Raw genomic sequence first — 144,179 nt, 5'->3', positions numbered from 1 at the left:
GCAAATTCTTTTGATGGTTTGTGTAGATCATTTGACTTTTTAAGCTTGGTATGTAACATCCAATTTCAAATGTAGTACAAAATGGATCAATAATGGAACCATCGGTACGTCCATTTTCTCCATGAATCCCAAGTGTCATGTTTCAACAAGACAACAGCAAGCTGCATGTTGCTTATGGTACTATATGCAGCCTATGTGACCTAAATATGCTACAATGGCCGGTAGTGTCTCTGGACTCCCATCAATGACGTCTGCGATATCAATAGGCAATGAGGAATTACCAAGTTTGCTTATACTTCACATTTAGAAATAATTAGCCCAAAGGAACTGAAAGGAAATAAATGTTAGCATTTTCTTGTTATCAGGGCAATAAACTATTCTAGGTTGCTGACTTCTTCAATTTTTGAGCATAAATCCATAGAAAAATGGGAGTGGCAATAAGGCAGCATGTGCAATCAAAATATGTGGTATCATTCTGGTAGATCGCTTCCCCAAGGAGACCACGGGAACTAAAGGGAATTTAAATTGTGAGCCCCATCGGGGACAGTGCCAATAATGTCTGTGAAGCGCTGTGGAATTAATGGTGCTATATAAATGAGTAAAATGAATAAAAAAAATTGCTTGCTATGTTTGCAGATTGCAATGAGCTATTTTGGACATTTGCGATGTTAATCTGTCAGGTAGAGAGTAGTGAAGAGCGAGTATACTCGTTACTCGAGATTTCCCAAGCATGATCTGGTGATCTCCAAGTATTTGAATGTGCTTGGAGATTTAGTTTCTGTCGCCGTAGCTGCAGATCCTAGACAGCCTGAATACATGTAGGGATTTTCTAACAAACAGGCAATCCCCACATGTATTCCGGCTGGCTAGCCGCCGCAAATCATGCATCTATGGCCAAATCATGCATCTATGGCGACAGAAACTAAATGTCCGAGCACATCCAAATAATCGATCACCCAAGTATGCTCAGGAAATCTCGAGTAATGAGTATACTCGCTCATCACTAGTAGAGAGGGCTTATATAAAAAGAGGTATGAAGTGAGTTTGGAGGAGAGAGAGAGAACCTTTTGAAACATGTTTTCCAAATATCTCTAATAAAAGTTTGGGGACCCATGAAGTCCTTGACTGAGGGAAGTAGGAGCTAGACCACAGCATAGCATTAAGCTACGCAGGTGACAATCTCACTGAATTTTTTTAAAATATGAAAGAGCAGACCTCAAGGTGATCACTTGAAGGTGTTTAGCTCAGTAGTAGCTAACTGTATTTGTAGCTGATAACCCATCCTTGGACCTGTCCTACAATTCAATGATCTTAGCATTCTGTAGCAGCGGTTTGCCCATATAGAGTGCATAAGAGAAGCCTACATGGCCTTAAAGGGGTATTCCCATCTCCTAGATTCTATCCCAATATGTAGTAGGTATAACAGTTATAATATTAGCAAACCCCTCCAATTAGAAATGTAGCATAGTTCTACTGATTTGCTATGTTGTTTACCCCATGTTTAGACATTGCAGTAGCTTAAGAATCCATGGTTACGACCATTCATATAGTGACAGTTAGTTAATTAGATATTGTAGTTAGTTGCTAGTAATTGTATCCATGGATACTTGGTTACTGCAATGCCCGGCACATGAGGAAAGAGACATAGTGAATCAGAACTATACTACTACAATTTTCATTGGAGGTAATTGCTAATAATATTAATATTACACCTACTACATATTGGCATAGGATCTTGGAGATGGGAATACCCAGGTTGCTTTTAAGGTCACTTATAGTGACAGGAATAGGGAGTGTTTCAAAATGGTTTATGGCAAAAAATAAGAGAATCTTTGGACCATTTGGATAAAAGACCACAAGCAATATCCATATAGAGGGAATTATAAGAAGTTGAAGGATGTCAGCTGGGGTGTCAGATCATAACAGAAGGCCCAAGGCTGCAAGTTGTGGCACGCCTGGAGCACAACCCAGGTGGCACCAAACAAGTCCTGAAATTGAGACGACGCCGGTCAAGGCCAGAAGACCCGATATACATCAGGCAAGTTGCAGAGCCCAAACTACACCGGTCATGGCCCGAAAACCAGACCTATGCCAGTCAAAACCTGGGGTCCAGGCAACACAACTCAAGAGCCAAGGCATAGCCCTCATCCTATCCGGTACAAGATACATCTGCCATTGGTCAAGTGTGAGCAGGTTGAGGGATGCAGTAACGGACAGGAGGCAGAGCAAGGGTTAACGTTAATTTTACTTAAACAAGGAGATACTCCATGCAGGGAGGAGAAAGGAGAGACAGGAGTATGGTAGATGATATGAGCACAATAGGTGTGCTGAGTGAGGTAACAATAGCAAAAGTATCACAACTGTTCATTAAGGGTTAACTTACCAGTCCGACGGCTTCCTGACTGCAGAGTCTTAGGTTCCAAACAGTGGTGCCAACACTGTTAGCACGGGATGAATCCGGTGTCATCCTGCAGGCGTTGATGATCCGGTTCCTGGCGGTGGGGGTGAGTCTTCGATGTCTTGTGTAGTAATTACCCTGTTATCCTTGGACTACTCTTTATGCAAATCACCCCTTTTCTATATTCATACCCAGAGAATAAATAGTTAAGTTGATTACTTCCGCTTTGTCCTTGTCTGCGTGTTGCATTCCGGTCACCTACTTATAATTATGTATGAGTATGAGTAGAACATTTTCTGCAAATAATGAGAGTTGGCTTTTTTATTTTATCGAGACCAAGAGTGGAGTATGAGAAGGGGTTGTCCTAGTAGTGGACAAAACCTTCAATGTATATTAGATTGTGGTATATTGATGTCACCAGTAGCTCACTGTAGAAGACAACTATAATAGAGAGAGAGGGCAGCATTGTCATGTACTGTTTTTTATAAGGATAGGTTTAAGGATGAAGCATGGGGGAGTTTGATCACAGAAGTGGTATTAAAGTAGAGATCTCCAACCATAAGCCTTCTACCCCATAAACCTTCATGACTGATAGGATAAGGGAACATCTGAAGCAATCACATGCTTTCTTGGTGTGTAAACTCAGAAGGAAAGTGGGTTCTTCCATTCTGTTTATAACTTTATCAAGATTAATTGCCATCCTTGTGTTATCTCCCCCTTGATGGCAAGGGACAAATCCTACTAGCCCCTTTTGAACCCTACATGGAGGATGGGACTTCAAACACATTGCCAGGAGCTTTGTAGAAGGTTGGTTGAAGTTAAGAAATCAACACAATGTAGCAGGTCTTTACCCAGTTTGAATAAAAGGCCAATGTATGAGTGTGTAATAGGTCTAGGAATAGGGTTGCCTTCACAAAATGTATTGTAAAATGTGGTAAGCCTTGAGCTAATTCAAGGTTGTAGGTTATATAATATAAGTATGTGATTATGCCACTCCACAACCTGGAATTGTACTGGCTCCTTGGAGCAAAAAAATCATGTTCAAGTCTGTCATATGAAGCTGCTGAGTGCTGTGTTATTTCATTAGAATTGCATTCCCTGCTTCTGTCCACTGCTTCAATTTCCATCACTGTCACACTGGTCTCTGCTTTGATCAGCTCGGCATATTCTCATACAAATCACATCAGAGGTGTAACAGTCATGGACCCAGAAGTGGTGTAAAAAGGCAGGAAAATCTAGTAAACCACTTACTCCTGGTGACTCATCTCCTGAAGTGATGCCCCCATCAGCCATGTGTACAATATCAGCCCCTCCATGGCCTCTCTGCACTAAAAAAGTAAAATCTGACAATTAGTAGGATCTCGTAGCTTAGTGCAGAGAGATCACAGAAGGATTGCAGGCATGGGACCTGATACAGGAACCTTTGGGTAAGCCACAAGATTTTGGATCAGGGGTGTAACGATCGTGGTTGCAGAGGTCGCAACTGCGACCAGGTTTGTGCGGGTGGGGGGCACACCGATGTTAGTGCAAACATCAACTGGATGTGTGTCCTCTTGTGTGCTGTAATACACAATGCCTCAGAAGTCAGCAGCTGATGTTGGTATGCACGTAACGTGGCAGAGGTGTCATATGCTCCCGTTGTTTGTATGCTGAAATCAGCTGCCGGATTCAGAAGAGGACGCCGTATGAGGGATAGCGGATGGAAGGTGAATTTAATCATTTATTTTTTTATACGAATTAAACAACAGCAGCAGAATGGGGGACCCATACCAGAATCGGCCAGAATTGGGAACATATATACCAGGATGGCTGATGCATATACCAGGATTGGGCCCAGGATAAGGCACATACATAACAGGATGGGGAACATATATACCAGGAGTGGAAACCTATATAACAGGATGACTCCAGGATGGGGAACATATATACCAGAATGGCTTCAGGATGGGGAACATATATACCAGGATGGAGCCAGGACGGGGCACATACAGTATATACCAGGATGGGGCTTTTGATGGGGAACATATATACCCGGATGGGGGATATACTGTATATACCAGGATGGGGCCCAGGATAAGGGACAAATATACCAGGATGTGGCCCAGAACACGGGACATGTATAACAGGATGGGGAGCACACATACCAGGATGGGAAATATATAACAAGATGGGGGTTATATATACCAGGGTGGGGCCAGGATGGGGAACATATATACTAGAATGGTGAACATACTGTGTATATATATATATATATATATATATATATATATATATATATATATATATATATATATATATATATATATATACCAGGATGGGCCAGATGAGGGACAGATATACCAGGATAGGGGACTAAATACCAGTATGGGCCCAGGATGGGAGACATATAAACCAAAAAGGAGCCACAGATAAGGGACATTACTACATAATAGGGAAGGGGTGGGTAACTCGTATGTCTTTATAGGGTTTAGAATTCTACAAGGGCCCATACCACTGACCAACATGCAGGGGAGCACAGGTTCGAATTTTGCATTGGGGCCCATCGGACTCTAGCTATGTCACTGTTTGGGATACTGACTGTTTTTTGTATTTTCCATAGCACTTGGAGTAAGACAAACTATTAACTACTGCTTCACCGCTACTTGATAGCTATTGTGTGCAACACTAGCCAAGGGTCATACTTTAATTGCAACCATTGTTTTAGCGATCTTTTGGCCTCTATTCATCTGCGGCTTTTTTTGAGCATAAGCGCAGTGAAGTTTGTTCAACTTTTTAGAAGATTAAAAAGGTATTTATGCATCAAAGGTGCGGGGTCAGGGGGAATCAAAAGTCCTAATGGAATCCTTATGTGACACAGAATTGAATGATATCTTTACATAATATCACTAAAAATGGGTGACAGATTCCCTTTAAGAAATAAGCTTACTAACAATAGTTAAGTTATTTTTTGTAACTAACCAATAAAAAAAAGCATACTACGGAGCCATGCATGCTAGGAACAGGGTGGTATAACCTGTTTGCTCCCTTTTAAATTAAGTTTTATTGTTTTATTCTGTTATATATTTTTCTAATACTTTTTTTTTTGCATTTTTCCTTAGTTACAGTTAACTCCTTAAGCAATAGAAATATAATGGAAAACATGCAATGGCACATGTAAAAAAAACAGCTGCGTAAAAAGTGATATAATAAAGGATGGCAAAGACAGCTATGGATCTATTAGACCGGTTGTTTAAACACAAGTACCACCAGGAGGTTCAAACTCAGCGGAATATCTTGAAACAATAAACACAGATGCTGATTTCATTTGTATGTTTAAGAATCACAATGTAGAGATACTTGACTACACATCCAATACAGAAAACACCCTGGAGTGCTCCACACTAACTGACACAATGGGGGAGTCAGAGGAATGCCAGACTGATCTGCTATGCAAGAGCTGTATGCTCGTAGACTTCATAGCCGCCAAAACAAAAGTACGTTTCTAGGAATTTAGATTCTCAAAGAAGAACTAGAACAGACTGCTTATATAAAAAAAAGTAAAATAAATAAATAAATTATAAATTTGGGACTTTTATAACCCAATAAAATTATACTATAGGGCTACTTTTACATTTCACAATTACCACCGAACCATTCAACTAATGTTAATCACAGTGTAAAGACATCCACTGGTAACACATTGAAAATAAGGTCTAATTAAAATCTGTAAGCTTGGGGAACTTTCCTGGAAGAGGTGAGACATAGACATTTAGTCAGTGAATTCCAAAAGCTAAATTTTAGGTTAAATTAGCTTTTTGCAGCCCTCATGGGAAAAAGATTCAGGTATAAGAAGTCCTGAGTTATAACTAGTGGTACCGTCTCGGGCTTTGTCACCAGATTAGGATGAACTACATCTTTGGCTTCATCACACTTGAGATCTCCAGTTGCACACCAAAGCTCATTGCCTCCCACAGCTTTCTACTTGCCTGACCCTGATGCCTGCAATAAGAGCTCCATGTCTCCTCATCAACAGCTCACTATCTTGGACTGCTCCTCTCTGTAGCTGATCCTGAGATCCTTCTTTCTCTCTTTGCAATGCTTCTTTGATTTGGCTTTAGCAATTGCAGATGGTACATGGAACAATGTGCATAAGGAGTTACCAAAAGCGCCACATACCTTTATTGTCAATCTTTTTTGCTTGCTGCATTTGCCTCTACACCTTAGCATAAAAACTTTCTTTAGTCTTCAAGCTTTTTGCTCCACTTTAAACATCACCCCATCACTGATTGAAGGCCAGCGCTCCACCACTTTATCCGCAAGATTGGCAGTCAGCTTGACAGAAGTAAAGACTTTCATTGCCTTTCAGATCTCTTCCCTGAAGGCTTACTACAGCAAAACCATGGCAGAGACTGAGATGAATGTTACCCCCAATGGTGAATTTGTGGACCTGCTGTACCACAGGGCCGGGCCTCCCTTTGAAGGGGCATAGCTAAGAGGCTGTCTGGTGTTCACTGGAGTTCCTGATGGTGGAGAAAGACTGGGCAGCAGCTAGCCATCAGGTACCACTTCTAGGCAGATCCCGGTACTGCTGCTGCTGAGGGGACAGGATCACTGAAACGGATTAGGGCTACATGCAGACATACCGGTCTGGGATACTTAATTCAGGGACTGGTTTAGATGGTCCGGGGGACTGTGTTCAGGCACTGGCCATACTGGGACCAGGGGACTTTCGGGAACAGAACTACTCACAACGTGACCAGGGGATCATGTTCAGGCTCTGGACGAAACGAGACAGGGATACGGGTTCAGGACACTGGCCACACTGGGACCAGGGTTACGGGTTCAGGACATTGGCCACAACGGGACTAGAGATATGAGTTCAGGAAACTGGCTGCTTTGGAACCAGGGATAAGTGTTTAGAACTATGGCTACGTCAGGACCAGAGGACCTCACAACTGCACTGATTGAACACCACACAGAGCAGAGCACAAATTCAATAGAAAACACAAGCTTCATAGCTTAAACTTTCTTTTGAATTCATACCCCAATCTAAGTGCGCTTTCATAGAGCTGTGTGCCCCTATCGCCTTTGCTGTGCACTTATCAGTGAGGTTTTTGAGTGATCAGTAGAGGTCTCAGAACTTAGACCTCCCTGATCTACTTACAATTAAAGTGGAATGGATGTATTCAAAGAGTGCTCAGACCATGAAACAGTAATTACTAATATCAAGATTCTTCCTGGCCTGTTCTTACTCATGAATCCCAGCTTAAGAAACCAGGACACAGGGAAGAGGTAGAAATCCTGCAAAAAGAATATTTTCATAAAATTTGTAAATTTGTTTGAGTGTGTGATGACCGGATCCAGTGGGTCACAAACCAAGACTGAGGCAGAAATTCCAAAACAGTCTTTACTCAAACAGCAGATAAAGTAGAACTTAGTATATGGAAGAAACAGATTGAATACCCTTATCCAGTACACTCACTCAGTCGGAGCTGAAATCACAATGCAATACAAGGTTCCCTGAAGATTGTATTACAGAGGGATTTGAAATAAATTTACCTATCAGAAAGGTCAATTCAGGTACTCAAAGAACAGGTGTAAATCGAATGTAGTGATATCAAGGGACCCCCTGGAATGGCACACTGAGTATAACCTATACAAACCTACAATAACAATACATATAAATATAATACAAAGGTCCTTAAGCACTTCAACTAGGGATACGCGGGTATCTATGACTATGGTACCTTTAACCTGAAGTGAGTCTCCTCTCAGGCAGATAGATTGCATAGGATGCAGCCAGTCCCAAATCTTCGGCGCCAATAAGTTGCAGGAACACAAGTTTCCTCGTCTTGTTGGCTGGTGCTGAGCCCAAACGCTGGGGACTTATAGTTCTGTAGCCTCAAGATGCCGTCTCTCCTCCTGTAGTCCTCACGAATCCTCCTATAAGCAATATGCCTGATTCTGTATAAAATGTCTGTCCAATACTGCTTCTCAGCTCATCACAACAGGGACTTCACAGAGCTCCACTGTCATACAGCTCTCAGGAACGCTCAGTCTTTGTTCCACAGCAAGGTTTCAGGCTCCCCCAAGATGAAGGGTTCCAGCACACAGTCTCTTACAGTGTTCAATCTCTTTGCTTCTCACAAGCTGCTCAACACACACAGTGTCTCTCACGGCAGTCTCTTCTCTTCTCTTCTAGAAGCTTCCCTTACAGCTCTAGACAGTGGACACTGGGCCCCACCCTTCAGCACACACAGACTCCCGGCACACACAGCACCTGTTCTTAGCTGCAGCAGGCAAACACCACAGGATCCTAGTGATCTCCTGGTGTAATCACAGTTCACCCTCTTACATGCCACCCCACTAGAGGTTGGCATCCCCGACATACCTCCCCACTCAAAGTCGTCCTGAGCATATTGCTGGGCGGTATAACTGCCATAGATCGGGTAGTTCTCCTAAGGCCTACTTTAACAGGCGCGGTCCCAGAGGGAGTGGGAGCCTCTTTCGTGGAGTTGCTAGAGGGCACTAGTGAGGTTGCCTCCTCCTGCGGCACCGCGTCCTGTGACACAGCTTCAGGACCAAGCAGCTGACCTGATGCTCTCTTCTCAGCAGGATCCACCACTTTCTCAACACTCTCGTCACACGGGGACAGATTGGTCAAAGGGGGCAAGTAAGCAGGCGCTGGAGAAGGCACACCATCAAAGGGACAGATTGGTCAAAGGGGGCAAGTAAGCAGGTGCTGGAGAAGGCACACCATCAAATTCAAGATCATTAAGAGTACCCATCCCTTGGGATGCGGCCTGTGACTCCATGGGAATGGGAGCCGAATCTTCAAACCACCACCGTTGTAGCATGTTACAGTGCAAATTACGGGTTGTCCCCCTGACCCCACCGGCTCTAATTTGGACACTGGAAATTCAGGATTCACCTGTTTTTTTAATCAGATATGGAGTTGCCTCCCATCGGTCACTCAGCTTTCCTGACCGTCGTTTTGCCCTCACCAACACTCTATCTCCCGGAGAAAACAGCTCTGTTTGCATGGGTCGCGTGTCCCTATGGGCCACCTGCCGAAAGCAATCACCCACCACCTGATGCATCACCCTCAACCACTGCCGGTATTCTTGTACCCATTCGGATACAGTCCAAGGGGGATTGGAGTAGGGATCCGGCATGTTCAAATCCTCAATGTCCCGGCCGGGTCTCCCAAACATCAACATGTGTGATGAATAGCCAGTAGTGCTGTGTACTCTATTATTGTAGACCCACTTCAATTCGGGGAGATACTCAGGCCAGCATGCCTGCTGTTGACCCTCTAATGTCCTCAACATTTGCAACAGGGTCCAATTAAAACGCTCACATGCCCCGTTTCCCTGGGGGCGATAAGGCGTTGTTCTCGACTGTTCAATACCATACAGATAGTGCAGCTCCCTCATTAGCGTCCCCTGGAAGCATGCTCCTTGATCCGAGTGTATTCTCTGCGGACACCAGAACACTTCGAAGAAATGTCGACACTCGGCCTCAGCCTCCGACTTTGCCATCTGGTCTCTTGTCAGCACAGCTACAGCATACTTGGTAAAGTGATCTGTCATTACCAGGCAATAGGAGTACCCCGACGTAGAGTACCCTATCAAAATGTAGTCAATCATGAGTAGCTCTAGCGGTGCGGAAGTCTTAATAGACTGTGTGGGAGCCTGCTGCTCAGAGCTTTTGCTGAGCCCACAGACCCGACACTGCAGACACACATCTGCCACCATCCCTCCCATCTCAGAGCAATTGAGGACTCACTGCAACCACTGAAGTGTCTTTTCACTTCCAAAGTGATCCCCCTTCTCATGCGCCTTGCGAGCAACCACCGGACCCATTCACAAAGGGATTATTAGTAGGTACCAGTGCTGCAACTCAGATGGTAGGTACACCTTATGATATAAAATGCCCTGTTCCACACACAACTTGTCCCATTGTCACAGTAGTTTCATTCCTTCCGTGGACAGTTGAGCCTTGTCCTCTGTACTGGGCCAGGCCTCATTTTGTACCCAACGGCGCAGAAGGACTTATAGTTCTGTAGCCTCAAGATGCCGTCTCTCCTCCTGTAGTCCTCATGAATTCTCCTCAAAGCAATACGCCTGTTTCTGTATAAAATGTCCTCATGAATTCCATAGAAGCAATACGCCTGTTTCTGTATAAAATGTCTGTCCAATATTGCTTCTCAGCTCATCACAAAAGGGACTCCACAGAGTGTAACACAGTCACACAGCTTTCAATAAATAAATACAATAAAAAATGAAAAATAAAAAAATGAATAAAAAATGAATGAAAAAAAATAATAATACAAAATAAAATCAAAAGTAAAAAATAAAAAAATAAAAAATAATAATAATTACTTATCACGCATAATTTATTCATTATTTGTATTATTTTATTTTCATTTTTCATTTTTATTTCCATTTTGCCATTCCATTTTCTATTTATTGCTTCCATCATTATCACCTCTATTTCATTTGCATCATTATATATTTATTTTTCACTTACATTTTTTCCTTTTTCCCCCATTCATTTTTTCTTCTTTCTTAGTAATAGGACCTTTCTCTTAGCTGCTGAGACCTGATCACATGATCTTTACATCATCTGCCCATGACAGTGGCCATACTGCGCTCCAGGCGGTCATGCCCCCAGTTCTCGCGTCCCCTCGACGTCGCATCAGCTGTTTGTGACATTGCGGATCACATGGGGCGGCTAAGTAGTGTCACCTGCTAACCTCCTGTATTACTGTGCGTCAAGCCACACCACCCCCACTCTCATTGGTGTCCTGGTGCTTAAATACCTTACTTCCCCTGGATATCTCCACCTCCTGACTAAGTCAAGCGCTGAAATGCATGTCGGGGTGGACGCATCCTTGGGACAGTTCATGGGTCTTCATTACCACCCTCCTTGTAGATATTCACCTCTTTGTTTGCACATGTCACTTTATATATATTGTCTATTTATATTGCACTAACGCTGAATACTACAGGCAGCACTATACTTGCATTGGTACTTTGCATATGTGATATCATGCATTTGTTGGTTATATACAGATAAATTGGCTATTTCATTTACCTTTATTAATAATTGTGATTACCACCTATAAATTATTTTCAGGGATTCTTGTTGCACAGGCACTTTATTCATTCTCCCTGTTTGTTATTCCTGTTTTATTATTTATTTTTTTGTATGAGGACCCACTTATTATCTGATTTTATATATTTTGTACATTAGTAGTTATATATGAATATATTTTCTTGCTGTAATTGACATTTTTATCCATCTGTTCCCATCATAACGCATCCTTTTCTTGTTCCCTGAGTATTTGTTTTCCTGCCTACCCCTATTTTCTGTATTAACCCCTTCATGACCCAGCCTTTTTTGACCTTAATGACCTGGCCATTTTTTGCAATTCTGACCAGTGTCCCTTTATGAGGTAATAACTCTGGAACGCTTCAACGCATCCTAGCAATTCTGAGATTGTTTTTTCGTGACATATTGGGCTTCATGTAAGTGGTAAATTTAGGTCAATTATTTTTGCGTTTATTTGTGAAAAAAATCAGAAATTTGGTGAAAATTTTGAAAATTTTGCAATTTTCACATTTTGAATTTTTATTCTGTTAAACTAGAGCATTATGTGACACAAAATAGTTACTAAATAATATTTCCTATTTCCCACATGTCTACTTTACATCAGCACAATTTTGGAAACAAATTTTTTTTTGTTAGGAAGTTATAAGGGTTAAAATTTGACCAGCAATTTCTCATTTTTACAACAAAATTTACATAACCATTTTTTTAGGGACCACCTCACATTTGAAGTCACTTTGAGGGGTCTATATGACAGAAAATACCCAAAAGTGACACCATTCTAAAAACTGCACCCCTCAAGCTACTCAAAACTACATTCTAGAAGATTATTAACCCTTCAGGTGCTTCACAGGAACTAAAGCAACGTGGAAGGAAAAAATGGACATTTTAATTTTTCCAACACAAATTTTCTTTTAGCATCATTTTTTTCATTTTCACATGGGCAACAGGATACAATGGATCATAAAATTTGTTGGGCAATTTCTTCTGAGCACACCAATACATCATATGTGGTCATAAACCACTATTTGGGCGCACGGCAGGGCCCAGAAGGGAAGGAGCGCCATTTAACTTTTTGAATGAAAAATTAGCTCCAATCGTTATCGGACACCATGTCGCGTTTGGAGAGCCCCTGTGTGCCTAAAGAGTGAAAACCCCCTACAAGTGACACCATTTTGGAAACTAGACCCCTTAAGGAACTTATCTAGATGTGTAGTGAGCACTTTTAACCCCCAAGTGCTTCACAAAAGTTTATAACGTAGAGCAGTGAAAATAAAAAAATCATTTTTTTTCCTCAAAAATGATTTTTTTAGCACGCTATTTTTTATTTTCACATGGCTACAGGAGAAAATGGACCACAAAAGTTGTTGTCCAGTTTGTCCTGAGTATGCTGGTACCCCGTATATGGGGGGGACCACTGTTTGGGTGCACGGCAGGGATCCAAAGGAAAGGAGCGCCATTTGATTTTTTGAAATGAAAATTAGCTCCAATCGTTAGCGGACACCATGTCGTGTTTGGAGATCCCCTGTGTGCCTAAACTTTGGAGCTCCCCCACAAATAACCCCATTTTGGAAACTAGACCCCCTAAGGCTGGTTTCACATTTGCGTTTTTTAGCGCTGGAAAAAAACGCATATGTGCGCATGCGTTTTTTCCCCTATATTTAACATGGGTGCGCATACCTGCGCGCTGGTAAGCGCATGTATGCGATTTTCATGCGCTGCGTTTTTTTGGGGTGTGCGTTGGTATTTTCCAGACGCAGCATGTTGCATTTTTTGGCCCTTGAAAAAATCGTATGCGCACGTTTTGCGCTAAAAATGGCCATTATAGCCTATGGATGCGCATACGTGCGCACTGGCATGCGCAGGTATGCTTTTTTTAGCGCTGCGTTTTTTTGGTGGTGTCCACTTGTTGTCCTAGTTATAATCTTCTAAAGTCAAAAAAAAAAAGTCTATATAAAGGAGGTGCCTGCCAAAACTCTGCCACTACTACACTGACAGATTGAAGAGCAGACAGTCAACCAAGAACCCATTATATCAGCGAAGAATGTGAGTATATTATATTATATGCCTGTCCTTTTAAATTATGTATGTACTAATGATTTTTATTATTTTTACATGCAGTATGTCTTCAGAATCAGAGTATTCCCCATCGCGGCAGGAATTGGCGCAAGCAGACCGTGAGGTGATTATTTTCGTGCATCTGGTAAGTATATCTGCTGCTTCTCCAAATCTCTTACGTTTTTTTCAACTTTTTTAAGACATCGTCATCATCATCTTCTGCGGACGGGACTAGTGAGGGCGAAGAGCAGGAGCAGCGAAGCCAAGTCCCGGTGGTGATACGGAATGTAAGTATCAAATGATTTGTAATGTTCTTTATTTTTTATCTTCTATTTTTACTCTTTTTTATGTTTCTTTTTTTGTAACTTTTTATTCAATTTAAATTTGATTATTCTAATGAATGTGTTTTGTCTAGGTTCCACAACGGGATGAAGACGTCTACCTGGATAATGAGCAGCTCATCAGCCTGGTCCAGGAGCGTTCGCCGTTGTGGGACAGCCGTGACCGGCTGCACAAGGACATTGTGGTGACCCGGCGGCTATGGAATGAGGTGGCCGCAGCGTTGATGGATGGCTGGGACAGCGCCACAGCATCCTCCAAAAAGGCGTTTAGTGAGTATTTCCCTGCTCTGTATTGTGCCTCAGTGACTGTTGTCCTTGACGGCACTGTTGGGTTTCGTGCTAGGCGTATTCTAGCAGGAAACCCAACAGTGTCATCGGGGTCTACAGTGACTGCTTTGAGTATTGTATTGCTACATTGTGCCGCAGTGACTGTTGTCCTTGACGGCACTGTTGGGTTTCGTGCTAGGCGTATTCTAGCAGGAAACCCAACAGTGTCATCGGGGTCTACAGTGACTGCTTTGAGTATTGTATTGCTACATTGTGCCGCAGTGACTGTTGTCCTTGACGGCACTGTTGGGTTTCGTGCTAGGCGTATTCTAGCAGGAAACCCAACAGTGTCATCGGGGTCTACAGTGACTGCTTTGAGTATTGTATTGCTACATTGTGCCGCAGTGACTGTTGTCCTTGACGGCACTGTTGGGTTTCGTGCTAGGCGTATTCTAGCAGGAAACCCAACAGTGTCATCGGGGTCTACAGTGACTGCTTTGAGTATTGTATTGCTACATTGTGCCGCATTGACTGTTGTCCTTGACGGCACTATTGGGTTTCGTGCTAGGTGTATTCTAGCAGGAAACCCAACAGTGTCATCGGGGTCTACAGTGACTGCTTTGAGTATTGTATTGCTACATTGTGCCGCAGTGACTGTTGTCCTTGACGGCACTGTTTTTTTTTTATCAACAGTGGACAAAGTCCGAACACGTTGGCGTTCGATCAAGGACCGCTTCAACAGTGATGTTCGTGCTGAGGGCCAGGTTCGCAGTGGATCTGCGTCAAGGACCAGAACTAGATACCGTCACTATAACGCGTTGCAGTTCCTAAGACCGGTCCTTGCCACGAGATCGTAAGTATTATAAATTTTGGGTTTTTATTTTTATTAATCTGTGTTTTTCTAATCCACAGCTGATGCTTCTTGTAAAGGCATGGTAGTAATGATTTTCCTTTCTTCAACAGCACCTGGAGCAGCACCCTGCAACCTGGCCCTGGAGCGGTCCTTCCTCGGACGTCCTCTGACCCGTCCCAGCCATCCGACAGCCAGGAAGCACCTTGCAGGTCAACCACACACACAGCTGGTGACCAGGAAGCTGGGCCATCAGGTGTTCCCCTGTCCCAGGTCTCTGCCACTGGTTATGCGTGCACTACCCGCCAGCGGCAGAGGGCCTTGGACAGGAATGTCTTGCCCGAGTTTATGCATTTGAGCGAGACATTTAATTCCAGCCTCAAGTCACTGTCCGACAGAGTTGAAAGCGGTTTTGCACTCATGGAACGTGGTTTTAACCACTTTGAACACCGCTTCAATTCTGTAGAACAGCGCCTTGACCGTCTGGAGGCCGACCTCAACAGACCAGCACACCATTTTTTTAGTAAGATTGAAAAGGGCATGGCGGAACACCTTAGTCCTGATCAACAGCTGAATGTGCTGCAGGCCTGCAACAATGCTTTCTTGCAGGCTATGCAGCATAATCGGTACGGTCAGCAGTCAGTGGTGTCCTTTCCACCTGTGCCACCATTGACTCGCTTCACCTCACTACCGACTTGTGCTGCATACCACTGCACGGACACCTCTATTCAAAGCCAGGACACCCACCGTTACACCACAAGTCTGAGTGCAGCTGGTCACTTCACCGACACCACCATGGCAAGCGCTGCTCCTGTCTGGAGCACCACCGCCACTCCCATGCATGCGTGGAGCTCAGCCACCACTAGGCAAACATGGAACAGCCCTGCCGCTACAACAACGTGTAGTAGCCCTGCCACCACCACTCTGCAAACCTGGACCATCACTGCTGCCACCAGTCCTCCTGCAAGGACGAGCACTGACAACGAAGAGCAGCAGCAGCAGCCACCTCAGCAGCAGCTCCAGCCACCTCATCAGCAGCCACCTCAGCAGCAGCAGCAGCCACCTCAGCAGCAGCAGCCACCTCAGCAGCAGCTGCAACCACCTCAGCCGCAGCTGCAGCCACCTCAGCAGCAGCCGCCACCTCAGCAGCAGCCGCCACCTCAGCAGCAGCAGCCGCCACCTCAGCAGCAGCAGCCGCCACCTCAGCAGCAGCAGCCGCCACCTCAGCAGCAGCAGCCACACCTGCAGACGGGGGACCTACACTCAATATTTGCCCCTACTTCAAGGCGAAATCCATCAAGGCGGGCATTGGGCCAAAGTCGGTCCAGGCACACAAGCCTACGGCGACATGCCATTACAACTAATGTACCTGAACAGATTTCCTCTCCTCCAAGTGTTCCTAGTTTGATTCCCTTAACTGGACTACCTTCCCCCACAAGTTTTGTTGCCCCTTCCCCTCAAACACCGTCTTCAACAGCAAGTGTTGCATATTCCCTGCACACCCCCAAATTGAAACCATCTGCCCCCAAACGCCGGAAAAAATAATTTTTTGGTTTATTTTTGTGATAAAAAATAAATTTACATTTGTGGTTCACCATTACTAAGTTTCATTAATGTTGTTTGCGCCGCTCACACACACTGATGGGTAAATACATGTTAAAAACCAACCCAAGGCCTAGTATAGTCATATGTGAAATAACACGGACTAGTATAGTCATACCAAGGCCTAGTGTAATAACTCGAGTTTTACCAACTTGGATCTGGTTTCATGAAAAACAAACTGTTGAAACTTGTCTTAAAAATAAGTTTCTTTCTAGTTTCACCAGTTTGTTTTTTGTGAAACAAGATGCTAGTTGTTAAAAATCGAGTTATTACAGTAGGCCTTGGTATGACTATACTAGGCCGTGGTATTTCACATATGACTATACTAGTAGGCCCAAGGCCTACTATACTCATATTTGAAATACCACGGCCTAGTGTAGTCATTCCAAGGCCTAGTGTAATAACTCTAGTTTTACCAACTAGAATCTGGTTTCATGAAAAACAAACTGTTGAAACTTGTCTTAAAAATAAGTTTCTTTCTAGTTTCACCAGTTTGTTTTTTGTGAAACAAGATGCTAGTTGTTAAAAATCGAGTTATTACAGTAGGCCTTGGTATGACTATACTAGGCCGTGGTATTTCACATATGACTATACTAGTAGGCCCAAGGCCTACTATACTCATATTTGAAATACCACGGCCTAGTATAGTCATTCCAAGGCCTAGTGTAATAACTCTAGTTTTACCAACTAGAATCTGGTTTCATGAAAAACAAACTGTTGAAACTTATAAGTTTCTTTCTAGTTTCACCAGTTTGTTTTTTGTGAAACAAGATGCTAGTTGTTAAAAATCGAGTTATTACAGTAGGCCTTGGTATGACTATACTAGGCCGTGGTATTTCACATATGACTATACTAGTAGGCCCAAGGCCTACTATACTCATATTTGAAATACCACGGCCTAGTATAGTCATTCCAAGGCCTAGTGTAATAACTCTAGTTTTACCAACTAGAATCTGGTTTAATGAAAAACAAACTGTTGAAACTTGTCTTAAAAATAAGTTTCTTTCTAGTTTCACCATTTTTTTTTTTGTGAAAAAAGATGCTAGTTGTTAAAAATCGAGTTATTACAGTAGGCCTTGGTATGACTATACTAGGCCGTGGTATTTCACATATGACTATACTAGTAGGCCCAAGGCCTACTATACTCATATTTGAAATACCACGGCCTAGTATAGTCATTCAAAGGCCTAGTGTAATAACTTGTAAGTTGGAATGGAGCAGATTACATTCATCCACTCAATGCTGACTTGTATTCCCCATGGACTTTCATTGGGGTTGGGTTTTGAGGGTTGTGTTTTGAGAAAATCACATACTTTGTTTTCAACTAGTTGCACAATTTTCTCTTGAAAAAAAATGGTTTCCTGATTCATGGCCTGCAGCTTTGCTCGTTCCAATATATTTCACGCAGACTAGCAATGCTGCATTTTAACTCATATGTGTATTTACCTGCCCAGGTGTGTGAACATCAAAAAATTCAGTTATACATGGGAAGTTTTTTATTAAATTGGAGTTTCAAAAATATAGTGCACTCAGTAATGGTATCAAATAAGGTTTTTTATTACCATAAACAAACAAAAACATTACACCATTTCATCTTGCCAGTGCACCCGTCCTACATCAGAAATAAAGTAGGCCGCAAATTGGTCCCTCATTTGGCCAACTTCAATGGATGACCTGAGAGTGTGCTGAGTGAATTCAGGCAATGGGTTAGGAGCATCATCATCCAGTTCAAAGGTCGGGTGCTCTTTAGCCATCACAAAGTTATGTAGAACCACACAGGCCTTCACCACCTCATCGACTGTTTCAAGTTTAAGATTAATGGCCGTGCCCAGAATTCGCCATCTGGAAACAAGAATCCCAAAAGCACACTCGACAGTTCTTCTGGCCCTGGTCAGCCTGTAATTAAATATTTTTTTGGTGTGGTCCAAGTCCCGGCTGGAGTAGGGTTTCAGTAAGTTTCCGCACATTTGAAAAGCCTCATCACCAACCATTACAAAGGGCAGTGGCGGAGCTTCGGTGTGAGGAAGAGGCCGTGGCATAGGGAAATTAAATTGGTTGCCATACAACCTCCGGCCCATGTCTGAGTTTTTAAAAGCCTGTGAGTCATTACCACGGCCAAATGCTCCAATGTCCACTGCTACATACATACATCCGGCATCCGCAATCGCAATGAGTACTATTGAAAAGTACTTTTTGTAATTATAGTACTCAGATCCCGTTCTTTGGGGTTTGATGATCCGTATGTGTTTACCATCAACAGCTCCCAAACAGTTGGGAAAATTGCATACTGTCCAGAATTTGTCAGCAATTTCCATCCACTTTTCAGCGGTGGGCAGGGGCATAAATTCTGGGCAAAGAACATTCCAGAGAGCCCGGCAGGTGTCAGCAACAATTCCAGACAAGGTAGAGATTCCAATACGGTACTGGAAGTGTAGTGAAGATAGGGTTTCTCCAGTCGCCAGGAATCTGTGAACAGACAAAGAAGTAAAATTAATATTTATGTATATTATTTTAAAAAACTATAAAATAAAATATTAGTACATTCACGAAAACTAATTACCCACGGTTTTGAATACTAAATTTAAAAAAAACCCATCAGACCGCACCCCTTGGTTTTTAAAACATACCGTAATGTCACCAGTAGCCGTTCCTCAGGAGGAATCGCACGACGGAGCTGTGTGTCCTGTCTCCGGATGGATTGTTGGACACGAGCAAGCAAATCCATGAAACTTTCGTGGGACATCCTGATATAATCTGTAAACTTCTCCGGGTTTGCCTGTAGCTCGCTGTAGAGGGTGTGGTATGCCCCACGGCTCTCCCGGAGTTCAACAATCGGATGTATCCACATACGCCGCCGTCTTCGCTGCCTCTCTCTCTTCCTTTGTTCATGGCAAGCAACTGCATACGCCTGAGCCATCGCGATGTCCAAATCCAAGTTGAAGTGAAAACTCTTCCAGCGCAGATCCATGGTCACGAGAAGAATCAAGCAAATGTGAAGAATACTGTAGACAGGGTCTATATATTAACATACCACACCCACAATGAAGTCCCATTGGTCTTGTGTGTTGTTGAATGGTTGTTTTTTCATTTTTGTGGGGTTTTTCCAAAATCTGTAAAAAAACGCAAACGCACAAAAAACGCATACAAACGCGCAAAAACGCTGCGTTTTTTTCCTGCATGCGCATAAAAATGCTTGAAAAAAACGCAGCGTTTGTATGCATTTGTATGCGTTTTTTTAATGCGTTTTTTTGCGGGAAAAACGCGCTGCAAAAAAAAGCAAGTGTGAAACTAGCCTAAGGAACTTATGTAGATGCATAGTGAGCACTTTGAACCCCCAGGTGCTTCATAGAAGTTTATAACGCAGAGCCGTGAAAATAAAAAAAATTTTTTTCCTAAAAAAATATTTTTTAGTCCGCAATTTTTTATTTTCACAAGGGTAACAGGAAAAATTGGATGCCAAAAGTTGTTGTACAGTTTGTCCTGAGTACGCTGGTGCCCCATATGTGGGGGGGAACCACTGTTTGGGTGCATGGGAGAGCTCAGAAGGGAAGTAGTGACATTTTGAAATGCTGACTTTGATGGCATGGTCTGCGGGCATCATGTTACATTTGCAGAGCCCCTGTGTGCCTAAACAGTAGAAACCCACCACATTTGACCTCATTTTGGAAACTAGACCCCCCAAGGAACTAATCTAGATGTGTGGTGAGCACCTTGAACCCCCAAGTGCTTCACAGAAGCTTATAACGCAGATCCGTGAAAATAAAAAATATTTTTTTTTCCTCAAAAAATGATTTTTTAGCTCGCAATTTTTTATTTTCACAAGGGTAACCGGAGAAATTGAACCCCAAAAGTTGTTGTCCAGTTTGTCCTGAGTACGCTGGTACCCCATTTGTGGGGGGGAACCACTGTTTGGGCACACGTCTGGGCTCGGAATGGAAGTAGTGACGTTTTGAAATGCAGACTTTGATGGAATAGTCTGCGGTCGTCATTACGCTTGCAGAGCCCCTGATGTGCCTAAACAGTGGAAACCCCCAACAAGAGACCCCATTTTGGAAACTAGACCTTCAAAGGAACTTATGCAGATGTGTTGTGAGCACTTTTTTGAACCCCCAAGTTCTTCACAGAAGTTTATAATGCAGAGACGTGAAAATGAAAAAATCATTTTTTTTCCACAAAAATAATTTTTTAGCCCCCAATTTTTTATTTTCCCAAGGGTAACAGGAGAAATTAGTCCTCAAAACTTGTTGTGCAATTTTTCCTGAGTACGCTGATACCCCATATGTTGGGGTAAACCACTATTTGGGCACACATCGGGGTTTGGAAGGGAGGGAGCACCGTTTGACTTTTTGACCACAAAATTGGCTGGAATCAATGGTTGCACCATGTAGCATGTGGAGACCCCCTGATGTGCCTAAACAGTGGAAACCCATCAATTCTAACTTCAACCCTAACCCCAACACACCCCTAACCACAGCCCTAACCCCAACACATCCCTAACCCTAATCCCAACCCTAACCATAACCCTAACCCCAACACACCCCTAACCCTAATCCCAACCCTAACCATAACCCTAACCACAAGCCTAACCCTATTTCCAACCCTAACCCTAATTCCAACCCTAACCCTAATTCTAGCCCTAACCCTAATTCCAACCCTAACCCTAATTCCACCCTAACCCTAATTCCAACCCTAAACCTAATTCCAACCCTAACCCTCTTTCCAACCCTAACTCTAACCCTCTTTCCAATCCTAACCCTAACCCTCTTTCCAATCCTAACCCTAACCCTCTTTTCAACCCTAACCCTCTTTCCAACCCTAACCCTAACCCTAATGGAAAAATAAAAATAAAAATATTTTCTTTATTTTATTAGTTGTGCCTACCTATGGGGGTGATAATCGGGTGGTTTATTTATTTTTTATTTCATTTTGATTACTGTGAGAGTGATCAAAATGAAAGAATGGAATCTGCAGACGGCAGATTTGGGCGGGCGCACTGCGCATGCGCCCGCCATTTTCCAAGATGGCGGCGCCCATGATCCGGACCCACGGGACACCGGGAGCGACAGGGGGACTCAGAAGGTACCGAGGGGTGAGGGAGGGATCAGAAGCTGGCGGGGAGCGGAGGGAATGAGAGGGGGGCAGATGATGACAGCGGTGGCAGATAGCCGCTGTCATTCAGTGGTGGGGGGGCGATCGCCTGAGGGGGGGTCAAATCGGTGTCTCCAGCTATGTCCGATGCTACTGCAGCATCGGCCATGGCTGAATTGTAATATTTCATCAATTTTCATTGATGAAATATTACTGTCGCTCAATTTTCATTGATGAAATATTACTATCGCTCTGATTGGCTGTTTCACTTTTAACAGCCAATCAGAGCGATCGTAGCCATGTGGGGGCGAAGCAACGCCCCCTGTGGTGAATTACAAAGCCCCCTGTATCTGCGGGTCAGGTGACCTTTCATTGACCCCGGTCACCCGACCCGCAGGGGGGCTTTAAAGTCATGACACAGGGTATGCGTCATGGGTCGGATTGGCACCGACTTTTATGACGCATATTCTGTGTCATAGGTCAGGAAGGGGTTAAAGATAAATATATTTTTTAATGTAGAGTTGTAAATTTGGCTATTTTCTTCGTTTATTAGAACAAGGAGTAAGCATGCTCCTGGGGACAGTGTAATTTCATTATAAGTGTGTTTGCTCCCTCTGCGCACTGCTTCAGTGTCCATCTCTGTCACACTCATCTCTGCTCTGATCAGCATATTCTCACACTGATCACAGCAAAGGGCGGTATAACAATCATGGACACTTGAAGCGGTGCAAAAAGGCAGAGAAAACTGATAATGCACTTATTCTGCGTCACTCTTCTCCTGAAGCGATATCCCTAGCAGCCACATTTATACTATCAATCCCTCTATAAATCCTACCAAAACACGGCGTCATCAGTCCACCAAATATACTAAACAATAAGGTTTATTAGAACTTAGAAAACATGGCTAAATACATATCAAAAGGTTGACAATAAAATCAGAGGGGAAGATTCAAATATAAAAATGGGACAAGGTCTAGACACACTGTGTAAAGAAGGGCAACAACCATATGAGTGAATACACAGTTTGTGTACTGACTAATTGATAAAAGCATAAATGGTTAAACCGCTCAGAGGCTGTGCACATTATGCTCACTAACCTCTAAAAAACCTTTAGGTTTGCACACAGTTAATGGCAGATGGCAATAAGACAGTAGATTAAACCCCGCAGACACTAGGTACATTAAGCTCTATCCAATGACAGTGGTTGGCGGTGGGTTTAAACACTTACTTGTAATAATAGAATGCCAGGTTGTTGAGTTCCGCTTTTAGACAGTGAAGCAGCGTGTAGCTTGTAAAAGTGCGCTCACCTAACGCCGCTGATGAGTGAAATCCAGCTGACAAGCGGGGACGGAGAGTGGGGAGCTATAGGAAAGCAGAGGCTGACGGCGGGCTCCGGCCGAAGCACCGCCGCTGACACACTGCAGGAAAGAGAACGCTGGGGGCGTGACGTCACGTGACCAGCTGCTGGGCTGGATGGGTAGTGTGAAGGGTCAGTCTGAATAATGCGTTTCGAGGGACACAGTCCCTCTTCATCAAGGTTGCAGACACTGGCCCTTAGCCCGTCCTGATAACCCCCTGCCTCCTGGTTTCGCTTCGCCCACCCTACTCCAATTAAACACCTCCTCAATGAAAGTGATTGCACGGACGGCTATCTACAATGTTGATAACACATATGGGAGATTGAATGGGATAAATATAAGGTTGGCTGTGACATGCCATAGAAGTTAAAATAATCAATTAATAGAATATACACATAAACCTAAATCTATACTTTATTATTAATAAAAATGAAAAAAGAAAAAGAAAATAAAAAAGAGAGCTATAAATAAGAATAAAGAATCTAATGTGCTCAACATCACAAGACCCATATATTAAATAGCAATTTTTTTTAGAAAAAACAAAAAAGGAAATAGAAAGGAACTGGGTTTATGGTGTCGCTTTATTGACAACAGATGTTGTAGGTTTTCCGCGCTTGCACACTGAAAAGGCCTCCGGCGCTTGCGCCGGTATTTTTCAATGCGGCCTATGCCCCGGAAGTCTTCACATGCAGGACACACTTCCGGGGCATAGACCGCGGCGATTTCCATCCATCTCCAACCAAGATAAAAAAGGTATTTATGCATCAAAGGTGCGGGTCAGGGGGAATCAAAAGTCCTAATACAATCCTTATGTGACACAGAATTGAATGATATCTTTACATGATATCACTAAAAATGGGTGACAGATTCCCTTTAAGTGTTCCGGAGGTAAATTGAAGCTCCATCACCAGCCAGCGTGAGCCATCACAATAATGATGTCTTCCTATGTAACAGACTGGCATTTGGGCCCCATGGGCATTATGGCTCAGTTGTGACTGCTGTCCTCGCTATCATAGCTATACCATTACAGTTAAAGTATGGAAGTAAAAGTATATGTGCCTGTCTTGTGTTAGTATATCTATAACCTCTAGACCCCCACATTTCATGGTTTTACGGCATGTTCTATTGACATGTCATGACTATAAAACACTTACTCTGGAAAACCCATTTAACATCTGAGCTTTTCTAAGTCCTTCTAGACCGGAGACAGCTGGTATATTTTAAAGCTGTAGTAGTTTCAGGGGTCACTATAAGTAATGTTCACATTACTGCTACCGGAGGACTCTAAATGATAAATAATGACAATTGGTAATTGGATTTCCCTTTTAGGCTATGTATGGATAACACTGTCACTCAATTAGGGGTGAAATATGCGCTTACTGGTTTGTAGCAAGGTGGAAAGTCAATATGGATCTGTTTTTGTGCTTGCAGAGCCTCCTAGTTGTCCATCAACACATAAGTCCTTTTTCTAGTGTGACTCACAGAAATATATGCACATTTTTCATTTTAGTGATTATGTAGCTTGACTTGTAGTATATAAACAGGGGCCTCCTGAAAGTCACATCCCAGCAGTTTACATTTGTCATAACTATTTTTTATATAATAAATAGAGCTAAGGTTGCACTACATTGTACTAAAGCAAATCAGTGTGTGATGATTGAAGTTTGAATAGCATAATGGCTTTAGGAAATGAAAAAACACATGAGATGCTTAGCACAAGATTTGGCCAAAAATTGTGAGCCCATCTACCAACGTCAAGGTTATCTCATAATCAGATGGGTCCCTAACCTAACTGCCTAATGTGAACTTACCTCTGGCTATTACCATCGTAAAGCCTGTATGTATATATAAGAAGGTTGGAACCAAATGTGATTGAATGTAATTAAAACCAAAGCTCATGCCGGTGATTCTGTGGTTTCCATAACGTCATGTCGACAGATCAGCAGCTTATCTTTCACTCTGTTCTATTGATAGGGAGTGACTGCCAACTTTATGCTGATTGACAGCTGGCTCTCTGCTGACTAACTACGAAAAGCCAACTGTCAATCAGCATGATGTCGGCATTCACGCCCCATCAACAGAGCAGACCGGAAGAGGAAGAGCTGCTCTTTTGACATGAAGCAGCAGAATGGCCAGCAGGTGTGGTCAGACTGCTTTCAGTCAGTGCCATGCAGAACAGGCAGGTAGTTAACAACTACCTGCCTATTCGTTTTTAGGCCCCTATTGAAGAAATAAAATAGTTGTGGATAACCCTTTAAATTATAGCTTACAGGTATATAAAGAGATTTAGGAGATTGCATGCAAATCACCATCAAAGATCCCATATGGAGACATATTGATTACCTACATTACTTTATTATGGACACCATGTGCTGCCTCTATAATGCAACATATTCTCTTCCAGAAGTATAATACAACATGATGCTGCGTGTCCCAATTTTTTAGTATGAATTCATATGAAAACAAAATAATAATTGAGGTTTCAAAAACTACATGACATTCTCTGACTGAATAATACTAATCTGTCCATCCATAATGAGACCATGTTGGGAAAATAGTGAGATTATTTTATGTACAGTATCACCATGTAGTTGATGAATAGCTATATTCAGGTTTCTACACCACCTCCCAGCAGGAAGTTACAGCAAGACTGGTAAAATCAGCAGAATATTTCCAAATGGCTATCCCTTTGGTTAGTCCTTTGTTACTATTGTAGTATTTGTAGTATTCCAGTGTTACGGTTTTTGGTGATTTTTGTTGTCAGTAGCCAACCTGATTTAAAAAAAAATGCTAATAGAGTAATTAAATCAGCACTGCTTATTGCTGCACAGTTTAGTGAGTACTAGTGATGAGCAAGTATACTCATTGGTCGGGTTTTCCCGAGCATGCTCAGGTGTCCTCCGAGAATTTTGGCATGCTCAAAAATTAAGATTTCGTCATCTCATCTGCATGATTTACGGCTGCTAGACAGCTTGAATACATGTGTGGAATGCGTGTTTGTTAGGGAATTCCCACATGTATTCAGCCTGTCTATAAGTCGCAAATCATGCAGATTAGTTGACGAAAACTAAATCTCCGAGCACACCAAAATACTCGAAGGACACCCGAGCATGCTCGGGAAAACCCAAGCAACGAATATACTCGCTCATCACTAGTGGTGAGTACAGCTTTCTGTAACTCACATTTTAGCTACAGACAAAATATCAGTTCATAAATGGATTGAGGGAAAATAAGTAAATTCTCTAAATATCATAACCTTACTTTCATCCAGCTCTCATTTAAGTGGCAATATAACAGATTTCCTGGAATAAAAATGATGTGTTGTAGCGGTAAAAGAACTTGTCTGAGCTTTGCTTTATTCCAGAGTTATTGCATTTTAAAGATCAGGGTTTTATCTTAATTAGATCTTATAGCTGGTGGCACAGTTGCATTGGTGCTCATGGAAATGATAGACCGGGTGTACTCTGGTTAAAAACTGGTACTGCAAGGAACAGACTAAGTAATATTTGAAGAAAATGACAGACCCTTATTTTCATCAACAAGCAGATGGCAGGTATATAATTCCCTGTAAGTAATTACCATCCTTCAAAGCTCACACTTTCTAATAAACACGCTATCAGACTTCTGCCGTTACTTGCTCTACTGTATATTCAGCTAAGGGGGAGACCAGAGGGAAGAGTTGACTTCTAGGTTATGCAACTGTAAGAACAGAACTTTCCTTATGGAGGAAGGGCTCAGTTTGTTCTGCATTTATAAGGGTGCTTCCTGGCTGAGAGGTAATTGGGAGACCCTAAATTCCCTACACATGGGTCCTTGGGTGTGCACACATTTAGCAGTTTCTGCTGCTGACACCTTCAAACTACAGTTGTGCTCAAAAGTTTACACACCCCGGCAGAATTTTTTGCTTTCTTGGCCTTTTTTCAGAGAATATGAATGATAACACCAAACCTTTTTTCCACTCATGGTTAGTGGTTGGGTGAAGCCATTTATTGTCAAACTACTGTGTTTTGTTAAAAATCGTAATGACAACCCAAAACATTCAAATGACCCTGATCAAAAGTCTTTTGTGGTAGTTGTGGATGAGGTTCTTTATTTTCTCAGATGATTTCGCTGCCCACTCTTCTTGGCAAAAAGCTTCCATTTCCTGTAAATTCCTGGGCTGCCTAGCATGAACTGTTGGCTTGATATCTCCCCAGAGTGGCTCAATTACATTGAGGTCAGGAGAATGAGAAGACCACTCCAGGACTGTAACTTTGTTCTGATGTAGCCAAAGACAGATTGACTTGTCCTTGTGTATTGGATTGTTGTCATGTTGGAACGTCCAAGTACGTCCCATGCGCCGCTTCTGGGCTGATGATTGCAAATTTGCCTCCAAATTTGCGGATATCGTGCTGTATTCATCTTTCCTTTGACCACGTTTCCTTTGCTTTTGTAACTTACACATCCCCAATACATCAGCAATCCACCTCCGTGCTTTACAGTAGAAATGGTGTTCCTTTCATCAAAGGCCTTGTTGACCTCTCTCCAAATGTAATGATTATGGTTGCAGCCAAAAAGTTCAATTTTGGTCTCATCACTTCAAATTACCTTGTTCCAGAAGTTTTGAGGCTTGTCTCTGTGCTGTTTTTCATATTGTAGGCAAGATACTTTGTGGCATTTTGCGCAGTAATGGCTTTCTTCTCGTGACACAACCATGCAGCCCATTTTCCTTCAAGTACCTCCTTATTGTGCATCTTGAAAACGCCACACAGCTAGTATTCAGAGAGTCCATTATTTCAGCTGATGTTATTTGTGGGTTTTTCTTTGCATCCTGAACAATTTTCTTGGCAGTTGTGGATAAAATTTTTGTTGTTCTACCTCACCGTGGTTTTGTTTTTACAGAGCCCCTGATTTTCCATTAGCTAATAACAGTTTGAACCCTGCTGACTGGCATTATCAATTCCTAGGATATCTTTTGGTATCCCTTTTCTGTTCTGTACAGTTTAACTACCTTTTCCCATAGATCCGTTGACAATTCTTTTGCTTTCAACATGACTCATAATACAGAAACTTCAGTGGCTGGATGAAAGATGCAAGAGTCTGTCTGAATCCCAGAAACTCACTCAGTTATTATGCACACACACTGATTACAGGCAAAAAGGTCACAGGTGAGAATGTTACATTTAGTAGCCATTCAAACCCATTTGTGTCCACTTATGTGCATGTTATCAGGCCAAAATCACCAGGGAATTTGAACTTTTGATCAGGGTCATTTGGATGTTTTGGGTAGTCATTATGACAGACCGGGGAAAACCAAGGCACAATCAAACGACAGACACACAGTATTAAATACTAAGGGAAATGAGTGCAAGTAAATGACAAGAGTGACTCTTCAGAACACTTTCTCCAATGCAGCCAGGAACAGAATGAAGATTGTATTGCTCGCATGGAGGGAAACCAGACACAGGTTTGTATAATGGAAAGGTATAGTTCCAATAAGCAGCACAGCCAATAGACTATGAGGGACTCTAAACACTTTCCACGCCACAAGAAACCTGTTAATTCATGAATGGCCATGTTGCTTGAAAGAGGGCCTGTGCTCACCTAATCGCTGTGATTTTCTAATCTCAGGTGTACAATAGGTCCCAGCAGAATGTGACACATTCATCACAGGACCCCTGTTTCTACGAGGGGCCTCATGACCCTCAAGACTAGGTTTATGCAGATGTGCTATATGGAAAGCACAAATTAATCTACTGGCTTTAATTTCGAATGCAGGTACCTATGTTCTCTCCTCCGTACCTTTCCAGTGCATCAGGTACTGGAAGGAGCGACAAAAAAGACGAGAGTCGACAAGTCTAGCAACCTGAAATTCTATATTGCCATTTACCATAACCGGATGCAGAGGTAAAGGTACTGGTCCAGATGCCACCATATATTTTTTGAGCAATGATCTATAAAAACATTGTGTATCTTAAGTGCTAGTGGTAACTCAAAACAAAAAGCCACCGAATTAATGACAGCAGTTATCTTATACGGACCAAAGAACTTGGGACCTAGTTTCCAGGAAGGAACCTTAAACATAATGTTCCTGGTGGACAACCAATCATAATCATTCGCACAAAATTTTGGGCCTGGCATACTTTTTTATATGCCATTCATTTGTGTTTATCCTCCATACTGTACTTTATTCTGTACACATGGAAGAGAGCAACGAAGAAAAATGTTACTCCCCAGGAAACCCCGAAGCCTCCTCCCTACAGAAAGTGCAAAACTGCGGGTGAATCCCATATGCACCAAGAAATGGTGACTTCACAGTGGAGTTATGTCGTCGATTGTTAGGCTCAAACTCAGCCAAAGGTAGGTATGATGACCAATATTCCTGATTCTCAGAAACGAAACATCTAAAGTACATCTCTTGGCTTTGGTTCATATGTTCGGTCTAACCATTTGAATGAGGATGAAACGCCGAAGAAAAGGATAGATGCACTCATAGGGAAGAGCGAAAAAACCTTCAAAATATAGACGCAAACTGCATCTCCCAATCTGAGACTACATCGACAGGAACTCCATGAAGCTACACGATCTCACTCATAAACACCTAAACCAACGTTTAAGCTTTCGGCGGTAAAGGTGCAAAATGTGCAATTTTGCTAAACCTGTCCTCCACCACTAAAATTACCATTTTACCTGCAGATGGCAGAAGGTCAGTAATAAAATCCAAAGATGATGAGTCCATGGTCTATTAGCTATAACTAAAGGTAGGCAACTAAAGGACGGACAAGTATGTGGGGTCTTTAAACACGCACAAGTATTGCAGTTAAGTATTGCCTAGGCCACCAGAAACAATGAAAAACAAGATCCACAATAACCTTGCAACCTAGGTGACCCACAAGAACCGAGTGATGATCTCCTAAAATATTTAAATATAAATGAAATGGCACAAGTAATTTCCCTAAATGACAGGAAGCAGTGGTGTCCCCCTGAGCCTTTAATACCTCGCCCTCAAGATCTGAACATATGGCAGAAATAACCATTCCCTCTTTCAGAATAGGAACAAAGTGCTCAGTACTACCTCCCCCAGGAAACTATGGGACAAAGGCATCAGCCTTGACGTTTCTAACCCCAGGATGATAAGTGACATTGAAATTAAACCTGGTAAAAATAAAGATTATGTAGCTTGTCTCGGAGGAAGATTTTTTGTAGATTTTAAATACAGTACAATACATTTTTATGGCTAGTAATTACCATGACAGGGTGAGTTACCCCCTCCAGAAAATGACACCTCCCTTCAAAGGCCAACTTAATGGCCAAAAGTTCTCTATTACCTATGTCATAATTACTTTCAGCCAGTGACAGTTTCTTTGAGAAGTATGCATACGGGCGCCACTTTCCAGGAGATGATCCCTGTGATAAGAAGACCCAATCCTCACCTCAGAGACGTCCACCTCCACAGTAAAATTCTGTGAAACATTAGGCTGAATGTATACTGAAGTGGAGAGAATACATTTATTTATAGAATTAAATGTCTGACAGGAAGCGTCAGACCAATCCTGTCTGTGAGTGGTTTGACAATGAATGAGAAGTTCCAGATAAACTTCCAATTATAATTTTGTAGTACCTGTCTGAAGTGTCCCCAAATCAGGTAAGTAAATTAAAATGTTGTCAAGGTATAACACCTATAATTTGTCCACCAGATGGTAGAAGATATCATTGATAAAATGTTGAAAAACGGTGGGGGTGTGGGGGTCAGTATTCAGACCAAATGGCATGACAAGGTTTTCAAAATGCTCTTCAGGTGTGTTAAATGTCATTTTAAACTCATCCCTTTCTCTAATTCTAATCAGATTATAGGTCCGCCTTATAATCCCCTTCTCGGATTCTAATCAGATTGTAGTTCTCCCCCTAAGGTCCAACTTGGAGAACAATTTTGATCCAACAATCTGATTAAAAAAATCCTGAATGAGCGGAAAGGATTAAGGATCTTGAATAGTAATCCATTTTGGGATTTAACTCCCAAACATCCTGACAAGGACACAGACCTCCATCTTTTTTTCTTGACAAAAAATAAACCTGCAGCAATGAGGGAAGAGGGAGGTCTGATGTGTCCCTTGGAAAAGCTTTCCACGGCATACTTCTTCATGGACTGTCTTTCCGGACTCAAAAGATTGTATAACTTCGATTTGGGTAGTTTTGCTCCAGAGAGCAAGGTAACAGGACAGTCATTAGCTGGATGAGCAGGCAATTACTTGCACCCCTTTTCAGAGAACACCTCCTGAAAACCGCAAAGATAGGAGGGTTGGGTTTTGGTGGAAATGGTAGAGAGATGGGTATTAAGACAGTAATCACTCTATTTTGCTATTACCCACAGCAGCACGCTGGTATCCAGGGTACACAGTGGGTAACTAAGCAATGCGCACGCTTAGTTACCCGCTGTTTACCTTGGATACCAGCTCCCAGCGTCTGCTTACAGCACTGGGAGCTCACTGATCAATGGTCTCCCACTGCCACACACAGCGATGCGTGCTGGCCAGCAGGAGACCAACAATCAAAAAAAAGCCCATGACATTCCTGCACAATCAGCGATACCCGGAGGGGGGGCCGGTCGTTGATAGGTGTCACACACAGCAAGATCGCTGCTAAGGTTGGTGTTGCATCACAAAACTTGTGACTCAGCAGCGATCTTGCTAGCAATCTCGTTTAGTGTGATGGTGGCTTTAAAGGTTTATTTACAGAGACTTTTCTCTCCATGCAGGGAGGAGCAGTAAGGGGTTAAATGGGACAGAGTGAACAGTAAAACAGCAAAATAGACTAAAGAAAGCTATTTAACAGTTATGCAGCATTGAAACTGTTAAACTGGGATTATTATAACTTATCAGTCTGGGGAAAGCTTGATTGAAGGGTCTCCTTCTCCCACATTGGCATCGATAACAGCGGCGCTTGCAGTCTCAGTAGTCTCTCCTCTGAATGAAGTTGAAACCTCAGGGGTTAAAGCAAGGAGCAGGTTGATGCTGCGGACCTTAGTCTCCCCTGCTTTGAGTCTCTATATGATACCCCAATTGTCTTTCCACAGTAACGATATTGCGCACACTGGGAAGTCTCTCTGTCACACTCAGGGGCTCCGGCTTGTCACTGCGGTCACCGGGACTGCGTGCTCTGGTCACTGTCTCTGCACTGTCAGGGGGAAGTCTCCTTTGGTCATGGAGGCTACTGAGTCCACGTACTCACATACAGCGCTTTCAAACGTCTTGTCCTACAGTCCCAGTCCTCTGATGGGGAGTTCTCTCTCTCTAGGAGCGCGGTGCTGCAGCCAGCTCTCCATCTGGTGCACTCTACTCTGTGTCCGGCGCACTCTGCTTTCACGCCTTCTGCCGGGACTGCTTCCGCTCCACCGCCCCTTCCCTTCTCTCACTGCCCCCTACAGTCACATGGTGCAGTCGGTCCAGGCCAGACAGTCTTCCCCCTGGCAACGCTGCTGCCCGGCTAGGTGGTTCCGGACACGGAGCAGGGGAGGTAACCCCTATTGGGCTATTCTTTCTCTTCACCCTCTTACATATGCAATATGGATTAGCCTTGATACGCCAGGGTTTAATTTGGACACAGTGTACCTGATTAATTTTTACCTGCTCTTTCACATCTGAGCCAAAATATTATATGGCTTGTTGGCCCATTGATATGTACTTTGAGTCCATCAGATCGCTTTTTCTGACTTACAGAGCAAAAAGCCTTAATCCTTAGTCCTTAATTGCCTAATACTGTATAAATAAAGATTGTGGAAGCATTGATGAGTTATAGTTAAGCCAACCAATTTGTGTTCCAAAGTAGCCTGTGCTCTGTTTTATTCTCGTTTAGTTCTAGAACCAATAGATATTAAAACCCCCACATTGTGAATCCTTTTGTGCCATCTAGACTGTACCCAATCTGAGTCGGGGCAGGTGTTTTCTTTTAATAATTTGATATGTTGTTTAGGACAATTTTATAAATCATAGACAGGTTAATGGGAACCTGTCAGTCGATTCATGCTGCCCAAACTATGGGCAGCATGAATTAGAGCCTGACTGTCTGATTGCATACAGTAGTTTGAAGAGCCAGCCGAGGACCATAGGAAGAGATGGGACTAATCTGGTGCAGCCCTTAGCCAGTATCGCTCCTCACTGCTTTTGTTAATTGACAGGTCTCTGTCAGCCAGAGGTATCACTGTACTAGTTCTGTCTCTCTATATAGCCCCTGGCTGGTCTTTAAAGCTATGTTTTCACAGAAACACTGGATTGTTTGTGAACTCAGGCTCTGATTCATGTTGCCCATGATTTCCGCAGCATAAATTAATTGACAGGTTCTTTTTAAAGAAAATTCTTTGTCAATAATCGGAAAAAAATACACAGAAATATGCCCATATGCATTATCAAAATGGAGAGTTGTAGTTCACCAGTTCACCCTGTCACACCCTGCCTGGCAATAAATGATTAAGCTCTTTTGTTGTCTCTAATCATGATGAAAACAAGCCAGTGATACCATACTGACTGATATGCAGAGGTTGTGTCATATTAAACTTGACATTATTTTTTAAAAAATTTTACTCACTAATATAGCGCCATTAATTCCACAGTGCTTTACAGTCATTATCAACACTGCCCCTATTTGGGCTCATAATCTAGATTCCCTATCAGTATGTCTTTGAAGTGAGAGAGGAAACTGAAGAACCTGGAGGAAACCCTCAAAAACACGGGGAGAACATACAATCTCCTTGCTGATGTTGTCCTTGATGGGATTTGAACCCAGGCCCCCAGTGTTGCCTGCACAATTTTCAAATTTTCACATGCAAATCTGAAAATATACCGTCTTTGCCAATTAGTACCAACAACCTAAGATGTGTCAACAACCTTAAAATCTGGAACCCGTTCATCAATAGTGTCAACTAAGGCAAATGACTAAAACAGCGGAAAAATTTTTGCCAATATGAATCGTATGGCATGGCATGTGTTAAAGTTGTTACTGGGTGAAACATTTTAAATTCTTGCCTATGTTGCTGTTATAACTTAGAAAAGCAGGTGACAACATAACCCACCATCTGGGAATGACAGCACCACTGTCATAGGAGTCTGATTCAGTCTGCTCCTCTGACATCCTGTCCCTTGTCAACTTCCCTCACGGTCCTCTAAATCCATCACCTAGCTGTCATGCTGCCTGCAGGTCAAATGGACTTTTTGATATGAGGCAAAACTTGTGCTACAAAAATTTACAAAATTGTGAAATATAAAAATCTAAGCACAAAATACAGTGTAGAGTAATACAACAGCAGCAAGGTTTGCTCGTAGATGGTAATTAAGGATTTCTGTCTTGATTCTCAATTGATGTTTAAATTGGTTCTTCTGGAGAACAAATCATGACTGATAAAGCTTTTCCTGTCAATTCTGTATGCGCTGATAAAACTGTCCCCGTCTTGTATGATTCAATTATCGTAAGCTGCATACAAAAAGCTCCTAAAAGCTAGACACAATACTGTAAGTCTTTTAAAATCAGGTTGTAGTTTCTGCTTGAGAGTCTAAAACAGAGCGTGTCATAAATACATATCAATTGCTGCGCAAATCTAACATAATAATATTGATCTTCATCCCCACTGAAACCTTAGAGTGACAGTATAGTTCTAGATTTTTAATAATGATCAGTCACATTCAAAGCATTAAGAGCATCTGTATAATGAGAAACTAGGATTCCTCACAGTTTTGCTGAGATCTCAGCACCTGCTTTTACTAGAGATGAGCAGATCAATTTCATTCAGCACAGTAAATTCGAGCCATTTGCAATTTGCTTTGTACAAATCGCCAAAAATATCCACTGCCATTTTACACAATGCAAAAGACCTCATCAGCCAGAGAAGGCTCACATGATCTCAGGTGCAGTGGGGCGAGCTTCCTCATAATACCATGCTATCACATCACTTAGAATGGCACAGCTAATCAGGATGAACTGTCAGAGTTTGTGTAAAATACAGAGGCAGGGAATGCAGAGGCCATTTTGTTACTATTTGGATTAGAGATGAGGGACTTTGCCTTTTTTAGGGTCAAATCGAGTTTCATGAAACCCGACTTTCTCAAAAGTCGGGTGGAACGAAATCAGCCGACTATAGGGAAAAGTCGGAGGCCGACTGAAACACGAAACCCAATGCAAGTCAATGGGGAATCAAAGTCAGCAGGGAGTGGAGGACAGTAAACACACCTACTGTACACATTTCAATGCCAAAAACATCAATTCTTATTACTGAAGCTTGGCCACCACATTGTGCGCCATACAGAATAATGAGCCCCATATATTTCTCCATACAGAATAATTGGCCACATATAATGTTCCATACAGTATATGATGAGCTCCACATAATGCTACAGTATATGATGGTCCCAATGGACGATGCTCCAGTGTGTTATGGGCCCTAATAATGCTCCACATATCATGGTCTCCATTTCTAATGCTCCAGTGTATAATGGGCCCCGTAAATGCTGCTCCAGTGTCTGATGTCCCCCATTTGGAATGCTCCAGTATATGATGGGCCTCATGGATGATGCTCCAGTGTCTTATGGGCCCTAATAATGCTCCATATATAATGGGCCCCATTTTTAATGCTCCAGTATATCATGTGACCCATAGATGCTGCTCCAGTGTCTGATCTGCCCCATTTGGAATGCTCCAGTATATGATGAGCCTCATGAATGATGCTCCAGTGTACAGTGGGCCCTAATAATGCTCCATATATAATGGGCTCCATTTCTAATGCTCCAGTGTCTAATGGGCCCCATAAATGCTGCTCTAGTGTCTGATGTCCCCCATTTGGAATGCTCCAGTATATGATGGGCCTCATGGATGATGCTCCAGTGTCTTATGGGCCCTAATAATGCTCTATATATAATGGGCCCCATTTCTAATGCTCCAGTGTATCATGTGCCCCATAGATGCTGCTCCAGTGTCTGATCTGCCCCATTTAGAATGCTCCAGGATATGATGGGCCCCATTTTTAATTAATCCAGGCATGGTATGTGAAAAGAGCTCCATGGAGTAATTTAAAGTGTGTGCTGCTGCATCCTTCACTTTTGGTGTGGGTGAAGGACACAAGGAAAGTGGTTGCTCCTGACTAGAAGCCTGCACTTACGACTCAGTGCTTGCATTTTTTTAAACTTCAGAAGAGGAGGCGATAGAGTTGGAGGCTGTTTCAGCAATGTAAGCCAAAAACAGTTCTTGATGCTTCGGCTTTAATAGCAGTCTACCTGCTCCCAGAAAACGGAGCCTTACAGGCCTTCCAGAGCTACACCATGACGCAGGCTCAACACCTCCTGCCTTAGCAGCTATTGTGTTTTTGGCACTACCAGCAGATGCACAACCACCACCACCATCAGTACCAGGTGACCCCCCACGCCCACGTCCTCTTCCACCATACTTCGTCATGTTTTAAAAAATTGACCCAAAATACCAGCAGATATATGGTACTGGTGAAAAAGGGTACAGTATCACCAGATACAAGGTATATATAGTATAGTGTAAACATTCTGAATCTCCGTATACATTTCAGGAGGCAGACACAAATGCTCTCAGGCCCAGTATGGATTGCACAAGAATATGAAAAGCTGTAAATGGGTAATGTAACACAAGTGTACAGGTGTATACAGTGTTGGCCAAATTTGAAATCTCGGTATATATTTCCGGAGTCAACCTCAGACGTTCACTCAGTCTGGGTTTGACCATAATAAAAAATGTTGTAAAAAAGTTACTGGATAATAAGATAGCAAGTATATATATTATAGGGTACAATTGGTATCTCCAATTCACCGTATATATAGAAGGCGTAAACCACACACGCTCACTCACTATGGATGATTCCGTAATACAAAATTTTGAACAAAGTACCGTATCAGCACATACCAGGTGTATCAAGTCTAGGGGTAATTGTAAATTTCCGTCTATACTTCCGGAGTCAGACACAGACACTCACAGGCTCAATATGTATTACACCAGAATTTAACAAGTAGAAAAAGGGATAGGTAGTCGAAGCGTACAACAGTTTACAGTGTTGTGGTACTTTTAAATCTTCGTAAATATTTCAATCTCAGTAAGCCAGTCCAGACTCTCCTCTACTGGAAACTACATGGATACAAGTACAGACGGAAAGTCGAGTGTTAGCAGAAATTTGGGAATTACTCATCACAGGAAAACCTCCCGGTAGATGTTGCAGAGGCGATGCAGACCCTCAATTACTGTGTCTGTGGAGACAGTTCTTTGTGAAGAAAGGATTGCTTTATCGCAGTAGCGTGGATCACATCACCGTTACTTGTACCCATCAAATTGTGATCACAGGGAGAGATGTAGACATGGTCCTCACTGCCTATCATGATGTGTCTGGTAATTTTGGAGTGCAAAAAAGACAGAAGCCACAGACCGTAGGCAATTCTATTGGCTTGGCATGAGAGGAGACATTGCATAATGGTGGCAGGAATGTCACACGTCTGTGACTATCACAACTGTGAAAGTTGATCATAAAGTACCACTGCATCCGCTTGTAAGTTGACGTCCATTACAAATGGTAGCCATTGATCATCTGAAGGTAGAGGCCAGCATGACATGGCATAGCTACATCTTAACCATCATCGATCAATACACCAAATTTCTAGTGGCCGCCCCTGTGAAGGATTTAACTGCCCAGACGACACAGCGGTGGAGCAGGGAGAGGTAAGTATTGCAACTTGCTAGTGATGTGGCCATGACCAAGCAAGGGGGGCACACTCGTGGTCGACAGTACTGGCAAAGGGCATCTCATAGTACGCTGGTGTGTCTGACGGCAAGTGGGCCCCCCCACCATCAGAGGCACTATATTGTACTATGAGGGGACCTGTGCCAGTGCCGTCGGGCATCTGAGGGCCCATCCTCCTGTTCAGAGCAACGGCACTTGCCCGGGTGCGCCAGGTGTTGACCCCAGCCATTGGGGGGTGGGCAGCCCACTAAGGGAGGTTTAAAAAATGGCATATGTTGATGTGCTGGCTGGACATTCAGCAGCTGCAAAGGGCAGAATTGGGCAAGTCCGAGGAAGAGATGGACAAAAGCGAGGCAGTTTTCTGGCAACCTATGTGTCATCAGGGGAAGGTGGGACAAAATCCTTTGAAACCCATGCATGGTTCATTTTAATGAAGGTTGATCATCAACATTTAGGGTTGACAGACGTGTCCATTTTTCTGTCAGGATTGATCAAGCAGCATTGAAGACTCTTTCAGATAACACACTAGCAGCAGGGCAAGCGAGCTCCTGTAAGGCATATTGTGCCAATTCAGGCCAGGCATCCAGTTTAGAGTCCCAATAGTCAAAGGGGAATGACCTGTGTGGGAGAACATCGATAAGGGAGGAGAAGTAGTTTGTAACCATAGTTGACAACTGCTATCTCCTGTCACTTTTAATCGATGCAGTATTAGCAGTCGTGTGAGCGGTACTTGAGAAATCATTCCACAACATGGTCATTAAACCCCTGTCTCCAACGCCGCTTCGGCTGTGTGCACCACGAACACCTCTTCCATTGTGCCCACTACGGCTCGTGGGAGAACCAGCACCGCTGCTGTGTGCTGGTAAAGCCTCAAACAAATGGTTTACCATAGTTGCTTGTTTGTTAGCCAATATTATCTATAGGTTCTCCTGTGGCATGATGTTGTGTAATTTGCCTTTGTAGTGTGGATCGAGGATGCTGGCCAACCAGTAGTCGTCATCCCTCATCATTTTGGCAGTGCGGGGGTCCCTTTTTAGGATCCACAAGGCATAATAGCACATGTGGGCCAATGTTCAAGGTGTCAATGATGCACTGCCAGTGGTGGGTGGAGGAGCACTTTCTTGCAAATCTACATCCCTCCAGTCACGCACAAACACTGTACCTGACCTTGGAACGCCAACATTTTCTCTTGCCCCCTGAGAAGCATCCTCCTGCCCAAAATAATCATCCCCCTCATCCTCCTCCTCTTCCTCTTCTTCCTCCACCTCGTCCAGGACAGTTCCCTGACCAGACAATGGCTGACTGTCATCAATGCTTCCCTCCTCCTCCTCCGCTGTAGAAGTCTGATCCTTAATGTGCGTCAAACTTTGCATGAGCAGACACATAAGTGGGATGCTCATGCTTATGATGGCGTTGTCTGCGCTTACCAGCCGTGTGCATTCCTGAAAACACTAAAGGACTTTACAGAGGTCTTTCAGCTTTGACCACTGCACACCCGACAATTCAATGTCTTCCCTCAAACTGCCTGCCCATGTATTCTCCCACAAATGCATTACAGCCTGCCTCTGTTCGCACAGCCTCTCAACCATGTGCAGGGTAGAGTTCCACCTTGTTGCAACGTCTATGATTAGGCGGTGCTTGGGGAGGTGAAGCAATCGCTGCAGCTTCTGCAAACGAGTGGAGTGGACGTTTGAGCGACGGATGTCTGAGCACAGTCTTCGCACCTTACAGAGCAGGGATGTTAACTCCGGATAATTATTGGGGAAGTACTGCACCACCAGGTTCAAAGTGTGAGCCAGGCAATTTATGTGTGTGAGTTTTGCACAGGCTATGGCTGCCACAAAATTACGGCCGTTATCACTCACTGCCTTGCCTGGCTCAAGATGTAGATTACCCAGCCATGACTCAATTTGTCACTGCAAGTAGTTGTCCAGTACCTCCGTGGTGTGTCTGTTGTCGCCCAAAGACATCATCTATACCACCAGCTGCGGATGGGGTGCTCATGCGACTGCGCTCTGTGGACGAGCTTTCGCTGATAGAGGAGGAGGATCGAATGCCAACAGCCAATTGTTTCCTATACCGTGGGCTAGGCAGCACTGATCCACCGCCGCTTTCCCCAGTGGAGCCTGCATCCACCACATTAACCCAGTGTGCAGTGATGGACACATAACGGCCCTGGCCATGCCTACTGGTCCATGCATCTGTTGTGAGGTGCACCTTTCCACTCACTGACTGTTTTAGTACATGGACAATGCGGTCTTTCACATGCCGGTGGAGGGCAGGGATGGATTTTCGAGAAAAGATGTGTCGACTGGGTAGGTCATAGCGTGGGACAGCATAGGCCATGAGGTCGTGGAAAGCTTCGCTTTCAACCAAACGGTAGGACATCATCTCTAATGAGATTAGTTTGGCAATGTAGGTGTTCAAACAAAGTGTACATGGATGAGAGGATGAGTACTTTCTTGTCCTACTCAGAGTGTCTGGTAGGGTGAGCTGGACTGGAGAGCTGCATATGGGGGAAGTAGCAGTGGACCGGATGGAGTGAGAGGGGGTTGGTGATGGTATTGGTGGTGATGGCCTAGATTCAGTGTTGTGTTGCAAAACCATTGTGATTTCCAGAGTGCTTTGGCCTTGCGATGACACCTCCACATTTAGTGCTGGTGGTGTGCTTAACGGTGGCGGTGGTCTTACAGTGGGGGAAGCGATGGAGCATTGCTGGCTACCTTCAGTCGGAGCAGGGGCACATGTGCTACCTGAGGTTTTGTAGTCCGTCCACGCTTGCAAGTGCATGTTGATTAAATGTTTAAGCATGCAACTGGTATTCAAATTTCTGAGTTGTTTACCTCGGCTAAAGGTCCTTCCGCACTTCTTACAGGTAACCTTTGCCTCATCAGTAGGATTTTGGACAAAGAAGTGCCACACTGCTCTCTTCCTACTATGGTATACATTTTCTGGCCTTACACGCTGTGCTAAGTTGACCATCTGGCCAAGCTATCCTGCAACTCTTTTAGTTTTTGGTTCATGCCTTTGAACAGCTACGGGCCTGGCAGATAACCACTGCTGCGATGTCAATGCCTGCTGCGGATCCTTCTCCTTATCTGAACTATTGCCAGCACCACCCTCCTCCCCCAATGGATGCCAATCCGGGTCAAGAACTGAGTCATCCATCACCTCCTCTTCAAAGTCATCTGCACCTTCCTCTTTAACTTCCTCTGTGTCACCGTGTAAGGTGGTATAGTATGCGGGAAGGGGCACCTGAGATTCATCAGTGTCAGATTCTGGCTCAATAGACTGCGAGGGCAATGTAGTGCTCTGGGTTGATGTACCAGCAGAATCATCTAGCAGTGGCTGTGCATCAGTGCACTCCATGTCAGATTCATCTTGGACTGGGAATTCTGGATTTGACTAGATAACCCAGGCATGGTATGTGAAAAGAGCTCCATAGAGTAATCTGAAGTGTGGGCTGCCGCATCCTTAACTTTTGGTGGGTGTGAAGGACACAAGGAAAGGTGTTTTTCCTGACCTGAACCCTGCACTGATGACTCCGTGCTTGCAGGTTTCGAACGTTCAGAAGAGGAGGCAATAGAGCTGCTGGCTATTTCGGCAATGTACGCCAAAACCTGTTCCTGATGCTCCGGCTTTAAAAGCGGTTTTCCTACTCCAAGAAAAGGCAACCTTACAGGTCTTCTTGGGCCAGACGATGACGCAGGCTCAACACCTCCTGCCTTAGCTGATATTGTGCTTTTGCCAGAACCAGCAGATGCACCACCACCATCAGTACCAGCTGCGCCCCCCTGCCCACGTCCACGGCCTCTTCCACCATACTTCCTCATGTTTGGGAAAATGTACCAAAAATACCAGCAGAGAGATGGCACTGTATGAGGAGCGTCCAGCTGTGTAAGGTGTATTAAAAAATTAAATCTACGTATATATTTTGTTAGTCACAGACGCTCTCACAGTATGTATTGGACCGTAATCCAACAAGCAGATACACGGAACTGTATCAGAAGTGTACAGCTGTATACGTTTTTTATGTAACTAATAGAGATGAGCGAATTTGCCTTTTTTCGTGTTGAGTCGAGTTTGTAGGGACACTGACGGTCCTGCAGCAGAAACCGGAGGAAGTAGCAGCTGTAAATGCTCTGTCCCCAACTAAGGCTCGGAGGCCCCAGCAGCGACTTGTGTGAGCCAGAAGGAAAAGGCTACGGCTGCCTGCCATACGAGAAAGTTTCAAAAGAGAGTCAACAGGGGGAACTTCAGTGAGCTCAGTACTGCGAGTACCTAGATAAGCGCTAGAACGGAGGCCACACTACCTTTCTGCAGAGAGAGTATTCCTAATTTGCTTCCAGGCTGACCAGCTCCTTCTCCATCTGTACTCTGAGTCCTGTACGGCACTTACCAAGTCCAGGTAAAGGAACTGCACGACTGTGTCGGTCATCTTTTTCCTGCGCTTGGTGCACGGCTCTGCTACATCCTGCACTGCACACCATCTACTAACTCTTTCATCTGCCCTGCGACAACGGCCCTACCTGTGCAGGGCTTCTACATCTTAGCTGCACCACAACATCTGTTCCAGAGTAGCGACACTGCAGCGCTGGTCAATCTGTTCAGAAACCACAGGTGGCGTCACATATCATTCACCTATAAACGTTATTCACCCCTTTGCATGGACGCCCAGCCCCACGGACCGGGTCACCACCACCGTGACACATCCCTCTGAGACACCGGCCCGGTACCGATTAACCCAAGCATGGTATGTGGGAAAGAGCTACATGGACTAATGTGAAGTGTGGCCTGCTGCATCATTCACTTTTGGTGGGGGTGAAGGACACAAGGAAAGGGGTTCTTCCTGACCAGGAGCCAGCACTTGATGACTCAGTGCTTGCATTTTTTGAAACTTCAGAAGAGGAGGGCATATTTGCTGGAGTCTGTTTCGGCAACGTAAGCCAAAACCAGTTCCTGATGCTCCGGCTTTAAAAGCGGTTAACCTACTCCCAGAAAAGGTAGCCTTCCAGGCGTTCCAGAGCCAGACCATGCCGCAGGCTCAACACCTCCTGCCTTAGCTGCTATTGTGCTTTTGCCACTACCGGCAGATGCACCACCACCATCAGTACAGCTGCCCCCCACGCCCACGTCCGCAGCCTATTCCACCTTACTTCCAAATTTTAGAGAAAATGTACCCAAAATAATATCAGATATATGGTACTGTATCAGAAGCATACAGCTCTATACAGTCAAAGGATAATTGTCAATCTCCCTATATATTTCATGAGTCACACAGAGATGCTCACAGGCTCAGTATGAATTAGACAAGAATATAAAAAGTAGAAAAAGGGTACAGTATCATCAGATACCAGTTATATATAGTATAGTTTAAACATTGTAAATCTCCGTATATATTTCAGGAGGCAGACACAGACGCTCTCAGGCTCAGTATGGATTACAACACAATATAAAAAGCCGTAAAACTGTAATGGATCTTAAGCATACAGCTTTACACAGTGTAGGGGTCATTGTCAATCTCAGTATTTATTTCCACAGTCAGAAACAGACTCTCTCTTGGTCAGTTTGGATTAGACCAGAATATAAAAAGCAGTAAATGGGTAATCTATCACAAGCGTAGAGCTGTATACAGTGTTGGGGTAATTTTTAAATCTACATATAAATTGCAGGAGTAACCCACAGACTCTCACACACTCAGGATGGATCACACCACAATATAAAAAGAAGATCCGCAAGAAATAATCACACATGTGGGCCAATGTTCCAGGTGTCAATGATATACTTAGAGTGGTGGGTGGAGGAGGACTTCCTGGCAGAAAGGGTACAGTATCACCAGATACCAGGTATATATAGCATAGTTTAAACATTAAAAATGTTTGTCTATATATCAGGAGTAGTGTTGAGCCACCCCGCTAGTGTTCGAGTTTGGTTCGTCGAACAGGAGGCTAGTTCGTTGAATGTTCGTCGAACGTTCGACGAACACTGTCGAGCCCTATTGAAAACAATGGCAGGCAAACACAAACACATGCAAACACATAGAAAACAATAACAAAACACCTTAAAAGGTGTCCCAAAGCAGACAAAATGCTCAGAAGATAAAAATAACATATGGAAAAGGGTAACTACTTATAGAAAAGAGGTGGAGTAGTAAAAGGAGGAGGAGACACAGATATAGGCATGTCATGCCCTTATAAAGTCAAGAAAGGATGGACTAAAAATCTAAAATAAAAAAAAAATCTAAAATTCTAAAATCGAAGACAATCATATACTGTTGGACTTCCCACCATAAATTATGCCAACTGCCGATCGGACGGCGTTATTCCCATGACCCTCCAAACAGCGTCCATGAAGGCAAAGTGTTTGGTTTCCGGGGGCAGTATGGTTGCAAAGCTGAACCTTAAAGGAATGTCCAGAAGGGCACCACCAGGAGTGGAGCCTGCGGCTTAATTGGACTCCACATGGGCAACCTTAACCATGCCAGCCACGGAAAAGATGGACAGATTGCAAGATTTGTCGATTCTGTGGGTGGTGGTGCATGGCCGTTTTTAGTTGTGCTAGCGATTTGTCAGCTTAATTCCGTTAACGAACAAGACTCCGGCATGCCCCGCGGTCCGCGTCCAGCTTACTAGAGGGACACGCGATGCTCTGGCACGTGAGATCGAGCAATAACAGGTCTGTCACACCCTTACATGTCCGGGACTGCATGCGCGCTACACTGAAAGGACAAGCGTGTGTCGCTTACAGGTGCGGATAACCCGCTGAACCCTGTTAGTGATGGGGATCTGGTATTCCAATTCTTCCCTGCGAACAAGGATTTCCCAGTAAGTGCAAGTCAACCTGAATTCCGGAATTAGGCCTAACTGGCATTCCAGAAAGAATGTGAAAAAATTATGTGTCCAAACCACAGGTGCTGTAGCTTGCTTAACAGCTGGGCTCCTCTGCTGAGTAGCACGTAGTTCTTACATAAACAGGTGGCATAGCTTGGTTCACGGGTGGGCAACTCTGCTGAGTAGCAGACTGTGCTTACATAAACAGGCGGCATAGCTAGGTTCACGGGTGGGCTCCTCTGCTGAGCAGTAGACACAGGTATTAGGCCCAAAGTGTTCACTGGGCTAAATGGAGTTAAAAAATGGTTCTTACATATACAGGCGGCACAGCTTGGTTCAAGGGTGGGCTCCTCTACTGAGTAGCAGACACAGTTACTAGGCCCAAAGTATTAACTGGGCTAAATGCAGTCAAAAACTGGTTCTTTCATAAACAGGTGGCATAGCTAGGTTCACGGGTGGGCTTCTCTGCTGAGTATCAGACAGTGCTACAAGGCCCAAAAGGATTTTCTGGACAAGATACGTTAAAAAATTATTAGAAACACACACGGTGTAGCTCTTTGACAGGTGCACTACACTGCTGGCTACCAGACACCGCTATTATGCCATGAAACTATCTATTAACATTGAAAACCATTATTAATGTGAAAATAAAGTTACGCTTTTGGTGAACGAACCGTTTTCGAACGGAACCTCGAACAGCCGAATTTTAAGCAAAGTGTTCGAGTTCAACGAACGGCTCGAACAACTCCCAAAACAGCTCGAATTTGAACTTGGCGAACAGGTCGACTCGAACACCGCTCATCTCTAATCAGGAGGCAGACTCAGACGGTCTCAGGCCCAGTATGGATTCGACAAGATTGTAGAAAGTTGAGAAAGGGTACAGTATCACCGGATAACAGGTATATACAGTATGTAGCATAGTTTACACATTAAAAATCTGTCTGTTGTGAGGTAGCGCTGTCATTCAAGTAGGGGATACTCGCTCAGCAGCCACAAAATCAGATCCGGCACAGGTTTTCATACAGCATAACACTGTCCATACGGTTTATTCCTCCTTCATAAACCCATAGAAGCAACATAAACAGCATTACAGCATAGCGTCCATTATAGCTTCACTCTGGTTAAGCCTGTGGTCACACAGGTTACTCAATGTCCATACTCAGGCTCTTCAGCCTCATCATTATCTCACCCTCGTCAGGGTTTCCTCATGGCTGTTTCCCCACTCTGCAGACATCCACACTCTTCTCTGGGACACTCAGATGCTGGCAGCCATGACACACAGCCACTCCACAGGCTGTTAGTCAGGAGATGCTTCTCCTAGCGGGACCTTCCACTCTGGACCAACCGGGTCCCAGCATTCACACCATGTGACCTACCCTGGCCACATTATATGGTTCACAGCCACGCCCACCGGGTCACATTACTCTGACCTCATCACGGGTCCTTCAAGCCTTTACTCACTCTTTACAACAGTGCTTTAAACACACCCCCTGGGTGTGTTTGTAGGTAACCAGTTCCGCCCATCTCTCTAGTTACCTGGAGACTTCTCCCTTACACATTGAAACAACACCTCAGCAATATCATTGCTGAACAACACATAAGTCTCCATCCCAAAGCAACCCACTTTGGGATACATAACGGCCATTCCGTATTCTGCCATTCATCCTTTCTCCTGGGATATCCACACAGCACCCCCTAGCGAACTCAGTGGTTACTACACCACATGCTTCCCCCCCTCTGTTCATACTTGTGGGGTTGAACACACAACATTACACCAGGGTCTGGCGACCGGGCACTCACTACACCTTGCCCCACAGGTCGAGAGAACCGTCTCCATCTGTCATACGGCCTCGTTCCTAGATTAGACGTCCCCCGCCTCCAGCGGTCAGAATATCGGTCATGGGCTTTGACCCTCCAGTCACGGTCTGTCTGCATCGTCAGACACTGGTTAGTCACCACATTCCTCTCTCTGTTTGTTCCATTCCCTGACCAGCTCCCACTGGTACGGTCATCAGTCTTAGTTGGGTCTACTGTCTGGCCTGAGTCTGACCCTTTCAACGTTTCACAGGAACTAATATCTCTCAGCCTCGTACGGCCCGTCGAACTGCCACTTGCTGACATTCTTTGGCCACCTGCCATGTCACTACTTGGAGGAACCCTTCGGGTCCTTACATGTTGGGTTGGAGGCTGCCGCCACCTGGTATTCCGTGCTTCTTTATTAATTTGCCAGCGGTCCAGCCTCAACTGCTCAATTTCTTGCAGGTACCCTACTCGAAACTCCAAGAACATCCGAAAGTTTCTCATGCTTTCCATGCAGCCAACCACCAGGACGGGAATTCTACTCTCTTCAATGATTACCTGGTCTTCATCATCAGGAGGGATCCTCACCCTCACCACACCGGAGCTATTCACAAGGTCTTGCATTACCTTCCAGATCTTCCAATGATTCTCCCAATCAGAGCTTTGGGTACCGGAACCACATCTTTCCGCAAACCCAGCCGATCCAGAGCCTCCCTTGCTGACTCTAGGCATCGAGCAGCCTTCACATTACTCCGCCTGACCAGCTGTTTGGCGTGGAGACATTGTAGATGCATCTCCTTCAGGACAGCTACTCGGTTTGATGTATCTTCTCTGGCTGATACTATCACCAACTGCCGAGTCTCAGGCGCCCAGTGCACCTTACACGCTTTGACCTCCTCTTTGAAAGCCTCATGCACAACTTCCTCAGCACAGGCTTCTTGCATGTCTTCTGGCACATCAATCACAAACTCGAAGGTCGTAGACTTGCTCTCTTCCAGACCAGGAGGCTCTGGCTTTACCACGGACACTTCCCTCACTACAGTTGACCCTACCGGGTGACTGTCTTCTTCAGTTCTCAGCTCCTCAATCTTACGGGATCTCATCTCTTCACGACCGTCTGCCAAGACAGGCACCGGCAGCTTCGTCCCACCACCAATTGGACCTGGCCGCTGTTCATCACTGTCCAAGTTCTTCTCCCGCAGAAGACCACTTACAGTTTCTTTGAGCTCCAAGACTTCTTTCTCAAGCTCCTCAACCTTGTGCTCAGCCATTTGTCTCAGGACTCTCTCGTTCGAGATGTCATTCCACTGTCTCCTTTATCAGCTCTATTTCATGATCCTGTTCTCTTTTGGCCAGCACGTGTCGCACCACTACCTCTTTAATTATATTGTCAAAGGGTACCACTGGGTCAGCCCCATCAGTCGAGTGAAACCTCCAGTTAGCGTCCACCCATGGGTCTAGTCTAGTCGTCTCATCTCCCAGCCCACCATCCGTCATGTCACGAGACGTCAGGTCCGTAAGTTGGGCAGATGTACCCTTCCTCCGGTCACTTCTACCTCTGACCTGTCCACTTTAGGAGGCGTCACCGTCTCAAGGTCTGCTAGCCCAATATTAGAAATGTCTCCATCCCCTTGCTGTAGAGGAACTCCCCTATCTCACAAGCCAGAGAACAGTCTAGAGTCGCGGCCTATCACCACTGGACAGGACAGATACGGGACTATCGCTACATCCTGCCCCTCGATGTCCCAATCTGTCTCAAAGACTATCCTAGTGACCGGGCAACTCTTTGTGCGCCCGTGGTTGCAAGTAACCCCGACCTTTCTGCCGGGTATCTCCGGAGCAACCTGCACTAGAGTCACCGGGCTCTCAGGGTCGACCAGACCAACCATATCTTCATTATCTATCTGGAGGCCACAGCCCCTTGGCATCATGCCGGCTGGGTAGTTTATCAGGCAGATAAGACAGACATAACACATTTGCTCTTGGCAACAGTTCGTCTGTACCAGCTTTTCCACATCGGGATGCTCCGCCCCCATTCCCCGGGACTCCACCCCCTTTTGGGCAACTATCCCCTTTTGGGACTCCACCCCTTTTTGGGTTACCACCTCCCTCAGGGCTACCACCCTGATTTGGGTCACCGCCCCCATCTGGGACTCCACCCCCTTTCGGGATCTCCCCATGTCCGTTATACCGGTCTTCTCAGACCACAGTTCACACCACACAGTTTGTCTCTTTTAACGATACCACTCAAGTCCTTGCTGGCACCACCACAGCTCCTGCTGTCACCGATCACCGACACCACACCAGTTACTTCTGGTGCTGCCACAGCTCCTGCTGCGTCGTCTTCGTGGACCCGCCGATCAACCAGAAGCTGCTTGTCCCCTTCGTAACCCCGCTGAGTTACCGGAAGCCTCTTGTCACCTTCTTGACTCCCACTGAGCCACCGCAGGATGAGTTGAGATAAGAAGAAAAAAAAAAACACCTCACAAAAAACCCACGTGTCCTGTCTGTGTGCTATTCAGGACGTACCGTCTCCACCTGAGAGCGTCCAACACACAGGGCACACCGGGTGCTATTCAGGGAGTGGCCCTCCTCCCAGGGTTTCCCAACACACCGGCCTCACCAGGTCCAGGGGCTCAGCAGGTGCTTTTCAGGAGATCCGTCTCCTGCCTGAGACTGCCCAACACTCACGCCTCACCTGGTCCAAGGTCAAACCACGTGCTCCAGGGATCCGATTCTTCTCCCAGAACCTCCCAACACTGACCCTCCAGGACCTTGCTCACTGAACCCTCTAGGTCTTTCCCACTGACCCAGGTCAGTACCACACGAACACCTGTCCGTTACCTGTGTCAGCCACACAGGTCCTCGGGTACCTCTTCTCCTCAGAGGCACCCTATAGCAATCACCAGTCTCTTTCTCACTGACCCCGGTCAGTACAACACGGCTTTCACAGCCGTCACCTGCTGGCCGCGCAGGTTCTTGGACCCCTCTACCGCAGAGGTGTCCTATAAATCTCTTTCTCCTGGGGAAACGGCCGCACTGGGCTCACCGATCCGGACAGTGCCTTACTCACTAGGCCGCCCCACGGATCCAGAACCGCAGCCGGGCAGTGGCTTCCCCAACCATCAGCCCTCCTGGCTCAGCGTTGCCAGCACTGCAACATGCGCTTTTTGGAAGCTGTTGCCCTTAGCAACCGACTTTGCAGTCCTCTTCCGTTGCTCCTAGCAACAAGGCTACAACATTGCCCATAGCTTTCTTCACCAATTGTGAGGTAGCACTGTGATTCATGTAGGGGATACTCGCTCAGCAGCCACAAAATCATATCCGGCACAGGTTTTCATAAAGCATAACACAGTCCATGCGGCTTATTGCTCCTTCATAAACCCATAGAAGCAACATAAACAGCATTACAGCATAGCGTCCATAATAGCTTCACTCTGGTTAAGTCTGTGGTCACACAGGTTACTCAATGTCCATACTCAGGCTCTTGAGCCTCATCATTATCTCACCCACGTCAGGGTTTCCTCATGTCTGTTTCCCCACACTGCAGACATCCACACTCTTCTCTGGGACACTCAGATGCTGGCAGCCATGACACACAGCCACTCCACAGGCTGTTAGCCAGGAGATGCTTCTCCTAGCGGGACATTCCACACTGGACCAACCGGCTCCCAGCATTCACACCATGTGACCTACCCTGGCCACATTATATGGTTCACAGCCACGACCACCAGGTCACATTACTCTGACCTCATCACAGATCCTTCAAGCCTTTACACACTCTTTACAACAGTGCTTTAAACACACCCCCTGGGTGGGTTTGTAGGTAACCAGTTCCGCCCATCTCTCTAGTTACCTGGAGACTTCTCCCTTACACATTGAAACAACACCTCAGCAATATCATTGCTGAACAACACATAAGTCTCCATCCCAAAGCCACCCACTTTGGGATACATAACGGCCATTCCGTATTCTACCATTCAGCCTTTCTCCTTGGACATCCACACAGCGCCCCCTAGCGGACTCAGTGGTTACTACACCACTCTGTATATCAGGAGGCAGACTCAGACAGTCTCAGGCCCAGTATGGATTCGACAAGATTGTAGAAAGTTGAGAAAGGGTACAGTATGACCGGATAACAGGTATATATGTAGCATAGTTTACACATTAAAAATCTATGTCTATATATCAGGAGGCAGACTCAGAGGGTCTCAGGCCCAGTATGGATTCGACAAGATTGTAGAAAGTTGAGAAAGGGTACAGTATCACTGGATACCAGGTATATATAGCACAGTTTAAACATTAAAAATCTCGGTGTACACTTCCGGAGTCCTGCAAAGACACTCACAGCCACAGTATGGATTAGACAAGAATCTAAAAAGTAGAAAAAGGGTAATGTATTCGAAGCGTACACCAGTATACACTGTGGGGGTATTTTTCAATCTTCATATATACTTCAGTCTCAGTAAGACAGTCCAGACTCTCCACAAGAGGAAACGAGATGGATACAAGTACAGACGGAAAGTCGAGTAATTGCAGAAATCTTGGATTTACTAATCACGGGAAAAACTCCCGGGAGAATTCTCAGAGGCGATGCTGACCCTCAATTACTTTGTCTGTGGAGACAGAGAAAACAGTTCTTGTGAAGAAAGGTTTGCTGTATCACTGTACCATGGATCACATCACCGTTACTCGTCTCCATCAAATTGTGATCACAGGGAGAGATGTAGACATGGTCCTCACTGCCTATCATGATGTGTCTGGTCATTTTGGATTGCAAAAGACAGAAGCCACAGGCCGTAGGCGATTCTATTGGATTGGCAAGAGAGGACACATTTAAAAATGTGGGCAGGAATGTCACATGTCTGTGAGTAGGAAAACCATGAAAGCTGATGATAAACCACCACTACATCTCATTGTGAGTCGACGTCCATAACAAATGGAAGCCATTGATTATCTGAAGATAGAGCCCAGCAGGACAGGGCATAGCTACGTCTTAACCATCATCTATCAGTTCACCAAATTTGTATTGGCAGTCCCAGTGAAGGATTTAACAGCCCAGACTACACAGCGGCGGAGCAGGGAGAGGTAAGTATTCCCTGGACAGGTGGGTGGGCCCACTCATGGGCGGCGGTACTGGCACAGGGCCCCTCATAGTACGTTGGTGTGTCTGACGGCGGGTGTGCACCCCCACCATCAGAGACACTTGATTGTACTATGAGGGACCCTGTGCCAGTGCCGTCGCCCAAGAGTGGGCCCACCCACCTGTCCAGGGCAACGGCACTCACACGGGTGCGTGTGCCAGGTGGTGACCCCGGCCCTGTGGGGGAGGCAGCCCAGTTAGGGAGGTTGAAAAAATGGCATATGTTGATGTTGGACATTCAGCAGCTGAAAATGGAGGAACTGGAAAAGTCCGGGGAAGAGGAGGACAAAAGCGAGCCATTTTTCTGGCAACCTATGTGTCAGTAGTGGAAGGTGGGACAAAATCCTTTGAAACCCATGCATGGTTCATTTTAATGAAGGTTAGATCATCAACATTTTGGGTCGACAGACGGGTCCTTTTTTCTGTCAGGATTGATACAGTAGCACTGAAGACTCTTTCGGATAGCACACTAGCAGCAGGGCAAGCGGGCTCCTGTAAGGCATAGTGTGCCAATTCAGGCCAGGTGTCCAGTTTACAGGCCCAATAGTCAAAGGGGAATGACCTGTGAGGGAGAACATCGATATGGGAGGAGAAGTAGTTTGTAACCATAGTTGACAACTGCTGTCTCCTGTCACTTTCAATCGATGCAGTATTACCTGTCGTGTGAACGGTACTTGAAAAATCAGTCCACAACATGGTCATGAAACCCCTGTGTCCAACGCCACTTCGGCAGTGTGCACCATGAACACCTCCTGATGCCCCCTACGGCTCGTGGGAGAACCATCACCGCCACTGTGTGCTGGGAATGCCTCAAACAAACGGTTTACCAGAGTTGCTTGTTTGTTAGCCAATATTAGCTCTAGGTTCTCCTGTGGCATAATGTTTTGTAATTTGCCTTTATAGCGTGGATCCAGGATGCTGGCCAACCAGTAGTCGTCATCGTTCATCATTTTGGCAATGCGGGGGGTCCCTTTTTAGTATCTGCAAGGTATAATCACACATGTGGGCCAATGTTCCAGGTGTCAATGATGCACTGTGAGTGCTGGGTGGAGGAGCACTTTCTGGCAAATCCACATCCCTCCAGTCACGCACAAACCCTGTACCTGACCTTGCCACGCCAACATTTTCCCTTGCCCCCTGAGAAGCATTCTCCTCCCCTAAATAATCATCCCCATCATCCTCCTCCTCCATCCCCATCCTCCTCCTCCTCCTCTTCCTCTTCTTCCTCCACCTCGTCCAGGAGAGTTCGCTGAGCAAACAATGGCTGACTGTCATCAAGGCTTCCCTCCTCCTCTTCCTCCTCGGCAGCAGATGCCTGCTCCTTAATGTGCGTCAAAGTTTGCATGAGCAGACGCATAAGTGGGATGCTCATGCTTATGATGGTGTCATCTGCGCTTACCAGCCGTGTGCATTCCTCAAAACACTGAAGGACTTTACAGAGGTCTTTCAGCTTCGACCACTGCACACCAGACAACTCCATGTCTGCCCTCAAACTTCCTGCCCGTGTATCCTCCCACAAATGCATTACAGCCTGCCTCTGTTTGCACAGCCTCTGAACCATGTGCAGGGTGGAGTTCCACCTTGTTGCAACGTCGATAATTAGGCGGTGCTTGGGAAGGTGGAGCAATCGCTGCAGCTTCTGCATACGACTGGAGTGTACGGGCGACCGGCGGATGTGCGAGTATAGTCTTCGCACATTATGGAGCAGGGCTGTTAACTCTGGATAATTATTGAGGAAGCACTGCACCACCAGGTTCAAGGTGGGAGCCAGGCAAGGTACTGTATGTGTGTGAGCTTTGAAAGGGCTATGGCTGCCACAAAATTCCGGCCGAAATCACTAACTACCTTGCCTGCCTCAAGATGTATACTGCCCAGCCATGACTCAGTTTGTCGCTGCAAGTAGTCGGCCAGTACCTCCGCGGTGTGTCTGTTGTCGCCCAAACACATCATCTTCAACACAGCCTGCTGACGCTTACCACTAGCTGATCGATAGTGGGACACCTCGTGTACAACACTGGCAGCTGCGGATGGAGTGCTCGTACGACTGCACTCTGTGGACGAGCTTTCGATGATGGAGGAGGAGGGTTGAACTCCTACAGCCAACTGTTTCCTATACTGTGTGCTAGGCAGCACTGTCCCACTACCGCGGTCCCGTGAACCCTGCATCCACCACATTAATCCAGTGCACAACAGTGATGGACACGTAATGGCCCTGGCCATGCCTACTGGACCATGCATCTGTTGTGAGGTGCACCTTTCCACTCATTGCTTGAGTGCATGGACAATGCGGTCTTTAACATGCAGGTGGAGGGCTTTTCTAGAAAAGAAGTGCCGACTGGGTAGGTCAAAGCGTGGTACTGCGTAGGCCATGAGCTCGCGGAAAGCTTTGCCTTCAACCAACCGGTAGGGCATCGTCTCTAACGAGATTAGTTTGGCAATCTGGGCGTTCGAACACTGCGTACGTGGATGAGAGGATGAGTACTTTCTTGTCCTACTGAGAGTCTCTGGTAGGGTGAGCTGGACTTGAGAGCTGCATATGGTGGAACTAGCGGTGGATTCAGCCTTTCGTAGCAATAGCATTGTGATTCCCTGACTGCTTTGGCCTTGCGACGACACCTCAACATTTGCTGCTAGTGGTGTGCTACCTGGTGGGTTTACAGTGGGGGAAGCGATGTAGTGTTGCTGACTACCTTCATTCGGAGCAGGTCACATGTGGTACGTGAGAATTGGTAGTCCATCCACGCTTGCAAGTGCATGGTGGTTAAATGTCTAAGCATACAACTGGTATTCAAATTTCTCAGATTTTTCCCTCGGCTAAAGGTCTTTGCGCACTTCTTACAGATAACCTTTGCCTGATCATTAGGATTTTGTTCAAAAAAGTGCCACACTGCACTTTTCCTACTATGGAAGACATTTTGAGGCCTTGCATGCTGTGCTAATTTGACCGTCTGGCCAAGCTGTCCTGCAACTCTTTGGGTTTTTGTAAACTGTTTTTGGACTGCTACAGGCCAGCCAAATAACAGATGTTGCGATGTCGATGCCTGCTGCGGATCATCCTCCTCCTCTTCTAAACTATTGGCAGCGGCACCCTCTTCCCCCAATGGAGGCCAATCTGGGTCAACAACTGGGTCATCCATCATCTTCTCTTCAATTTCATGTGCACCTTCCTCTGTGTCACCGTGTAAGGTGGTTTAGTATGCGGAAAGGGGCACCTGAGTTTCATCAGGGTCAGATTCTGGCTCAGTACACTGCGAGGACAATGTAGTGCTCTGAGTGAATGTACCAGCAGAAAAATCCAGCAGTGGCTGTGCATCAGTGCACTCCATGTCCGATTCATCTTGGACTGTGGAATTCACGATTTGACTTGATAACCCTGGCATGGTATGTGAAACGAGCTCCTTGGAGTAATCGGTAGTGTGGCCTGCCGCATCCTTCACTTTTGGTAGGGGTGAAGGACACAAGGAAAGGTGTTGTTCCTGACCAGGAGCCTCCACTGACGACTCAGTGCTTTCATTTTTTTAAACTTTAGAAGAGGAGGCGATAGAGCTGGAGCATGTGTCAGCAATGTAAGCCAAAACTTGTTCCTGAAGCTCCGGCTTTAAAAGCGGTTTACCTACTTCCAGAAAAGGGAGCCTTCGAGGCCTTGTGGAGCCAGACGATGACGCAGGCTCAACACCTCCTGCCTTAGGTGCTATTGTGCTTTTGCCACTACCAGCAGATGCACCACCACCCCAACCACCTTCGGTACCAGCTGGCAACCCCCTCCCACTTCCACGGCCTCTTCCACCATACTTCCTCATTTTTTAAAAAATGTACCCAAAATACCACCAGCTATATGGTACTGTAAAACAAGGTACAAGGTGTATATAGTATTGGGGAGAATTGGAAGCTCCCTTGAGATTTTAGGAGGCTGAACTATTATCTCAGGCCCACTATAGATTACACCTCAATTTAACAGGCTGAAATAGGCAGGTGTATGACCAGGCACAAGGTGTGTATATAGTATTGGGGACAATTGGAAGCTCCCTAGAGATTTTAGGAGGCTGAACTATTATCTCAGGCCCAATATAGATTACACTTCAATTTAAGAGGCTGAAATTGGCTGGTGTATGACAAAGTGCAAGGTGTATATAGTATTGTGGAGAATTTGAATCTCCCTAGAGATTTTAGGAGGCTGAACTATTATCTCAGGCCCAATATAGATTACACCTCAATTTAACAGGCTGAAATTGGCTGGTGTATGACAAAGTACAAGGTGTATATAGTTGTGGTGCCCCTGAGGGTTCATTCACCACAGAGGTACTGCACCTCCTCCTGAGGTGTATTACCCCACCATTCAGGTAAGGTGGAGACACCTGACCACGCTCCAACACCTGCATCCCACACAACATAGTAGTGTAGCAAAGCACCCTTTGGTGGCTCCCTCCTTGGAACACGAAGCATGCTGGGAAGCGGGTGGAGTTTAGTTTGCACTAAAAGAGCGGGAAGAGGATAGGATTGAGTTAGTTAGTCACAGAAGTCTGACGAGGTCAGTCTGTGAAAGGAAATCCCCTGAGTGGGATGGATGAAGGAAGTGCTTCAGCCGACCTCAGTGATCTGGGTCCGCTGGCACAAGAAAGGAACATTGATAGAAAGCCTGACTCTCCATAAGAAGGAAAGGATTAGTATGGAACGTGAGTAGAATAGGAGAACAAGGACCAGGGTTAGAGGAGAACCCTTCCCAAGTTCAAAGCGCAAGGCCGGGGTCCGGTCCCTGAGGTTGTATGGATACTAATGGTCCTGCAGCAGACACTGGAGGAATAGAAGTAGTGACCACTTTATTCCCACACAAGACTGGGGGACACAACAGCAACGTGTGTGAGCCGGGACTAGGTAGAAGGAGTCCCCGAAGTAGGCTACAGCTGTCTGCCGTACAAGTAGAGTTCATAGGAACATCTGACAGGAGGAACTCCAGTGTAACTCAGTACTGTGAGTACTTCACTCAAAGGCGCTAAGAGGGAGATGTTCAGAAAAGACACATATGTTGGCGGAGTGTTGGAAAGGAGTACTTCATCTTGCCTGGAAGTTGGCTGAGCTCCTGACCCGGAGGACATGGCACGGATGCGGGCACCTGTATGACAACAGACTGTGAGTAAAGCTTTGGAACTACATGCCCTGGTGTCCTCCACTTATTCCTGCGCTAGCCTGCTCAACACCGCTATATCCCTCCTGCGCCCGACACTACACCATCTAAGTGTCACTTCACCTACACTGCCCTGGGACTACAGCCCTGCCTGTGGAGGGCTATAACATCATTGCTGCACTACACCATCTGTCCCAGAGGATCTGTCTGCAGCGTCGGCTTAACATTTGCCGAACACCACAGGAGGCGTCACGAATCACTTATAAACTTTCACCACCTTAAGCACACTGAAACAACCCCTTTTGCAATGGAGCCCCAGGGCCACGGACCGGGCTCCTGCTGTCGTGACAACTCCCGTTGAGAAAATCAACCTGCCCGGTACCGAGTACCCCATGGCCCTGGCGAGTGAGGGCGCTCCATAGTACTGTGGAGAATTTGAATCTCCCTAAAGATTTTAGGAGGCGGAACTATTATCTCAGGCCCACTATAGATTACACCTCAATTTAACAGGATGAAATTGGCTGGTGTATGACAAAGTACAAGGTGTATATAGTATTGTGGAGAATTTGAATCTCCCTAGAGATTTTAGGAGGCTGAACTATTATCTCAGGCCCACTATAGATTACACCTCAATTTAACAGGCTGAAAGTGGCAGGTGTATGACAAAGTACAAGGTGTATATAGTATTAGGGAGAATTTGAATCTCCCTAGAGATTTTAGGAGGCTGACAATGATGCTCTCAGTCCAAGTATGGCAGCAGGCAGCCTAATAAGCAGGACTGCTGCACACAAAAGTGTGGAAAAATGAACGCTTGGTAACTGTGCATAAAAGAGGAAAAAAAGTATTTTTGCTTTTAAAAAAGCATTTTGCACCGCAGTGTGCAAACAGCAAAGCATCTATCAGTGAGCCTTATAAGGCAGCCTAATAACCAACAGAGCTGATAGCCTCCCCTGTCACTTGCACACAAACTGTTGTGTTTTACAGTGAAATCGCTAACAGCAGAAGCAGTTTTTTTGTTCTTATTTCCTGCCTAACGCTCTCCCTTATTCAGAGTCAGCAGCTACAACCTCTCCCTAAGGCCTCATACCCATTGGCGATTAAAAAAACGGTCAGATTTCTTGACTGGAAGAAAGGGTGGAGTGTTATGTCATTGTCATGCGATTTTTATGCGATTTTTTATTTTTCCATCCGTTTTCCATCCGTTTTCCATCAGTGTTTCATCCGTTTTTTTTTCCCAGCCACTCTTTTTCTACAGTCATTTACAGGACCATTTACAGTGTTCTATACCACAGAATGGTGATGTATCCGTTAAAAACGGATGGAAAACGGATGGTCCGTTTTTGGTCCGTTTTTTTAATCGCATCCATTGACTTCTATTGGCGAAAATCGCTGCAAATGGCAGCATGCTGCGATTTTTTTCTCAGACCGATTTTGACTGAGAAAAAAATCGCAAGTGAGATGTCACCCATTGACTAACATGGGTCAGAGTGCAATCCGATTAAAAATCGGATTGCAATCGTCCGATTTAATCGCCAATGGGTATGAGGCCTAATGCTAATATCGGCAGAAGTAAGAGGGCAGTCGGCATGCATGCCCTTTTATAGCCCCTGTGACACCACACAAAGCAAGCCAATCACTTGCATGCCCTTCTCAAAGATGGTGGTGACCGATGCCCATGTCATCGCGTTGCCCACAGTGTGCGTCCTCCATCAATGGCTGAAAAAGGGCGCTGGAAGCATCATTTGAAACGCGACTTTGGCGCTCTGGTCGCCGACGTGGCTGACCACACGCTATGGTCGGGTTTCGTTTCATGAAACCCGACTTCAGCGAAAGTCGGCCACTTATGAATTTGACCAACCCGTTTCGCTCAACTCTAGTAACTAACAATCTCCGTATATGTATTTACGGAGTGTCACACACACGCTGACTCTGTATAGATGTGACTGTAATGTGAATGGCAGATATATAATACTGTTTGAGAATCTGACTGCTCTATACGGTGTGTGTATGGAAAATTGTCAATCCCCGTCTATTTGTATAGAGACTGACACACGCTGTCTCTGTCTAGTTTTGACCGTGATTAAACAGCAAATATACAAAACTGTTTGAAAAGCGGACAGCACTCTAAGGTGTAGGTCTGGAAAAATGGAAAAACTCCTTGGCTTTTTTTTCCAGAGTCACACACAGATAGCTTCCATTTGTCCGTGATACAAGGCGGTACACGGTAGTGTGTGAGGAGCGTACACCGCTATACGGTGTCTGTATGGAAAATTGTCAATCTCCGTCTATTTGTATAGGGACTGACACACGCTGTCTCTGTCTAGTTTTGACCGTTATCAAACAGCAGATATAAGAAACTGTTTGAAAAATGGACAGCTCTCTAAGGTGTAGGTCTGGAAAAATGGAAAAACTCCTCGGCTTTTTTTTCCAGAGTCACACACAGAAAGCTTCTATTTGTCCATGATACAAGGCGGTACACGGTAATGTGTGAGGAGCGTACACCACTATACGGTGTCTGTATGCAAAATTGTCAATCTCCGTCTATTTTTGTAGGGACTGACACATGCTGTCTCTGTCTAGTTTTGACTGTGATCAAACAGCAGATATACGAAACTGTTTGAAAAGCAGACAGCACTCTAAGGTGTAGGTCTGGAAAAACGGAAAAACTCCTCGGTTTTTTTTTCCAGAGTCACACCCAGATAGCTTCTATTTGTCCGTGATACCAGCCAGTACACGTTAGTGTGTGAGGAGCATACACCGCTATACGGTGTGTGAAAAAATGAACGCTCAGTAACTCACCAGGACAAAATTGTAAAAGTTGGAGTGCTTTGAAAAAAGCAGTTTGAACAGCAGTGTGCACACAGAAATGCAGCTAGCAGGTAGCCTTAAAAGGCAGCCTTATCACCACCAGCGCTGATGCACGCAACAAAAATCCTCCCCTTTCACTGCACACTAACTGTACAGTGAAAAGCGCTATCAGTAGAAGCAGTTTTTTTTCTTCCCTGCCTAACTCTCTCCCTGTTCAGAATCAGCAGCAGCACCTCTCCCTATTCTAAGATCGGCAGAAGTAAGATGGCGGTCGGCGGTCACAGCCTTTTATACCCACTGTGATGCCACACAAAGCCAGCCAATCATTTCAATGCCCTTCTCTAAGATGGTGGTGGCCGCTGCCCATGTCATCGCGTTGCTCACTGTGTGTGTACTCCATCATTGGCTGAGAAAAGGCGCTGGAAGCATTATTTGAAACGCGACTTTGGCGCTCTGATCGGCGACCTCATGGCCGACCTCACGCTATGGTCGGGTTTCGATCGGCGAAACCCGACTTTAGCTAAAGTCGACTATTTTTAAATTTGACCGACCTGTTTCGCTCAACTCTAATTTGGATAGTTAGTCCAGAGCCACACTACCTTAGAATGAGGGTGAGTGGTATGCAAGAAAACATCACATAGCACTCAGCCCAGTGTTAAGCTATGAAGCATCTCACATCAGCGTTTATTTTCTCGTTCATATTCGGCGTGCGTGTAAAATAACAGCATGCTGCGATTAACATTGAGATTGGGCCGAGACTCATCAATGTAAGCCTATGGGTGCGAGAGAAAAAAAATCGCACAGCTCTCTGACCATGCGAGTGCTGTCCGATTTTTACACACCAATGTCCTTTGAAAAGCCTGCAATTCACGAGCCGCATACAGTAAATTACAGAGTCACAGGTTAGAAAGGAATAGATAGAATAGATATATACACATGTAATAGATAGATATATAGATGTCAGTGACCCACACACATATATTTAACAGATAGCAGCACGATCTTGAGCAGATTTTGGGTACAATACTTCCTGAGTAACACAGATGTCCAACGCAAAATATAAATAGAAAAAAATCATGCAGCACTCCAGTTCAAGGAAAAATTGTGGGCTTCAAGTGGTGCAACGTTTTTCCTCACAGCACAGTCTTTGTCAACGTTTCAACCTCACAGCTTGACAAAGACTGTGCTGTGAGGTCGGTCGAAACGTTGCACCACTTGGTGCTGGATTAAAGCCCACTATCTTTCCTTTAACTGGAATGCTGCCTGATATATATATATATATATATATATATATATATATATATATATATACATACATATATATACACAGTTAGGTCCATATATATTTGGACAGAGACAACATTTTTCTAATTTTGGTTCTAGACATTACCACAATGAATTTTAAACAAAACAATTAAGATGCAGTTGAAGTTCAGACTTTCAGCTTTCATTTGAGGGTATCCACATTAAAATTGGATGAAGGGTTTAGGGGTTTCAGCTCCTTAACATCTGCCACCCTGTTTTTAAAGGAACCAAAAGTAATTGGACAATTGACTCCAAAGCTATTTCATGGACAGGTGTGGGCAATCCCTTCTTTATGTCATTCTCAATTAAGCAGATAAAAGGCCTGGAGTTGATTTGAGGTGTGGTGCTTGCATTTGGAAGGTTTTGCTGTGAAGGAAACTCTCCATGCAGGTGAAGCAAGCCATCCTTAAGATGCAAAAACAGAAAAAACCCATCCGAGAAATTGCTGCAACATTAGGAGTGGCAAAATCTACATTTTGGTACATCCTGAGAAAGAAAGAAAGCACTGGTGAACTCATCAATGCAAAAAGACCTGGGCGCCCACGGAAGACAACAGTGGTGGATGATCGCAGAATAATCTCCATGGTGAAGAGAAGCCCCTTCACAACAGCCAACCAAGTGAACAACACTCTCCAGGAGGTAGGCATATCAATATCCAAATCTACCATAAAGAGAAGACTGCATGAAAGAAAATACAGAGGGTTCACTGCACGGTGCAAGCCACTTATAAGCATCAAGAATCAAAAGGCTAGACTGGACTTTGCCAAAAAGCATCTAAAAAAGCCAGCACAGTTCTGGAAGAGCATTCTTTGGACAGATGAAACCAAGATCAACCTCTACCAGAATGATGGAAAGAGAAAAGTATGGCGAAGGCGTGGTACAGCTCATGATCCAAAGCATACCACATCATCTGTAAAACACCGCGGAGTCAGTGTGATGGCTTGGGCATGCATGGCTGCCAGTAGCACTGGGTCACTAGTGTTTATTGATGATGTGACACAGGACAGAAGCAGCCAAATGAATTCTGAGGTATTCAGAGCCATACTGTGTGCTCAGATCCAGCCAAATGCAGCCAAACTGATTGGTCATCGTTTCATACTACAGATGGACAATGACCCAAAACATAAAGCCAAAGCAACGCAGGAGTTTATGAAAGCAAATAAGTGGAATATTCTTGAATTGCCAAGTTAGTCACCTGATCTCAACCCAATTGAGCATGCATTTCAATTGTTAAAGACTAAACTTCAGACAGAAAGGCCCACAAACAAACAGCAACTGAAGACCACTGCAGTGAAGGCCTGGCAGAGCATCAAAAACACAGCGTCTGGTGATGTCCATGAGTTCAAGACTTCAGGCAGTCATTGCCAACAAAGGGTTTTCAACCAACTACTAGAAATGAACATTTTATTTACAATTATTTAATCTGTCCTATTACTTTTGGTCCCTTTAAAAACAGGGTGGCACATGTTAAGGAGCTGAAACTCCTAAACCCTGCAGAGAGCTCAGATGTTGCTCCTGGAATCTGTTGTAGCTATTCTTCCAACTTAGAGGTCACTGCTCCAAGTGCTCCTATCACCACTGGAATCACTGTTACCTTCACCTTCCACATCTTCTCCAGTTCTCCTTTGAGGCCCTGGTGTTTCTCCAGCTTCTCATATTCCTTCTTCTTGATGTTGCTTTCACTTGGCACTGCCACATCTTTCATCATTGCTGTCTTATGATTCTTGTCTACTATGACAATGTCTGGTTAGCCAACATTTGCTTATCTGTATGGAACTTAAAGTCCCACAGAATTTTAGCCCTTTCATTTTCCACCACTTTTTCTGGGGTCTCCCACCTGGACTTATGGGGGCTTAGTCCATATGCTGCACAGATGTTCCTGTATACAATTCCCACTACTTGGTTGTGGCGCTCAGTATATGCTGTTCCTGCTTGCATTTTGCATCCTGCCACTATGTGTTGGACTGTTTCTGAGGTTTCTTTGCATAGTTTGCACCTTGGGTCTTGTCTTCTGTGGTAGATTCCTGCATCTAATCTTGTACTTAGTGCTTGCTCTGGTGCGACTATGATTAGTGCCTCTGTGCTGTCTCGGAGTCCAGCTTTCTCCAGCCATTGGTAGCATTTCTTCATGTCAGCCACTTCCATTATCTGTCGGTGGCACATCCCATGCAGCGGCTTGTCTTGCCATGGCTCTTCATGTTCCTGTTCTTCCTTCCAGCTCTGTTGTTGCTGTCTTAGGGCAGAGACACACTGGAGAATTTTTTGTCCGAGAATCGGATCGTAAAACTTGCCCTGGCCGGCACCTCTCCTGACCTGAAGTTGACAGCTGCATAGTAATCCATCACGCTGTCAAGCTCAGGTCAGGAGAGGTGCCGGCCAGGGCAAGTTTTACATCCGATTCTCGGACATAAAATTTGCCAGTGTGTCTCTGCCCTTAGGCTTTTTCTCAGCATCACATCTTCAGGTGCCATTCTCCTGATACTCCTTGTTTCATCCATGATGGTGGCTTGGATGCTTATCAAGCCTTGACCACCCTCCTTTCTGTTGGTATACAATCTTTGGGTGCTAGACTAAGGGTGGAGAACTCCATACATTGTGAGGAGCTTTCGTGTCTTCACAGCTGCAGCTTCCATCTCTTCTTTTGACCAGCACACTATGCCAGCAGGAGATCTGATAACTGGCAGGGCATATGTATTGATTACCCTTTGATAGTATTTGGATGTGTGGCGCCCCTGAGGCTTCAGTCACCACAGAGGTACTGCACCTTCTCCTAAGGTGTAGTGCCCCACCATCCAGGTTGGCTGGGAACTCCTTTCCATATTCCCACACCTGCACCCCACACACAGGATAGTTCAGCAGGGACCCATCCATGCTTTATGCTGGAAAGGTCATAGGGTGCCTTTTGTGGTTCCTGGCTTCGTAACACGAGAGGTGCAGGAGAGGCGGGTGGAGTTAGATATAAAAGAGTGGGAAGAAAGAAAGTTAGTTGGTTAGTTGGTTAGAGGAGAGAGAAGAGAGAAGATGGGTGTCTGAGGGACGTGCTGCAGCAGGTCCCAGTGATCTGGGCTGCTGGCACGAGAAAGACCAGAGAAAGAGACTGATAAGATTGATAACCTAACCTTCCATAAGAGAGATAGAACAGATCGGAACGAAGGAGAACAGAAGGACGGTGGGAAGCAGGTTGAGAAAGATAGAGAACCCTTCCAGTCCAGAGAGCGCAAAGGCCGGGGCCCGGTCCCCGAGGTTGATTGGATCTTTATGTCTGGCAACAGACACCGGAGGAGTAGTGAGCCGCTAACGCCTTGCTCCCATCATAGACTTAGGACACAACAGCAACTGAATAGAGAGCCGGGACGCAGTGAGGAGTCCCCGAAGCAGGCTACAGCTGTCTGTCATACAAGTAAAGACTAGGAACACCTAGAGAGAGGCATTCCAGGGTAACTAAGTACTGGAGCGTTTCGAACCTAAAGGCGCATTGGAGGAGTTGTTCAGTAAGGTACATGTTGGCGGAGTGTGGAGGGGAGAATCCTATCCTGCCTGGAGGTTGGCTGGAGCCCTGACCTGGGAACACAATATGGAGGCAGGCAGTTGTGTGAACTGCAAACAGTGAGTAAAGCTTTGGAACTGCATACTCTGGTGTCCTCCAGTTATTCCAGCACCACTACACCTGGGTACCAGCCTCCATACATTCTGCGCCTCTCCTCATCCATTGCATCTACAATGTCCTGGGACTACAGCTCCACCTGTGGAGAGCTATACCATCTGTGCTGCACCACACCATCAGTCCCAGCGGATCTGTATGCAGCGTTGGCTTACCATCTTCCTTGCCAAACACCACGGTGTCGTCACAAACTATTCATATAAACTTTAACACCATTAACATCACTGCCATTGATATTGAGTGCCCAGGGCCACGGACTGGGTCACCGCTGCTGTGACACATTCCCGCCTTGACACCGGCCCGGTACCGAGTACCCCGCTGCCCTGGGTGTGTGAGGGCGACCCAATTTTGGTGTCACGAACAGGATGACGAGACCTGATGCTATCGGGTTCTGTGTGCCTTGGATTTACAACTTTTGAAAATGTGCAGAAGACCAAATTTAATAGACTGTAAAATGGACATTAGAAATGGCCGCTGGCGCGGACAAGAAGGACGTGAAGAGACGGGAGGTCCTAAGAAAAGACCGCAAAGAGTCTTGGGCCGTCCCTGCCTGAATTACTATGTGACCGATGCATGGCCCACCCCCCGAGGGGTTTGTATCCTGGCTTGGTATGGAGGCGCTGGAAGAAGACGCCGCCTCCGGAAGGAGGGGCAGAGAAAGCCAGTGGCGAACAAAAGGGCGGATCAAGAGGAAGAACGCCAGAACGCCATGATGACAGCAGATGAGAAGACAGAAGAACAAGGGGGAGAAGCCACCCACCTCCAGGCCGCCCCTGTGGAGGCTGCGACCGCTGATTCATCCTCAGCTGCATCCGCCTCCGCCTCACAACTGATACTCTCATTGGGTGAGCCCTGTCCGGAGGAGATACATGAGGGCTCTGGAACAGAATGGAGGACCGGGACCGCGTCTCCGCCTGGACCGGGCGCGGTGGCACCGGCCTCCGCTGTCAACCCCAGCTGAGACCGGCCTGGCCCCAGCACGGATCCAACTGCAGCCTACTCCACCAGGATCCGGAGCCGAAACCGCGGCTGGAAATGCCAGGTATGATCACTACCCCCGGTCTGACCCTGGTTTTGGGAGCGGAACCTACAGATAGGAACGGGCCCACTGACCTTCGCTGACGATCCCCAGCTGCAGTGCCTATGGAGGGGGATGATCAAGTTGTTCCCAGCTGGCGGCCTCGGGCTGCGGCACCATCTCCTGAGCTTCCTATGGAACTGGAGGGACCCATATCCCCGCAGACAGTAGAAATCTCCATGGCCCTTTCCCTGGGCCCCACCAGTCCCTATCCCTCTCTATGGGAGACTGAGTATATGCGGCTAGCAAGTAGTCAACGGGATGATGATACCGCCTCTGAGAACAGTTCCAGTTCAGCTACCAGAACCCCAGGAGGGGACCACAATTGAAATAATTTAGTAAATCTCGTTACCCAGGAGGGTTTGTTGCACCAGTTGTGCCTTGTTTTGCTATCATGTTTTTACGGTAGCACCTTTTGTTGCCTGCTTCTGATTGGCAGTGTTTTCTACAAATGGACCTGTGGAGATCATGAACGCTGTGTGATCCAAAACTTTCTTGTAATTAGTTTGCACCCCTTTGGGTGCTCTCTCTTGGTTTTACATATAAAGACTCTTTGCGAAGATGCTTTTGCATGGACACTTTTCGAAGAATGATGTCTACCTCAAGAGACACTGCAAGAAAGCCCAGCTGGGAGCAGTGTTCAGCACCTTACAAGAATTTTGAATGTTTTATGATAACGTATTTGATAATGTTATGTCTTATGAAAAGTAAATGTCTTTTATAGCATGTTTGATACAGAGAATTAGAAAATATTTGAGATAGAATGTGAGAATTGAATAAAGAATACAGAATTGAAAGTGACAGGTGACAGGCCAAGAGTAGATGGTCAGTGTCTTGCGTCCAGTAGAAGAAAGAAAGAAAAAGAGAATAATTGATAGGAAAATGTACTAAAGAAAATGTGTTGAGTATAGCACTTTGAATTAAGAATTGCACTTAAGTAAATTTTTGATACTAAGATAGGAAGTTAACCTGTTTGTAACGTTTAAGAAATGTGCCTCCTACATTATGAAGATTAGATAAGTATTGTTGAATAGCATTTATACATTTTTGTGTGTTTCTGTATTGTACCTTTGTTGTCTTACAGCCCACGTACGTGCTGTGTTTAAAGGGGGTGTTATGATTGAGTCACCGTAGGAGGCAAAAACAGAAATGCTAGCTAAGTCCAGAAAACCAGAGAAGTTGGCAGCTATCGGATTGCAGACCCCTGAACCTATCAACACAACTAGCAGTAGCCGTGGGGGGTTCCTACGATGCCCTAGACCCCTCGATCACAGCCGGAGAATTAAATAGGCCTAAAGAAAGAAAGGGGAAATCTAAACTGCCCCAGAGCAGACCCCAAAGCAATAGTCAGCCCCCAACATATAATGACGGTGAAGCAAGATGAAAATACTAACACAGACAGAAAGAAAGACTGAGCAAAGAGGGGCCCAAGCTAACTAAATAGAAAAGGACAGGAAGGCTGCTGTCTGCAATCCGTGAAAAACCCTATGAAAATAAGAGCCAACAGACTGACAGTGAAAAAGGCCCTGAAGACGCTAGGCTTCAAAAAAGCTATGTCAGTACTCAGGAATATACTGAAGACAGAGCTACAGGCAAAAGGAGATTCAGCTCACCCCAGCAGGGAATGGCAGAATACTGAAAACCAAGGAAAACAAAAAACAAAACAAAAAGCTAACAGGCAAAAAAGAAACTTAGCTTTAGAGGAGCAGGAATCAGACTGGTGTCCTAGAAGTCCACAGAGAAATCACCCGCAGGGCAGAAGGGCATCGGCAGACTTATATCCAGTCTGTGACTCCACTCAACCAGTCATCATTAGACTCAGGTGCCTGATAATCAGGCTCCTTACCTTCCTTTACCAGAATAGGGAGTTCACCAGACCCCAGTGACGAAGGGGAAAAAGAACTCACAACAGTACCTCCCCCTTGAGGAGGGGTCACCGAACCCTCAACCACGCCACCAGGGCGATCAGGGTGAGCCCGATGAAATGCACGCACCAATCTTTTGGCATGAATATCAGAGGCAGAGACCCAGGAATTATCCTCCTGACCATAACCCTTCCACTTAACCAAATACTGGAGTCTCCGTCTAGCCAGACGGGAATCCAGTATTTTCTCTACCTCATATTCCATGTTACCTTCAACCAATACAGGGTCTGGAGGTGCCACCCCAGGAACAACTGGTTCAACAAACCTCTTCAACAAGGACTTATGGAACACATTATGGATTTTAAATGTGACAGGAAGAGCCAAACGAAAAGAGACCGGATTAATAATCTCCAAAATCTTGTAAGGTCCAATAAATCTAGGCTTAAACTTAGGAGAAGCCACCTTCATAGCAATATTTTTTGACGATAACCACACCATATCACCAATCTTAAACTGAGGACCAATGGTCCTATGTCGATTGGAAAACCGCTGGGCCTTTTCCTGGGAGAGAGATAACTTATCCACCACTTGGTCCCAGATCTGGTGCATTCTCTCCACCACAGTGTCAACACCTGGGCAGGCAGAAGGCTCCACCTGCCCTGAAGAAAATCGAGGATGAAACCCAAAGTTACAAAAAAAGGTGACATCAAAGTGGCAGAACTAGCTCTATTATTTAAAGCAAATTCGGCCAAGGGCAAAAATGAAACCCAATCATCCTGATCAGCGGAAATAAAACATCTCAAATATGACTCCAAGGTCTGGTTTGTTCTCGCTGTCTGCCCATTGGTCTGAGGGTGAAAAGCAGAGGAGAAGGACAACTGAATTCCCAACTTGGAACAGAAAGTCCTCCAAAATCTAGACACAAACTGAACTCCTCTGTCAGATACAATGTTCTCAGGAATCCCGTGTAAGCGAACCACCTGTAGCAAAAACAGGGGCACCAACTCAGAGGAAGATGGCAACTTAGGGAGTGGTACAAGATGAACCATCTTAGAGAACCTATCACAAATCACCCAAATAACAGTCATTCTTTGAGAGACCGGCATATCAGAGGTGAAATCCATTGAAATATGGGTCCATGGCCTCCTGGGGACCGGCAAAGGCATCAACAACCAACTAGAGCGAGAACAAGATTTAGACCGGGAGCAAGTCCCACAGGACTGCACAAAATTCCTGACATCATGAGACAAGGTGGGCCACCAAAAAGAGCGACTCACCAGATCTCTAGTACCAAAAATACCTGGATGACCAGCCAATGCAGAGCAATGAACTTCAGACATCACTCTCTTCTTCCACTGGTCAGGAACATACAACTTTCCACTGGGACAACGCTCAGGTTTGTCCTCCTGGAACTCTTGCAGAGCAAGTCTCAAATCGGGCGAGATGGCAGAAAGAACTACCCCTTCGCCTAAGATGGTAGCAGGCTTGGTCACCACAGGAGAATCAGCAAAGAAACTCCTAGAGAGGGCATCTGCCTTGACATTCTTAGTTCCAGGAAGAAAAGAGACCACAAAATCAAAATGTGTAAAAAACAAGGCCCACCTAGCCTGTCTAGGGTTCAAGCGTTTAGCCGACTCTAGGTAAATCAAATTCTTGTGGTCAGTGAGGACCACAACTTGATGTTTAGCTCCCTCCAATCAATGTCTCCACTCCTCAAATGCCCATTTCATGGCCAACAGTTCCCGATTCCCCACATCATAGTTACGTTCAGATGGAGAGAACTTTCGGGAAAAGAAAGCACAGGGATTCATTTTAGATGTTACAGGATCCTTTTGGGACAAAACAGCTCCTGCACCAATCTCAGAAGCATCCACCTCCACCTGGAACGGGAGTGAGACATCAGGTTGCCGCAAAACCGGGGCGGAGGTAAATCTTCGCTTCAGCTCCTGAAAGGAAGCAACAGCCTCAGGAGACCAATTCAACACATCAGCACCCTTCTTAGTCAGATCAGTCAATGGCTTGGCAATACTAGAAAATTTTGCTATAAATTTCCGATAAAAATTAGCAAAACCCAAAAACTTCTGGAGGGCCTTCAAAGAAGTGGGCTGAACCCAATCATAAATGGCCTGTACCTTGGCCGGGTCCATTTCAATAGTTGACGGAGACAAAATAAATCCCAAAAATGAAATCCTCTGTACTCCAAAAAGGCATTTCGATCCTTTGACATACAGGGAATTCTCCCTCAAGATCCGGAACACAGTCCGAATATGTTCCACATGAGAATCCCAATCCTTGGAGAAGATCAAAATATCATCCAGATAGATAATCAAAAATTTATCGACAAAGTCTCGGAAAATATCATTCATGAAGCACTGGAAGACAGAAGGGGCATTAGTGAGCCCAAAAGGCATCACCAGGTACTCAAAATGTCCCTCCGGAGTATTAAACGCCGTCTTCCATTCATCCCCCTGCTTAATGCGGATAAGATTATACGCCCCCCTGAGGTCAAGCTTGGTAAACCAGCAAGCACCTCTAACTCTAGAGAATAGATCCGAAATCAGGGGTAACGGATACTGATATTTAATAGTAATTTTATTGAGGGCACGATAATCAATACAAGGCATTAAAGAACCATCCTTTTTGGCCACAAAAAAAAACTGGCACCTAAGGGTGAAGAGGATGGTCTAATATGACCCTTCTCCAACGCCTCCTTAATATAGGACCGCATAGCCTCGTGCTCGGGTACAGATAAATTGAAGAGCCGATCCTTGGGAAATTTACACCCCGGGCTTAGTTCAATTACACAGTCATAACTCCTATGAGGAGGCAAGGACGCAGACTCATTCTCACTAAATACATCATAAAAGTCCGCCAAATAGTCAGGAACCTCATGCGACTGAGGATAGGTGGAAAAAACCGGAGCCTCACTAAAGGCACACCGACAACCCCAACTCATCACAGACACAGATTTCCAATCCAAAACTGGATTATGAATTTGCAACCAGGGAAACCCCAGAACAAAGGCATCATGCAGACCATGCAATACCAAAAATCTGCAATTTTCTTGATGGTCTGGGGTGACCCGCATGACCACCTGGGTCCAAAACTGAGGTTTATTTTTAGCCAAAGGAGTAGCATCAATCCCCCGCAAAGGGATAGGCGTCTGCAGAGGTGTCATCGGAAATCCACAACGTTTAGCAAAATCCAAGTCCATTAGGTTTAGCGCTGCTCCCGAATCCACAAAAGCCTTGGCGGAAAATGTGGACAGGGAGCAGATCAGAGTAATTGCCAGAAGAAACTTAGGTTGAACACCACCAACAGAAAACGTGTGTGCAAAGCGTTTCTCTCATTTAGGACAAACAGAAATAATATGCGAGGCATCTCCACAGAAAAAACACAGCTTATTACGCCTTCTGAACTCCTGACGTTGCGCCTTAGACAAAACTCTATCACATTGCATAGGTTCAGACGTCTGTTCAACCGGTGGCAACACCTCTCGTGCAATCCTGCGTTCACGTAAACGCCGATCAACCTGAATGGCTAATGACATAGAATCGTCCAGACCAGAGGGAACAGGAAACCCCACCATAGTATCTTTTACGGCTTCTGACAAACCCTTCCGAAAGAGAGCAGCCAAGGCATTATGATTCAAGGTAGTAAGGACCGCCCATTTTCGGAACTTTTGACAGTACAACTCTGCAGAATCTCGACCCTGGTTCAATGCCAACAGGGTCTTTTCAGCCTGATCAATAGCATTAGGTTCGTCATACAACAACCCCAAAGCTTGAAAGAATGCTTTCACATTAGTCAGAATAGGATCATCTGGTTTCAAAGAAAACGCTCAATCCTGGGGATCGCCACGCAGCAAAGAGATGACAATTTTAACCTGCTGCGCGGAGCTCCCTGACGAGTTAGGCTTCAAGGCAAAAAATAATTTACAATTATTTTTGAAACTCAAAAATTTAGATCGATCCCCAAAAAATACATCAGGTGTAGGGATCTTTGGTTCAACAGCATGCGAACGAGCAAGGTAGGTGGAAATTCCCCGCACTTCCACAACGAGCTGCTCCACATGATCAGACAATTGCTTTATCTCCTTTGAGAGAAAAAAAAATTCCCCCTACGGCCTCAGAGATATAGAGGAAAGAATATACACACACTTTTTTTTTTTTTTTTTTTTTTAAACACAATTCTTTCCTGCTATTGAGTACCCTAGGATCTGCGATATGGCGGGTGATTCTGTTATGATTGAGTCACCGTAGGAGGCAAAAACAGAAATGCTAGCTAAGTCCAGAAAACCAGAGAAGTTGGCAGCTATCGGATTGCAGACCCCTGAACCTATCAACACAACTAGCAGTAGCCGTGGGGGGTTCCTACGATGCCCTAGACCCCTCGATCACAGCCGGAGAATTAAATAGGCCTAAAGAAAGAAAGGGGAAATCTAAACTGCCCCAGAGCAGACCCCAAAGCAATAGGCAGCCCCCAACATATAATGACGGTGAAGCAAGATGAAAATACTAACAGACAGAAAGATAGACTGAGCAAAGAGGGGCCCAATCTAACTAAATAGAAAAGGACAGGAAGGCTGCTGTCTGCAATCCGTGAAAAACCCTATGAAAATAAGAGCCAACAGACTGACAGTGAAAAAGGCCCTGAAGACGCTAGGCTTCAAAAAAGCTATGTCAGTACTCAGGAATATACTGAAGACAGAGCTACAGGCAAAAGGAGATTCAGCTCACCCCAGCAGGGAATGGCAGAATACTGAAAAGCAAGGAAAACAAAAAACAAAACAAAAAGCTAACAGGCAAAACAGAAACTTAGCTTTAGAGGAGCAGGAATCAGACTGGTGTCCTAGAAGTCCACAGAGAAATCACCCGCAGGGCAGAAGAGCGTCGGCAGCCTTATATCCAGTCTGTGACTCCACTCAGTCAGTCATCCTCATTAGACTCAGGTGCCTGATAATCAGGCTCATTACCTTCCTTTACCAGAATAGGGAGTTCACCAGACCCCAGTGACGAAGGGGAAAATGAACTCACAACAGGGGGGTATGTGGTGCCCCTGAGGCTTCAGTCGCCACAGAGGTACTGCACCTTCTCCTAAGGTGTAGTGCCCCACCATCCAGGTAGGCTGGGAACTCCATTCCGCATTCCAACACCTCCACCCCACACACAGGATAGTTCAGCAGGGACCCATCCATGCTTTATGCTGGAAAGGTCATAGGGTGCCTTTTGTGGTCCCTGGCTTCGTAACACGAGCGGTGCAGGGGAGGCGGGTGGAGTTAGATATAAAAGAGTGGGAAGAGTGAAAGTTAGTTGGTTAGAGGAGAGAGAAGAGAGAAGATGGGTGTCTGAGGGACGTGCTGCAGCAGGTCCCAGTGATCTGGGCTGCTGGCACGAGAAAGACCAGAGAAAGAGACTGATAAGATTGATAACCTAACCTTCCATAAGAGAGAGAACAGATCAGAACGAAGGAGAACAGAAGGATGGTGGGAAGCAGGTTGAGAAAGATAGAGAACCCTTCCAGTCCAGAGATCGCAAAGGCCGGAGCCTGGTCCCCGAGGTTGATTGGATCTTTATGTCCGGCAACAGACACCGGAGGAGTAGTGAGCCGCTAACGCCTTGCTCCCATCATAGACTTGGGACACAACAGCAACTGAATAGAGAGCCGGGACGCAGTGAGGAGTCCCCGAAGCAGGCTACAGCTGTCTGTCTGTCGGTCTTCACTGTAGATCCTTTTCAGGTAGATCAGTGAATCAATGTCTCGTTCGTTTTTCGCATACAGTTTGATATCATCCATGCAGAGGAGGTGGCTGATGGTGCTTCCACCCTTGAACTTGTATCCATAGTGTTAGAATCTGTTTAGTTTGCGACTATCTGACATTTTCTTGGGGAATTCTGGCTGCTGGTCTTTTTCCTCTGGTGGTGGGTTTGTCTTGGTATCACTGTTTATTACCCAGCACCTGCCTCCCAGTCCTTGCTGGACAACAGTGTTAATCCGCTTGAGTTCTGGCTTGGTGCTTTGCTTTACCTTCTGTGTGTGTAATTTGTGCAGTGCTGGGTCCTCTGGTTCTGCTAGTCTTTGTTTCTTTATTCCGTTGGTTTCTGCAGCCTTCTTTGTGCTATCTATTAGCTTGTCACCAATTTTGTACCCAGTCCTTAGATCTTTCAGGGACCCTCTTCCCCCATCTATAGGTCTTCGCTTGAGATTAACCTAGGATCGTCGGTGGGTCTATTTGCAAGGAATGGGTCGCCCACGTCATCGTAGGGTATCAGCCTAGGTTTAGTACAGGGTCAGTTTCCCCCTTCTACCCTAGTCCTGTGTTGCAGATACGTAACAGTTTGTCCAGCCGAAAAAAGAAAAAAAAAACCCTTCTGGATTTCTGCAATATGAACAGCATTCAAGATCTTGCTCGATGCCTGCAAGGGTTAACGTTGGAAGTTGCCAGCTTACAACAACACGTGAGTAGTGTTCAGCATTCCGATACTGCAAGTATAGGGTATCGGCCGATATTAGCTGTATCGGAATTCCGATACTTAGTTCCGATACTTTTTTCATATCGAATACCGGAATCGGAAGTTCCCATAATGCTAGGAGCCCGCTCGATTTGATTCAGCCAATGGGGATCCTCAGAAGTGTGGGCACATCCTGTTAGGCATGTAGGCATGTTAACTACTGGCATGGCTGTGATTGGCTGCTGAAATTATGTCATGATGCACTATAAAAACCGCTGCAGCCGTCATTTCTGGTTCACTCTGCTGTGAATTCAGTTAGGGACAGGCTGCTGTTGAAGACTGTGAGGGACAGTTAGAAATAGCGATCATACAAAATATCTATTGCTCTACCCAGGCTACATAATTCACCACTGTAGCATTTTTGTAGCCCAGCAGCGCTGTTTTAATAGCTGTCTGCAAGGGCTGTGTGAGTGCAGACCCACGCTGTGTAGTGTGTCCTGCAGGCATGTCTGCTTGTAGGCCGCCCAGCGTGTGTCTCTGCCTCATACACATTTTTCTTTTATTGCTGCTTTTTTTTCTCCTGTATAGTGTGCTTCCATACGTATCCATATACGTTGGTTGCAAACACTAAAGGAGTGGACAGCGGAGCCTTTCAGCAGCCTTTCAATGCTATAGCCCATTTCTCTGCACTGTTTTTGACTGTCTGATAGGTCTCTGTGTGTGAGTGCAGCTCACATTGCAGTGTGTTCTACAGCTACCGCTGGTTGTAGTCAGCTCAGCGTGCATCACTGCCTCATACACAGTCCTTTTTTTTTATTTATAGCAGTAAATTTGTCCAGATTTTTGCGCCTATTTTAGTGTGCTTCCATCCACATCCATTGTCATTGGTTGGTTGCAAACACTATATAGGATTAGATAGAGGAGCCTTTTTGCTGGCTTGTGCCCTTCAGGGCCAGCCAGGCTAGTATCACCCTATTTTTTGGAGCCTCATCAGTTGCATTGTAGGTTAGCTTCCTGCATTGTAATCGCTCCAAAAAGTTTGTGATACTATAACTTTCAAACTTTGGTCACATCCTTTTATTTCCCCCCCCCCAAAAAAAAAGGAAGTAAAGTTCACCCAAGACTCCACTTTAGAGTTGTGTAGGCCACATTAGATCATATTAAAGTGTAGTACACACACTCTTGTCAAAATTAGTGTTTCTTATAGTGGTTAGCAGGTGTTCAGGAATAAGAACACTAAGCCCCCCTTTTTTACTTTTCTGCCTATCTTTATCAGTCTACCAAGATGAAGAAGGCAGGGAGTAAGGCATGTGGCCGTGGAGTTTCAGCAGGGAGAGGACGTGGGGATTCAGCAGGGAGAGGACGTGGGGATTCGGTGCCTGCTGCGGCCACCAGTGACCCAGCATCCCCCACTTTTACCAGGCAACAGTCCTTCATGCGCAGCTTTGTAGGACCTCGCCGTACCCCACTGCTGCGTGACGAACAAATTGAAGCCGTTGTCGGATGGATGGCAGCTAACGCATCCCCTTCAAAGACTTCCGCATCCTCTTAGGGCCAGAGCAATGAAGAGCAACCATCTGTCTCTTCACCACCTGCCAAATTGCCCAGACAGTCTGAGAGCCTTGGACAGGAGCCATCTCAATCTTTACTTCTGTTCTCAGAATCTGTTGGCTTGGAAAGAGGTGGCCAGCCAAGCAGCATTCTAGAGCGTGAAGAAGAGGGAGTATGCAGTGATGCGCAACTGCTTTGTCCCCCTGAATCTGAAGAGGCGGGTGGGCCAGTGCCTATTGTCAGCACACCTCAGTACTCATCTGATGAGTTGCCAATTTCTGGTGCGTACGGTGCTGGCGAGACAACCCAGGACCAGTCGGTGCTTGAAGAGGGGAGTGTAGATGATGAGGTCCTTGACCCATCATGGCGTCAGCCACAGGAAGGTGGTGGGAGCAGCTCTGAGGAAGAGATTCCCCGAACTGCCAAAACAGGAGGGAGAGGGCGGGGGCAGACTTGGTTGCCTGTAGCCTCCACTTTGGCACCCGTGAGGAGCAATCCTCTTCCAAAACACAAAACGGGCGCTCCCAGGACTTGCAGTGCGTGGTCTTTTTTTGACACAGTTGCAGATGACATTTGCTTTGTCAAATGCAAGCTGTGTCATCAGAAAGTTAAACGAGGGAAAAATGTGAGCAACCTCAATACCACAAATATGTGGAAACATGTGCGTACCAAGCACGAGGTGGAGTTACACAGACACACTGAAGATGTAGGCCAACCTTCAGCAGCACCTACCACCTCTTCAGCTCGTGTTGGGGCCTCTTCCTCCTGCTCACACACAGCTGGTTTGGCTTCCTCACTGGAACGCCATGGAAGAACCTCTGCCACTGGTGTCCAGAGACCCAGTGAAATTCCACCCACTGAACCACGTTCTCAGTCATCATCACACTCCCAGGCCACTCACCAGCAATCAGTAGCACAGGCATGGGAGAAAAAGAGGCCATACTCGGCAAACCATCCCCGAGCACTGGCTCTGAATGCCGGCATTGCCAAACTACTGGCCCTTGAGATGCTGTCATTGAGGCTGGTGGAGACTGACACCTTCCGGAACTTGATGTCATTGGCAGTTCCACAATACAATGTGCCCAGCCGCTTTTATTTCAGCAGGCATGCCGTCCCTGCCCTGCAAAAGCATGTGGAGGGAAAAATTAAAAATGCGCTACTAAATGCCGTCAGTGGCAAGGTCCACCTGACCACCAATGCGTGGACCAGTAGCCATGGACAGGGACTATACCTTTCCCTCACTGCCCATTGGGTCAATGTTGTGGAGCCGGGTACAGATCTGGAGAGTGGCTCTGTATGTATTCTGCCAACTCCAAGGATTGCAGGACTGCAGTCTGTATATATTGAGTCCTCATCCCACTCTAGTTCCTCGGAATCAGCACTGCATGAGCCTGTTAGGACAGATATGAGCACAGGTGTGGCCAAACGTCAACAGGCCGTACTTAAATTAATTTCTTTGGGGAATCTGAGCCACACAGCACAGGAGCTCTAGAATGCCATCAAGCAGGAGAGCGATGTGTGGTTTGTGCCTGCGAATCTCCAGCCAGGTTTGGTAGTGAGTGACAATGGCCGAAATCTAGTGGCAGCTCTGGGCCTAGGCAACATCACTCACATACCATGTCTGGCACACGTGCTCAATTTGGTCGTGCAGAGCTTTCTGAGGGACTATTCAGATCTTGATGCACTGATGCACAAGGTTCGCCTAGAGTGTGCTCACTTGCGGCGTTCCAGCATGGCAAGATCGCGCATTGCATCTCTGCAACGCCGATTCCGCCTGCCAGAACATCGCATCATATGTGACCTCCCCACCAGGTGGAATTCAATGTTACATATGTTGGAGCGTTTGTGTGAGCAGCAGGCAGCAGTAATGGAGTACCAGCTGCATCAGGCGCAAAAAAGTCGCACTGTGCGCCGGTCACACTTCACCACCACTGAGTGGGCCATTATGAGGACATCTGCCAAGTTTTGCGTGCCTTCGATGACTCCACGCGGATGGCCAGTGCAGATGATGCACTAGTCAGCATGACTGTCCCCCTTATCTGTCTGCTTCAAAAAACCTTACAAGCACTAAGTGAGGAGGTTTTTGAAGAGGTCGAGGATGAGGAGTCAGAAATGCCAACTGCTTCTGGCAAGTCTGCGCAACGTGGTTCCACACAAAGGCCTAGGCAGGGGACACTTAGTGAGGAGGATGACGAGGAGTCAATGGAGGAGGAGGAACACATCTCTCCAGAGGAAGGAGGTACACAAGGCTCTAGTAGTCAGTGTGTACAGCGAGGGTGGGGTGATGCTGAGCAGGCTGAGATGCTGCCTCAAGCTGGGGACAGTTGGCAGTCTGCAGCACATGGTTGATTTCATGCTGCAGTGCTTGTTAAATGACCACCGCATAGCCAACATTCTCCACACGGCTGATTATTGGGTGAACACCCTCCTAGATCCTCGCTACCGGGACAACTTACAAAGCCTCATACCACAGTTGACCTGGGAGCGTAAAATGCGGGAGTACCAAGAAACACTTGTGCAGGCCATCATCTTCTCCATTCCCCCCGCGAGTGTTGCTGGTAGTGCTTTTCAAAGCAGCCATGTGGGTAGGGGCAGTGGAGGAAGCTCTGCACAAAGAGGTAGAAGAGGCAGTGCCGCAGGACAAGGCAAGGCCAGTATGGCCCAAATGTGGAAAAGTTTTGTGGGACTGCCACAAACGGCCACACCATCACAGACGGCTCCAGTCAGCAGGAGGCAACGTTTCCGTAAGATGGTGACAGACTACTTGTCTTGCCCTGTTAGTGTACTCCGATACAGCTCTTCCCTGTTCAAGTTTTGGGTCTCTAAGCTGGATACATGGCCAGAGCTTAGCCAGTATGCATTGGAGGTGCTGGCTTGCCCTGCTGCCAGTTTATTATCAGAACGTGTCTTTAGTGCTGCAGGTGGTGTGGTAACAGACCGTCGCACGCGACCTACCGCCGATAATATTGACCGGCTTACTTTTGTGAAAATGAACAAGGCCTGGGTCTCACCTGAATTTGCCAGTCCTCTTCCAGAATAAATAATTGGCTGGCAACAGGATCCAGGTCTCATGTTGTGTTCATGTTTCTATGACCTGAACTGTAATTCCTGGGCTACAACAACGCCCATTGTTGCTCAGAAGTGCTGTCCACACAGACAAAACACTCGCTCATGTGTAAGTGGGGTTTGGTAACGTCAGCTGATCCCCTGCTGTGTGTATGGCAAAGTGTACTGCTCCCTCCAAACTCTAAGTACCTCAGATTTATACCTGGCTCCAAGTAGGCCTCGGCCTACTACCTGATTTTCCCTGGGCTCCGACAATGCCAGTTGGTGTTCAGAAGTGCTGTACGCACAGAAAAAACACTCGCTCATGTGTAAGTGTGGTTCGGTAACGTCAGCTGATCCCCTGCTGTGTGTATGTCAAACTCTCCTGCTGCCTACAACTTCTGACTACCTCTGATTTAATATGTTCTCTGATTTGCCCTCTGTCTCCACTCTGTTTTGAGTATTTCCTCAGGCCTCCAACACCGCCTGTTTCTGCTCTCAAGTGCCGTCTGCACAATCAACACTTGTTCCTGTGTTACCATGGTCCTGTAACATCAGCTGATCTCCAGAGGTGAGTCCGGCAATGTCTCCTGCTTTGTCTACATTCCCACTACTTGTAGTGGAAAAGTGGACAGAGCAGGAGACATTGCCTGACTCACCTCTAGGGATAAGCTGCTGTTACAGAACCCCAGTATCACAGGAACAAGTGTTGGTTGTGCAGACGGCATTTCAGAGCAGCAACTGTCGTGTTTGGAAGCCAGAGGAAATACTCGAAACAGAGTGAAGACAGAGGCCTAATTGGAGTACGTTGACAGTTAGTAGTAGACTAGAAACAATCTAAAACTGCCACCAAGTAGGCCTCAGCCTACTACCTGATTTTTCCTGGGCTCCGACAACGCCAGTTGGTGCTCAGAAGTGCTGTACGCACAGAAAAAACACTCGCTCATGTGTAAGTGGGGTTCGGTAACATCAGCTGATCCCCTGCTGTGTGTATGGTAAAGTGTCCTGCTCCCTCCAAATTCAAACGACCTCTGATTTACACCAGGCTCCAAGTAGGCCTCAACCTACTACCTGATTTTCCCTGGGCTCCAACAACGCCAGTTGGTGCTCGGAAGTGCCGTCCACACAGAAAAAACACTTGTTCATGTGTAAGTGGGGTTCGGTAACGTCAGCTGATCCCCTGCTGTGTGTATGGCAAAGTGTCCTGCACCCTCCAAAGTCAAACTACCTCCGATTTACACCTGGCTCCTAGTAGGCCTCAGCCTACTCCATGATTGTCCCTGGGCTCCAACAATGCCAGTTGGTGCTCGGAAGTGCTGTCCACACAGAAAAAACACTTGTTCATGTGTAAGTGGGGTTCGGTAACGTCAGCTGATCCCCTGCTGTGTGGACGGCAAACTGCTGCTGCCTCCAAATTCTAACTACTTCTGATTTAAACATTCTCTGATTTGGCCTCTGTCTCAGGGGATCTGCTGACATTACAGAACCCCAGTAACACAGGAACATGTGTGGATTGGGCTGACGGCTACTGTGCGCATAAACTGGTGGTGTTGGTGGTCAAGTTAAATCCTGGAAACAGAGTGGAGACAGATGCCTAATTGGAGCACATTGACAGTCAGTTGTAGTCCAGAACCGATATAAAACTGCCACCAAGTAGGCCTCGGCCTACACCATTGAGATTCCAAACAAATATCAACCTCAAATTCTATTAAATAATGATCCCTTCGCTTATAGAACACTATACCAAAAGAGAAAAATGAAGGAACATGATCCCAAAATATAACAAATTTTATTGCACCATAATTAAAAAGTATATACTGTATCATACAACACCATATCTTAATAATACAATACAGAGTATAGAAGAGGAGAAATATATCTCACCCTAGTATCAGCAAACTTGTAGTTAATGAATTGTAGACGAACTGTATAAGGGTACCCTGCACCTAAATAGGGCGCAGCACAGATATATAATATATTGCTGTACTAAATATGCAGCCTGAGAGTAACCAGTAAGATGCAGCAGATTGCTATAACAAAAGGCACACAAAAAGAATCGCCATATAGAAAAGTACCAGTGTACCTGTAGTCATGCTGCCACCCAGGTGGAGGGGACCTATAAAACACCCCGACGCGCGTTTCACCGCCTCTGCAGTTTCATCAGGATGGTATACTCGGCCTACACCATGATGGTCCCTGGGCTCCAACAACGCCAGTTGATGCTTGGAAGTGCTGTCCACACAGAAAAAACACTTGTTCATGTGTAAGTGGGGTTCGGTAACGTCAGCTGATCCCCTGCTGTGTGGACGGCAAACTGCTGCTGCCTCCAAATTCTAACTACTTCTGATTTAAACATTCTCTGATTTGGCCTCTGTCTCCACTCTGTCTCGAGTATTTCCCCTGACCTCCTACACCGCCAGTTCCTGCTCACAGTTGCCGTCCACACATTCCACACTTGTTCCTGTGTTCCTGGTGTTCTGTTACGTGAGCTGATTCCCCAATGTGTGTCCGACACTGTCTCCTGAGCTGTCCACCTTCCCACTACAAGTGGTGGGAAGGTGGACAGAGCAGGAGACATTGCCAGACACACATCAGGGGGTCTGCTGACATTACAGAACCCCAGTAACACAGGATGACGTGTGGATTGGGCTGACGGCTACTGTGCGCATAAACTGGTGGTGGTGGTCAGGTTAAATCCTGGAAACAGAGTGGAGACAGATGCCTAATTGGAGCACGTTGTCAGTCAGCTGTAGTCCATAACCGATATAAAACTGACACCAAGTAGGCCTCGGCCTACACCATGATTGTCCCTGGGCTACAACAACGCCAGTTGGTGCTCGGCAGTGTCTTTGGCACGGGTACTCCCTGTTGCCCAGCCTGGTTCCAGCACGCCAGCTGTTTCCAGGTAGTGTCAATTTCACTTTGCCACCAATCCGTTGTCCTGTCGTCTTGTGCCCGGGTTAGCCGACTCTACAGTGCCTGCAGTTTAGGTGACTCCTTTGTGGGCTGCGGGAACTGGCACTGAAGGCTGGATCCGTAGTGCCAATCGGACATGGACCCCCTGTAGGACTGTGGGTTTTGGTAACTGCGGCCGGCTTGCGGCCTGGCTGCTTTGCTTTGGATGGGTACCTTCTGCTACCCACCCGGGTTCCAGCACTGTCAGCTGGTTCTCACCAGAGCCTTTGGCCTAGGTGCCTCCATCTCGGTATCCGAAGGTCCACCACCGTCAGCTGGTCCTTGGTAGTGCTTTGTAGCACAGGTACCTCCTGCCTAGTAACCGTGGTCCAGCACCGTCAGCTGGTCCTCGGTAGTGCCATTGGCTCTTGTAGCTTTTGCTACCCTTCTGGGTTCCAGCACCGTCAGCTGGTTCTCGGCAGTGTCTTTGGCACGGGTACTCCCTGTTGCCCAGCCTGTTTTCAGCACGCCTGCTGTTTCCGGGTAGTGTCAAGGTCACTATGCCACTAATCCGTTGTCCTGTCGTCTTGCGGCCGGGTTAGCCGACTCTACGGTGCCTGCAGTTTAGGTGACTCCTATGTGGGCTGTGGGAACTGGCACTGAAGGCTGGATCCGTAGTGCCAATCGGACATGGACCCCCTGTAAGACTGTGGGTTTCGGTAACTGCGGCCGGCTTGCGGCCTGGCTACTTTGCTTTGGATGGGTACCTTCTGCTACCCACCCGGGTTCCAGCACTGTCAGCTGGTTCTCACCAGAGCCTTTGGCCTAGGTGCCTCCATCTCGGTATCCGAAGGTCCAGCACCGTCAGCTGGTCCTTGGTAGTGCTTTGTAGCACAGGTACCTCCTGCCTAGTAACCGTGGTCCAGCACCGTCAGCTGTTCCTCGGTAGTGCCATTGGCTCTTGTAGCTTTTGCTACCCATCTGGGTTGCAGCACCGTCAGCTGGTTCTCGGCAGTGTCTTTGGCATGGGTACTCCCTGTTGCCCAGCCTGTTTTCAGCATGCCTGCTGTTTCCGGGTAGTGTCAAGGTCACTATGCCACCAATCCGTTGTCCTGTCGTCTTGCGGCCGGGTTAGCCGACTCTATGGTGCCTGCAGTTTAGGTGACTCCTATGTGGGCTGCGGGAACTGGCACTGAAGGCTGGATCCGTAGTGCCAATCGGACATGGACCCCCTGTATGACTGTGGGTTTCGGTAACTGCGGCCGGCTTGCGGCCTGGCTACTTTGCTTTGGATGGGTACCTTCTGCTACCCACCCGGGTTCCAGCACTGTCAGCTGGTTCTCGCCAGAGCCTTTGGCCTAGGTGCTTCCATCTCAGTATCCAAAGGTCCAGCAATGTCAGCTGGTCCTTGGTAGTGCTTTTTAGCACAGGTACCTTCTGCTTAGTAACCGTGGTCCAGCACCGTCAGTTGGTCCTCGGTAGTGCCATTGGCTCTTGTTCCTTCTGCTACCCATCCGGGTTCCAGCACTGTCAGCTGGTTCTCGCCAGAGCCTTTGGCCTAGGTGCCTCCATCTCGGTATCCGACATCCAGCAACGTCAGCTGGTCCTTGGTAGTGCTTTTTAGCACAGGTACCTTCTGCTTAGTAACCGTGGTCCAGCACCATCAGTTGCTCCTCGGTAGTGCCATTGGCTCTTTTTCTTTTTGCTACCCACCCGGGTTCCAGCACTGTCAGCTGGTTCTCGCCAGAGCCTTTGGCCTAGGTGCCTCCATCTCGGTATCCGAGGTCCAGCAACGTCAGCTGGTCCTTGGTAGTTCTTTTTAGCACAGGTACCTTCTGCTTAGTAACCGTGGTACAGCACCGTCAGTTGGTCCTCGGTAGTGCCATTGGCTCTTGTTCCTTCTGCTACCCATCCGGGTTCCAGCACTGTCAGCTGTTTCTCGCCAGAGCCTTTGGCCTAGGTGCCTCCGTCTCGGTATCCGAGGTCCAGCAACGTCAGCTGGTCATTGGTAGTGCTTTTTAGCACAGGTACCTTCTGCTTAGTAACCGTGATCCAGCACCGTCAGTTGGTCCTCGGTAGTGCCATTGGCTCTTGTTCCTTCTGCTACCCATCCGGGTTCCAGCACTGTCAGCTGATTCTCACCAGAGCCTTTGGCCTAGGTGCCTCCATCTCGGTATCCGAGGTCCAGCAACGTCAGCTGGTCCTTGGTAGTGCTTTTTAGCACAGGTACCTTCTGCTTAGTAACCGTGGTCCAGCACCGTCAGTTGGTCCTCGGTAGTGCCATTGGCTCTTGTTCCTTCTACTGCCACTACGGGTTCCAATACTGTCAGCTGGTTCTCGCCAGTTTCTCAGCCTTCTTGTACCTTCTGCTACATTTCCAAGATCAAGCTTTTTGAAATTGTCTTTGGTAATCCTTATTGATCTCCATGACGACGACCCTGATGACGACGACCCTGAAGACCACACCAAAGAAGACCAGAAATATGACCCAAAATAATATGACGAACAGGACAAAGAACATGAAGACAACCACCAAGATACAGAACAAAACACAGAACAACAAGAAGCAGAAGAAGCAAAAGCAGAAGAACAGAAAGCAGAAGAACATTAAGCATAAGACTAAAAATCAGCATAGAAGATATCAAGAATTATAAGCAGAAGAAGACTAAGCAGTAAATGGGGGTGAGTCCTTTCCTCCTCGTGGTGCCCCTGGATAATGCCTGCTGCTGCAGGCCAAACTGAACACGGACAAATCCTGTTAGAAATCTTTTGTGACAGGCAGAACGTAAGGTGTAATCTTATAACTTTTATAGATAAGTACTACAGGAATGCCTGTCACCATAAGAAAATGAAGAAGAAGAAGAAGAAGAAGAATAGGAAGAAGATGAAGAAATAGCATATGAAAATTAATAATAGCTGAATAAGAAGAATATGAAGAATGGAAAAAAAAATAATGGGAAGAAGGTGAAGAAGAAGAAGATGAATAAGGTGAAGAAAAAGTTGATGAAAAAAATGCTACTGCTGCGGATCATGAAGGAGAAAGTGTGGGAGAAGTACAAAAGAAGGTGAAGAGCATAGAAGTTGTGAAACATACACATCTGACAAAATATAAAAAAAGTTAACATAGTCAATATCTTTTTAACTCCGAACGTCTTGAAAAAAAAAATTGGAATTAATGCTATGTGGTTTGAATAAACCTCTATGCCTTTAATGTCTCCTCCACCTCCCACAATACATTCTACATGATTCTTATTTGTTTTCAATTATGTAGAATTAGCCAACAAGGAAATAAAGGGCTTTTTTTAATTCCGATACCGGAAGTCCCATTGACTTGAATGGGACTTCCGGTATGGGAATCGGCGATACCTGATATTTTTTTCGTGTCGGGCGATACCATATTTTTGGGTATCGAATGGTATTGCTCAACACTACACGCGAGTAATTGCCCTGGAGTCTGTTCTGAAGAACCTAAGGTGGGGTTTTACCTGAGTGTTTTTCTGGTAAACAGCAGGAATTTTTTTCCTAGGTGAGCCACAAGTTTGGGCATTTTCATTGCGTCCAGAGGACCCTTGTTTGATGTCAGTAGAAATGTTTTTTTCTGCTATGGGGGTATTATATGACAATCCTGATCGGGTCACTACAGCAGAGGCAGAACTCAGATGGCTGAAACAGGGTTCTTACGACACTGAGAGATATTGTACCCAGTTCAGATGATGGTCTGCAGAAGTCAGCTGGAATGATCCAGCACTCAAGAGTCAGTTTTTAGCAGGTTTGAATGACAGGGTTAAAGATTTACTCATTGCACATCCTGCACCTGCTATGCAATTAGCTATCCAGATGGATAGAAGATTGAGAGACAGACTGAATGAGGAGGTTTCAATTTTGCTCGACCCAGTTTCTCAGGAGAGCCCCGTTGACTGTGGGGAAATGATGCAACTTGTCATTCCCAGGAACAGGAGAGAAGGTGTTAGGCACCGGGTTCCTGCAGCAGCACAGAAGGAATCCAGAACCTCACATTCTGCGGTCTCTCATTCCCCATTGACCACAGAGGAGCTTGCTTAGCATTCCTGTCATTCCCAACGCTCTGCCCAGACCTGCTCTGTGGGTCAGGCTGTTGCTGCCACCTTTGGGCCAGCAATAGCAATGCAGGCTGTTCTTCAGCAAATCACTCCAGAGGCTAAGTCCTTCTGTCGCTCCACTGAGCATGCTCACGAGACGATCTCCCATTGGAGATCGGGAGTCACATGCCCAGGTCCTTTTCCAGATCTGATTGGTCCATCTCAGGGATCTGGAAGTTTCCGGAAGGTCCTGGCTATAAAAGGTTCGCATGGCCGCTCGGCCATGCGCTAGTATAGGCTCTAGTTGCTAACTGTGTGAATGATGATGGACGCATGAACCTGCGAAAGACTCCCCCTTCCTCTGATATTATGTGTGTGGATAGTGACTTAGTCATAGAGTCATCGCCAGTCAGTGGCACTCTTCAGGCCACAGTGCGTATCTCCACAGAACTAGGATCCGACAGTGCGCTCCCTCTTGGGCATTGTCGTTTAGCGGCTGTGTCAGTCGCCGCGCTGCAATCAGCAGCACTTGTCGACATCCGCGGTAGTGACGCCGCACGCACAATAGGTCTAGACCGACACTGACCCTGTGTCTTGGGTCCTAGTCCTGTGACCATATACCGTGCATGCATTCCACTGAGACCTGTGAGTCCACCAGGCTCGGTATTTATGTTTATTACTTTGGCGCCTCTGTGAATCAACAGAGTACGCCCAGCGCACACCGGGTGACGTTCAACCCGTGTGCAATATACCGCCGTATAGCGGATCTGCCATAATCCACCAGCGGTGTAACACCTACTGCACGGTGGACCCCGGGCGGCGAATGCACTTATTATTATTTATTTATTTAGTGCATTCCGCCATCCCTAACATTATTCTAGCGCCAGGGTCTGGCTAGTAATGGCGGACCAGCAGCAGCAACAGCTTCGGCAGTACATTCAGCAGCTGGAGGGCAGGTTGGCGGCCCTTGAGATTTCCACCTCAGCGGCAAATGCTGCTGCCGCTGCTGCCCAGGCAGTCGCAGAGGCTGTCTCACGTGGGGCCACATCCACGCCTGCGCCGACAATATCCCGACTCCCGTTGCCCGATAAATTTTCTGGTGACAGTGCCACCTGTAGGTGTTTCGTGAGCCAGTGCTCTATCCAGCTTGAGTTACTGGCCACGTGATTCCCTACAGAGCGGGCTAAGGTGGGGTTTATCGTCTCCCTCCTGTTGGGCAGGGCGTTAGAATGGGCCACACCACTGTGGGAGCGTGGTGACCCCGTGGTTCTGTGAGCTGCTCAGTTTCTCAAGTCTCTAAAGCAGGTCTTTTTAGGGCCCCGGGTCACTCACGACACTTCTGTCCAGTTACTTGCTTTAACACAGGGATCCCTGTCAGTCAGCCAGTACGCCGTCCGTTTCCGGACACTGGCTTCCGAGCTGGAGTGCCCTGATAAAACCCTCGTCCCTGTGTTCTGGAGAGATTTGGCGGAGCATGTTAAGATGCTCTATCCACCAGGGAGGTTCCCGTAAGTCTGGAAGAGCTGATTGCCATTTCCACCCGCATTGATCTCTGTTTTTCAGAGTGCGGACTGGAGCGTGCTCAATCCAGATGAAAGGTTAGCTTGGATCCCAACCTCTCTGAACCTCTTGAACCTCCCGAGCTGGAGAGTTTACCTCCTGAGCCCATGGAGGTGTTCTGCGCCGGTCCCAAGCCGAGTCCGGCACAAAGCTCCACACGCTGTTACCAGTGTCGACAGTCTGGTCACCTGGCTAACAGGTGTCCGCAGCGGTCTAAAAAACAGTTGTGTCCAGTGGTAATGTGTGGGAGGTCTGTTTGCTATGGAGGCCTTCTCCCCCAAGCCGGCATTCCGAGGGACGTTAGATAGCGGTGCTTCCTCTTGGGAGGTAGAGGTCACAGTGGACTCCGGGGCAGAAGGGGACTTTATGTCCTCGGCCTTTGCCCAACAGCATGCTATCCCGTTGGTGACACTTCCTCGCCCCGTGCCCATCAGGGTGGTCAACGGTTCGACCTTATCATCCCAGATTACCCACCAGACAGCACCCCTTAGGCTCTCAATTTCACCATCTCACCATGAGACACTGTCTCTGCTCATTATGCCAGAGGGCATTGACCAAGTGCTCCTCGGGGTGCCCTGGCTCCGTTGCCATTCCCCTCATATAGAGTGTTCCTCGGGGAGAATACTAGGATGGAGCAAGGGCTGTGTGGGAAGGTCCATGGGGGGCAGCGTCCAAGTAGCCTCTTTCCACGCCCCCCACTGGGAATCTGAGGACCGTGGCTTTGGTCGCTCTCAAGTCAGTGCCGCCGGGCAAGACCTTTGTCCCGCCTCACCTGTGGCTCAAGGTTCTCGCGTGGGCACACGTGTCCAGGGTGGGTGGTCACTTTGGCTACAGGCAGACCACAGAACTCCTGGCAAGGTCTTATTGGTGGCCGCACAGGGCTCGGAACACTAAAAAATACATTCAGGCTTGCGCCTCTTGTGCTCAGAGCATGTTCTCTAAGCAGAGGCCGGCTGGGTTACGGTACCCCCTGCCAGTGGCAGACCGGGCAAAGGAGGTTCGCGACAGTTTGGGTCGCACCCCACATGCCATTCTAGCCTCTAAGGAGAGAATGAAGACGCCCGCCGACACACATTGGCGCCCCGCTCCAACTTTTGCTTCTGGAGACTTAGCCATCTCTAATGCCTTCCACGTGTCCCTTCTCAAACCTGTCCACATGTCCCGGTTTTCCGAGTCATCTGCCGGGACATCAGACTTGTCTTCGGACAAGTCAGAGGTCAATGCCATTGTGGGACGCAGGGTGGTACGTGGCAAAAAACTTTATTTGATGGATTGGAAGGCGGCCCTAGGAGGGGGGGGTAATGTTAGGCGTCAGGTTCCTGCAGCGGCACAGAAGGAATCCAGAGCCTCACAATCTGCGGTCTCCCATTCCCCATTGACCGCAGAGGAGCTTGCTTAGCAGCCCTGTCGTTCCCGACACTCTGTCCAGACCTGCTCTGTGGGTCTGGCTGTTGCTGCCACCTATGGGCCAGCAATAGCAATGCAGGCTGTTCTGCAGCAAATCACTCCAGAGGCTAAGTCCTTCTGTCGCTCCACTGAGCATGCTCATGAGACGATCTCACATTGGAGATCGGGAGTCACATGAGCAGGTTCTTTTCCAGATCTGATTGGTCCATCTCAGGGATCTGGAAGCTTCCGGAAGGTCCTGGCTATAAAAGACTCGCATGGCCGCTCGGCCATGCGCTAGTATAGGCTCTTGTTGCTAACTGTGTGAATGATGACGGATGCATGGACCTGCGAATGACTCCTTAAGATCTCCCATCCTCTGATATTATGTGTGTGGATAGGGACTTAGTCATAGAGTCAGCGCCAGTCAGTGTCACTCTGCAGGCCACAGTGCATATCTCCACAGAACTAACATCTGACAGTGCGCTCCCTCTTGGGCATTGTCGTATAGCGGCTGTGTCATTCGCCGCGCTGCAGTCAGCAGCACTTGTCGGCGTCCGTGGTAGTGATGCCGCAGGCACGGTAGGTCTAGACGGACACTGACCCTGTGTCTTGGGTCCTAGTCCTGTGACCATATACTGTGCATGCATTCCGCTGAGACCTGTGAGTCCAACAGGCTCGGTATTTATGCTTATTACTCTGGCGCCTCTGTGAATCAACAGAGTGCGCCCAGCGCATACCGGGTGACGTTCAACACGCGTGCGATATACCGCCATATAGCGCATCTGCCATTATCTAGCAGCGGTGTAACACCTACTGCACGGTGGACCCCGGGCGACGAATGCACTTATTATTATTTATTTATTTAGTGCGTTCCGCCGTCCCTAACAGAAGGATCTCTGAGGGGCTATGCCTTTAATGTGGTAAGGCTGACCATTTTATTAAGCATTGTGAAGGACGCATAAGAAAGGAAAAGAGAAAAAAGGTCAATCAGAGTGACCGTCCCGTTCGTATTGCAGTTTTACGGTCCATAGGAGTTATTTTTTCTGGTAGTTCTACCTGTCATGGTCATTCTATTGATTTTCAAGTGATGGTGGACTGTGGTTCTGCACTTAATTTGATTGATCAACAATTTCTATACAAGTATAAGATTGATTCTGTACCTTTATCATCCCCTGTTCCTGTAGTGGCGATTAATAACACTCCTCTAGAGCATGGGTGCGTTTCTCAAAAGGTCACCGGGTTTCCACTCCCTGTGAATATGGAACACCAGAAATCTTTAGATTTGTTTGTACTTGATAAATTTGCTTTTCCAGTTGTCCTGTGGTTACCCTTGTTAAAAATGCATAATCCTGTACTGGACTGGTCGTCAAGTACGATAAGATCCGGGGGTCAGGGGTGTTATGGGAAATGTTGTGATGGACACATTGCTGCTGTTGTGAAGAGTGAGCTACCTGAAGCCATTCAGGAATTCTGGAAAGTATTTGCAGAAGTTGAGTCACAAGCTCTACCACCTCATAGAGATTACGATTGCACTATTGAGTTTATCCCAGGTGCTACTCTCCCTAAGAGTCGTTTATTTAATCTGACGATTCCCGAGAGGGAGGCCTTAAAGGAATACCTGCAGATTAGTCTTGCTGCAGGTAATATAAGACCCTCTAAGTCCCCTGTGGCTGTGAAATTCTTTTTTGTCAAAAAAAAAGATGGGGGTCTTAGGCCATGTCTGGATTTCAGGGAGATTAATAAGATCACTGTGCGCAATCCTTACCACTTGCCGCTAATTCTGGATTTGTTTAACCAACTAGTTGGAGCCAAGTGGTTCTCTAAGATTGATCTTTGTGGGGCATATAATTTGCTGCGGGTAAAAGAAGGCGATGAATGGAAGACAGCCTTAAATACCCCGGAAGGTCATTTTGAGTGTCTATTAATGCCTTTCGGCCTTACAAATGCTCTGGCGTTCTTTCAAAATTTAATTAAAGACATTCTGAGGCTGTTGATTAGTAGGAGTGTTATTGTTTATTTGGATGATATTTTGATCTACTCGCCCGATCTGGAGTTGCATTGGCAGAGAATCCGTGAGGTTCTGCAGATTCTGAGAGAAAACACACTCTATGCTAAACTGAAGAAATGCGAGTTTGCAGTACAGAAAATTAGTTTTTTGGGGTACTTTGCTTCCAGTGATGAGTTTGAGATGGACATTGTGAAGGTTCAGGCGGTATTGGAGTGGCCTATACCTGAATGCTTGAAGTCGATTCAGAGATTCTTGGGGTTTCCTAATTATTACAGAAAATACATAAATAATTTTTCTGTTATTGCAAAACCCCATATTGATCTTACTAAGAAGGGTTCCAATACTGTCCCCTGAGGCTTTTAAGGCTTTTGAGCATCTCAAGGAGAGGTTTAGTTCTGCTCCTGTTTTGGTCCAGACAGATGAGACTAAGCCCTTTCTGGTAGAGATGGATGCCTCATCAGTAGGAGTGGGGGCTGTTCTGTCACAGGAAGGAGAGGATGGGGTGCATCCCTGTGCATTCTTTTCTAAGAAATTTTCGGAGTCGGAGCTCAACTATGATGTTGGGAACCAAGAATTGCTGGCTATTAAGCTTGCGTTTGAGCATTGGCAACATTTTTTGGAGGGCGTTAGACATCCCATGCAAGCCTTTACTGAACATAAGAATCTGATCTACCTGGATGCTGCTAAACGTTTGGATGCCCGTCAAGCTAGGTGGGCATTGTTTTTTGCCCCGTTCTATTTCTCTGTGACATATATCCCTGGGACAAAGAATGTTAAAGCTGATGCTTTGTTTAGAAAGTTGATTGGTCGGAGTTTCTGGTGGCCAAGGCGGCTAAGAGAAATCGTCAAGTGGGTGCGTCAGTGTACCATGTGCACCAGGTCTAAGGCTTCTCATGCTCTGGCTGCAGGGTTGCTTTGCCCTTTAGATGTTCCTAGTTCTCCATGGACACATCTTGTAATGGATTTTATCACCGATCTGCCGGTCTGTGAGGATTTTTCTGTCATCTGGGTCATGGTGGACCGATTTAGTAAGATGTATCATCTGGTCCCGTTCAATAAATTACCCTGCGCTAAGACACTTGCCCTGGCGTTTGTGAAAGAGATTGTCAGGCTCCATGGTCTTCCCACGGACATTGTCTCTGATAGGGGACCACAGTGTGTGGCTCGATTTTGGCGTGCCTTTTGTGACAGACTTAAGGTTCAGTTGTCATTTTCGTCGGGTTATCATCCGAAGTCCAATGGACAGACCGAGAGGGAGAATCAGGACGTTGAGCAGTTTTTGAGATGTTTTGTAGCAGACAATCAGGAGATGTGGTCGGAATATCTACCATTAGCTGAGTTTGCTCTCAATAATCATACGTCTTCTTCGCTGGGTGTTCTCCTTTTTTTTGTTGTACTTGGAAGCATCCATCCTTCAGTCCTTTTTCTAGGATTGGGGCGGCAGTGCCTGAGGAGGAAAGTTTTTCTGCAAATTTGGAAAGGGTTTGGACCAGTGTGTGCCATAATCTGAAATAGGCTAATAGGAGGTCTAAGAAATATTTTGACAAGAGAAGAAGGCAGGCGTTTGTTGTTGGGGACATGGTTTGGTTGTCCTCTAGGAATTTGCGTTTGAAGATCCCTTCTAAAAAGTCGGGGCCTAAGTTTGTAGGACCCTTCAAAGTGGTTCAGATTATCAACTCGGCAGCGGTGAGATTAGACATTCCTTCGGCCTGGAAAATTAATTCAGTTTTTCATGTTTCTTTGCTGAAGAAAGTTGACAAGCCAGATGTCACGTCTGCCATGTTTGTTTGTCTCAAGAACTCCTGGAGCGATGTGCATGCGCATGTTTTGTCTGCTGTCCTGCATGTTCGCTAGAGCTGTGTGCAGACTCACCTCATGTCTGAGCTGCAGGATCCCTGCGTTTCTGCTCTGCCTTCTGTGATCTTCTCGTCATGTCTGGAGTCCTTGATCATGTGATGTTTCTTAAGATCCTGCACTGTCTGGTTCTGCAATCATCTCGTCATGTCTAGAATCCCGGATCATGTGTTCTTCCTAGGATCCTGCACTGGTTGGTTCGGTGATCATCTCGTCATGTCTGAAACCCTGATCATGTGACGTTTCCTAAGATCCTGCACTGTCTGGTTCTGCTATCATCTCGTCATGTCTAGAATCCCGGAAGTTCTCCCCTGGTCCTGACCTGGAGGAGGAGGTGCTATGCCCTATATCAGGCCGCCTCTTCCTATGCTCAGGGCCTGATTATTGTGTTGTCTCCTGGACTCTCCTGAATATGGCGGTACCCCGGCCACTCTTCTGATGTAAATCAGACCTGGCCCTTGACCTCTGGACTCATTTGGAAATGATGGCAGCCAGAGTAAGAAGACTTGCTTGTCTAACCGCAGTCCTCCCCACTGGATCTTCATGTCTCGTTAGCGGCTCCTGTGTCTTGACCGGTGCAGGTGTCCGTTTCAGATGTCGGATCAACATTGTTGGAGTGGTTTGTACTAAACTCTGGTTTCTGCCGAAGAAAATTTTTTTTTTTTTCTTCTTTCCAGCCCCGGTGAGAGGGGGCTTAAAGAGGGGGGGTACTGTCACGTCTGCCATGTTTGTTTGTCTCAAGAACTCCTGGAGCGATGTGCATGCGCATGTTTTGTCTGCTGTCCTGCATGTTCGCTAGAGCTCTGTGCAGACTCACCTCATGTCTGAGCTGCAGGATCCCTGCGTTTCTGCTCTGCCTTCTGTGATCTTCTCGTCATGTCTGGAGTCCTTGATCATGTGATGTTTCTTAAGATCCTGCACTGTCTGGTTCTGCAATCATCTCGTCATGTCTAGAATCCCGGATCATGTGTTCTTCCTAGGATCCTGCACTGGTTGGTTCGGTGATCATCTCGTCATGTCTGAAACCCTGATCATGTGACGTTTCCTAAGATCCTGCACTGTCTGGTTCTGCTATCATCTCGTCATGTCTAGAATCCCGGAAGTTCTCCCCTGGTCCTGACCTGGAGGAGGAGGTGCTATGCCCTATATCAGGCCGCCTCTTCCTATGCTCAGGGCCTGATTATTGTGTTGCTTCCCTGCAAGGCTCTGGGTCTGTGGGGTTGCTCCCTCTATTCTGTGCCCTTGCACCTTGCTCTGTAGTGCGTCTCTGCACACGCTCCGTGCTCGTATTCCGCCTCTTGTCTTGTGCCATGTCTTGAGTTGCCTCTCGGTTGTCTAGGCCGCGCTCCCTGCTGCTTGTTCCTTGCTAGCTGAGCTCTAGTTTATTCCTTTTGTCTTGTGCCTCCTGTTAGTTACTGTGTCTTCTGCCTGTGTCCTCAGTGTTCCTCTGTTCCTCCGGTCCGTTCCTCCTGCCTAACCCCTGTGTCTCCTTCCTTTTCAGTTCGCCTCTTCCTGGACCCCCGCCTTCCTCCGTCCTTCTTCCTCTTCCGCAGCCTCTGGACCCTGGTCACCCTGGTTCCTCTCTGGACCTTCCTCTGTTCCTCATCACTTGTTCACCCTCCTGAGCCGACCCCTGGTCCTGGCTGCCGTGGCGCTAGAACTTCCCGAGTCTGTTCCCTAACGGTCCCTGTATAGGGGTCGGTCCACTTGGTGCGCTCGCTCGGGGAGAGCTCGGCGCCACGGTCCAGTGGGTCCACTCTCGTCACCTGTGTCCACAGCGTAACACCAGATAAGATGGTTATGCCGTCTGCACCTCCAATTGATGAGGACTACAAGTTTGAGATTTCATGCATTCTTGATTCCAGGTGGCACAGAGGAGGGTTAAAGTATCTCGTGTACTGGAAGGGTTTCGGTCCCGAGAACAATTCCTGGGTGAAAGCTGTGGACGTCTCAGCCTCAGGGTTAATTACGGCTTTTCACAGGAGATTTCCGAATAAGGCCCAGCCTAGAGGATCTGGGGGATCCTCATTAAAGGGGAGGTACTGTTAGAATATGTTTAGTTTGTGACTATCTGACATTTTCTTGGGGTGTTCTGGCTGCTGGTCTTTTTCCTCTGGTGCTGGGTTTGTCTTGGGTCAGGTGATGGTATCACTCTTTATTACCCATCACCTGCCTCCCAGTCCCTGCTGGACAACAGTGTTAATCCGCTTGAGTTCTGGCTTGGTGCTTTGCTTTGCCTTCTGTGTGTAATTTATGCAGTGCTGGGACCTCTGGCTCTGCTAGTCTTTGTTTCTTTATTCCGTTGGTTTCTGCAGCCTTCTCTGTGCTATCTATTAGGAAGTCACCCATTTTGTACCCAGTCCTTAGATCTTTCAGGGACCCCCTTCCCCCATCTATAGGTCTTCGCTTGAGATTAACCTAAGATCGTCAGTGGGTCTATTCACAAGGAATGGGTCACCCACTCCATCGCAGGGTATCAGCCTAGTCTTAGTACAGGGTCAGTTTTCCCCCTTCTACCCTAGTCCTGTGTTGCAGATCCGTAACAGATAGCCAGACGCTGTAATTATCTGACTGAGGGGGTTCAAGCCTATGCAGAACAGCAATAGGGACAGTGCATCACCTTGGTATATGCCGCATTTGATGGTCACTTGTGCTAGTTGTCTTGAGTTGACTTCTAATTGTGTTCTCCATAGACCCATTGAGTTTCTGAGGAAGGTTCTTAATTTCCTGACATTGCAGAGAGCCAAGCATTCACAGATCCATGTGTGTGGCATTGAGTCACAGGCTTTCCTGTAGTCAATTCAGGCTGTGCTGTGATGGAGTTCAATCAAACTACCACCTATGTATATATATATATAGATATATATTACATAAGTGGTAAGAGCATAAAGTAATCTGCACTGCTGCAGCGCTTGTGGCCAGAACACATTGCTGTGTCAGCTCAACACTGATTAGATCCATCCCCACGCTCTCAGGTGCCAGCCCAAATGTAATAAAACAATACGTGCAAAGTCTTTGGAAGAAGAAATAAAGGTGGCACTGTTAGGCGTTGAGTTTCCCCCACTGCACAGGGGGAATCTAAAGCCATGTCCTCTGCGGTCTCCCATTCCTCTGCAGCCGCATACATTCCTGCTCAGCAGAGACGTCGGTCCTGGCGTCTTGCCCAGGCTAATGCTAGGCATCTGGTTGAACCTTCAGGCTCTGCTGTAACACCATACTTGAGTCAGCAGCAAGCAGACACGCTAGGGACTAAGTCCGGTATTTTGCCTACTGAGCATGCCCGTGGGACGACCTCTCATTGGAGGTCGGAGGTAACATGCGCAGGTCCCGTTCCTGCTCTGATTTGTCCACTGGGAAGGTCCCGGAAGGACGCCACTATAAAAGAGTCACATGGCCGCTCGGCCATGCGCTAGTATAGACTGATGGCTAGTTGTGTGTGTGATGACGGATGTATGAGACTGATGACTGACTCTTTATGAAACCCCAACCCTCAGTTGTGCATGAGTTAGGGTTTAACGTGATAGAGTCAGCGCCATTAGTGGCTTAAGCTATGTGCTACAGAGCATCCCGCTCTCCACACAAGCATTAGTGCCTGATAGTACCATTCAGCACATGGCACCACTGTACTCAAAGAGGAGCAGCGTTCCTCGCAGCGGCGCCGTGCGCAAGTCAAGCGCTTACCTCCCTGCTCAGGGTGGTTGTGGTTTCCGCTGAATCGGTGCAGTGCGCACGTGGTGCAATTAAATTATTACTAGGCAGGAGGTACCTGTGCTAGAAAGCACTACCAAGGACCAGCTGACGGTGCTGGACCTTCGGATACCGAGATGGAGGCACCTAGGCCAAAGGCTCTGGCGAGAACCAGCTGACAGTGCTGGAACCCGGGTGGGTAGCAGAAGGTACCCATCCAAAGCAAAGTAGCCAGGCCGCAAGCCGGCCGCAGTTATCGAAACCCACAGTCCTACAGGGGGTCCATGTCCGGATCCAGCCTTCAGTGCCAGTTCCCGCAGCCCACATAGGAGTCACCTAAACTGCAGGCACCGTAGAGTCAGCTAACCCGGCCGCAAGACGACAGGACAACGGATTGGTGGCATAGTGACCTTGACACTAACCAGAAACAGCAGGCGTGCTGAAAACAGGCTGGGCAACAGGGAGTACCCGTGCCAAAGACACTGCCGAGCACCAACTGGCGTTGTTGGAGCCCAGGGACAATCATGGTGCAGGCCGAGGCCTACTTGGTGGCAGTTTTTGATTGTTTGTAGGCTACAACAGACTGTCAACGTGCTCCAATTAGGCATCTGTCTCCACTCTGTTTCCAGGAATTAACCTGACCACCAACACCACCAGTTTAAGCGCACAGTAGCAGTCAGCCCAATCCACACGTGTTCCTGTGTTACTGGGGTTCTGTAATGTCAGCAGATCCCCTGATGTGTGTCTGGCAATGTCTCCAGCTCTGTCCACATTCCCACCACTTGTAGTGGGAAGGTGGACAGCACAGGAGACGGTGTCGGACACACATTGGGGGATCAGCTCACGTAACAGAACACCAGGAACACAGGAACAAGTGTGGAATGTGTGGACGGCAACTGTGAACAGGAACTGGTGGTGTAGGAGGTCAGGGGAAATACTCGAGACAGAGTGGAGACAGAGGCCAAATCAGAGAATGTTTAAATCAGAAGTAGTTAGAATTTGGAGGCAGCAGCAGCTTGCCGTCCACACAGCAGGGGATCAGCTGACGTTACCAAACCCCACTTACACATGAACAAGTGTTTTTTCTGTGTGGACAGCACTTCCGAGCACCAACTAGCGTTGTTGGAGCCAAGGGACAATCATGGAGTAGGCCGAGGCCTACTAGGAGCCAGGTGTAAATCGGAGGTAGTTTGACTTTGGAAGGAGCAGGACACTTTGCCATACACACAGCAGGAGATCAGCTGACGTTACCGAACCCCACTTACACATGAACAAGTGTTTTTTCTGTGTGGACAGCACTTCAGAGCACCAACTGGCGTTGTTGGAGCCCAGGGACAATCATGGAGTAGGCTGAGGCCTACTTGGAGCCAGGTGTAAATCGGAGGTAGTTTGACTTTGGAGGGAGCAGGACACTTTGCCATACACACAGCAGGGGATCAGCTGACGTTACTGAACCCCACTTACACATGAGCGAGTGTTTTTTCTGTGCGTACAGCACTTCTGAGCACCAACTGGCGTCGTCGGAGCCCAGGAAAAATCAGGTAGTAGGCTGAGGCCTACTTGGTGGCAGTTTTAGATTGTTTCTAGACTACTACTAACTGTCAACGTACTCCAATTAGGCCTCTGTCTTCACTCTGTTTTGAGTATTTCCTCTGGCTTCCAAACATGACAGTTGCTGCTCTGAAATGCCGTCTGCACAACCAACACTTGTTCCTGTGTTACTGGGGTTCTGTAACAGCAGCTTAGGCTACTTTCACACATCAGGTTTTCGGCGTCAGGCGCGATCCGGCGTCGTGCCGGAATGCCGGATCCGGCAAATGTTTTGTAAAACCTGATGTGCCGGATCCGGTTTTCTGCCGGATCCGTCTTGTTCTTGACAGACAAAACCGGATCCGTCTCATCCGGTTCATCCGTTTTTCTATCCGTTTTTTCGACGGATTACGCCGGATCCGGTTTTTAAAATTGACCCTTGTGGCCCCTCAAGGCAGAGTACACTGGCAGGATGACAGAGTGTGAAAGATTTGTGCCCTAACCAAACTTGTGTACCTTCTGGACCAACAGTATATACCTTTGCCAACCAAAGTTGGCTATCTTGTCATGGTCTTACTATTTTTAGCTTTAGGCCACAGGTGTGTACCTGGTTGTGTTTTATGCAAAGTATTTCACCTTTTAACAAAAGTTGTGTACATTGTTAGGAAATCACCAACAATAAACACAACTTTTTAGGTGAAATACTTTGCTTCAAACACAACCAGGAACACAACTGTGGCAAAAAGCTAAAATTTACCCACAGTTATATACCTGGTTTTGAATACCTTTTTACCTTTGAAATACCCTGTATTTAACCTTTTTTTTAAACATAGTTCGCCGCAGAAAGAAAAGACAGACAACCATTGTGAAACGATAATTTAACTTTTATTTAAAATTTTTTTTTTTTTTTTTAAATTTTTTAAAGTGCAAAAAACTTTTTTAATAAAGGTTTTAAACCCAATGGGCATTTTTATTAAAAAACACACATTACAATTCTGTGTATTGTGGGGTGCAAATATTGCTGGAGGGGCTGCGGGACACTTCAACACTGGGTGTGTGGAGAGAGGACTGGGATCGTGGTGGGGAAGGAACAGTTAGAGGTGAAGGTGTGGAAAAAACTACAGAATGGGTGGACATGTGGGAAGCAGAAGAGGTGGTGGGTGGTGGAGTGGAGGGTTGGGCAGGGACTGTAGGAGCAGATGATGTTGATGGAAAGTTGTATGGGGAAGGAGTTTGGTACGGGGAAGGAGTTTGGTACGGGGAAGGAGTTTGGTACGGGGCAGGTTGCTGGAAGTGGGGAGATGACTGGTACTGGGGAGGTTGCTGGTACTGGTGAGGTTGCTGGTACTGGGCAGGTTGCTGGTATGTAGTAGGAGGGGGAGGATGAAAAGTGGCTGGAGGGGGTGCAGATGTAATAGGAGGGGGAGGATGGAAAGTGGCTGGAGGGGGTGCAGGTGGAGGAACTACAGTGGTGGGAGGTGGAGGTTGGGAGGTAACCTGCTGTAGAGCACCGTGGCACGAATGCATTACATGCATCTGCTGGGCAGGAGAGAGCGTTTCCATGCGCTCCACAACAGACCTGAAAAAGGTGTGGTTTGGCGAAGATCTTGCTTCTGAATGCATGGTTTGCAGAAGTGTCTTCACCTCCAGAATGCTGGAGTTGATCTGCTGAAAGCCTGCGGAGATTTGCTCTGACAAGACTTTGAGACAGTTCTGGAAAGATGCATTCAGATGCAATAACTCTTGCGCATAACTCTTTTCCTGACCCCTCTGCCGCTGCCGCCCAGTACCCGCAGGTGTACTAGAGGCGGCAGGGGCAGAAGGGTGGGGTAAAGGGAAAGTGATCTCCTCACCAGCAGCTTCATGTAATGTAGGCGGCCACGATGCTCCTGTGCTGGTGGATGGGACAGATGGGTCGAATGTGTGGGAAGGCAGGGAAGGTGCAGATGTACCGGGGCGGTTGAAGTGTCCCTCGGTGCCGGTCTCCTCAGGGATCGCCTCAGAAGGGTCCAATCGTGCAGGCTCCCGAGTGCTGCTCACCGTGCTGTGGAATAAAGAGAAAAAAAAACAATTAAAATACTGACATGGTATGGCCCTGGCTGAAAAAAAAAAGTTACATCTTTTTCACATGTGGTGTGTAATATTTACCTTCTGGTGAGCATTGTTTCCCGGAGGAACGACAGGGCTTGTGCGTACTTGTACTTGCTCCTGCGTCCTCCAGATCCACTCGGGGCCTGCATCTCTTTATTGAACTCCTTCTTGAAACGATCCCTCACAGACCGCCACCGATTCACAATTCTGTTCCCTGAAACGAGAAAGGAGTGGTTAGTATACAACATCAGTGTTTCACAAACTCCAGTCCTCATGGTCCCCAGGGGTCATGTTTTCAGGATTTCAATAGTAAATAGAAATCCTGAACACATGATCCGTGGGGACCACGAGGACTGGAGTTCGGGAAACACTGGTTTACATCAAGCAACCGTTACTGTATATACTTACGCTCTTTAATCTGGTCCCGAGCTTCGAGGTCCTCCCAGCGGCCCACAAGGAGAGAACAGATTTCCTCCCAGAGTCGTCGGGTAATGATCAGGTCAGCGTGGCGGCGGTCAGCCATATTCCAGAGCGGCTCCCTTTCTCTGACGAGATCGATGAGGCGGTCCACATCAATCCCTCCATCCTCACCGTCAGAGTCGGGAGCACACTGTGAAGGCTGTGAAAGAGAAAGACAAAAATAACATAATTAGCCTCCACAAAAGAAATGAAATAAAAAGTGCAAAAAAACAAAGCAAAAATATTTATACTTACACGCTGGTGACCGCCGCGTTGCTGTCGCCGACGACCCTGGGAGGCACTGCGAGGACCTCTTGGCCGAGCGCCAGATTGGGAAGACTAGAGATGAAAACAAAAAATGTTATGAGTTTGGATGTAGGCATTTGTTTGCTGTGTGTGGTCTGCAGAACATTGTTTTCTATGTGTTGTGTGTAGTGTGATGTTGTGTTTCTGCGTTTGATGCAAAAAACTTACGAATTGTGAGCCCACTCCAAGCGTCTGTCCACCCCTTCCTTCTTCTTCTGGGAGCTCCTCTTCATCTTGTGATTCCTGTTTTGAAATAAAAGGCAATGAATAGACATATATTACAGAGATGATGGATTTTGGAAATAAAAACTTACCGTCAAACGCTGACGATGCGAGGGAGGGCTCCCAGAAGAAGATGTGCTGTCCTGTTGATGGCCAGACTCCATGGCTGTGGGTTTTGCTGCTGCCAGTGATGCCATTTCTGCTGCTGCTGCTGCATCTCTTTGGCGGCTGTTGAATAAAGAGAAACAAAGGGCCAATGAATATCTTGATATTCCATGGCCCTAGTTTGGAGGAATGGGGGATTTGATAATTACCGTCTCTCATCTGCTTCTGGACTCCCCTCCCGTTCAGCATGCTGCTCCATTTGGGGTGGTGCTGATGGTGCTGCTGCTGCATCTCTTTGGCGGCTGTTGAATAAAGAGAAACAAAGGGCCAATGAATATCTTGATATTCCATGGCCCTAGTTTGGAGGAATGGGGGATTTGATAATTACCGTCTCTCATCTGCTTCTGGACTCCCCTCCCGTTCAGCATGCTGCTCCATTTGGGGTGTTGCTGATGGTGCTGCTGCTGCAGATGTCTGCTGCCTTCTCCTGCGCCTGGTTGCTGTCTTGGGTGGCATGTTGGGTGTGGCTGAGGGTCCCATTGTCTTCCTTTTATATATCTCCTGTGGGCAGAGCTACTGAGCATGCTCAGACCAAAAAAACCGGATCCGGCCACCGGATCCGGCTTTCGCCGGATCCGGCGCATTGCGGCGCTCATAGGCTTTCATTGTGTGAAAAAGCCGGACGCGCTGGATCCGGCGTGTCCGGCTTTTTCGCCGGAGACAAAAAACGTTACAGTAGACGTTTTTTCCCGACGCCGGATCGCGACACATTGCGACACATTGCCGGCATTGCATTTCGCCGGATCCGGTTTCTGTCAAAAGCGACGGATCGCGCCTGACGGCGAAAACCTGATGTGTGAAAGAGGCCTTATCCCTAGAGGTGAGTCAGGCAATGTCTCCTGCTCTGTCCACTTTTCCACTACAAGTAGTGGGAATGTAGACAAAGCAGGAGACATTGTCATACTCACCTCTGGAGATCAGCTGATGTTACAGGACCATGGTAACACAGGAACAAGTGTTGATTGTGCAGACGGCACTTGAGAGCAGAAACAGGCAGTGTTGGAGGCCTGAGGAAATACTCAAAACAGAGTGGAGACAGAGGGCAAATCAGAGAACATATTAAATCAGAGGTAGTCAGAAGTTGTAGGCAGCAGGAGAGTTTGACGTACACACAGCAGGGGATCAGCTGACGTTACCGAACCCCACTTACACATGAGCGAGTGTTTTTTCTGTGCGTACAGCACTTCTGAACACCAACTGGCATTGTCGGAGCCCAAGGAAAATCAGGTAGTAGGCCGAGGCCTACTTGGAGCCAGGTGTAAATCTGAGGTACTTAGAGTTTGGAGGGAGCAGTACACTTTGCCATACACACAGCAGGGAATCAGCTGACGTTACCAAACCCCACTTACACATGAGCGAGTGTTTTGTCTGTGTGGACAGCACTTCTGAGAAACAACGGGCGTTGTTGTAGCCCAGGAATTACAGTTCAGGTCATAGAAACATGAACACAACATGAGACCTGGATCCTGTTGCCAGCCAATTATTTATTCTGGAAAAGGACTGGCAAATTCAGGTGAGATCCAGGCCTTGTTCATTTTCACAAAAGTAAGCCGGTCAACATTATCGGCGGATAGTCGCGTGCGACGGTCTGTTACCACACCAACTGCAGCACTAAAGACACGTTCCGATAATACACTGGCAGCAGGGCAAGCCAGCACCTCCAATGCATACTGGCTAAGCTCTGGCCATGTATCCAGCTTAGAGACCCAATACTTGAATGGGGAAGAGCTGTCTCGGAGTACACTAACAGGGCAAGACAAGTAGTCTGTCACCATCTGACGGAAACGTTGCCTCCTGCTGACTGGAGCCGTCTGTGATGGTGTGGCCGTTTGTGGCGGTCCCACAAAACTTTTCCACATTTGGGCCATACTGGCCTTGCCTTGTCCTGCGGCACTGCCTCTGCTACCTCTTTGTGCAGAGCTTCCTCCACTGCCTCTACCCACATGACTGCTTTGAAAAGCACTACCAGCAACACTCGCGGGGGGAATGGAGAACATGATGGCCTGCACAAGTGTTTCTTGGTACTCCCGCATTTTACGCTCCCGGTTCAACTGTGGTATGAGGCTTTGTAAGTTGTCCCGGTAGCGAGGATCTAGGAGGGTGTAAACCCAATAATCAGCCGTGTGGAGAATGTTGGCGATGCGGCGGTCATTTAACAAGCACTGCAGCATGAAATCAACCATGTGCTGCAGACTGCCAACTGTCCCCAGCTTGAGGCAGTATCTCAGCCTGCTCAGCATCACCCCACCCTCGCTGTACACACTGACTACTAGAGCCTTGTGTACCTCCTTCCTCTGGAGAGATGGGTTCCTCCTCCTCCATTGACTCCTCGTCATCCTCCTCACTAAGTGTCCCCTGCCTAGGCCTTTGTGTGGAACCACATTGCGCAGACTTGCCAGAAGCAGATGGCATTTCTGACTCCTCCTCCTCGACCTCTTCAAAAACCTCCTCACTTAGTGCTTGTAAGGTTTCTTGAAGCAGACAGATAAGGGGGACAGTCATGCTGACTAGTGCATCATCTGCACTGGCCATCCGCGTGGAGTCATCAAAGGCACGCAAAACTTGGCAGATGTCCCTCATAGTGGCCCACTCAGTGGTGGTGAAGTGTGACCGGCGCACAGTGCGACTTGTTTGCGCCTGATGCAGCTGGTACTCCATTACTGCTGCCTGCTGCTCACACAAACGCTCCAACATATGTAACATTGAATTCCACCTGGTGGGGAGGTCACATATGATGCAATGTTCTTGCAGGCGGAATCGGCGTTGCAGAGATGCAATGCGCGATCTTGCCATGCTGGAACGCCGCAAGTGAGCACACTCTAGGCGAACCTTGTGCAGCAGTGCATCATGATCCGGATAGTCCCTCAGAAAGCACTGCACGACCAAATTGAGCATGTGTGCCAGACATGGTATGTGAGTGAGGTTGCCTAGGCCCAGAGCTGCCACTAGATTTTGGCCATTGTCACTCACTACCAAACCTGGCTGGAGATTCGCAGGCACAAACCACACATCGCTCTCCTGCTTGATTGCATTCCAGAGCTCCTGTGCTGTGTGGCTCCGATTCCCCAAAGAAATTAATTTAAGTACGGCCTGCTGACGTTTGGCCACACCTGTGCTCATATCTGTCCTAACAGGCTCATGCAGTGCTGATTCCGAGGAACTAGAGATGGAGGAGGACTCAATATGTACAGACTGCATTCCCGCAATCCTTGGAGTTGGCAGAATACGTACAGAGCCACTCTCCAGATCTGTACCCGGCACCACAACATTGACCCAATGGGCAGTGAGGGAAAGGTATCGTCCCTGTCCATGGCTACTGGTCCACACATCGGTGGTCAGGTGGACCTTGCTACTGACGGCATTTAGTAGCCCATTTTTAATTTTTCCCTCCACATGCTTTTGCAGGGCAGGGACGGCTTGCCTGCTGAAATAAAAGCGGCTGGGCACATTGTATTGTGGAACTGCCAATGACATCAAGTTCTGGAAGGTGTCAGTCTCCACCAGCCTGAATGACAGCATCTCAAGGGCCAGTAGTTTGGCAATGCCGGCATTCAGAGCCAGTGCTCGGGGATGGTTTGCCGAGTATGGCCGCTTTTTCTCCCATGCCTGTGCTACCGATTGCTGGTGAGTGGCCTGGGAGTGTGATGATGACTGAGAACGTGGTTCATTGGGTGGAATTTCAATGGGTCTCTGGACAACAGTGGCAGAGGTTCTTCCATGGCGTTCCAGTGAGGAAGCCGAACCAGCTGTGTGCGAGCTGGAGGAAGAGGCCCCAACACGAGCTGAAGAGGTGGTAGGTGCTGCTGAAGGTTGGCCTACATCTTCAGTGTGTCTGTGTAACTCCACCTCGTGCTTGGTACGCACATGTTTCCACATATTTGTGGTATTGAGGTTGCTCACATTTTTCCCTCGTTTAACTTTCTGATGACACAGCTTGCATTTGACAAAGCAAATGTCATCTGCAACTGTGTCAAAAAAAGACCACGCACTGCAAGTCCTGGGAGTGCCCGTTTTGTGTTTTGGAAGAGAATTGCTCCTCACGGGTGCCAAAGTGGAGGCTACAGGCAACCAAGTCTGCCCCCGCCCTCTCCCTCCTGTTTTGGCCTTTCGGGGAATCTCTTCCTCAGAGCTGCTCCCACCACCTTCCTGTGGCTGACGCCATGATGGGTCAAGGACCTCATCATCTACACTCCCCTCTTCAAGCACCGGCTGGTCCTGGGTTGTCTCGCCAGCGCCGTACGCACAAGAAATTGGCAACTGAGTCTCATCATCATCAGATGAGTACTGAGGTGTGCTGACAATAGGCACTGGCCCACCCGCCTCTTCAGACTCAGAGGGACAAAGCAGTTGCGCATCACTGCATACTCCCTCTTCTTCACGCTCTAGAATGCTGCTTGGCTGGCCACCTCTTTCCAAGCCAACAGATTCTGAGAACAGAAGAAAAGATTGAGATGGCTCCTGTCCAGGGCTCTCAGACTGCCTGGGCAATTTGGCAGGTGGTGAAGAGACAGATGGTTGCTCTTCAGTGCTCTGGCCCTGAGAGGATGCGGAAGTTATTAAAGTGGATGCGTTAGCTGCCATCCATCTGACAACGGCTTCAATTTGTTCGTCACGCAGCAGTGGGGTACGGCGAGGTCCTACAAAGCTGCGCATGAAGGACTGTTGCCTGGTAAAAGTGGGGGATGCCGGGTCACTGGTGGCCACAGCAGGCACTGAATCCCCACGTCCTCTCCCTGCTGAAACTCCACGGCCACGACCACGTGCCTTACTCCCTGCCTTCTTCATCTTGGTAGACTGATAAAGATAGGCAGAAAAGTAAAAAAGGGGGGGCTTAGTGTTCTTATTCCTGAACACCTGCTAACCAGTATAAGAAACACTAATTTTGACAAGAGTGTGTATACTACACTTTAATATGATCTAATGTGGCCTACACAACTCTAAAGTGGAGTGTTGGGTGAACTTTACTTCCTTTTTTTTTGGGGGGGGGAATAAAAGGATGTGACCAAAGTTTGAAAGCTATAGTATCACAAACTTTTTGGAGCGATTACAATGCAGGAAGCTAACCTACAATGCAATCGATGAGGCTCCAAAAAATAGGGTGATACTAGTCTGGCTGGCCCTGAAGGGCACAAGCCAGCAAAAAGGCTCCTCTATCTAATCCTATATAGTGTTTGCAACCAACCAATGACAATGGATGTGGATGGAAGCACACTAATATAGGAGCAAAAATCTGGACAAATTTGCTGCTATAAATAAAAAAAAAGGACTGTGTATGAGGCAGTGACGCACGCTGAGCGGACTACAATCAGCGGTGGCTGTAGAACACACTGCAACGTGAGCTGCACTCACACACAGAGAGACCTATCAGACAGTCAAAAACAGTGCAGAGAAATGGGCTATAGCACTGAAAGGCTGCTGAAAGGCTCCACTGTCCACTCCTTTAGTGTTTGCAACCAACGTATATGGATACGTATGGAAGCACACTATACAGGAGAAAAAAAAAGCAGCAATAAAAGAAAAATGTGTTTGAGGCAGAGACACACGCTGGGCGGCCTACAAGCAGACATGCCTGCAGGACACACTACACAGCGTGGGTCTGCACTCACACAGCCCTTGCAGACAGCTATTAAAACAGAGCTGCTGGGCTACAAAAATGCTACAGTGGTGGATTATGTAGCCTGGGTAGAGCAATGGATATTTTTGATGATCACTATTTCTAACTGTCCCTCACAGTCTTCAACAGCAGCCTGTCCCTAACTGAATTCACAGCAGAGTGAACCAGAAATGGTGGCTGCAGCGGTTTTTATAGTGCATCATGACATAATTTCAGCAGCCAATCACAGCCATGCCAGTAGTTAACATGCCTACATGCCTAACAGGATGTGCCCACACTTCTGAGGATCCCCATTGGCTGAATCAAATCGAGCGGGCTCCTAGCATTATGGGAACTTCCAATTCCGATATTCGATATGAAAAAAGTATCGGAACTAAGTATCGGAATTCCGATACAGCTAATATCGGCCGATACCAGATACTTGTGGTATCGGAATGCTCAACACTACTCACAACAGATGCATGGTCCAGTAGGCATGGCCAGGGCCGTTACGTGTCCATCACTGCGCACTGGGTTAATGTGCTGGATGCAGGGTCCACAGGGGACAGCGGCGGTGGGACAGTGCTGCCTAGCCCACGGTATAGGAAACAGTTGGCTGTAGGCGTTCGACCCTCCTCCTCCTCTAGAAGCGAAAGCTCGTCCACAGAGCTCAGTCGCACGAGCACTCCATCCGCAGCTGCCAGTGTGTAACACGAGGCGTCCCAGTATCGAACAGCTAGTGGTAAGCGTCAATAGGCTGTGTTGAAGATGATGTGTTTGGGCGACAACAGACACACCGCGGAGGTACTGGCCGACTACTTGCAGCGACAAACTTAGTCATGGCTGGGCAGTCTACATCTCGAGGCAGGCAAGGAAGTTAGTGATAGCGGCCGGAATTTTGTGGCAGCTATAGCCCTTTCAAAACTCAGACACATACCTTGCCTGGCTCACACCTTGAACCTGGTGGTGCAGTGCTTCCTCAATAATTATCCAGAGTTAACACCCCTGCTCCATAAGGTGCGAAGACTGTGCTCGCACATCCGCCAGTCGCCCGTACACTCCTGTCATATGCAGAAGCTGCAGAGATTGCTCCACCTTCCCAAGCACCGCCTAATTATCGACGTTGCAACAAGGTGGAACTCCACCCTGCACATGGTTCAGAGGCTGTGCGAACAGAAGCAGGCTGTAATTCATTTTTGGGAGTTTACACGGGCAGGCAGTTTGCAGGCAGACATGGAGTTGTCTGGTGTGCAGTGGTCGAAGCTGAAAGACCTCTGTAAAGTCCTTCAGTGTTTTAAGGAATGCACACAGCTGGTAAGTGCAGACGACGCCATCATAAGCATGAGCATCCCACTTATGCGTCTGCTCATGCAAACTTTGACGCACATTAAGGAGCAGGCGTCTGCAGCCGAGGAGGAAGAGGAGGAGGAAAGCTTTGATGACAGTCAGCCATTGTCTGCTCAGGGAAGTCTCGTGGACGAGGTGGAGGAAGAAGAGGAAGAGGAGGAGGAGGATGATGGGGATGATTATTTTGGGGAGTAGGATGCTTCTCAGGGGGCAAGAAAAAATGTTGGCGTGGCAAGGTCAGGTACAGAGTTTGTGCATGACTGGAGGGATGTGAATTTGCCAGAAAGTGCTCCTCCACCCAGCACTCGCAGTGCATCATTGACACCTAGAACATTGGCCCACATGTCTGATTATGCCTTGCAGATCCTAAAAAGGGACCCCCGCATTGCCAAAATGATGAACGATGACGACTACTGGTTGGCCAGCATCCTGAATCCACGCTATAAAGGCAAATTCCAAAACATCATGCCACAGGAGAACCTAGAGCTAATATTGGCTAACAAACAAGCAACTCTGGTAAACCCTTTGTTTGAGGCATTCCCAGCACACAGCGGCGGTGATGTTTTTCCAATGAGCCGTAGGGGTCAACATGGAAGAGGTGTTCGTGGTGCACACAGCCGAAGTGACGTTGGACACAGGGGTTTCATGACCATGTTGTGGACTCATCTTTCAAGTACCGCTCACACGACTGGTAATACTGCATCGATCGAAAGTGACAGAAGACAGCAGTTGTCAACTATGGTAGCAAACTACTTCTCGTCCCATATCGATGTTCTCCCTCACCGGTGATTCCCCTTTGACTATTGGGGCAGTAAACTTGACACCTGTCCTGAATTGGCACAATATGCCTTACAGGAGCTCGCTTGCCCTGCTGCTAGTGTGTTAGGCCTCTTTCACACTTCAGTTTTTAGCATCAGTTCAAATCCACCAAAAAGTCAGACAAGCGGATCCGTTCTCAACTGATGTGAACGGATGGCACAGGATCCGTTTCCAGACGGATCCTGAAAATGAGGAAATTTAAAGGAACCGCTGGCCGGGAAGGAGAGAGAGAGAGAGAGAGAGAGACTGAAGTGTGAAAGAGGCCTTATCTGAACGAGTCTTCAGTGCTGCTGGATCAATCCTGACAGAAAAAAGGACCTGTCTGTCGACCCAAAATGTTGATGATCTAACCTTCATTAAAATGAACCATGCATGGGTTTCAAAGAATTTTGTCCCACCCTCCTCTGCTGACACGTAGGTTGCCAGAAAAATGGCTTGCTTTTGTCCTCCTCTTCCGCGGACTTCTCCAATTACTCCATTTGAAGCTGCTGAATGTCCAACATCAGCATATGCCAATTTTTCCACCTCCCTAACTGGGCTGCCTCCCCCCATAGGGCCGGGGTCACCACCTGGCGCACGCAACCGTGCGAGTGCCGTTGCCCTGGACAGGTGGGTGGGCACACTCTTTGTCAACAGCACTGGCACAAGGTCCCTCATAGTAGAATCAAGTGTCTCTGACGGTGGGGGTGCACACCCGCCGTCAGACACACCGGCGTACTATGAGGGGCCCTGTGCCAGTACGCCGCCGCCGAGTGGACCCTCCCTGCTTGCTCAGGGCACCAGCACTTGCAATACTTACCTCTCCCTGCTCCACCACTGTGTAGTCTGGCCTGTTAAATACTTCACTGGGACTGCCAATACAAATTTGATGAAATGATAGATGATGTTTAGGACGTAGCTATGCCCTGTCCTGCTGGGCTCTATCTTCAGATGATCAATGGCTTCCATTTGTTATGGACGTCGACTCACAATGAGATGTAGTGGTGGTTTATCATCAGCTTTCACGGTTTTCCGACTCACAGATGTGTGACATTCCTGCCCACATTTTTGAATGTGTCCTCTCATGCCAATCCAATAGAATCGCCTATGGCCTGTGGCTTGTGTCTTTTGCACTCCAAAGTTACCTGACAGATCTTGATAGGCAGTGAGGACAATGTCTACATCTGTCCCTGTGAACACAATTTGATGGAGATGAGTAATGGTGATGGGTTCCACGGTACTGCAATACAGCAAACCTTTCTTCACAAGAACTGTTTTCGCTGTCTCCACAGACAAAGTAATTGAGGGTCAGCATTGCCTCTGAGAATTCTCCCGGGAGTTTTTACCGTGATTAGTAATTCCAAAATTTCTGCAATCACTCGACTTTCCGTCTGTACTTGTATCCATCTCGTTTCCTCTTGCGGAGAGTCCTTACTGTCTTACTGAGACTGAAATATATATGAAGATTGAAAAATACCCCAACAGTGTATACTGGTGTACGCTTTGAATACATTACCCTTTTTCTACTTTTTAGATTCTTGTCTAATCCATACTGAGGCTGTGAGTGTCTGTCGGACTCCGGAAATATACACACAGATTTTTAATGTTTAAACTGTGCTATATATACCTGCTATCCAGTGATACTGTACCCTTTCTCACCTTTGTACAATCACGTCAAATCCATACTGGGCCTGAGACCCTCTGAGTCTGCCTCCTGATATATAGACATAGGTTTTTAATGTTTAAACTATGCTATATATACCTGTCATCCAGTGATACTGTACCCTTTCTCAACTTTCTACAATCTTGTCGAATCCATACTGGGCCTGAGAACGTCTGAGTCTGCCTCCTGAAATATCTACGGAGATTTAGACTGTTTAAACTATACTACATATTCCTGCTATCTGATGATACTGTACACTTTTTCTACTTTTTATATTCTTGTCTAATCCATACTGAGCCTGTGAGCGTCTCTGTGTGACTGATGGTATATATAGGGAGATTGACAATCATCCTTTGACTGTATAGAGCTGTACGCTTCTGATACAGTACCATATATCTGATGTTATTTTGGGTTCATTTTCTGCAACATTTTGAAGTTTGGTGGAAGAGGCCGTGGACTTGGGCGTGGGGGGGGCCAGCTGGTGCTGATGGTGGTGGTGAATCAGCTGGTAGTGGCAAAAGCACAATAGCAGCTAAGGCAGGAGGTGTTGAGCCTGCGGCATGGTCTGGCTCTGGAACGCCTGGAAGGCTACCTTTTCTGGGAGTAGGTTAACCGCTTTTAAAGCCGGAGCATCAGGAACTGGTTTTGGCTTTTGTTGCCGAAACAGACTCCAGCAAATATGCCCTCCTCTTCTGAAGTTTCAAAAAATGCAAGCACTGAGTCCTGGTCAGGAAGAACCCCTTTCCTTGTGTCCTTCACCCCCACCAATAGTGAATGATGCAGCAGGCCACACTTCACATTAGTCCATGTAGCTCTTTCTATCATACCATGGCTAGGTTATCAAGTCAAATCGTGAATTCCCCAGTCCTAGATGAATCTGACATGGAGTGTGGGTGGCCAGCCAGGGCAGCGGGGTTAATCGGTACTGGGCCGGTGTCTCAGAGGGATGTGTCACGTTGGTGGTGATGACCCATTCCGTGGCCAAGCAAAGGAGTGAATAACGTTTATTGGTGAATGATACGTGACGCCACCTGTGGTTTCTGATCAGATTGACCTGCGCTGCAGTGTCGCTTCTCTGGGACAGATGTTGTGGTGCAGCTAAGATGTAGAAGCCCTGCACAGGTAGGGCTGTAGTCGCAGGGCAGATGAAAGAGTTGGTAGATGGTGTGCAGTGCAGGATGTAGCAGAGCCGTGCGCAGGCGCACAGGCGCAGGAGACAGATGACAGACACAGTCGTGCAGTTCCTTTACCTGTACTTGGTAAGTGCCGTCCGGGACCCAGAGTACAGATGGAGAAGGAGTTGGTCAGTCTGGAAGCATATTTGGAATTCTCTCTCTGCAGATAGGTAGTGTGGCCTCTGTTCTAGCGCTTATCTGAGGTACTCGCAGTACTGAGTTCACTGAAGTTCCCCCTGTTGACTCTCTTTTGGAACTTTCTCGTATGGCAAGCAGCCATAGCCTTTTCCTTCTGGCTCACACACGTAGTTGCTGGGGCCTCCGAGCCTTAGTTGGGACCAGAGCATTTACAGCTGCTACTTCCTCCGGTTTCTGCTGCTGGATCTTCAGTGTCCCTACAAACTCGGAGACCGGAATACCGACCATGCGCTCCAGCTAGGAGTGAGCCTTATCTCTGCTCATCCTCCAGCTCCTCTTCTCATGTACACACACTTCCCCTGCCCTTCACAGACTGCCCTACCTTCCCTCCTCCCGACCACAGAGAGCAGCTCCTCAGCAGTCAGTTTCAGAGGTCTCCCTGCTGGCCTGGAGTGGGAATTGTGTTGTGTGTTGGTTTAACTGCTAGAGAGATCCTTCGTTGCTCCCAAGCATGACATCACACTCCCTAGGAGAAAGGTAATGCCACTGTGGCGACCGTACTCCTGGGGGCGCCACAAGTGCACTGATGCCCAGCCACTGCTAGATGATTCTGCTGGTACATTGACCCAGACCACTACATTCCCCTCGCACTCTACACAGCCAGAATCTGACCCTGATGAAACTCAGGTTCCCCTTCCCGCATACTATCCCACCTTACACGGTGACAAAGAGGAAGGTGCAGATGAAAGTGCAGGGTCCTTGAGCAGGTGGGGGGGCATACTCATGGGTGACGCACTGGCACAGGGCCCCTCATAGTACGCAAAAGTGTCTCTGCCGGTGGGAGGGCCCCTGCTCCACCGCCGTGACGTCTTCCGCCTTTCCTGACAGTGACATTCTGGTCAGAGAACGCAATGACATCATGTCTGTATGCCCTCTGCCTAAACAGTCCAAGTGCAGTGAGATGGAAGATGGGGACGACGAGGAGTCCAGACTAGTACAGGGATTCCCTAGCAAGGAGACTTATTTAATTGTTTTCAATGTTGGGACAGCTATTTTTGGGGAGCACTATACTCTGGAGAATGATATATGAGGCCCACCATACACTGGAGCATTCCAAAGGTGGACATCAGACACTGGAGCAGCATTTACAGGGCCCATTATGCACTGGAGCATTAGAAATGGGGCCCATTATATATGGAGCATTATTTGGGCCCATAACACAGTGGAGCTTCATCCATGGGGACCAACATATACTGTAGCATTATGTGAAGCTCATCATATACTGTTTCAAACATTATATGGGACCAATGATTCTGTATGGAGAAATATATGGGCCTCATTTCTCTGTATAGCGCACTATGCGGTGGCCATAATACTGTATGGAGTAATATACTGTCCGTTTTTGGAGCTATTGGAGAATTTAAAATGGATATCAGTCATGAGATGTAAGAAGTGAAGTATTTTTCATTGTACTATACCGCTATTTCTATGCCGTATCAGAGGATCATGAATTGTGGCATGTGTTAAAGGAGCCCAGTGACACTCTTTGGCCCAGAGCCCACGAAAATCTGGAGCCAGCCCTAACCCCCCCACAACTTTAGCCAAATAACCCCCAGTTTTCAATGCCTAACTATTATTATAAAGTAAATTAAGGTTGGCAAGCTTAAGTAATAAGAATTGATGTTTTTGGCATTAAAATGGGCACTGTAGGTGTGTTTCCTGACCTACACTCCCGGGGGACATTGCAGATACAGGGAGTCTTGGGGGACCCCATTTCTCTCTCCTCTGATGTGCTAGATCACATCAGAGGAGAGAAATAAATCGGAAATTCCGTGAATAACAGCGATCACAACACTGGGGTTGGTAAAAACCAACCTGAATCATGTTCTTTGGGTTTCAACTACCCCCGGTAGCCGAGACAAGCGAGAGATTCCGACGCGGGGGGGGCGCTATACACTTATTTCTCAGCGCTGTTAAAAAGCGACGCTGAGGAATAAATAACCTTATCTGCCACCTTTAAAAGGCATATCGGCAGTCGTTAAGGTGTTAAAAAGTTGTCTTCTGAGCCTTCCCATTAGCTTGCATTGTAAAGTACAGAGCGCATCGACACTGGGACCAGCTAATTAGTGGGAGTGCCAAGTGTCACACCCACACCGATCAGACATTTATGACCTAGCCTAAGGATAGGTCATGAATGTTAAAGCAGTGGAAAATCCCCTTTAAATATTCATGTGTCCCTGCTCTGGTCCTGAACTGGCTGGTACCTGAAGATAGTTATGTTTCCACCCCTACTGAGAATGGCCAGTCAGTCAGACAATTTTGCATGAGGAGCTTAATTGGCCAAGAAGATATGATTTCTACAGGGACTAATTTTCCAGCCCTTCTAGAAGTCATATCAGCCTCTATAAAGATCAGTTTAGGCCCCGATATTTTGTTGATGCTCTCCTATGCGATAGGAGTGGGAACAGTGAAGGAATAAAGCTGCACGGGAAGTGAAATATAAACACGAATAATCTTTCTTGAAAGGGTTGTACTGGTTTGTCATGTCACTTGGCAGTTACTCTGTGACTGCAGGACTTGTGAATCCTCACATCATGCACACTGCACGCTATAAGGATTCTTCAGTGCTGACGGCGAGACCGAGTGGTCATGTGACCCCAAGTATGCAATATGCACTTGGCCTTACCAAATTCACTTGCATTGAGCAAGGTCTGATGTGTCTAGTCAGAAAATGGCCAGGAGTATTCATATCGCATACTTGCAGTCATATGAATGCTCTCGGTCTCGCTGCTGGAAACGGAATATTCTCTCAGCGCATGTTATGTGAAATGTGAGGATTCACAATTTTGCTGTCACATAGAGTAACTACTGACTGTCCTTATAAACCTGTTTCTATATAAACAGGTTTCTGATGACTCGCATGATGGCAGCCTGTTTACCATAGTCACCCTAACAATTGTTGATCATCAATTCCTACCTGACAGTCAATGTAAATAGAACCCAAGTTAAAGGGGTTGTCCAGTCAGGAAATACTGATGAACCCTCCACAGGCTAAGTCATCAATATGAGATTTGTGGGGGTCCGACGCTCAGCACACCCAGCGATCAGATGTTATTTGTTATGGCACCTGCAGGAGGTAAACTCGCTGAATATGTATTGGCTGCAGCTGAAAGCTGGATTGGAAGCCTTTCTGTAGGGCTAAGGCTGTGTGTACACGCTGCAGATTTGGCCCTGCGGATCCGCAGCAGTTTCTGCTGCGGTGTACAGTACCATGATTCCCTATGGGAATTAAAAACCGCTGTGCAGATGCTGCAGAATTGTCCGCGGTTTCAAATCCGCAGAAAGAATTGCATGTCAATTCTTTCTGTGGATTCCGCAGCGGTTTACCATCTCCTCCATTGTGGAGATGATAAACCGCAGAGCAAAACCGCAGGATAATCCGCAGATAAAGCGCAGGTCTTTTGACCTGCGGATTTATCTGCGGATTTTGCAAAATCCGCGCGGATGAATCCGCAGCGTGTGCACACAGCCTAAGCAGCTCCATTCAGTGTGTTTACCTCTGTCAGCTGCCATAAAAAAACAGGCGATTGGTGGGGGTGCTGAGTGTAGGACCCTCACAAATCATATATTGATGACTTATCTTGTGGAGGGGTCATCAATATTTCCTGACTGGACAGCCCCTTTCATTTTTTCTTTATATGGTTATATCATTAAGGGCTTTCTCCCACGATCAATGATTGCCAGAGAATTGGATCGATTATGCCAACAACAGTCAACTAAAAATCTGATCTGAGTTTAAGCCGAGTGTCATTTTCCTATGATCTGATTCACTCACATGATAGAATCAGGTGCAGAGAAGATGGAGAATTTAATTTTTCCATCTCGGTGCGCGTAAATCGGACTGCATTTGGATGTCATCCATGGGAGCTCTCTCTTCACCAGCACCCATTTCCATTGAATTACCGGGACATTGAAAAGTGTGAATTAATTGATCACGACTAGAGTTGAGCGATACCGTCCGATACTTCAAAGTATCGTATCGGATGGTATCGGCCGATCTTTAAAAAAAGTATCGGTATCGCCGATTCCGATACCGGAAGTCCCATTCAAGTCTATGGGACTTCCGGTATCGGAATAAGAAAAACCCTTTCCTGCCCTTGTACAGCCTCTCTGGGGTCTGTACGGGCCTTTCGGGGGGCTGTGCCGGCCTGCCAGGGGGTCTGTGCAGGCTAAGGTGGTCTGTGCCGGCCTGCCGGGGGGCTGTGCAGGCTTCGGTGGGCTGTGCCGGCCTGCCGGGGGGCTGTGCCGGCCTGCCGGGGGGCTGTGCAGGCTCCGGGGGGCTGTGCCGGCCTGCCGGGGGGCTGTGCCGGCCTGCCGGGGGGCTGTGCAGGCTCCGAGGGGCTGTGCCGGCCTGCCGGGGGGCTGTGCCGGCCTGCCGGTGGTCTGTGCAGGCTTCGGGGGTCTGTGCAGGCATCGTCCGATGGGACTACAAGTCCCATCGGGCGATGCCTGCTACCATGACAGTGATTGACACATTAGCCAATGATGGGACAGTAGTAGTCCCATCATCCGGCTAATGTGTTAAATGTAAAAAAAAAAAAAAAAAAAAATTACATGCTACATACATACAACATGCATACTACATACATGCTACATTCATACTACATACTACATACATGCTACATTCATACTACATAAATACTACATGCAACATACATACTACATATATACTACATACATACTACATATATACTACATGCATGCTACATACATACTACATGCTACATACTACATACATACTACATGCATGCTACATACATACTACATGCTACATACATACTACATATATACTACATGCATGCTACATACATACTGCATGCTACATACATACTACATATATACTACATGCATGCTACATACATACTACATGCTACATACATACCACATATATACTACATGCATGCTACATACATACTACATGCTACATACATACCACATACATACTACATGCATGCTACATGCTACATACATACTACATGCATGCTACATACATACTACATACATACCACATATATACTACATACATACAATACATTCATACAATACATACATAGACATACAGTACATATAACATAGAGTAACATACTTACCAATACTTGTCACATTGTTCCCCGAAGCCATTGTCTTTCCGGAATAAATATTAACATAACAAACCACAAAAATACTCACCCACGATCCGAAGCAGTCCACGAGTGTGTCCCACGACGATCTTGGGTAGAGAACTGCAGCATCAGATGATGCTGCCGTTCTCTACGGGCTGCAGGAATCCAATGACGGAAGGTAGGTATCCTTCCGCACTGTATTCCTCCGCCACTTAAAAAAAAAAAAAGTCCCTAGTCTCACTTTATGCCATTGCTGTGTGGGAATTTCCCACGCAGCAATGGCATAAAGTGAGACTAGGGACTTTTTTTTTTTTAAGTGGCGGAGGAATACAGTGCGGAAGGATACCTACCTTCCGTCATTGGATTCCTGCAGCCCGTAGAGAACGGCAGCATCATCTGATGCTGCAGTTCTCTACCCAAGATCGTCGTGGGACACACTCGTGGACTGCTTCGGATCGTGGGTGAGTATTTTTGTGGTTTGTTATGTTAATATTTATTCCGTAGACGACAATGGCTTCGGGGAACAATGTGACAAGTATTGGTAAGTATGTTACTCTATGTTATATGTACTGTATGTCTATGTATGTATTGTATGAATGTATTGTATGTATGTAGTATATATGTGGTATGTATGTAGTATGTATGTAGTATGTATGTAGCATGCAGTATGTATGTAGCATGCATGTAGTATATATGTAGTATGTATGTAGCATGCATGTATGTGGTATGTATGTAGCATGTAGTATGTATGTGGTATGTATGTAGCATGTAGTATGTATGTAGCATGCATGTAGTATATATGTAGTATGTATGTATGTATGTAGCATGTAGTATGTATGTAGCATGCATGTAGTATGTAGCATGCATGTAGTATATATGTAGTATGTATGTAGCATGTATGTATGTGGTATGTATGTAGCATGTAGTATGTATGTAGCATGCATGTAGTATATATGTAGTATGTATGTATGTATGTAGCATGTAGTATGTATGTAGCATGCATGTAGTATGTATGTAGCATGCATGTAGTATGTATGTAGCATGCATGTAGTATATATGTAGTATGTATGTAGTATGTATGTGGTATGTATGTAGCATGTAGTATGTATGTAGCATGCATGTAGTATGTATGTAGCATGCATGTAGTATGTATGTAGCATGCATGTAGCATGCATGTAGCATGTATGTAGCATGTATGTAGTATGTAGCATGTATGTAGTATGTATGTGGTATGTATGTAGCATGTAGTATGTATGTAGCATGCATGTAGTATATATGTAGTATGTAGTATGTATGTGGTATGTATGTAGCATGCAGTATGTATGTAGCATGTATGTAGTATGTATGTAGTATATATGTAGTATGTATGTAGCATGTAGTATGTATGTAGCATGCATGTAGTATGTATGTAGTATGTATGTAGCATGCAGTATGTATGTAGCATGTAGTATGTATGTAGCATGCATGTAGTATGTATGTAGCATGCATGTAGTATGTATGTAGCATGCATGTAGTATATATGTAGTATGTATGTAGTATGTATGTGGTATGTATGTAGCATGTAGTATGTATGTAGCATGCATGTAGTATGTATGTAGCATGCATGTAGCATGCATGTAGCATGTATGTAGTATGTATGTAGTATGTATGTAGTATGTAGCATGTATGTAGTATGTATGTGGTATGTATGTAGCATGTAGTATGTATGTAGCATGCATGTAGTATATATGTAGTATGTAGTATGTATGTGGTATGTATGTAGCATGCAGTATGTATGTAGCATGTATGTAGTATGTATGTAGTATATATGTAGTATGTATGTAGCATGTAGTATGTATGTAGCATGCATGTAGTATGTATGTAGTATGTATGTAGCATGCAGTATGTATGTAGCATGTAGTATGTATGTAGCATGCATGTAGTATGTATGTAGTATTTTTTTTTTTTTTTTTTAACATTTAACACATTAGCCGGATGATGGGACTACTACTGTCCCATCATTGGCTAATGTGTCAATCACTGTCATGGTAGCAGGCATCGCCCGATGGGACTTGTAGTCCCATCGGACGATGCCTGCACAGACCCCCGAAGCCTGCACAGACCACCGGCAGGCCGGCACAGCCCCCCGGCAGGCCGGCACAGCCCCCCGGAGCCTGCACAGACCACCGGCAGGCCGGCACAGCCCCCCGGCAGGCCGGCACAGACCCCCACAGGGTGCACAGACCACCGGCAGGCCGGCACAGCCCCCCGGCAGGCCGGTATAGACCCCGGGCAGTCCACACAGCCCCCCGGCAGGCCGGCAGAGACCCCCGGAAGGCCCGAAATGACGGCGCATCATGATGCGCACACACCGCGCATCATGATGACGTCAGTCTGTCAATCAACTTTGAACTTCCGATTCCGATGCCGAATTCCGATATTGAAAAAATATCGGAAGTCGGTATCGGAATTCCGATACAGCAAGTATCGGCCGATACCCGATACTTGCGGTATCGGAATGCTCAACACTAATCACGACTAGTGTTGAGCATTCCGATACCGCAAGTATCGGGTATCGGCCGATACTTGCTGTATCGGAATTCCGATACCGACTTCCGATATTTTTTCAATATCGGAATTCGGCATCGGAATCGGAAGTTCAAAGTTGATTGACAGACTGACGTCATCATGATGCGCGGTGTGTGCGCATCATGATGCGCCGTCATTTCGGGCCTTCCGGGGGTCTCTGCCGGCCTGCCGGGGGGCTGTGTGGACTGCCCGGGGTCTATACCGGCCTGCCGGGGGGCTGTGCCGGCCTGCCGGTGGTCTGTGCACCCTGTGGGGGTCTGTGCCGGCCTGCCGGGGGGCTGTGCCGGCCTGCCGGTGGTCTGTGCAGGCTCCGGGGGGCTGTGCCGGCCTGCCGGGGGGCTGTGCCGGCCTGCCGGTGGTCTGTGCAGGCTTCGGGGGTCTGTGCAGGCATCGTCCGATGGGACTACAAGTCCCATCGGGCGATGCCTGCTACCATGACAGTGATTGACACATTAGCCAATGATGGGACAGTAGTAGTCCCATCATCCGGCTAATGTGTTAAATGTTAAAAAAAAAAAAAAAAAAAAAAATACTACATACATACTACATGCATGCTACATACATACTACATGCTACATACATACTGCATGCTACATACATACTACATACATACTACATGCATGCTACATACATACTACATGCTACATACATACTACATATATACTACATACATACTACATACATGCTACATACATACTGCATGCTACATACATACCACATACATACTACATACTACATATATACTACATGCATGCTACATACATACTACATGCTACATACATACTGCATGCTACATACATACTACATACATACTACATGCATGCTACATACATACTACATGCTACATACATACTACATATATACTACATACATACTACATACATGCTACATACATACTGCATGCTACATACATACCACATACATACTACATACTACATATATACTACATGCATGCTACATACATACTACATGCTACATACATACCACATACATACTACATACATGCTACATACTACATACATACTACATACATACTACATACATGCTACATGCATGCTACATGCATGCTACATACATACTACATGCATGCTACATACATACTACATGCATGCTACATACATACTACATGCTACATACATACCACATACATACTACATACATACTACATATATACTACATGCATGCTACATACATACTACATGCATGCTACATACATACTACATGCTACATACATACATACATACTACATATATACTACATGCATGCTACATACATACTACATGCTACATACATACCACATACATACATGCTACATACATACTACATATATACTACATGCATGCTACATACTACATGCATGCTACATACATACTACATGCTACATACATACATACATACTACATATATACTACATGCATGCTACATACATACTACATGCTACATACATACCACATACATACTACATGCTACATACATACCACATACATGCATGCTACATACATACTACATATATACTACATGCATGCTACATACATACTGCATGCTACATACATACTACATACATACTACATACATACCACATATATACTACATACATACAATACATTCATACAATACATACATAGACATACAGTACATATAACATAGAGTAACATACTTACCAATACTTGTCACATTGTTCCCCGAAGCCATTGTCGTCTACGGAATAAATATTAACATAACAAACCACAAAAATACTCACCCACGATCCGAAGCAGTCCACGAGTGTGTCCCACGACGATCTTGGGTAGAGAACTGCAGCATCAGATGATGCTGCCGTTCTCTACGGGCTGCAGGAATCCAATGACGGAAGGTAGGTATCCTTCCGCACTGTATTCCTCCGCCACTTAAAAAAAAAAAAGTCCCTAGTCTCACTTTATGCCATTGCTGCGTGGGAAATTCCCACACAGCAATGGCATAAAGTGAGACTAGGGACTTTTTTTTTTTTTAAGTGGCGGAGGAATACAGTGCGGAAGGATACCTACCTTCCGTCATTGGATTCCTGCAGCCCGTAGAGAACGGCAGCATCATCTGATGCTGCAGTTCTCTACCCAAGATCGTCGTGGGACACACTCGTGGACTGCTTCGGATCGTGGGTGAGTATTTTTGTGGTTTGTTATGTTAATATTTATTCCGGAAAGACAATGGCTTCGGGGAACAATGTGACAAGTATTGGTAAGTATGTTACTCTATGTTATATGTACTGTATGTCTATGTATGTATTGTATGAATGTATTGTATGTATGTAGTATATATGTGGTATGTATGTAGTATGTATGTAGCATGCATGTAGTATGTATGTAGCATGTAGCATGCATGTAGTATGTATGTGGTATGTATGTAGCATGTAGTATGTATGTAGCATGCATGTAGTATATATGTGGTATGTATGTAGCATGTAGTATGTATGTAGCATGCATGTAGTATATATGTAGTATGTATGTAGCATGCAGTATGTATGTAGCATGCATGTAGTATATATGTAGTATGTATGTAGCATGTAGTATGTATGTAGCATGCATGTATGTATGTAGTATGTAGCATGTAGCATGCATGTAGTATATATGTAGTATGTATGTAGTATATATGTAGTATGTATGTTGCATGTAGTATTTATGTAGTATGAATGTAGCATGTATGTAGTATGTAGTATGAATGTAGCATGTATGTAGTATGCATGTTGTATGTATGTAGCATGTAATTTTTTTTTTTTTTTTTTTACATTTAACACATTAGCCGGATGATGGGACTACTACTGTCCCATCATTGGCTAATGTGTCAATCACTGTCATGGTAGCAGGCATCGCCCGATGGGACTTGTAGTCCCATCGGATGATGCCTGCACAGACCCCCGAAGCCTGCACAGACCACCGGCAGGCCGGCACAGCCCCCCGGCAGGCCGGCACAGCCCCCCGGAGCCTGCACAGCCCCCCGGCAGGCCGGCACAGCCCCCCGGCAGGCCGGCACAGCCCACCGGAGCCTGCACAGCCCCCCGGCAGGCCGGCACAGACCACCGGAGCCTGCACAGACCCCCTGGCAGGCCGGCACAGCCCCCCGAAAGGCCCGTACAGACCCCAGAGAGGCTGTACAAGGGCAGGAAAGGGTTTTTCTTATTCCGATACCGGAAGTCCCATAGACTTGAATGGGACTTCCGGTATCGGAATCGGCGATACCGATACTTTTTTTAAAGATCGGCCGATACCATCCGATACGATACTTTGAAGTATCGGACGGTATCGCTCAACTCTAATCACGACCTCCCAATGCCGACTCACCCTCCCTGCAGTCCGATGTTTCACAATCACCCATAGACTTGAATGGGTGCTCAAGATCCGAATTCCAGAGCCACTCACAGCATGCTGCGATGGTTTTCTCATGCCGAATCGGTCTGTAGAAAAAAATAGCATATCTGCACTGCTCCATAGCATAACAGATTTATAGCAATGCACATTTTTAGCTAGCAGTGTGGCTTGCTGAATACTAACAGAGTGCAATGTTCGGATTCAGCTTTCCTAGGCGGTTCAACAAAAGTAGATGAGAATCTGTTTGGCAGATCACTATTTATGGTCACGCGACAACTGCTTGAATCGCCAAATAAAGCTGAATCCGAACATTACATTGTGTTAGTAGTCATCAAGCTGCACTGCTGGATAACAATTTGCATTGGGTTCAAAACCCCTTTAACAAGGCGGGAGGATGGGCTGAGTGTATAAATTATAATTATTAGAATATGCACTGACCTTAAGTCCTCCTGCAGCTATGGACATTGGTAGAAGTCATGGGGCCCTATAGCAGAAGTATTAATTCTGGTTCCCCTGTTCAAAACCGAAAATTGTCAGTGGAGTCATGGCGCATAGGCATAGTCACAGGATGGTGCAACTCCTTACTTTAAAAGACAGTGAGAGGGACATGTATTGCAATTTTCCCCCATTGAACTCCCATAATGTTCTCACCAACAAACTGTACAGAAAAGGTTGCATAGAAAAGATTCACTCTGATTAAAAAACAGAGATTTGCATGTGAGCTCCTTTGGTTTGTCCGGCCCTGGGGTGGAGCAATGAGGGGGTAAATAAGATAGAAGGAAGAAAAAGGGTGCAACACTAAGGTGGGTTTTACACATAGCGATATCGCTAGCAATATCGCTAAGACGTCACTGATATTGCTAGCGATATCGCTATGTGTGATACTTACCTCCGACCGACTCCCCCGCTGTCTGTCGCTGATCGTGCGAGAATGTCCGGCTCCATTTCTCGTCGTCAGCTTTCTGCTGGGGCTTCCTGCTGTGATGACGAGCGACGCGTGGAGGCGGGCGGGAGGACGTCAGGATCACTGTGTGTGAATGGTGAGTATCGTGCGCTGCGTCGCTGCTGCATCGCTGTGAGATCTTCCTGTGTGGAAGCTCACTAGCGATCATTTAGCAATGCACCAGCGATCCTGACCGGGTCGGATCACTGGTGCATCGCTAAATGTAAAAGGGCCTTAAAAGCAACTGTTTAAAAATATTAACATAAATTGTGAATGCTGATATGGAATAATCAATTACACAGTCACTTTCTAAATCAATTTTTTTTATTTTCTTTTAATCTTTTGAAACAAAAGAACAGTGAGATCTGAGTCAAAGGGAACCTGTCAGGTCCGATAACACTATCTACCTACACATGTGAGGTTAATCTGCAGGTTAATATTATTATGAAGGTGCCTGAATGCTGTACTAAAAGCGCAGCCACCAGGGAGAATATAATCTTTATTTATCCAGAAGCCACCGGCTTTCGTTCATCAGTTCAGTAGTGCATCACTGCAGAGCCAGCTGTCAGTCATTGCTGGGGCAGTCTTACAGCTGCCACTCTCAGTGCTGTGAGCAGTGACAGTAATTGCGCTGGCCATGCCTGTATGACTAAAAGCTGGTGGCTCACAGGAAAGATAAACTTCATTTTCTCCCAGGTACCACACTTTCAGCAACTGTGCATCTTCATAATGCTGTTAACCTAAGGATTAACCCTATATCTGCACTTTAATAGTAATATCAGACTGGACAGCTTTCCTTTAAAAGTAAGGACTCTCCTTTATAGTTCAGTGAAGTATGCAAACTAAATACCAATGAAAAACTATGTTAGACTAGAGCAAGAAAGTTTTGCTTTAAAGGGAATCACCTATTTTTTTTTACCTCAAGCTGCGGCCACCGCCATCAGGGGCTTATCTACAGCATTCTGTAATGCTGTAGATAAGCCCCCAATGTAACCTGAAAGAAAAGAAAAAAGAGTTATTTTATACACACCCAGGAACAGTCCGGGTCCGGTTTTGGTCCAATGGGTGTCGCGGTCAGGCACCTCCCATCTTGTAGCGGTGACGTCCTCTTCTTTGCTTCCCATCGCGGTGTAGGGAAGGTAACCTGATGGACGGACTGACTGGTCAGGTTTCAAAGGGATTTGCACTTGCCAGGCAGGATGTCAGTTATGACAGAAGGGAAAACAGCTAGGAAAGTGTAGGTGACGTGCAGTACCTGGAATTGACATTAGAGGGCAAAAAGGAGTGTGAGCATAGGACTTGACATCAGCTTAGGGCTAAGAAACCATTGGTCATGGGGGCGGAGTTACAGGGAACCGGGAAAGCTATAAATTTGACAGGAGGGTTCCAGAAGATTCCAGTCCTCAGGGGGAGCTCAAGTGACGAGAAGACTGTGACAGTTGGTGCACTGTGAGGAAAAACCTAACCAGGGGACTGAGGAGAAAGGAAGTCAGGGGGGTGGTCCTGACATGAAGTACCGCAGTACAGACGAGTCCCCGGGGAATCACATACCGAGTTGAAGACGATACCTGACCAGAAAAATTACTGTTGGTGTACGGGCCTAAGGCGGCCACAGTGACCGAGCTGACAGGAACGTCGTTAAGCGAAAAGGACGGTACGTGTATTTACGTCCCTGGTGATAAATACGGTGTGTCTGTAACAGGGCCTGGACACGGAGGGCCGTGAAGAGAATTTGTGGTGTATCGTGAGGGCCATCAGTCGGACGGCGGGAAATGAACTTGGACCTGTTGCACCCGAAATCTGCCTCCATCTTTTGTCTGTGCATCACTGCGTGGTATACAGAGGGACCACCCCCCCCAGCCCGGCCTACCGACCCTACAGCGGCTCCGGCACAGGCGTACTTTATCTGCCCTGTTGAGGGCAGAGCAGAGTCCTGCAGTGCACAGGCGCTGGACCTCTTGAGCTTTCCCGGCGCCTGCGCGCTCTTGTTCTCTGCCCTTCCCACTTAATATTCACTCCTCTCCATGCCCATGGGGGCATGGGAAGCGTGAATATTCATTTCACTTTAGCAGCGGGAACAGGCTTTGGCTTCCTGTCACCCGCTGCTGCTCTGCTGGCACTGGGGGCCCCCATAGCAGCTGCTGGTGTGCCATTTTGGGGGCTCCTGGAGCAGCAGTGACCCTAGGCAGCTGGCCCTATATGCCAGGAGGTGTCAGTGCCTGGGCCCACCAGAGAATCCTCTGGTTCTCTGGTGGCCCAGTCCCACTCTGAATGTGGGCACTGTTTTCTAGGGCACTTGCACCCGGCATTACTATATTCTAGATAGTTGCTTTAGAATATAGAGGTCAAACAGAACCACACAATAGGTGCAGTAATTGTGACACATACTGCAGCAGCGGCTCAGTATTGGGGTGTCAGGGGCAGTAATAGGGACACATACGGCAGCTGAGGCTCAGTATTGGGGTTTCAGGTGCAGTAATAGGGACACATATGGCAGCAGCGGCTCAGTATTGGGGTATCAGGTGCAGTAATAGGGACACATATGGCAGCAGCGGCTCAGTATTGGGGTATCAGGTGCAGTAGGCAGTAGTAGGGACACATACGGCAGCAGCGACTCAGTATTGTAGTATCAGGTGCAGTAATAGGGACACATACGGCAGCAGCGGCTCAGTATTGGGGTATCAGGTGCAGTAATAGGAACACATACGGCAGCAGCGGCTCAGTATTGGGGTATCAGGTGCAGTAATAGGGACACATACGGCAGCAACAGCTCAGTATTGTGGTATCAGGTGCAGTAATAGGGACACATACGGCAGTAGCGGCTCGCTCAGTATTGGGGTATCAGGTGCAGTAATAGGAACACCTACGGCAGCAGCGGCTCAGTATTGGGGTATCAAGTGCAGTAATAGGGACACATATGGCAGCAGCGGCTCAGCATTTGGGTTTATAGGTGCAGTAATAGGGACACATACGGCAGCAGAGGCTCAGCATTGAGGTATCAGGTGCAGTAATAGGGACACATATGGCAGCAGCGGCTTAGTATTGGGGTATCAGGTGCAGTAATAAGGACACATATGGCAGCAGCGGCTCAGTATTGGGGTATCAGGTGCAGTAATAGGGACACATACGGCAGTAGCGGCTCAGTATTGGGATATCAGGTGCAGTAATAGGGACTCATACGGCAGCAGCGGCTCAGTATTGGGGTATCAGGTGCAGTAATAGGGACACATATGGCAGCAGCGGCTCAGTATTGAGGTAAGAGTTGCAGTAATATGGACACATACGGCAGCAGTGGCTCAGCATTGGGGTATCAGGTGCAGTAATAGGGACACATACGGCAGCAGGGGCTCAGTATTGGGGTATCAGGTGCAGCAATAGGGACACATACGGCAGCAGCGGCTCAGTATTGGGGTATCAGGTGCAGTAATAGGGACACGTTTGGCAGCAGCGGCTCAGTACTGTAGTATCAGGTGCAGTAATAGGGACACATACGGCAGCGGCTCAGCATTGGGGTATCAGCAGGATGAACAGTTTGTGCAGGTTGGTAATAGTCCAATTGGTGACAGTGCTGAAAATATGAGCAGTGAAATGCGTCTTTGTTGTATTCTCTGCAGCCGAGTCCTGGCTGGAGGAGTCATCATGTCGGTCTGGGCCAGATGGAAAAGACGGGAAAAGTGAACGACTCCATCAGAAAGAACATCAGCGGTAAGTCATTATCTGTAACTCTGCTGTAATCTATTATATGTTCTGAAGGACTGGTATTATTTACCACTGACTATATGGCGGTATAGATTATTTTTGGCAACAGCGCGGTCATCTACTGAGGTTCTCTGGATAGGGGCCCACTCAGACGTTTCGCACCCCCCCTGAACCAAAACCCTAGCTACACCTCTGGCGACACCCATCAGCCCAAAACTGAACCGCCCCTGGGTGAGTATAATATAACTTGTTTTTCTTCTCTTTCAAGTTTCATCGGGGGCTTATCTACAGCATTACAGAATGCTGTAGATAAGCTCCTGATGGCGGTGGCCGCAGCTTGAGGTCGAAACAATAGGTGACAGAGTCCCTTTAAAATATGATTTGATATTCTGGTGTGTTTCAACAGACTATCACATCTGTAAGAATATTAATAACTTCTTCTAATGCACAAATCAATATAAGGAATATGATTTTAGAATGCACTCTTACGTCTTCAAAAAAGCTATATTTGCTATTTGTTTTTTATGGGTATTTGAATAACTTGTAATCTTCATATCAGTGCGAAGTTACTTTTACATAGGATCTGTTGGTATTGAAACTAGTAAATTAAAAGCTTAGTTTGGGTACGTTTCACACTAGGTATTTTTTCAGCATTTTTTTAACAGCAAAATCTAATCTCTTAACACGAAAGAAGCTGTAGAGAAAAGCATGTTTTCCTTGTTTTTTTTCTTGCGTTTTTGATGCATTTTTTGTGCAAATTTTGCTGCGGTTTTACTATATAAGATTTGTCTCTTGTGCATGCTGATAAAGTTTAGTGTTGAAAAAAGTCCTATTCTATAGAATCAGGTTTTGGCACAAAATGTTTTTTCAGCATTTTTCACCATTCATTCATTTCAATCACTGAAAAACGTTGGAAAAAAAAAACGCTGAAAGAAGTGACATGCTCCATTGTGCAAAAAAATACAAAGCACAAAATCCTGATGACAAAAAAAAAGCAATCTGTGTGAGTGAGATTTCTGAAATCTCATAGACTTTGCTGGTACTTTAAAATGCAGCTGAAAATTTGCATAAAAAAGTATTAAAAAAAAAAAACTGCAAAAACGCCTAATGTGAACTTAGCCTTAAAAAGCAAGTATTGTGCTTACGCCAATAGTTTTTCGCTGTTTTGTCTGAAAATCTGAAAAAATTGTTACAAAATTGTCCATTTATTTTTCATGCAAAAATGAAAAAAGCTAGACAGCTTTGCTGCATAAATCTGGCCATACACATGAGATAGCTCTCGGTCTAATGTCATTTTATCAGTCTGCTATTTTGCACAACTCTCCCATACACATCAGCATTCGGCTCAGCTGATCATTCATGTCTTCAAGGGCCAACAGGAGAAAGTCACTGTCAGAAAATTCATTTGGGGTGGTGGTGGTGCGGATGGTGCTGCAGTGGTCTCCTGCCTTCTCCTGCTGCGCTTGGTTGCTTTCTTGGGTGGCATGTTGGGTGTGGCTGTGGGTCCCACTGTCTTGCTTTTATATATGTCTTGTAGGCAGAGCTACTGAGCATGCTCAGACCAAAAAAACCGGATCCGGCCACCGGATCCGGCTTTCGCCGGATCAGGCGCATTGTGGCGCTCATAGGCTTTCATTGTGTGAAAAAGCCGGACGCGCCGGATCCGGCGGGTCCGGCTTTTTCGCCGGAGACAAAAAACGTTACAGTAGCCGTTTTTTCCAGACGCCGGATCGCGACACATTGCCGGATCCGGCGAAAACCGGATGAAACGCATGGCCATCCGGCGCGATCCGGCGCAAATGCAAGTCAATGGGGGGGAAACCGGATCCGGCATTGCATTTCGCCGGATCCGGTTTCTGTCAAAAGCGCCGGATCATGCCTGACGGTGAAAACCTGATGTGTGAAAGAGGCCTAAGGTGGCTGTTGGACTCCTAATGGTTGGGAGATAAACTTGAAGTAATACTTTAGTACATACAGTATAGGAAAATTGCTCCAGCACACTAAGTACTTACTGAGAGTGGTTAATTGGCTCACCATATCTCCACCCCTGGATGTAATTCACTTTGTAAAATGTGAGTTGTTTGTCTCACACATGCCTGTTTTGTGGAGGTTGCAAATATCCTGGATTGATTGTCTTTGCTAAAAGAAGTAAGAAGCTGGACTCTAAAGGTACTGTCACACTTAGCGATGTACCAGCGATCCCGACCAGCGATATGACGCGGTCAGGATCGCTGGTACATCGCTAAGGGTATGTGCACACTTTGCGGTTTCTGCTGCGTTTCCGCAGCGTTTTTGGCTCTGCAGAAACGCAGCAGATTCTGCTGCGTTGTACAGTACCTTTATTTCCTATGGAAATAAAAAAAAGCTGTGCACATGCTGCGTTTTTTTCCGCGCGGTTTTGCTGCGGTTTACAATCCGCAGCATGTCAATTGTTTGGTGCAGAAACGCTGCGGTTTTACACCTCATCCATTATGAGGTGTAAAACCGCAGGGCAAAACCGCAGAAAAAACGCAGATAATCCGCAGATAAACCGCAGAAAAACCGCAGCACTTTGTCCTGCGGATTTCCTGCGGTTTTCTCTACAAAATCCGCAGAGACTAAAAACTACGTGTGCACATACCCTAAGTGGTCACTAGTGAGCTGCCACACAGGCAGATCTCACCAGCGACATCGCTGGGGACGGGGGTCGCTACTTACCTGTCACACCAGGCGATCCTGCGTCCTCCCGCCCGGCTCCACGCGTCGCTCGTCCTCACAGCAGGAAGCGCCGCAGGAAGCTGTCGACGAGAAACAGTCCTGAGCGTTCTCGTGCGATCAGCGATAACCAGCGGGGGAGCCGGTCGTAGGTAAGTATCAGACACAGCGATATCGCTAGCAATATCGGTATAACGTCACAAGTTATAGCGATATTGCTAGCGATATCTCTTAGTGTGACAGGCCCTTTAGCCAGGTGTACTAATCAGCACTGTAGTATGGACTAGTTACTTTATGTTTTAACTTGTGCCGGACAAAGGCCCTATTTAAGTTTCTCTGGTGATGTGGTTTACGATGACTGCAATAAGCCAGATGGATTTTAAATAGAGATGGTCCCTGTGTCTACCTCTTTGAGAAACTGAGTGAGTCGACATACCATAATATATATATATATATACATATATATATATATATATATATACATATACACTATCGTGCAAAAGTTTAGGGTCACTTAGAAATGTCCTTATTTTTGAAAGAAAAGCACAGTTTTTTCCAATGAAGCTAACATTAAATGATTCAGAAATACACTCTATACATTGTTAATGTGGTAAATGACTATTCTAGCTGCAAACGTCTGGTTTGTAATGCAATATCTTCATAGGTGTATAGAGGCCCTTTTCCATCAACCATCACTCCAGTGTTCTTATGGTACTTTGTGTTTGCTATCTGTGTAAGAAGGTTAATGGATGGTTAGAATACCCTTGAAAACCCTTGTGCAAGTATGTTAGCATAGCTGAAAACAGTTTGGCTGATTAGAGAAGCTATAAGCCTGATCTTCCTTTGAGCTAGTTGAGAATCTGGAGCATTACATTTGTTGGTTCCATTAAACTCTCATGTGAAACTTGACAGTCTATTCTTGTTCTTAGAAATGAAAGCTATTCCATGCGAGAAATTGCCAAGAAACTGAAGATTTCCGACAATGGTGTGTACTACTCCTTTCAGAAGAGAGCACAAACAGGCTTTAACCAGAGTAGAAAGAGAAGTGGGAGGTCCTGCTGCACAACTGAGCAACAAGACAAGTACATTAGAGTCTGCAGTTTGAGAAATCGATGCCTCACAGGTCCTCAACTGGCAGCTTCATTAAATAGTACGCGCAAAATGCCAGTGTCAACGTCTACAGTGAAAATGCGACTCCGGGATGCTGGCCTTCAGGACAGAGTGGCAAAGAAAAAGCCATATCTGAAGCTGGCTAATAAAAGGAAAAGATTAATACGGGCAAAAGAACACAGACATTGGACAGAGGAAGATTGGATAAAAGTGTTATGGACAGATGAATCCAAGTTTGAGATGTTTGGATCACACAGAAGAACATTTGTGAGATGCAGAACAACTGAAAAGATGCTGGAAGAGTGCCTAACGCCATCTGTCAAGCATTGTGGAGGTAATGTGATGGTGTGGGGTTGCTTTGGTGCTGGCAAAGTGGGAGATTTGTACAAGGTAAAAGGGATTTTGAAAAAGGAAGGCTATCACTCCATTTTGCAATGCCATGCCATACCCTGTGGACAGCGCTTGATTGGAGCCAATTTCATCCTACAACAGGACAATGACCCAAAGCACACCTCCAAATTATGCAAGAACAATTTAGGGAAGAAGCAGGCAGCTGGTATTCTATCTGTAATGGATTGGCCAGCGCAGTCACCAGATCTCAACCCCATTGAGCTGTTGTGGGAGCAGCTTGACCGTATGATGTGCAGAAAGTGCCCATCAAGCCAAACAAACTTGTGGGAGGAGCTTCTGGAAGCATGGGGTGAAATTTCTCCAGATTACCTCAGCAAATTAACTGCTACAATTCCAAATGTCTGCAATGCTGTAATTGCTGCAAAGAGAGCATTCTTTGACGAAAGCAAAGTTTGAAGGAGAAAATTATTGTTTCAAATAAAAATCTTTTTTTCGAACCTTGTCAATGTCTGGACTAGCTTTTAAATTCATTTAGCAACTCATTTGATTAACAAAAGTATGGGTTTTCATGGAAAACACAAAATTGTCTGGGTGACCCCAAACTTTTGAACGGTAGTGTATGTCACGCCGCCACTGTATACTCACCCGGCCTCCACTCCCACGCTGCAGCCCTCCGCCATCCGACATCCACGGCGGTCCCTTCTGACAGGTCCGCGGCCGACGGCGTCTCTGCATGCAATGCGCATGCGCCATAGGCCGCGGCCACGCCTCCCTCCTGTCACTTATGCTCCGGCAATGCCCTGACCAGGAAGCACCACCGGACCAATGGCAGTTCAGACAGGGGCATATCAGGTCGTCCTCCTTTGAGGGAGGTGCCTGATTGTTGTGTTTGCTAGCACACTAGGTCCTGCTTCCTTGTGTTCCTGCCGCAGTCTCTCAGTCCTGTACGCCGTGGTTCTTGCCACAGTCTCACAGTCCTGTACTCCCGTGTTCCTGCTTCGTCCTGCTATCTATGCTCCAGCCCTGCAGTCCTACTCCAGTCCTGCCTCTCGTGTTCCTGCTCAGTCCTGCTATCTAAGCTTCAGCCCTGCAGTCCTACTCCGGTCCTGTCTCCCGTGTTCCTGCTCCGTCCTGCTGTCTAGGCTCCAGTCCTGCAGTCATATTCCGGTCCTGTCTCCAGTTATCCTGCTCGAGTCCTGCTGTCTATACTCCAGTCCCGCAACCCCACTCTGGTCCTATCTCCTACAGTCTCGTGCTCCTACTCCATTCCATTCTGAGCCGCCCCTCTCGTTACCGGCTATCATGGTACCCGAACCCCTGGGCCTGCTCCTAACGATCCCTGTATAAGGGTCGGCTCCACCTGGCAGCTCACCCGGGGCCCCTGGGTGCCACGATCCAGAGGGTCCACTCCTGGAGATTATCCTCACCTGATCAGCCATGGTAACAGTACGATCAGGCCATGGACTCCGCCGGTCCTTCTGCTGCTACCCAAAAGGAGTTGCTCTTTTTACGGGAGAATCAGGGACGCATCATGTATGTCATGAAGTCTATGGACACCCGTTTGTCAGTCCTGCAGGAGGCTGATCCTGGAAATGCCACTCAACTAGCCAATCTTCAACAGGAGCTGGGCCAGCAACGGGAGACTCAAGCCTATATTTTGAGTTATATAGCCTCCGATGATAGCCATTTGTCAGTCCTTCAGTCTGCCACCACGACCCCGACTCCGCCTTCCGTGCCTACAGCTCTCCCGACGCCCCGCCTCGCCAAGCCGCCTCAGTTTAGTGGCGATCCCAAGCTCTGCAGGGGGTTCTTAAATCAGTGTAGCCTCCATTTTGAATGGTTGCTTCAGCAATATCCCTCTGACCGGGCCAAAGTGGCCTTCATTATGTCCCACCTGGAGGGAGAGGCCCTGTCCTGACTGAACCCCCTCTGGGAATGGGACGACCCCATTGTCTCAAATCTTCCGGTCTTTTGGGATACTTTTCGCAGGATTTTCGATGAGCCGGGTCGGTTAGCCTCCCCTACCGAATCTCTTTTTAACCTTCATCAGGGTTCCCTCACGGTCGGGCAGTATGCGATCCTCTTTCGCACTCTCTTCTCTGAACTGGGTTGGAATAATGCGGGATTGGTGGGGGTATTCTGGCACGGTCTATTGAGTAGAATAAAGGATGAACTCGTGGGTTGGGATACCCCAACCACCCTAGAGGACCTTATATCCTTGGCCACCCACATCGACCTGTGCTTCCAGGAGCGCGCCCGGGAATCAGCGAGAGATAGGAAGTCTACTAGACCACCTTCCCTTTCCAACTGGTCCGCTAGTCCCAGTCCTGCTGGGTCCCTTTCTCCCTCCTCGGTCGAACCCATGCAGATGGATCGCCTCAAGTTGGCCGAGTTGCGTGGGAGGGAGAGACGGGCTCAAGGCTTATGCCTCTATTGCGGGGGTTCGTCTCATTTTGTCCGCACCAGTCTTGAGAAACTGGGAAACTCCTCCACCTAGGTCAGGTAAGAGAGGCCTCCCTAGGTGCTAATGATTGCTCTCAACCTCTTACCTTTTCTGTTCTTGTGGTTTCAGGGCAGAGACGTGGGTCTGAGGTGGCCTACGTGGATTCGGGCTTGGCAGGTAACTTCATCCAGCGTGAAGAGGTGGACAAGTACCAAATTCCCGTGGTTACCCTATGTAATTCTCGCCTGATTGCCGCAGTGGATGGCAAACCGCTACAGGAGACTGTCACCTTGGTCAGTGGAAGATGGAGGAAGTGGAGTTACAAGTTGGAGCCTTACATCGAGAGAAGATAGCCTTTTACATTTGGCCCAAGCTCTCCCATGCGATTCTACTCGGTCTCCCTTGGTAAAGGATTCATCAGCCTATCCTAGACTGGTCTTCAGGGGAGGTACTCAGCTGGGGCCACCCATGCCAAGCTCGCTGCCTGACTCCAGTCCATCTTGCTGTCGCTCCTTGGCCACCTCCTAACCTTGCGGGCCTTCCTTCAGCCTACAGTTCCTACGCTGATGTCTTTGATAAGAAGGAAGCAGAGGTCCTTCCTCCACACCGGTCTTTTGACTGCCCAATTGAACTAATCCCTGGTTCGACCCCTCCTAGGGGCAGAATCTACCCTCTGTCTCCCGCAGAGACCTTAGCCATGTCCAAGAATGTCCGGGAGAACCTCGCCAAAGGTTTTATACGGACGTCCTCTTTGCCCGCGGGAGCCGGGTTTTTCTTCGTCAAGAAAAAGGACAGATCTCTACGGCCGTGCATTGACTATAGGGGCTTCAATGAGATCACCATCAAGAACAGGTATCCTCTTCCACTCATTCCGGAGCTGTTTGACCACCTCAGAGGGGCTCAGGTCTTCTCCAAGCTAGACCTTAGGGGAGCTTATAATCTGGTCCGTATCCGCGCAGGTGACAAGTGGAAGACGGCTTTCAAAACTCGAGATGGCATTACGAGTACCTGGTCATGTCCTTTGGTCTCTGCAATGCTCCTGCGATGTTTCAAGAGTTCGTCAATGAGATCTTCCGGGACCTCTTGTACTCCTGTGTGGTCATGTACTTAGATGACATTCTCGTCTTATCTCCGGATCTCGCATCCCACAGAAAGAGTGTTCGCCTGGTGTTACAGTGTCTTCGGGAGAATCGCCTGTACGCCAAGATTGAGAAATGTCTGTTTGAGCAAACCTCTCTGCCGTTTCTGGGATACATAATCTCAGACACTGGATAAAGGATGGATCCTGAGAAACTGACTGCCATTCTCAAATGGCCTCACTCCGTTGGAGTAAGAGCGATACAACGGTTTCTCGGATTTGCCAATTATTACAGGCAATTCATTTCTCACTTTTCCGCTATAACGAAACCAATTTCTGCCCTCACTCGTAAGGGGACAGCTCCCAATTCTTGGAATACTGTGGAGGAGGAGGCCTTTCAGACCCTAAAATGGGCTTTCTCCACGGCTCCGGTGTTGCACCGTCCTGAAAGCAACCAACCCTTTGTACTCGAGGTGGACGCTTCTTCAACAGGTGTCGAGGCAGTACTGTCCCAGAGATCCGCCTCCGGTCGTCTGCATCCCTGTGGCGTCTTTTCGAAAGCCTTCTCTCCATCCGAGTGCAACTACTCAATTGGCGACCGTGAGCTGTTGGCCATAAAATTGGCCCTGGAAGAATGGCGTCATCTCCTGGAGGGGGCTGTTCATCCTTTTGTAATCTTCTCTGACCACAAGAACTTGGCCTATCTCCAGTCTGCCCAGAGACTCAATCCTCGTCAGGCCAGATGGTCCTTATTTTTTGCCTGATTTGACTTCGAGCTCCGCTTTTGCCCCGGCAACAAGAACACCAAAGCCGACGCCCTATCCAGGGTCTTCCAGCCAATCAAAACAGTGGAGGAACCTTCGCACATTATTGAGCCCACTAAAATCATCACGGTGGCTCCAGTGAACTGGCTTTCTCCAAGACCCTTGTGCCTAAAAATCTCAAGCGAAAGGTCCTTCTATGGGGACACTCTTCCAGATTGGCCGGTCATGCCAGAACCAAGAAGACGCTTGCCCTTATCACGCGTCACTACAGGTGGCCTACGCTTCACCAAGATGTGCTTGATTTTGTGGCCTCTTGTTCCTCCTGTGCTAAGAACAAAGTGCTGTGACGACTTCCATCCGGTTTATTGCTCCCGTTGCCTGTCCCTGCAGTTCCATGGGAACACATAGCCATGGATTTCATCACCGACCTACCCCGTTCTTCTGGCTGTACAGTCATTCTGGTGGTGGTGGACCGTTTCTCCAAGATGGCCCATTTCATCCCTCTGTCCAGTCTCCCCTCGGCTCCTGAGTTGGCCAAAGTTTTTATCCACCAGATCTTCAGACTCCATGGACTACCACAACGTATTGTGTCTGACTGGGGGGTTCAGTTCACCTCCAAGTTCTGGCGGGCACTTTGTAAGCTCATGAACGTTTCCCTCGACTTCTCCTCTGCCTACCATCTACAGTCCAACGGACAGGTGGATCGTACCAACCAGACATTGACTGGGTACCTATGCCATTTCTCCAACGCCCACCAGGACGACTGGGTTGAACTACTTCCCTGGGCAGAATTTGCCTATAACAACCACAATGGCAGGTCCTCGGCCAAGTCTCCGTTTTTCATTGTGTTTGGTAGACATCCTGGTGTTCCCCTTCCGGTAACCCCTGCCTCCGAGGTACCCGTGGCCAAAGTCTTGTCCTCTGAATTTTCCAAGATCTGGGCTGAGACCAACACTTCACTCAAGAGGGCCGCTGACGGGATGAAAAATTATGCCGACAAAAAGAGATTGGATCCCCCGCCGTATCACATCGGGGACAAAGTCTGGCTCTCGTCCAAATTTATCCACATGAAACTGCCCTCTTACAAGTTGGGTCCATGCTACATCGGTCCGTTTGAAATTCTTGGACGTGTTAATGAAGTCGCCTACAAATTGAGGTTGCCTACTTCGCTCCGGGTCCCGAACACCTTCCACATGTCTCTCCTGAAACCTGTGGTACTGAACCGCTTCCACTCCGTGTCTGATCCTGTTTCTCAGCCGGTTGGTGCCGATAATATCTTTGAGGTGGAGGACATCATCGCCATGAAAAGGTTAGAGGTTGGACCCTTTTTCTTATTGATTGGAAGGGCTTTGGTCCTGAGGAGAGATCCTGGGAACCTCGGGAGAATATCAATGCTCCCCGTATCCTCAAGAGATTTTTTGCTAACCTCAGGGGAGGGCGGCTTAGGGGAGGGGGTACTGTCACACCGCCACTGTATGCTCACCCAGCCTCTACTCCCACGCCGCAGCCCTCCGCCATCCAACATCCACGGCGGTCCCTTCTGACAGGTCCACAGCCGACGGCGTCTCTGCATGCAATGCGCATGAGCCATAGGCCGCGGCCGCACCTCCCTCCTGTCACTTATGCTCTGGCGATGCCCTGACCCGGAAGCACCACCGGACCAATGGCAGTTCAGACAGGGGCATATCAGGACATCCTCCTTTGAGGGAGGTGTCTGATCGTTGTGTTTGCTAGCACACTAGGTCCTGCTTCCTTGTGTTCCTGCCGCAGTCTCTCAGTCCTGTACTCCATGGTTCCTGCCGCAGTCTCACAGTCCTGTACTCCCGTGTTCCTGCTTCGTCCTGCTATCTATGCTCCAGCCCTGCAGTCCTACTCCAGTCCTGCCTCTCGTGTTCCTGCTCTGTCCTGCTATCTAACCTTCAGCCCTGCAGTCCTACTCCGGTCCTGCCTCCCGTGTTCCTGCTCCGTCCTGCTGTCTAGGCTCCAGTCCCGCAGTTCTATCCGGTCCTGCTCCAGTTATCCTGCTCCATCCTGCTGTCTATACTCCAGTCCCGCAACCCCACTCTGGTCCTATCTCCTACAGTCTCGTGCTCCTACTCCAGTCAATTCTGAGCCGCCCCTCTCGGTACCGGCTATCGGGGTACCCGAACCCCTGGGCCTGCTCCTAACGATCCCTGTATAGGGGTCGGCTCCACCTGGCAGCTCGCCCAGGGCCCCTGGGTGCCACGATCCAGAGGGTCCACTCCTGGAGATTATCCTCACCCGACCAGCCGTGGTAACAGTATATATACAGTCATGGCCAAAAGTATTGACACCCCTGCAATTCTGTCAGATAATACTCAGTTTCTTCCTGAAAATGATTGCAAACACAAATTCTTTGGTATTATTATCTTCATTTAATTTGTCTTAAATGAAAAAACACAAAAGAGAATGAAGCAAAAAGCAAAACATTGATCATTTCACACAAAACTCCAAAAATGGGCCGGACAAAAGTATTGGCACCCTCAGCTTAATACTTGGTTGCACAACCTTTAGCCAAAATAACTGCGACCAAATTAAATTTGCTGATGACACAAAGCTAGGAGGGATAGCTAATACTAGAGAAGAGAGAGAGAGGATTCAAAAAGATTTAAATAAACTGGAGAAGTGGGCAGCAACTAACAGAATGGTTTTTAACAGGGAGAAATGCAAAGTACTACATCTGGGCAATAAAAATGGAAAAAGCATATATAGAATGGGAGGAATAGGGCTAAGTGACAGCACATGTGAAAAAGACTTGGGTATACTAATAGATCACAGACTGAATATGAGTCAACAGTGTGATGCAGCAGCAAAAAAGGCAAATGCAATTCTAGGATGTATTAACAGAAGCATACAGTCTAGATCACGTGAAGTCATTATTTCCCTCTACTCCTCTTTGGTCAGACCTCATCTGGAATATTGTGTCCAGTTTTGGGCACCACATTTTAAAAAAGACATCAACAAACTGGAGCAAGTTCAGAAAAGAGCGACCAGAATGGTGACCGGTCTGCAAACCCTGTCTTATGAGGAAAGGTTGCAGGATTTGGGAATGTTTAGTTTGCAAAAGAGAAGACTGAGAGGAGACTTAATAGCTGTCTACAAATATCTAAAGGGCTGTCACATTGTAGAAGGATCAACTTTATTCTCATTTGCACAAGGAAAGACTAGAAGCAATGGGATGAAACTGAATGGGAGGAGACACAGATTAGATATTAGAAAAAACTTTTTGACAGTTAGAGTGATCAATGAGTGGAACAGGCTGCCACGAGAAGTGGTGAGTTCTCCTTCAATGGAAGTCTTCAAACAGAGGCTGGACAGACATCTGACTGGGATGATTTAGCGAATCCTGCTTTGAGCAGGGGGTTGGACCAGATGGCCCAGGAGGTCCCTTCCAACTCTACGATTCTATGATTCTATGAACTGCTTCCGGTAACCATCAATGAGTTTCTTACAATGCTCTGCTGGAATTTTAGACCATTCTTCTTTGTCAAACTGCTCCAGGTCCCTGATATTTGAAGGGTGCCTTCTCCAAACTGCCATTTTTAGATCTCTCCACAGGTGTTCTATGGGATTCAGGTCTGGACTCATTGCTGGCCACCTTAGAAGTCTCCAGTGCTTTCTCTCAAACCATTTTCTGGTGCTTTTTGAAGTGTGTTTTGGGTTATTGTCCTGCTGGAAGACCCATGACCTCTGAGGTAGACCCAGCTTTCTCACACTGGGCCCTATATTATGCTGCAAAATTTGTTGGTAGTCTTCTGACTTCATAATGCCAAGCACACGGTCAAGCAGTCCAGTGCCAGAGGCAGCAAAGCAACCCCAAAACATCAGGGAACCTCCGCCATGTTTGACTGTAGGGACCGTGTACTTTTCTTTGAATGCCTCTTTTTTCTCCTGTAAACTCTATGTTGATGCTTTTGCCCTAAAAGCTCTACTTTTGTCTCATCTGACCAGAGAACATTCTTCCAAAATGTTTTAGGCTTTTTCAGGTAAGTTTTGGCAAACTCCAGCCTGGCTTTTTTATGTCTCGGGGTAAGAAGTGGAGTCTTCCTGGGTCTCCTACCATACAGTCCCTTTTCATTCAGATGCCGACGGATAGTACGGGTTGACACCGATGTACCCTCGGACTGCAGGGCAGCTTGAACTTGTTTGGATGTTAGTGGAGGTTCTTTATCCAACATCCGCACAATCTTGCATTGAAATCTCTTGTCAATTTTTCTTTTCCGGCCACATCTAGAGAGGTTAGCCACAGTGCCATGGGCTTTAAACTTCTTGATGACACTGCGCACGGTAGACACAGGAACATTCAGGTCTTTGGAGATGGACTTGTAGCCTTGATATTGCTCATGCTTCCTCACAATTTGGTTTCTCAAGTCCTCAGACAGTTCTTAGGTCTTCTTTCTTTTCTCCATGCTCAATGTGGTACACACAAGGACACAGGACAGAGGTTGAGTCAACTTTAATCCATGTCAACTGGCTGCAAGTGTGATTTAGTTATTGCCAACACCTGTTAGGTGCCACAGGTAAGTTATATGTGCTGTTAATTACACAAATTAGAGAAGCATCACATGATTTTTCGAACAGTGCCAATACTTTTGTCCACCCTCTTTGTTATATTTGGTGTGGAATTATATCCAATTTGGCTTTAGGACAATTCTTTTTGTGTTTTTTCATTTAAGACAAATTAAATGAAGATGATAATACCAAAGAATTTGTGTTTGCAATCGTTTTCAGGAAGAAACTGAGTATTATCTGACAGAATTGCAGGGGTGTCAATACTTTTGGCCATGACTGTATATATATATATATATATATATATATAGTATATATAAGCACAGCTTCCTTACCTAATATGCTGCATATAATTTATAAAATTGCCTTTTAGGTACATACCAAATTAAGTACATTTACCTATTTCACACATATTTGAGAAAAGTATTTTACATTTTCACTATAGAGAAGATCTAATTATAGATAAGGTGACTGAAAATGTGCTAAGAGTAATTTAAGGTCTCGATCACACTTAATAACCAATGGGAGTATGATATACCTAGCCAAAGTGCTATATATAGAAATTCCCTAGTAGGAAACAGGATTGACACAACGTGTCCAACAAATTTCCAGCTCTTCTTTTATTACTCGAAGTTGTGTTCACTACACATTTATGGGGCAAGCATCAATATTTTCCTGTTTACCCAACACATTTATCAAGATTACAAGACTTGTGAAACAACTGACCTTCAAAATTGGAGATGCAGAGATAAGATATAGAAATAGCCTAACAGAAAAACTCAGTATAGATTTAATTCTTAATACAGGCTGGTGAAATCTGTGAATATGACATTATGGCCACATTATGGTGGTATTTCCTGATGAAGGGGGCATGAGACCCCTGAAACGCGTAGAATAAAACCACTGCAATCATACAGCATTCTCCTGGAATTTGTCTAAAGCGGCAGCGCGGAATATAGCTACAAACTCCCTTTGGATTCATCATTATGGCCACAGAGACATATTAACTTGCTTATTAGTTTAATTTACATTTACTAACTTTTAAAAAATATTCACTAGGTGTTAATAATTAAGTTTATTCTCATTTATATTTTAAGTTATATACCCATAGCTAAGAGGGCTCTGTATTAAAATGCTTTTCACTCTACTGGAAAACAAAGTCCTCCAAGATTTCTTACCGCCAAAGCTAACATACAATTCGCTATACTCTTTGTCACGAGTTCTCCTAACAGTGTGTCTGGACACAGTGAATGACAGTTCTGCTGTTCAATCTAGGACAGTGGCGTGCTGAGCTGTCAGTACGGTGATTGACAACTCAGCCATCCAATTGGATGCTGAGGTATGCAGAGCTCTCAGTGTCTTGAGTGACAGCTTTGCCATGCAATTATGAGCAGGGTGTGTCGGGGCATCATCCATGAGTCTCCTGTTCAGAGTAATTACCTGGCTATTTAACCAGCTCGCTGCCTTAGTTTGCTGGCAATTGTAGCTTTGCTCAAGAGGTGTGTGTTTGGTCAGTGCTCCTATTCTTATATTCTGATCTTTGCTGCTCAAGTTTGGATGGGCCTTGACCATCTGTTTGCCTAGCCCTTTTGTCGTTATCTGCTACATTCTATGAATTCTAACCTCGGACTGTTACCTAACTATGCCTTTGTCTTATCCCTCTGTCTATTACTGACTTTGCTGGCTTTTGACATCGGACCTCTTGACTGCCCAGCCTCACGGCTTTTCTATGAGTAGTGACTAGCATTATTCCTTCTGGACTTATACTCTGCTTTTGACACAGTTGATCACTCCTTCCTAGTGCAGATCGATTTTTCCCTTGGCATCAAAGACCTTTTCTACCCCAGGGTCTGCTCATACCTCTTTAAACGCACATTTTCTTTCTAATACTGCTATACTACCTCCTCATCTTGCACTCTATGTTGGTGTCCCTCAAAGCTCTGTCCTAGAATCCTACTCTTCTCCAACTATATCTTTCGCCTGGAACAATGCCTAAAGTCTTATGGCTTCCAGTGCTATCTGTATGCTGATGACACTCAAATCATCCACTCTGGCCCAAATATCATCCTTATGCATGCCAGAATGCCATAGTGTCTATCACTCATAGCATAATTCTTCTCATAACGTTTCTACAACTCAGTGTGATGGAAATAGCAGATGATGGGAGTAATGCCCACCGTCAAAAAGGTAAATGTGTAAATCTCACCAAAACAAGTACATATATAGCATTAAGTGAGAATAGTGCATTAAAATATAACTTTTAATATACTCATTAAAAATAAACAAAAAAAGTGCCAACTCTAGTGAGGATGGAGACTCTAGGCCGAATCAGCTCAGAGTATCAACCAAGGGTCCAACCTTCCGTAGGATATAAAACTAATTCTTCCTGCAACGGCAGGGACTGAATCCGTAAAAATGCAAGACCCACTGTCATTTGGTGAAAACTTGTACTCAAGTAAAATTGAGCCCAGTCCCAAATACGTGTCAGTATGATCCTGTTTGTATATAAACAGAGTGGTATACCATCTATGACAATAACATGTCACCACTAGTAATAGCTAATGGACACATAATAGTCAGGTGTGAAAGTATAAGATAAGGAACATTCTCACCAAATCAGACGTATGTTTTCACAGGGGAGGGAATCTTGTGTTGTGGATCATCGGAAGATATTTGAAATGGTCCCTTTGAGGCTTGCGATCACCTATCCCTACGACTCCTGCCTGGACATGGGCAGTCCACAACTACCTCTATGCTAAAATATCCCCCCTCACTCCAGAGGTGGCACTTTTTTGTTTATTTTTAATGAGTATATTAAAAGTTATATTTTAATTCACTATTCTCACTTTGTTATATATCTGAAACTCAGTGTGAACAAATCTTAATCCATCATTTTTCCTCCATCTTTCTCAGCCCTTCACTCTTCACCAGACCTATCTATCACAATTAATAAAGTCATGTTTACCCATGTTTCACAATTTGTCTGCCTTGCTGTAACCTAACCTTCAATTCTGCCCTGTCCTTCAAGCTACATGTCCAACTCATTACTTTCTTCTGCCACCTCAAACTCAAAAATCTGTCTCTTCCTTAAATCGCTAGGGCATACCCTCACGATCTCTCGACTCAATTATTGCAATATCCACCTCTGTGGCCTCCCAATTAATAATATCACACCTCTCCTGCCCATCCTTAACTCGGCTGCCTGATCAATCCTTTTCTCTCCTCACTAAGAGTCCCGTTACATTTAGCGATACATGAGCAATCCCGACAACGATACGACCTGGTAAGGATCGCTGGTGCATCGCTAAATAGTCGCTAGTGAGCTGCCAAACAGGCAGATCTCACCAGTGACGCAGCAGCGATAAGCGATCCGTCCGCGGTCGCTCTTACCTGTCACACCGCAGCGATGATGACGACTTCCGCCTGCGTCCATGCGTCGCTAGTCAGCGCCAGCGGGATGCCAACGATGAAAAACTGGCCCAGGCCTTTCCAGCGAGATCAGTGATATCCAGCGGGGAGGCCGGTCGCAGGTACGTGTCACACAAAGCGAGATCACTAGCGATATCACGGTTGCATCACAAAATCGGTGACTCTTTAGCGATATCGCTAGCGATCTCGTTATGTGTGAAAAGCCCTTAATCCTCTGCATCTCTCCTCTGACAAATCCTTTACTGGCTTTCAATTCCTCAACAAATCCAGTTTAAATTACTTACAATGACATACAATCATGTCCATAGTCTGTATCTTCCATATATTTCCAAACAAACCTCCCAATATCTTCCCACATATAATCTCAGGTTCTCATATGTCCTCCCTCTCTCTTCTATTCTTGTAAGTTCATCACCCAATCACCTCAAAAGATTTGTCCAAAACATCCCCTCTGGACATCAGTTTTCAACACATCTGATTGTCTCCCACATTAGGAGCTGATCTGCAGTACTTGACAATGGCAACTACACACTGAATGGAGCTGTGCAATTCAGACCCGCAAAAAGCAAAATCACGTGATAACACTCGAGATTTCGCACTTTCAATATGAGAGGGTGACTAAGGGTACGTTTGGGAAGGGAAGGGGAAGTGTGTGGAAGTGAGAAGGGGAGCTGGAGGATGAGCAGAGTTAAGGCTCACTC

Source organism: Dendrobates tinctorius, unplaced genomic scaffold, assembly GCF_039654945.1.
Source record: "Dendrobates tinctorius isolate UK_male_01 unplaced genomic scaffold, ASM3965494v1 ptg000139l, whole genome shotgun sequence".
Taxonomy (NCBI): Eukaryota; Metazoa; Chordata; class Amphibia; order Anura; family Dendrobatidae; genus Dendrobates; species Dendrobates tinctorius.
The sequence above is the reverse complement of the archived record's forward strand: the minus strand, read 5'-3'. Positions refer to the sequence as shown.